This window comes from Musa acuminata, chromosome BXJ1-4 (assembly GCF_036884655.1).
Source record: "Musa acuminata AAA Group cultivar baxijiao chromosome BXJ1-4, Cavendish_Baxijiao_AAA, whole genome shotgun sequence".
NCBI lineage: Eukaryota > Viridiplantae > Streptophyta > Magnoliopsida > Zingiberales > Musaceae > Musa > Musa acuminata.
This window is the reverse complement of record NC_088330.1, coordinates 20,761,718-20,877,902: the sequence shown is the minus strand read 5'-3', so window position 1 is coordinate 20,877,902 and position 116,185 is coordinate 20,761,718. Positions and strand designations below refer to the sequence as shown.

The following is a 116,185-nucleotide window of genomic DNA, read 5'->3' as shown; positions in this document are numbered from 1 at the left end:
AAAACTTTCGACGAACGTCCGGACTTCTATTGAACTCTCGAACTCCCAATGGGATCTTGATCTTGACTTCGGCATAACAAATTCTTTATATCTTACTGCTATCATAGTTAATCCTGTACATTTTTCTCAACATATAGATTAGATCAAACAAGTTACAATTAACTTCATCCTCAAAATCCAAGATTCAACATCTATGGGATCGTGAAGTTTTGTTGTTTGAATAAGCGGTTGAGAGTCATTGACATTGGCCGGGTCAGGTGGAGGCACGTCAGGGTTACTTGGTCGAGAAGGAGGTAAAGATAATGGTTGTGTTTCAGAACTTATGACCCCATCAATTTGAGAAGAAAGTAGTGGAGTAGGAATGGAGGGAATGGGCAATTGTTGAACTGGATGAGTAGTATAGTGTGGATCTTGAGAGGAGGAACTGGATAATGTCATGGGAGGCTCGTCTGATTGGATTGGAGGTATACTCGAGTGAGGAATGGTTAGTGAAGTGGTATGCATGGTAGGATAGTTATAGTTTTGGAAAGGAAAGATAGACTCAACAAAAATAATGTGAGGTGATATAAAGATTTTGTGAGTGTGGAGATTATAGCAGCGGAAAGCATTATATTCAAGAGAGTAACCTATAAAGACGCAAGGATTAGATCTTGATGTTAACTTATGAGAAGCATAGGGACATAACCATGGATAACATAGACAACCAAATACTTCGAGTTTACGAAGGTTTGAAGGTTTGTGAAATAGTGTGTCAAAGGGGAACTGGTATTGTAGAACTGGCGTAGGCATTCTATTAATAAGGTAGACGATAATTTGAAAGGTTGTTGTCTAAAAGGTTGAAAGCATGGAGGCCTGATATAGAAGTGTGAGCCTGGTTTCAACTATATGTCGATGTTTGCATTCGGCGGAGCCAACTAGTTGAGGAGTATGTGGGGGAGACTTGAGGTGTTGGATACCACAAGTTAAGAGATAGGATGCCAGGGCTTGATATTCATTGCCACCATCAGAGTACACCGTTTTGATTGTAGACTAAAAGTAGTTCTCGACCAACTTTCGAAAGGTGGTAAAGATGGTGGAAACTTTAGATTTATGGTGAAGAGGATATAACCATATGTACTTAGTGAAGTGATCTATAAAAATAACATAAAATCTGTATTTTTCAAAAGACATGATTGGAGCAGGGCCCAAACATCAGTATAAATAATTTCAAACGGTTTAGAAGAGGATATGGAGGATGAGCCAAAGGGTTATCAATGACTTTTATTTCTAAGACATGCATCACAATGCATTATAGAACTATGTGATTTAAAAATAGGAAGAGAGTAACGAGAAAGTAATTTCTGTTAAATAAGGGACAAGGGATTGCTAGTCATAGGTGCCCAGCAAGCCAATCACGTGAGTAATGGCACGTGTGACTTGATCCAAAATCTTTTTGCTTATTATATTTTGGTGTATATCACTTTATAACTATTGCATAAATGCATATATATATTGTGATGTCCTTGGATTTGTGCAATGGGAATCAGATCGTGATGAGATCACGATAATGAGATCGATTCACCTTTAAACACATATCCTAAATAATCCCGGTCTTAGGTTACTCGAGAGGGACATCGTGATAACCGGACAGACTGGTGTGCTGTATACCCGTCCATATGATGGATGCAGCTGGTCTCATAGCTGCTCGTGTAGGGACACTAGGGATACAGTACAGGTGCTCATTGGAGAATGAGTTCACTAATTGATCTGCTTACGGAATGCTGGATGGTTGATGATGCCTTATTGTCAGACAGTGATTCCGTAGTCCTAGTGGTGTATTTGGTCCTTAGACTTGAGACACCAAGGATGTCCTGTATGAGTGCTCCACTCTTTGATACCAGACTTATAGGTTTGGTTGTCCCAAATCTAGTACAGCTGGTCATTGGGAGTGGTAGTCAACCTTACGAGGGCTATTAAGTGTCGATAAAGGATCATCCACTCTCGGCGTCATGAGAGGAATATCTCATGTGTTCTTGCTCAGACAAATCCCAGGCCAGGGTCATTCGGGTTGAGAGAGAAAGAGTTCTCCAGGAGAATCCGATTAGAGCGAGACTCGAGTAGAAACCATATGGGTCTGACAGCACCATGCTCGATATACGGTCTCTGGGATATTAGATGGATGAGGGACTATAGGTACACGGTAACTAAGGACAGACAGGTCCAACGATTGGATTCCCCTGTATCGTCTGGGGACTACGGCGTAGTGGCCTAGTACGTCCGTAGTCGACGAGTCAAGTGAATTATTACAGAGATAATAATTTACTGAGTTAGAAGGAGTTTTGACAGGTATGACTCACGGCCAGCTCGATATTGGGCCTAAAGGGTCACACACATATGGTAGGCATTGCGATGAGTAGAGGTTCGGATATGAGATATCCGACGGAGCCCTTGTCTTACTGGATGCAGATCCAATACCCACTAGGGGAGGACCCATTAGGGTTTGACAAGGGACCTCTATAAATAGGAGGGATTCAGAGCCTCATAGGCTAGAGCCTTTGCTTGCCTTTCCTATTCTCCTCTCCCTCTCCACCTCAGAGCAGGCTTGGAGTTTTGAGGAGCGTCGTCGCAACCCTACTGTGTGGATCACCGCTAGAGAGGAGGACGCTTGACCTCCTTCACCCTCTCCTAAGGATCTGCAAGGAAACATGGATATATAATCTCCCTAGGTAACACAATCTACTCTATACGCAATTTTAAGTTTCGCGGATTTTGCGCACCAATCTTCGCACGACGACGAACATCTCTTTGGGAATCGGGGATTTTATTTTCTTGTTCTTCCGCTATGCATACGATGTCGCCCCCAAGATTTCCCAATAGTGGTATCAGAGCCAGGTTGTTCGTGCGAATGATTGGTTTTGAACCCCGTGTGTTGTGTTTAGGAAGAATTTTGACGTCAAAATCGTTGACGCAAAAGCGAGAAAGGGCAGCAATAGTTGCTGCCCTCGATCTGCATGCGTGCAGCACAACCGTAGGCAGGTAGCACAGGGGCTGCGTCTACAGCAGCCGGTCGGCGGCCTGCTTGCAGTAGGCTTGCGTCCGGCGGGGTTGGCAGCCCGCGGGCAGAGGCGCCTATGGCCGCTTCTCCCGCGAGGTGAGGCGTCGCAAGGCAGCGACGCTTGCCGCCGCTGCTCCCGCAGGCGAAACCCACCCCCCCCGCACGCTTGACTTTTATTTCTAAGACATGCATCACAATGCATTATAGAACTATGTGATTTAAAAATAGGAAGAGAGTAACGAGAAAGTAATTTCTGTTAAATAAGGGACAAGGGATTGCTAGTCATAGGTGCCCAGCAAGCCAATCACGTGAGTAATGGCACGTGTGACTTGATCCAAAATCTTTTTGCTTATTATATTTTGGTGTATATCACTTTATAACTATTGCATAAATGCATATATATATTGTGATGTCCTTGGATTTGTGCAATGGGAATCAGATCGTGATGAGATCACGATAATGAGATCGATTCACCTTTAAACACATATCCTAAATAATCCCGGTCTTAGGTTACTCGAGAGGGACATCGTGATAACCGGACAGACTGGTGTGCTGTATACCCGTCCATATGATGGATGCAGCTGGTCTCATAGCTGCTCGTGTAGGGACACTAGGGATACAGTACAGGTGCTCATTGGAGAATGAGTTCACTAATTGATCTGCTTACGGAATGCTGGATGGTTGATGATGCCTTATTGTCAGACAGTGATTCCGTAGTCCTAGTGGTGTATTTGGTCCTTAGACTTGAGACACCAAGGATGTCCTGTATGAGTGCTCCACTCTTTGATACCAGACTTATAGGTTTGGTTGTCCCAAATCTAGTACAGCTGGTCATTGGGAGTGGTAGTCAACCTTACGAGGGCTATTAAGTGTCGATAAAGGATCATCCACTCTCGGCGTCATGAGAGGAATATCTCATGTGTTCTTGCTCAGACAAATCCCAGGCCAGGGTCATTCGGGTTGAGAGAGAAAGAGTTCTCCAGGAGAATCCGATTAGAGCGAGACTCGAGTAGAAACCATATGGGTCTGACAGCACCATGCTCGATATACGGTCTCTGGGATATTAGATGGATGAGGGACTATAGGTACACGGTAACTAAGGACAGACAGGTCCAACGATTGGATTCCCCTGTATCGTCTGGGGACTACGGCGTAGTGGCCTAGTACGTCCGTAGTCGACGAGTCAAGTGAATTATTACAGAGATAATAATTTACTGAGTTAGAAGGAGTTTTGACAGGTATGACTCACGGCCAGCTCGATATTGGGCCTAAAGGGTCACACACATATGGTAGGCATTGCGATGAGTAGAGGTTCGGATATGAGATATCCGACGGAGCCCTTGTCTTACTGGATGCAGATCCAATACCCACTAGGGGAGGACCCATTAGGGTTTGACAAGGGACCTCTATAAATAGGAGGGATTCAGAGCCTCATAGGCTAGAGCCTTTGCTTGCCTTTCCTATTCTCCTCTCCCTCTCCACCTCAGAGCAGGCTTGGAGTTTTGAGGAGCGTCGTCGCAACCCTACTGTGTGGATCACCGCTAGAGAGGAGGACGCTTGACCTCCTTCACCCTCTCCTAAGGATCTGCAAGGAAACATGGATATATAATCTCCCTAGGTAACACAATCTACTCTATACGCAATTTTAAGTTTCGCGGATTTTGCGCACCAATCTTCGCACGACGACGAACATCTCTTTGGGAATCGGGGATTTTATTTTCTTGTTCTTCCGCTATGCATACGATGTCGCCCCCAAGATTTCCCAATAGTGGTATCAGAGCCAGGTTGTTCGTGCGAATGATTGGTTTTGAACCCCGTGTGTTGTGTTTAGGAAGAATTTTGACGTCAAAATCGTTGACGCAAAAGCGAGAAAGGGCAGCAATAGTTGCTGCCCTCGATCTGCATGCGTGCAGCACAACCGTAGGCAGGTAGCACAGGGGCTGCGTCTACAGCAGCCGGTCGGCGGCCTGCTTGCAGTAGGCTTGCGTCCGGCGGGGTTGGCAGCCCGCGGGCAGAGGCGCCTATGGCCGCTTCTCCCGCGAGGTGAGGCGTCGCAAGGCAGCGACGCTTGCCGCCGCTGCTCCCGCAGGCGAAACCCACCCCCCCCCCCCCCCCCCCCCCCCCCCCCCCCCTCCCCCCCCATAGGGGTTGCCGCACCGCCTGCGGGCGTTGCCCTGCCGGTAGAACCGCCGACGGAGGCGGCGGCGCCCGCGTGGGAGCCCACCTGCAGCGGCAGCGCCGCCAGCGGGCGTGCCGCATGCAAGCGAGGGCAGCGCCCTCGCCCTGCCGCACAGGCCGCTGCCAGCAGGGTGGCGGCGGCGGCAGCAGTAAGAGGGAATTAGAGTTTTGGGCAAAAAGATAGTTTTACCCCTGTGAATTTGAGAAATTTCAGTTTCTATCTTTTGTCCAAATTATGAAAAGACCCTTAGGAATTGAGAAATTCCCTACATGTCCCTGATTTCAGAAAATATTAATTAATTAATAGGTTTAGTTGATTATTATTATAATTATTATCTAATAGCCCTACATAATGATGATTATGTTAGGATCGAGAGCACTAAGAGGGGGGGGGGGGGGGTGAATTAGTGCAGCGGTAAACTTTCAGCGATTAAAACGAAACTGCGTTCGAATGATAAAAATGATTTCTGTGTAAAATCCGATTCTAAGCAAGATGATATTAAAGTTAATCTAGGCAGTTTGCAGCTATGATGAAAACCAGAATATAGGCGTAAACTGAAATCCGACGTTCGTACGAAGAAACTGATTTACGTCTAAATGCTGAGTCGTAAATCACTTGATTAGGCAAGATGCAGTTTAAGCAAGAGTATGAAGGCAGTTTGTAGTTATGGTAAAGCTCAAAACATAAACACAATCTGAAATATGATGATCGTACGAAAAAGGCAGATTTACGTCTAAACGCTGATTCGAAAAGAAAAAGGCTTGAAACCCGATCGTAAAAGCGCAGAAGGTAGTAAGCTTCAGAGGAGGTTTGCAGTAAAGATAATATGCTCAAAGTAAATGCAAACCGAGATTTAGAGTGGTTCGGTCAATCTTGACCTACTCCACTTTTGGCTTCCTCCACCGACGAGGTCACCGACGTCAACTAGAGGCCTTCCTTCAATAGGCGAAGGCCAACCACCATTTTACAGTTTCACTCCTTTTGACGGGCTTAGGAGACAACCCTTACAGAAATTTTCTCTCCTCTCTTTACAACTCAAAACTTTGAAGAACAGAGGGAGGAGAACTTTTGGCCTTAACAACAATTTTGAGCTACAAGAATCACAGAAAGATGTCAAGATTTCGAGTGTTAGTTGCTGCCTTTCAGTGCTGAATGGGTGGGGTATTTATAGGCCCCAACCCAGTTCAAATTTGGAGCTCAAAACTGTCAATTCCCGGAATTCCGGGATCAGGCGGTTGCACCTCCTGACTGGGGTGGTTGCACCGCCTGGCAGAGCTCGAAGACTGAGCCTTTGGGCGATGCCACCTCTGTCAAGGGCGGTTGCACCTCTCTGCCAGAGCTCGAAGACCGAGCTCAGGTGGTTGCACCTCCTAACTAGGGCGGTTGCACCGCCTACCAGAGCTCGAAGACCGAGCTCAAGCGGTGCTACCTCCTGTCAGGAGATGTTGCACCGCCCAGTCTCACTTGGAGACTGAGCCCAGGCGGTTGCACCTCCTGGCTGGGGCGGTTGCACCGCCCAGTCTCCCTGGGAGACTTAGCCCAGGCGGTGCTACCTCCTGGCTTGGGCGGTTGCACCTCCCACAGCAATCAGGGTCCAAATGGGTAGATCCATTCAGCCCAAATTGGGTCTTTCAGGGGCCCAATTGCCCCAAGATTAAGCTAATGGGATCACCTCCCATTTCCAACTTAATCATTGTGCTAACTACGATAAATTCTAAGACAATTTCTGCAGCTTGCTCCGGTGCGTCAATCGCTTCTTCCGGCGAGTTTCCGGCGAACTTCCCTCGATTATCCGATGAACCCTCGGCGATTCTCCCGCGGACTTGCGATGATCCACTTGGCGAGTTCCGACGAGCTTCTTTGGCAAGCTTATGGACTTCTCGGATTTGTTCCCGCAGAACCTCCGACGACTGTCCTAACTTCCGTCGAGCTCTCGAACTCCCAACGTGATCATTGTCATGACTCCGGCGCAACTCCTGCTGCATGTCTTACTTTCATCGTAGTTAATCCTGCACACTTATCTCAATATATAGGTTAGACAACAAATGATAATTGACTTTATCATCAAAATCCGAGATTCAACAATCTCCCCCTTTTTGATGATGACAATCAATTGATAATGGAGTTAACCTTAACTCCCCCTGTCTACATGCCATACTTGAGATAAGTCATTCTTGAATTCAAGACCTAAGAATTCAAGTGACATTTCTGAAGATGATGTCAATGCTTGACATTCATTCTTACATAATAATTTTGAATGATGATAATTGAAGCAATTCATCATATTGTAAGATATCAACATGTAAAGCTGTGAAGTAAGATTTTGATATCATTACATGATTTACATATTTCAAATATTTTAGCAAGTGTTGCATTTCTATATATGGCATCTGTTCATATATCTCTTGATGATGCAGGCATGGCATAATCATAGCATCAGTGTTTATAGCATCAAATCAATTCATATATTTCTCCCCCTTTGTCATCAACAAAAAGCATGATAGATGTGATACCAGGAGAACAATATAAGCAAGTTATCAAACATATAAAGGAATGCATGATACGTATAATGCTTTGAATTCTTCTTCTCCTTCTATGTTATAATTCTTTGTGCATGAAGGAGGAAAGTCATTTTATCAAATCCATTTGAAAATATATTTTTCATAAGAGTGTATTTGATTTTTGTCATTCCAACTGTTAAGCGAGTCCGAAAATGGGATGAATTCTTTCATGCATTCGGACAAGATTATGCTACAGTTTTTCAAAAATCAAAACATTCCAACACATGGCAATCAAGTGATTTGATCATTCAATAAAGTCCGAAAAATAATTTTAACTAGTTTAAGTATTCGGACACATCAACATTCCTAATTCACTTCTTATAAAATCAAATTGTTCTTCACTTAGAGGTTTTGTAAAAATATCGGCTAGTTGATGTTTAGTATCAATGACGATGACTTATCAACTGCATTGGTATATCACTTTTTCAAACTATATTTATCATGGAAATCAAAGCACAAGGTTTTCAAAACTTTTAGTTTTAATATAAAATCCGAGATAACCATTTAGTTTATATTTACCACAAGGCACAGGGCATACATTTACCACGATAGATGTTTACAACTCTACATATGCTCAAAATATATCAGGTAACCATATCAAGGATCAAGTCAAAGCACATCATGGTGAGTAACATAAGGAGTTTACAATAACAACAGATGATTGTGTTCATACAAGCTCATTCATGAGGTGAAAAATTAAAGTGCCTAAACAAGGAGTCAAATTGACGATGAATTTGCTGCAGCTCAGATAGAATTTGATCTTGTCGTTGTTCAAGCCGTTCTTGTCTTTGTTCGAATCGGTCCATCCAAATCCCAATATCTTCGATAGATGATGTATAAGTTTGCTCAGATGGATGTGTTTCCTCAAAGGGACAGATCAGAGGAGATTGGGTACCCCTAAATACTAGTGTTTCCGGTTCTGGTTCAGGTTGAGGGGGATCAGTTCTTCTTGGCATTCTAACCCAGTTACCGTTTCTATAAAAACATCTTAATCGGTGAAGTAGATTTTTATTAATTATGCTTAATCTATCTACTTTTATTACTTCTTCTTCCGGTGGTATTAGAATATCGTAGGCTTTCATTATTCTAGTTATTATACCACCATATGGGAGCATCATGTCTTTCTTAGATAGTTCTAACATGTTTTGTTGGATAAGATAGCCAAGACATATGTCATGTCCTTTCATGATCAAATATATAGTTCCTAATTCTAATTGGCTTACTTCATCATGATGGTATTGTTTAGGGAGAATGATGCTAGTTAGGATATGATGAAGTACCTTAGTGTTTAGCAGCAGTAGATGTTCACAACTTTTAGGAACAAATGCTAAGTTGGGATTGACAAAAATTGTTCCTAGGGCTTCAACGTATGTTGTTCCAACAGTTTCATCATCCCATGATCCTCTAAAGTAAAATCCTCTACTTTTCATGGGAATGCCTATCATGTCGCAAATGAATCTATTCGTAATTGAGATGTGTTGTCCTAAAAGATAGGTGGACATTCTTTCTTCTTCATCTACTTGTATGTTGTTGTAAAACAATCTAACAAGTCTTGGATAGATGGGTTCGTTAATTTGCAAAATTGGAAGTAGATCTAAGTTTGCAAACCATTGGATTGTCTCTAAGTCTCTTAGTTCATTTAAGTCTACGTATTTTCCCTTATTGACGCTCCTAAGTTTGAAAGAGGAAAAATTATCAGCATGGTATTTTGAATCGAAAAGGGTGAGATCAAAATCTTCTACTAATCTCCTCTTTCCTTTGTCCCTTGAGGATCTTCTAGATCCCATAACTACTGCTGTTTAGAACAATAGTGATGAGCAAGAGTAAATGAATCAAAAAACAGAGTTTAAGGGCTTCTTAGAGAGTACCTTAGTGAGATCTTCAAGAGAGGGAAGGATTGTTGATGCTTTGCTTCGAAATGAGGGATATTTGGGATGCTAAGATGGGAGAAATGGGGATGGAGGAGGCTTGGAAGAGTAGAGGAAGGAAGGGAGTGAGTTGGGGTCGGTTTCACCGCCGGCCCTAGCTTGGGTTAAAAAGGGGCAGAGTTGCGGGCGGTTGCACCTCTGGCTGGAGCGGTGCAACCGCTTGCAACACGTGACAGCTGGAGGTGCTACCTCCAGCTGGGGCGGTGCCACCGCCTGCAGGCGGTGAGCACTTGTTCTGATCAGTGTGATCTGAGAGTTTTTCTGTCTTGAGGAGAATTTTCATTCAGAGCAATCAACTTTACTTACGTAATTACGTAAGAATTTTTATTTTAAGACAAGGACTTTTGCACGATCAAGATAGATTTTTAACGTGCATACTCTCAATGTTGTACACATGTTTGTGATAGTTTCTTCAAGTTGGTAAGTCTTGCAAGTTCATGACAGACTTAGTCACTTCATGATATAGAGTTAGATTCGAAGGTTATGAACGGATGAAATTGATGGGTTCGAAAATCCAGGGGATATGTGAATTTGGGAATCATACGTTTCTAATTCTGAAAAGTCAAATAAGGTTGTATCTAAGTCGCATTTGTGATTTTAAATTTATAATCTCCGTTTGTAATTTAGGCTAGAGAGCATTGCGAGTTCCCTTTTTGGGGTTATGAATATCGAGAATCAAGGAGCATAATATTATTTCTTGCTCCAGCCTAAAATTTTTATGTTTTTAATATTTTTACAGGAAGGGATAATTTTTAGGTACCCATTTGCTTTTGGGTGCCTCACAAATAGATCTACATTGTTTATCATGTTGCATAGAGTTTATCATGGTTCCTTTAGGAACCCAAATCAATTTATTTGGACTAATTTTCTTGAATGGACAATAATACGTCTTGTGTCCAAATTTACAACAAAAGTTGCATTTGTTTTGGTGTCGAACATGTAGGATGGGGCCTTTTATGAAGGTGGTTGGATTTTGGTGAGGACTTCTCACAAATCCAATTCCACTTCTTTTGGGAACGTGACCCTTGTTTGCAAGGATCATGTTTAGTGACTTGCTACCAACCTCAAATTTCTTTAAGGTGTCCTTAAGTAGCAAGTTTTCCATTTGGAAAGTTTCTAGATCATGGCATTTGATGCATGAATTTAAACTATCATGATATTCAGTTTTTAACTTATCAAAATCACAAGTAAGACTATCATGCTCCTTTTTTAGCAATTTATATTTTCTATCAATAATTGTGCATTCATCAAATAAGTCATTGAAGGCATTTAATAATTCATCGAAAGATATATCTGCATCTATTAAATTTGTTACCTCTTCTCCGATGGCCATTAAGGCGTAATGAGCAACTTGCTCGGTGTTGGACTCTTCTTCTTCGGACGCGCTCGAATCATCCCATGTTGCTTTGAGCGCTTTCTTCTTTGTTGTTCTCTTTTTGACTTGGGGACAATCACTCTTGTAGTGTCCCGACTTTTTGCACTCATAGCAAATAACTTGGTCCTTCTTGGGTTCAAGTTTATTTGTAGTGTCATTCTTAAACTTGTTTCTTTTAATGAATTTTTTAAATTTTCTTATTAGAAGTGCCAAGTCATCGTCACAGTCCTCATCACTTGAGTTTTCTTTCAAGTGGTCTTCCAAAGTTCTAAGTGCCATATCCTTCCTGTTCTTTGGAAGGATGTCTTCTTGCTCTTCATGAGCTTTGCAAGTCATCTCGTAGGTCATTAATGACCCAATTAGTTCTTCAAGAGGGAAGTTGTTTAGATCTTTCGCCTCTTGAATAGCAGTGACTTTAGGATCCCAACTCTTAGGAAGGGATCTTAGAATCTTATTTACGAGCTCAAAATCCGAAAAACTTTTTCCGAGTCCTTTTAGATCGTTGACGACATCCGTGAAATGGGTAAACATGTCGCCAATAGTCTCACTCGGTTTCATCCGGAAAAGTTCAAAAGAGTGTAACAAAAGATTGATTTTTGACTCTTTCACTCTACTTGTGCCTTTATGAGTCACTTCGAGTGTGTGCCAAATATCAAATGCGGTTTCACAAATAGAAACACAATTAAACTCGTTTTTATCAAGTGCACAAAATAAGGCATTCATAGCCTTTGCATTAAGAGCGAAAGCCTTCTTCTCCAAATCATTCCAATCGATCATTGGAAGAGAAGACTTCGAAAAATCATTTTCGACAAGATTCCAAAGTTCAAAATCCATAGAAATAAGAAAGATCCTCATTCGGGTCTTCCAATAGGTGTAGTCCGTTCCATTGAACATGGGTGGATGTGTAATAGAATGGCTCTCTTGGTTTCCGGCGTAAGCCATCTCTCTATTGTTTTAATCCGTTTGAGAGTTAACCCCGCTCTGATACCAATTGTTAGGATCGAGAGCACTAAGAGGGGGGTGGGGGGGTGAATTAGTGCAGCGATAAACTTTCAGCGATTAAAACAAAACTGCGTTCGAATGATAAAAACGATTTCTGTGTAAAATCCGATTCTAAGCAAGATGATATTAAAGTTAATCTAGGCAGTTTACAGCTATGATGAAAACCAGAATATAGGTGTAAATTGAAATCCGACATTCGTACGAAGAAACTGATTTACGTCTAAATGCTGATTCGTAAATCACTTGATTAGGTAAGATGCAGTTTAAGCAAGAGTATGAAGGCAGTTTGTAGTTATGGTAAAGCTCAAAACATAAACGCAATCTGAAATATGATGATCGTACGAAAAAGGCAGATTTACGTCTAAACGCTGATTCGAAAAGAAAAAGGCTTGAAACCCGATCGTAAAAGCACAGAAGGCAGTAAGCTTCAGAGGAGGTTTGCAGTAAAGATAATATGCTTAAAGTAAATGCAAACCGAGATTTAGAGTGGTTCGGTCAATCTTGACCTACTCCACCTTTGGCTTCCTCCACCGACGAGGTCACCGACGTCAACTAGAGGCCTTCCTTCAATAGGCAAAGGCCAACCACCATTTTACAGTTTCACTCCTTTTGACGGGCTTAGGAAACAACCCTTACAGAAATTTTCTCTCCTCTCTTTACAACTCAAAACTTTGAAGAACAGAGGGAGGAGAACTTTTGGCCTTAACAACAATTTTGAGCTCTAAGAATCACAGAAAGATGTCAAGATTTCGAGTGTTAGTTGCTGCCTTTCAGTGCTGAATGGGTGGGGTATTTATAAACCCCAACCCAGTTCAAATTTGGAGCTCAAAACTGTCAATTCTCGGAATTCCGGGATTAGGCGGTTGCACCTCCTGACTGGGGTGGTTGCACCACCTGGCAGAGCTCGAAGACTGAGCCTCTGGGCGGTGCCACCTCTGTCAGGGGCGGTTGCACCTCTCTGCCAGAGCTCGAAGACCGAGCTTAGGAGGTTGCACCTCCTGACTAGGGCGGTTGCACCGCCTACCAGAGCTCGAAGACCGAGCTCAGGCGGTGCTACCTCTTGTCAGGATTGGTTGCACCGCCCAGTCTCGCTTGGAGACTGAGCCCAGGCGATTGCACCTCCTGGCTGGGGCGGTTGCACCGCCCAGTCTCCCTGGGAGACTTAGCCCAGGTGGTGCTACCTCCTGGCTTGGGCGGTTGCACCTCCCACAGCAATCAGGGTCTGAATGGGTAGATCCATTCGACCCAAATTGGGTCTTTCAGGGGCCCAATTGCCCCAAGATTAAGCTAATGGGATCACCTCCCATTTCCAACTTAATCATTGTGCTAACTACGATAAATTCTAAGACAATTTTTGCAGCTTGCTCCGGTGCGTCAATCGCTTCTTCCGGCGAGTTTCCGCCGAACTTCCCTCGATCATCCGATGAACCCTCGGTGATTCTCCTGCGGACTTCCGGCAAACTCCTGGACTTGCGACGATCCACTTGGCAAGTTCCGACGAGCTTCTTTGGCAACCTTATGGACTTCTCGGATTTGTTCCCGCAGAACCTCCGACGACTGTCCTAACTTCCGTCGAGCTCTCGAACTCCCAACGTGATCATTGTCATGACTCCGGCGCAACTCCTGCTGCATGTCTTACTTTCATCGTAGTTAATCCTGCACACTTATCTCAATATATAGGTTAGACAACAAATGACAATTGACTTCATCATCAAAATCCGAGATTCAAAATATTATTTATACATGTGATGTATGATGTGTGGATGGATGATCATGGACCATGTGATGTGTGTACTTGTGATTATTATTATTAAGGTCTGCGAGCCTCCATTATATTTCTCGTTTATTGTCGGGCCTGCGTGCCTATGATTAAGTTGTAATCACATGAGGAGGCGCAGCGGGAGCATGGATGCAATAGCAGGACCCACGAGACAAACGATCGTGATGCATGAAGATGCATCAAGATGTCGACGGAACTGACGAGTACGAGATGGACGATCATAGGGCATGGAGATGCACCGTTGCACACATAGATCTTGATGTGAGTGATTAGGCCTACTGGCTCGGGCCTAATCATATTAGGTTGTGGTTCATGATCATCTAGTGTGATTGCTTATACACATACTAGATATGTATATATATTTGCATGTGATGTAGATATATATTAAATATGTATATGTGTGACATGTCATATTAGGAGACCAAATCATAGAAACATCTATCGATAATATTAAGTCGGTAAACGTGAGGTAATTAGATTGACTCACGTGGCCTTCCATCGTTATAAGTAGGAACCAATTCCCGGTGTAGGTTGAGTTGGTCGAGTCCCTCGAGACTCACCTATATCGCGATTCGCTATCTTGCTTACGATATAGAGATGTCACCGATGACCTGAGGGCATGGTATATTTGGTCGAGTCCCTTGAGGGTATATCATCAAATCAGACTCATCTTGTAACGAAGGTGTTGACTTAATCGAGCATCATGGTTGGTCGAGTCCCTCGAGGCCATGGTGATTCGGAGGTCGAACAGGACGGGAATCACAAGGAGTTGTGATCGGCAAGAGTTGCCTACCCTTTAGGCTTAGTGTGATTGGTCGAGTCCCTCGAGGTTACACTAAGATGCTGATTGGATCCTGATCCCTACTAGAAGTCTGCCGGAGACTTCCGTTTCACGTGCTGAGGGTGTTGCGTGACTCATTAGTAAAATAGTGGGAGCATATTAAGATAGAAGTCCATATCTTGATAGTTTATTTCTTGCAAAATCTGCATGTTATTCATTTCTACTGCATCTTTATTTTCAGAAAATGTCGCTTTCAAATCCCTTACGTGGCATACTTGATGTCAACCGCCTCACTGGTCCAAATTATACGGATTGGCTCCGTAACTTGAGAATTATTCTCACGGTGGAAAAAATTGTGTCCGTCCATGATACAGTGATGCCTGCGCCGAAGAAGGGGCAAGCGAGGATGAGATCGCTCGATACGTGAGGTACATTGTTAACTCCACTCTTGCTCAGTGCTATATGTTGGGCTCTATGACTCCTGAGTTACAGAGACAACATGAAAAGATAGATGCCAGATCCATTCTCTTACATGTCCGTAAATTGTTTGAGGAACAGGGAAGGACTCAGCGATATGAGATATCCAAGAGCCTCTTCCGCGCTAGGATGACTGAGGGGACACCGGTTTAGAACCATGTCCTAAAGATGATTGAGTGGATAGAGAAACTCACATGTCTAGGAATGGTCCTAGAGGATAACTTGTGTGTGGATATTGTGCTTCAGTCCCTACCAGATTCCTTTTCACAGTTCATAATGAATTTTAATATGAACAAGCTTGAGGTGACTCTCCCAGAGCTCCTCAATATGTTGAGGGAGGCAGAGAGTACTATTAAGAAAGAGAAGCCAGTTCTCTACACTAGTGAGACCAGAAAGAAAAGGAAAGCAGAAAGGTCCCTTAAGAAGGGAAAGGACAAGGGCAAACCAGGTAAAGCAAAGGTTGCTAAGAAAGACCCACTAAAGGAAAAAGGCCAGTGCTTCTACTATGGTAAAGATGGGCACTGGAAGAGGAACTGCAAAGAGTACCTTGCAGAAAGGGCGAAATAGAAGCTTGGAGAAGCTTCAGGTACATTCATGATCAATCTCCAATTGTCAAATTTTTGTGATATTACATTGGTATTGGATACCAGTATTGCTTATCACATCTACAATTTATTGTAAATTCTAGCAAAACCGAGGGGAGATTGACGAGAGGAATATTGCTTAAAGGTTTGTTTATGCAAGACACTACTCCACATATCATGAATGTAAGTGTCTAAGAGGAAACGAGATGAGGTGAACAGTGCATACCTATGGCATTGTAGGCTAGGCCATATCCATGAGGGAATGATTCAAAAGTTGCTAAAAGATGGATATCTAGATCCATTCGACTATGTGTCATATGCAACTTGTGAGCCTTGCCTTCGTGGAAAACTGACCAACTCTCCATTTAGTGGGACTGGAGAGAGAGCCGTTGAGTTGTTGGAACTCATACATAGTGATGTATGTGGACCCATGTCAACTCATGCCATTGGTGGTTACTCCTACTTCATTACCTTTACTGATGATTTCTTAAGGTATGGATATATGTACTTAATGAAGTACAAGTCCGAGGCCTTTGAGAAATTCAGAGAGTATAAAAATAAGGTGGAAAACCAGACTGGAAAGAGTATCACCTCAGCTCAATGGTATCTCTGGAAGGAGGAATCGTACACTATTAGACATTGTACGGTCCATGATGAGTTTCGCTGACCTATCCATTTTATTCTAGGGATATGCCCTAGAGACCGCAGCTTACCTTTTGAATAGAGTTCCAACTAAGTCGGTAGTGTCTACACCATATGAGATATGGAAAGGGAAGAAGCATGATCTTAAGGTTGTTAAGATTTGGGGCTGCCCTGCCCACGTTAAAAGACACAACCCCGATAAGTTAGAATCAAGGATAAAGTGATGCAAATTTGTGGGATACCCTAAGGAAACTTGTGGGTGTTATTTCTATTATTTCGAGGACCAAAAGGTCTTTGTAGCTAAGAGAGCAGTGTTCTTTGAGAAGGAACACATTCTTGGCGGAGACAGTGGGAGAATGATAGAGTTGAGCGAGGTTGGAGAACCAAGCTCAAGCACCACTCTACAGCCCGAGTCTGTTCAGGTACCTAATACACAAGTTTCAACTTTACGCAAGTCTGATAGAGTATCCCATCCTCCTAAGAGATATGTAGGACATATTAGAGGACAGGATGTTGAGGATATTGATCCTCAGAGCTACCAGGAGGCTATTATGAGTATAAACTCCGGGAAGTGGCAAGAAGCCATGAATTCTGAGATGGATTCTATGTACTCCAACTAGGTTTGGAATCTAGTTGATGCTCCCGAAGGTATTATACCCATCGGTTGCAAGTGGATCTTTAAGAAAAAGATCGGAGTAGATGGAAAGTTAGAGACCTATAAAGCAAGGTTAGTGGTTAAGGGGTATCGTCAAAGGCAAGGTGTTGACTACGACGAAACCTTCTCACCCATAGCAATGCTAAAATCCATCAGAATTCTATTGGCTATTGCAGCACACTATGATTATGAGATCTGGCAGATGGATGTGAAAACCGCATTCCTCAATGGGAACCTCGAGGAGGAGGTGTATATGATGCAACCTGAGGGATTCGTATCCAAGAACTGCCTAGATAAGGTGTGTAGGTTGCTTAGATCCATTTATGGACTAAAGCAAGCTTCCCAAAGTTGGAACATAAGATTTGATGAGGCAATCAGATCTTATAACTTCGTTAAGAACGAAGATGAGCCTTGTGTGTACAGGAAGGTAAGTGGGAGCGCTATCACCTTTTTGGTGTTATATGTGGATGTCATCCTCATCATTGGGAACGACGTAGGAATGCTATCCATAGTAAAGGCTTGGTTATCTAGACACTTCTCCATGAAGGACTTAGGGGAAGCATCCTATATCTTGGGGATTAGAATCTATAGAGATAGATCCAAGAGGATGCTTGGCTTGTCCTAGTCCAGGTATATAGAAACCATTGTCAAAAGGTTTGGCATGGAAAATTTCAAGAGAGGTCTCATACCGATGAGACATGGGATATCGCTTTCTACGAGTATGTCCCCAAAGACTCCAGAAGAAAGGGCGAACATGAATATGATACCTTATGCCTCAGCAATAGGGTCTATCATGTATGTCATGCTATGTATTAGGCCTTATATAGCGCATGATCTGAGTGTCACGAGCAGGTATCAGGCGGATCCAGACTTGGAGCACTGGAAAGTAGTAAATTGTATCCTTAAGTACTTGAGAAGGACTAAAGATCTTTTACTAGTATATGGAGGTAATAGCCTTAAGGTTGAAGGCTACACTGACTCAAGTTTTCAGTCTGATGTCGATGATAGCAAGTCGAATTCAGGGTATGTGTACACCTTGAATGAAGGAGCAGTATGCTAGAAGAGTTCCAAGCAAGATACCACTGCTGACTCGACCATAGAGGCGGAGTACATTGCTGCATCAGATGCAGCAAAGGAGGGAGTCTGGTTGAAGAAGTTCATTACAGATTTGGGAGTCGTGCCGGGTAGCGAGGAGTCGATCTCCCTATATTGCGACAACAACGGGGCGATTTCTCAAGCAAAGGAACCTAGGTTTTATCAGAAATCTAAGCATGTTCTGAGGAGGTTCCACCTTATCAGAGAGATTGTAACCCGAGGAGATGTAGTAGTGGAAAGAGTTCCATCCGAAGATAACATTGCAGATCCACTAACAAAGCCGTTGTCTCAAATTGTCTTTGAGCGTCACAGGGGTCTGATGGGGATCAGACACATAGGTGATTGACTTTAGGTCAAGTGGGAGATTGCTAGTCATAGGTGCCCAGCAAGCCAATCACGTGAGTGATGACACGTGTGACTTGATACAGAATCTTTTTGCTTATTATATTTTGGTGTATATCACTTTATAACTATTGCATAAATGCATATATGTATATTGTGATGTCCTTGGATTTGTGCAATGGGAATCGGATCGTGATTAGATCACGATAATGAGATCGATTCATCTTTAAACACATATCCTAAATAATCCCGGTCTTAGGTTACTCGAGAGGGACATCGTGATAACCGGACAGACTAGTGTGCTGTATACCCGTCCATATGATGGATGTAGCTGGTCTCATAGCTGCTCGTGTAGGGACACTAGGGATACAGTACAGGTGATCATTGGAGAATGAGTTCACTAATTGATCCGCTTACGTCTGAGGAGGTTCCACCTTACCAGAGAGATTGTAACCCGAGGAGATGTAGTAGTGAAAAGAGTTCCATCCGAAGATAACATTGTAGATCCACTAACAAAGCCGTTGTCTCAAATTGTCTTTGAGCGTCACAAGGGTCTGATGGGGATCAGACACATAGGTGATTGACTTTAGGTCAAGTGGGAGATTGCTAGTCATAGGTGCCCAGCAAGCCAATCACGTGAGTGATGGCACGTGTGACTTGATACAGAATCTTTTTGCTTATTATATTTTGGTGTATATCACTTTATAACTATTGCATAAATGCATATATATATATTGTGATGTCCTTGGATTTGCGCAATGGGAATCGGATCGTGATGAGATCACGATAATGAGATCGATTCATCTTTAAACACATATCCTAAATAATCCCGGTCTTAGGTTACTCGAGAGGGACATCGTGATAACCGGACAGACTGGTGTGCTGTATACCCGTCCATATGATGGATGTAGCTGGTCTCATAGCTGCTCGTGTAGGGACACTAGGGATACAGTACAGGTGCTCATTGGAGAATGAGTTCACTAATTGATCCGCTTACGAAATGCTGGATGGTTGATGATGCCTTATTGTCAGACAGCGATTCCGTAGTCCTAGTGGTGTATTTGGTCCTTAGACTTGAGACACCAAGGATGTCCTGTATGAGTGCTCCACTCTTTGATACCAGACTTATAGGTTTGGCTGTCCCAGATCTAGTACAGCTGGTCATTGGGAGTGGTAGTCAACCTTACGAGGGCTATTGAGTGTCGATAGAGGGTCATCCACTCTCAGCGTCATGAGAGGAATATCCCATGTGTTCTTGCTCAGACAAATCCTTGGCCAGGGTCATTCGGGTTGAGAGAGAAAGATTTCTCCGGGAGAATCCGATTAGAGCGAGACTCGAGTAGAAACCGTATGGGTCTGACAGCACCATGCTCGATATACGGTCTCTGGGATATTAGATAGATGAGGGACTATAGGTACACGGTAACTAAGGACAGACAGGTCCAATGGATTAGATTCCCCTGTATTGTTTGAGGACTACGGCGTAGTGGCCTAGTACGTCCGTAGTCGATGAGTCAAGTGAATTATTATAGAGATAATAATTCACTGAGTTAGAAGGAGTTCTGACAGGTATGACTCACGGCCAGCTCGATATTGGGCCTAGAGGATCACACACATATGGTAGGCATTGCGATGAGTAGAGGTTCGGATATGAGATATCCGACGGAGCCCTTGTCTTATTGGATGCAGATCCAATACCCACTAGGGGAGGACCCATTAGGGTTTGATAGGGGACCTCTATAAATAGGAGGGATTCAGAGCCTCATAGGCTAGAGCCTTTGCTTGTCTTTCCTATTCTCCTCTCCCTCTCCACCTTAGAGCAGGCTTGGAGTTTTGAGGAGCGTCGTCGCAACCCTGCTGTGTGGATCACCGCTAGAGAGGAGGACGCTTGACCTCCTTCACCCTCTCCTAAGGATCTGCAAGGAAACAGGGATATACGATCTCCGTAGGTAACACAATATACTCTATACGCTGTTTTATGTTTCGTGGATTTTGCGCACCAATCTTCGCATGACGACGAACATCTCTTTGGGAATCTGAGATTTTGTTTTCTTGTTCTTCCGCTATGCATATGATGTCGCCCCCAGGATTTCCCAATAGGGATGACCAAGACGACGATGCCATACATCAACTAGAGCTGCAATGGAGGAGTAAACAGCAGACTGGGTTATTTATGGAGTTGACGACCATTCGTAAATATTACCTTTATTCGGGCCCTAGACCAAGGATGCCCCCATGCTTAAGTCCTTGACAAGAAAGGAATCAGGAAAGAATTCAATTGAAGTATTATTATGTTTGTAAAATTGAAAAATAGAAAATGAGGTTATGTTTGATATGAGGGGCACATAAAACATCATCGAGTATAAAGGTTATAGTATCAGAATTAAGCATTGTGGAACCAGTACGAGTTATAAGAAATCCTTTACCGTAACCGATGATGATATCTTCATTGCTATCATAAGTGTTGTGGAGAGACAAATTCTGAAGATCAGAGGTGATGTGATTGGAGGCACCATAGTCTACAATCCAGTTGGGCTGGCTAGTCATCGGAGTAGTTATGATATTTGCCTGAAGCTAGTGTGACAGAGTAGAGAGGCGGGGTCGAGACCGACAAACTTTAGTGGAGTGTCCGATTTTATCACACAATTGGCATACGATCGGTCTTTGTTGGCTTGGAAGGGTAGGATGCTAAGGCAGACGAGTATTAAAGTTGCCACTTTGTGAGAAATTATGATTATGAGGATAAGGGGGGTTTGCATGGGACCCATAGTGTCATGGACAAAGTTCTAAGCAGGATGTTTGCTGTAATACTTATGTATATCCATGTCTTTCTATTTGTTCATACTTTGCACAACACGTAGAGGAATAGTTGAAGGCTTAACAACCCTATTTTAATTGGGTTTGGTGGCCTTCTTAGACTTGTAAATAAAGGTTGTGTCATATGGATACTTGCGAGAGTTAATCGGTCTGTAGTGGACCATTTTGACCCTTTGTTGTGCAACCATTCAGAGCTTGTAAAGTCTATTTATAATTTGCATTGTCTATGAAGTATTTTCGAAAATGTTTAATTGTGGATCCCGAGTGAGGCACTTTCTCTAACCCATTTTCTCTTTTGTAGGTCCTAAGGGACCATGGGAGGTTTTGGGGAGGCTGACCTTTGCGAACGGACACACAAGGGTGCTGCACAACTTAGGCAAAACTAGCTAAGTCTGTGACAGATGCTATCAGAGTAGGACAAGCACTTGTAAAAACACTTGGCATGCAAATGTGAGGGACTTAGTAGGGCTGCGTTGAGGGCAGTCAACACACATGTAATCGTTTGGGGGGAAAACGAGCATGGAGATGTGGGGAAAAGGAGTCGCTCGGAGGAGCGAGCATCTGAGATTGGCATTCAGAGGAATAGCCAACCCTTCACGCAAGAGGCACCATAAGAACAAGCAAGCTTGGAAGAATGTGTAGCGCATAAAGGTTGGGATGGCTAAGTTCGAACTATGGCTCGACGTTGACAACTACACTTGATGGTGCTCAAGGCAAGCAAGGCGCTTAGTAAAGGATGAGACCATGCAAGGTGGAATGAGTTGCTTAGTGATCGAAAGAGTTATGCAAAGCTCACAGAGGTGAGGGGAATTGCTAACCCGAAGAATTCGATACTCATGCAAGGGCTTGTATGCGGACGATGAAATGTTCGCGGCCATCCCAAGGCGACCAAAACTCAGCGCCATGAAGTATTGGAACTTTCTCTTCGACATGAGAAGGATACGTCCATAGAAGGCTAAAGTGCGCAGCGAGTTCAGCATGTTGCTAGGCCTTGAGTGGTGCAGCAGGGCTGTATTGACATGGAGTCACAATCTAGCAAGTGTGTTTGTAGGAGGCAGAATAACGCACTGTTTGTTCAGCAAATCGGAGTAGTCTAAGGGGATGGTAGTCTCCGAAACTTTCAAAGAGAAAGAAGTGAAGAGAGATGTTGCTCCAATGGGATATATATCTAGGAGGGATAGGTCCCGGTTCTCTAGAGGGAGAATCATGTGCAACAGACAGCACATGTTGAGGAGGAGTACCTCAAAAACAATAACTCCTCGAAGCTCAATGGACGGAGTGAGCAGTGAGGAGTCATTGCATGATCTCACTTGAGAGAACGCATTGATGAATACATTGCGAGATCAAGTGGGGGAGTGACCTAAAGCAACATAAATGAAGGTACACTTGGAGTTGATATGAAGATTAAACTCAAGGGAAGGGCTGCCCGTGGAATGGTGGGCATGAGGGCCACCATCAACTCAATGCAAAAATGAGGGGTGGAGCAACTTGGGTGTGACTTGGCGAAGTACCCAAGCCGTATGAAGTGACCCGACATAGAAGATGGAACATGGAGCAGAGGCGTAGAGCTTTTCTTGGACAGAGGTCAAGGACATGAACTCTTGCAGAGGTAAGAGTAGGATCATGTTATTCCATGGGTCCTTCATTCTGATGGATCAGACTCATCTTGCATGGTGCCAAAGATGAAGGGAGCTTCTAGGCACATGCACCTTATCTCGGAGAAGCATTTGATGGAGGACCTAAGGCAACTCAACTTGCAAAGGAGAAGTTGGGTTCAGAAAGCCTTGGCATGGGGCAAAAGGACGTAGAGGCGGGTACTCTTGAAGAATATGCCACAGTGTTGCCATTCAAGTTGTCATGAAGGAAGCAATGCGTAGCGGAGATTATGTTGGTAGGGTTAGAGGCCTAGGATCCAGACAATGGTGCACTAATTGCAGCGAAGTCGATGGACTTCGGGAGCTACTAGGCGACGGACTATCCTAGAATGGTACTTCATCTAGGTGTGACCCAAGAGTGGGTGGATGAAAGTCGATTGCCAAAGGAGCAAACAAAATCGAAGGTGGAAGAGACCCTGCGATGTATTGGCAGAGGCCGCACATGGAGGGATCACAATTCGAGTTCATCCCACAAGGATCAAAATATAATGGAGATATCACCAAGAGGCGACATGGTACAGCGGATCATGGTGGAACAGTTCGTGACAATGCGATACACATGACATAGTCCCGTGAGGGACTATATTATATGGAGGTATAATCGGGAGCTATTGGAAGCTCCACTTCGGTGAACAACATGATGATAAGAAGGGTTATGGATTCAAGGAGTGAAGGCCATGGTACCACAGAGGTGGGTCTTCCGTGCGTGCATCAAATTTTACATCGGATGAAAGCCTTGGTCATCAGCATATGGGGGCTGTGTACCACCAAGGGAAAAGTTCGAATGTAAGTACCAATGAGTCTCATGGGAGGGACTTGATCATGCAGAGATATGACCGAAGCAGCTAGAGAGTTTGACTGCTCCAGAGCCTATATTCACTCAACAGAGCCCGACGAGTTAGAGGACAAGGTCGAGTAAGCAAACGTTGCTACCAAGGAAGCTAAGGAGAATAGAATCGGTGCAAACCCTACAATGTGATGGTAGAGGCCATGCATGGGAGTTGTAGTCTATATTTCCATCGACCAAAGGGAGCTGTTTGAAGGATACAGAGGAGTTGAAGCAGGGGGTCGCAAGGGGCGAGGAAGCAATGATGAGTCCAAAGGGACTTAGCTACCTAAAATCAAGCATCAGTTAGAATGGAGGTGGACTCGGAGGAGTGCCACAAAGACATATCTATTGATCATGAAGAAAAGGGATGCATATGCAAGGTGACGGATAGTAGGGCCATGGGCATGGCAGCGCCATGGTACCATAGAGGCAGGACTTCCGTGAAAGTCATTAATCCCTTGCTCTCATGGAGGGAGAGTGCTTGGTCGTGAAAGGGGCCGAGGAGGTGGAGCATGCAAAGGCAAACTCCAAGTACCGAGACAAGGCTGAAGGGTAGAGGCCAAGGAACTTTGTAAGACCGGTGTCAATAAGCTTCTCATCAAGATAGCCGAAAGTGAAGGACTTCGGGTCAAGCAAGAGTGCATGACCAAGAAACGAAGCATGTAGTACGCGGTACTATACCTTTGCTAATCAATTGAGTAGGCGGCTGGGTTGATGGAGAAGACAGTACAATCTCAAAGGCTTCCAAAACTATTAGAGACTTACTCCAAGTTGGGGTAAAAACTTCTTGCATTCTAGAAGTTCGATGGCATTGAGAAGGTGAATCATAGTAGCTAACTCAATGCAAGGAGCGCAAACACTTTGAGTGCTTCAGAAGTGTGAGCAAAGAGTATGCGAAGGTCAGTAACCAGCTCAATGCATGGGGTACAACCCTTGAGAAGACGGGCAAAGTCAAGTAACCATTGCCTTCTTAACTCTTAAGAGAATGGGTGAAATCGAGTACCCCAATTCTCTTATATATTCAGTAGAGGAGCTCTGCACACGTTCGAAGACCCTTGAATATATTAGACGACAATAGTCATCAAATCCTCACCAATGGTAATTAGTGCTACTAAGAGTAGATTATATGCTTCATTTCCTAACAGAATGCCAATCAAAAGCAGAAGTGATGCGAATCTACTTGGAAGTGACAACTAAGTGAAAGAAGAGTCGATGGGCAAATTTTGTGGAGGAAGGACCCAAAACTTCAAAAATTTGCGAGGCGATGCTCGTTAAAGCTCCAATACGCATCCACCCAATTCAAGCAGCATGAATCATTTGAGAGACTAGCACATAGTAAGGATGGTATTTTCCTTCATCAAGAGGATATGTAGGAACCTACAAGGATCAATACAACTCAGCCAGCCCCATACTAGAGTTAGAGTTATTGGCGAGTTGAAGTAGCATGGCAGATCAAAGGTTCGACTACTAAAAAATAACAACGGAGAGCAACTAGGAGCTAAGAGGTGCATTGCAGCGGGAGCAGAAGATTGAAGACTCAACAAAGGCAATGAGTTGTAGTGTCGGCAAAGGCTTCGACGAGGACGTCGAAGGAATAAGTGGGGGAGGATGTCATGGATAAAGTTCTAAGCAAGATGTTTGATGTAATACTTATGTATGTCTGTATTTTTCTGTTTGTTCATGCTTTATACAGCATGTAGAGGAACAGTCGAAAGATTAACAACCCCATTTTAGTTCGGTTTGGTGGCCTTCTTAGGCTTGTAAATAAAAGTTGTGTTATGTGGACACTTGTGAGAGTTAATCGGTCTGTAGTGGACCATTTTAACCCTTTGTTGTGCAATGTTAGGACTCTAGCTAGGAGAGTCCTAATTGAGAGGGACATTCATGTAAAACCTACCTAAGCCGACCCCTATTAAAGAGGTGAAGTGGCCGGTTAGGGTTAGGAGGTTATTTCTTAGAGAAGAATAAGGAGTTGTAAAGGAATAGGAGTCTTGAGTAGGAGTCCTATTAAGAGTTGGTTAGAAGTAGGAGTCTTGAGTAGGAGTCCTATTAGGAGTTGGTTAGAAGTAGGAGTCTTACGTAAAAGTCCTATTAGGAGTTAGGGTTTAGAAGCCCTATAAATAGTCATGTATTCCACCTCTTTTCATAAGCAATAGATGAATCTTTTCTGCAACCTTTGAGTAGCAACTTGGAGGGAGGAACCCCTATAGAGTTCCAAGGAGGCCGATCCCCTAAAGAGATCATCCCCAAGTTTAGAATCCGCAAGGGTTCTAACACCTGGTATCAGAGCAGCATTCTTGGCGTCTCGCTGCCCTTCCACAGCCATCCATCAACCCTCCACAACCGCCCAAAGCAATTCCCATAATTGCTTAAGAGATCGTTGCCAAATTCCGTTGTCATCTCCACCACCACGGATCATCCTTTGATCTCCCCGTGAATTACAACAGGTTCTGGTTTTCTACCTTACTGCTGCTGCAATTTAGTTATCCTTATTTGAAAATCTCAAAAAAAATATTCTTATATTGCTGCATAAACTTTTTGTCATAAAGTTTTCATCTCTACGACGAAAGATACATTGCAGAATTCCAATCGTATAGCACCGTCTGTTTGATCTTGCTACTGTGCTTTTTCTATCCAAATCTCTATGAAATTTTTATGACATCTTTGACATTTCCTAACAGTATATTTCTTTATTTTTGTCAAAAAATTCTCAATATAAATCATTGATATTTTATGTCTAATCTGCTATACTTGAAAATCTGTATAGTAAAATTTCAGCCGCATAGCACTGTTTGTTTGATCTTGATACTACGTTGTTTCTATCCAAATCTCTACAAAATTTTTATGATAGCTTTGAAACTTCATAACAGTGGAATTCCCTTTGGTTTCATCAAAAAATTCTTAATATAAATCTCTGATCTTTTACGTCCAATCTGCTATACTTAAAAATCTGTGCTGCAGAAAATTTCAGCCGCATATTGTTGCCTTAACCTATCTATTTGTAATCTTTTTTGAATAAAATTTCTTATACACTTCATAGATCATCTTGGCTTCCATCTAAGATTGATCTATTAAGAAATTCATCTTTAAAAATGATTTTGTGTTGCTGCAAATTTTCGTCATAACCCGTTGAAATTTCTCGACGAGAATTCTGCAATCGCAACTTGCACCAATTTCCTTGCTATTATACTGCCGAAATTTTCTTGATTAAATTAGATATCCTTACGTCGAGAAACCGTTGTTTCTTCGATGATAATTCTACTCTTACAAGATAGCACATACTTGCTGCAACTTCCACTGATTTCTATCAAACCTTTGCTACCATCTACCATAGATCCAAAACTTTCATCCACAGCCCTAAAACTCTACTAAACCACACCCTCAAACTACACCCAAAACAGCCCCAAAACAAGCCTAAACCGCAGCCTACATCCACCAATCCACCAACCCTTTCGACCATCACTTCTTTCAACCTATACATGCCTTTAACCTGACAACAAAAGAGAGATCTTAACATCATAGATTTGGAGGCATATACTATGGCATCTAAGGAGGTAATCAATGCTAAATTCGAAGCCTTGGAGGCACGAATGGAGGATAAGATTCGGACGCTCTTTACCGAACTCAGATTGTGCCGACCACTAAACCCGAAAAAATCATATCACGGAGAGAGCTTTGCCCAATCGCACCAGGCCCGAAGAGATGAGTTCCAAGGGAGGGGAGGCTCTATGACTGACCCCAACTATCCATGCATGGAGTGGACTTCCCTAGATGGGAAGAAGGAGACCCGATTGGTTGGATCTCTCGCGCGGAGCGATATTTTCAGTACCACAAAACCGCGGATGCATCTATGGTGAAAATTACAGCTATACATCTTAAAGGGGATGCTATACAGTGGTTTGACTGGTTTGAACATACTTATGGAGTCCTTTCATGGCAACAATTCAAAGAAGGACTGCTGATCCACTTCAGACCAACCGATTACGAGAATATTGACGGACAACTAGCAAAGATCCGACAAACCTCCACCATTCAAGAGTACCAAACCAGGTTTGAAAAGTTATATAATCAAACTCATGATTGGTCTCAAAAACAGCTATTGAGGGCCTTCATTGAGAACTTGAAGCCGGAGATCCGAGGAGAAGTTAAAGTGCGACAACCGTATACGCTTATGGCAGCCATGCCATCTCTTTCACACGACATCAAGAGGAGCAATTGAACCATGAAGCTAGGAGGACTAGGGTCGCTCCTCAACCAGTAATATTGAAGCCCTCAGCCCCCCCTACTATCGACCAAGTCCCTACACCAAAGAGGTTAACAAGAGAAGAGCTTCGGGAGTGATATGCGAAGGGGTTATGTTGGCATTGCGACGAGCCGTGGAGCCGTGAGCATCGTTGTAGTAAAGGGAGACTTCTTATGATTGAACCAGTAGAAGAAGAGATCATTGAACATCCAAAAGAGATCCTTGAACATGAAGAAGAAGATGTAGAAGAAGAGTCACAACCGACCAAAGTTACGGTACATGCACTAGTCGACTACTCAAATCAGCAAACGATGAAAGTTGGAGGCCTTCTTAAACAACAACCGATCACTGTTCTCATCGACACGGGCAATACTAATAACTTCCTAAACAGTAAGGTTTCTGTTCGGATGGCCTTACCTATCAAGAAATGCAGTAGGTTTGACGATAAGGTCGCCGACGGATGGATTTTGAAGTATGATCGTAGGCGCCCACAAGTGAAACTATTGCTGATCATAAGGCCTTACTAAGAGATAATTGCATATTTCTTCCTTCTCCCTCTTGATGATCATGAGGCCATCCTCATATTTAAATGGTTGATGACATTAGGTGATATTTCTTAGAATTTTATGCAACTAATTATGAAATTTTACAGTAAGGAGAAACAGGTGATACTAAACGGGAAACGTGGGGGCGACGTAATAACGATTTTCACACAACAAATGGAGAAGGTTTTGCATAAAGCATGCAGCGGCTTTTTGGTACAACTTGAGCAGCAAACTAAGGGAGAGCCAACAAAATTTGAAGATCCAAATCTACTTCCTTTGCTTGCTAAATTTTCAGATATATTTGACGAACCGCGCAACCTACCTCTTACCTGTCGGCATGATCATTGTATAACGATTCTTCTAGGTAAATCTTCAGGAAATGCTCAGACATATCAGTATCCACATCTCCAGAAGGATGAAATAGAAAGGATTGTAAAAGAGATGCTCAAAACAGGAGTTATTCGGCCATGTTGCAGCCCCTACTCTTCACCGGTGCTCCTCATACAAAAGAAGGATGGAATATGGCGATTATGTGTTGATTACCGAGCTCTCGATGGCATAACCATCAAGGATAAATACCTTATTCCAGTAGTAGATGAGTTGCTAGATGAAAGGGAGCACAAATCTTCACAAAGCTGGACCTTCAATCCGGGTATCATCAAATACGAGTATGCGAAGAAGACATACCGAAAACCACCTTTTGAACACATAACAACCACTATAAATTTTTGCTTTCTTCAAAAGAAGGTGGAATATCTTGGGCATATCATATCAGAGGAAGGTGTGGCAATAGACCCCTTCAAAATTGGAGCAATGCAAAACTGGCTGACCCCGAGGAACATAAAATTGCTACATGGCTTTCTAGGTTTAACAGGCTACTACTGCAAGTTCGTGAAAAACTATAGAGAGATCAGTGCACCACTTACTTCCTTACTGAGAAAAGATATCTTCCAATGGTTGGACAGAGCCTCCGCTGCCTTCAACAAACTTAAGGCAACCATGACGACGACGCCGGTGCTAACACTACCAGATTTCAACTGACCCTTCATTATTGAGGCCGACGCATCTAGAGTCAGAATTGGAGCCATTCTAATGTAAGATGGTCGACCACTCACATACACTAGCAAGGCATTATCTCCCTCCCATCAAAATAAGTCAACATATGATAAGGAGATGCTCGCCATTGTGCATGCAGCAACGAGGCGGAGACCCTACTTGATTGGCCGACGATTTCAAATTAAAACCGACCATAAAAGCCTCAAGTACTTTTTGGAGCGAAAGATATCATCCCCTGAGCAGCAAAAATGGGTAACAAAACTTCTTGGATTTGATTATGAAATAACTTACAAAAAGGGGAAAGAGAATGTTCTTGCAGATGTGCTTTCGCAGCTACCCGAGCAAGTTGAAGTTTCGGTCATGTCTGTTCCGACCAGCGACTTTCTTAAGGATATTAAGATGGAATGGCAGGAAGATTCAAAGACTAATAAGATTATAAAAATATTAGAGGAAGCACCAAGCCCCATGACTCATTACAATTGGGACTCAAAAGAATTACACTATAAGGGTACTAAATTGAAAAGGAGTATGGCATATCACCCACAAACCGACGGCCAGACGGAAGTTGTAAATAGGTGCTTGGAGACAGCCCAAAGCTACCCACCAAATATGACTACCCAAGGAAAACTTCAGACTCAGCCAAGTGCCATTATTGATCGACAGATCGTGACTCAACGACGATGATCCACTACTGAATTGCTAATACAGTGGGCAAACCTACTAACAAAAGATGCCACTTGGGAGAACTATGATGACTTGAAGATCAAATTCCCAAAATTCATGAATCGTCAGCCTCGAGGACAAGGCTGATTTGAAGAGGGCGGGTTTGTTAGGACTCTAGCTAGGAGAGTCCTAATTGAGAGGGACATTCATGTAAAACCTACCTAAGCTGACCCCTATTAAAGAGGTGAAGTGGCCGGCTAGGTTTAGGAGGTTATTTCTTAAAGAAGAATAAGGAGTTATAAAGGAATAGGAGTCTTGAGTAGGAGTCCTATTAAGAGTTGGTTAGAAGTAGGAGTCTTGAGTATGAGTCCTATTAGGAGTTGGTTAGAAGTAGGAGTCTTAAGTAAAAGTCATATTAGGAGTTAAGGTTTAGAAGCCCTATAAATAGTCATGTATTTTACCTTTTTTCATAAGCAATAGATGAATCTTTTCTGCAGCCTTTGAGCAGCAACTTGGAGGGAGGAACCCCTAAAGAGTTCCAAGGAGGCTGATCCCCTAAAGAGATCAACCCCAAGTTTAGAATCTGCAAGGGTTCTAACATGCAACCATTCAGAGCTTGTAAAGTCTGTTTGTAATTTGCATTGTTTATGAAGTGTTTTTGGAAATGTTTGCTTGTGGATCCCGAGTGAGACACTTTCTCTAACCCGTTTTCTCTTTTGTATGTCCTAAGGGACCATGAGAGATTTTAGGAAGGCTAAACTTTACGGATAGACATGCAAGGGTGCCGCACGGCTTAGGAAAAACCAACTAAGTCTGTGACAATAGGGTCAAGAGATGTATTGGCTAAACTTTTGGTGATGTTCATAGTGTACTGAGTGCTCTTCCGTTTGGACTTGTGATTGACTTGAGCTGTGATAGTTGGTTCGAGCAGTTTGTCCTCACGCTTCAAATATGTCTCATAGTCAATCAACTTGTCATAGAGTTATTCAAATAATACTGGTGAGTCGCGTGCCCGAATTACAATTGCCAATTCCTTGTATTCGTCTCCGAGGCCATTAAGAGTATGGATGATGACCTCTTGTCATATAGGGAATGACCTATCAAAGCCAAGTCATCGATGATAACTTTGATATTTTGTAGATAATCAGTGATAGTACTTCTATCTTGTTTTGTCACCATTAGTTTGGATAGAAGATTGAGCTTGCAAGTACGCGAACAATTCGAGGATAAGACGATCTTGACGTAGCCATAGTTTGTGAGCTGGATTTGGTACTGGACTAGGATCTCCGGGGATGGTGATCATGGATGGTGGACAACTGAGAGAGCCATTAATGTAGCCTAACAAGTCATAGCCAAATAAGTGATTAGAAAACTGAGCCCGTCAGGATATGTAGTTGCCACCTTTGGACAACTTGAAAGGAATTAGCGTGGTAGCATTGATGGAGATAAGTTCAATAGGAGAAGTACTATTCCCTACAAAAATAATAACTGGAATGTCAGAAGAAGATAATAAAGACATCGCAAGTAGTTTTTGTTTTTGTTTTTGGTTTTTTTTTTTTTTTGCTGTAGAGCAGCGGTCTCATAGTGAAGAGAATTTGGGGGTTTGGAGAGTAGTGGGATTTGAGGAAAGAAGAGAGGAGGTTTGTGAGAAGAGCTATTGGATTTGAGGAAAGAAGAGAGGAGGTTTGTGAGAAGAGCTATTGGATTTGAGGAAAGAAGAGAGGAGAGAAGAGGAAGCCGCAGTAGTTGGCAACCTGTAGCCCGTTTGCATCAGAGGGTTGAGAGGCAGATCTCTACTGCTTCCATTATGGTTTGAGAGGTAGATCTTAGGCAGATCTCTACTGCTTCCGCTGCGGTTTGAAAGGCAGATAATGCTGCTTCCGTGGTGGTTTGAGAGGATTCTTGGTGTCGGCTCTGCTTCTGCAAGAAAGGATAGAGGAAAATCAACAGTAAAGAATGTCATCGGACCGAGTCGCTGTAGTTCGACCCGATGACGATGCAGCTGAGGTGGAGTCCGACGGGAAAGTTGGTCCACTTCGAGATGTTAGAAGTGGACCTTCATGACGATTTGCTCGGGACCACTTTCACAGAGATGAGCGACAACAATAAAAAATGGGCTTGAAGTCTGTCTATCGATTTCGAGACAGCCAATCAGTGCGCGAGAAGAGAAGACTTGCTGTCGCTAAGGAGAAAATCAAGAAATGACTCTAATATCATGTTAAGGGATGATAAAAGACATAAATTACTGAAGAAATTATTTTACATTAATATATTCTCTTTTTATTTATAAATTTTTTTTTTTCCAACACAATAGAGATTTTCTTATGCATGATTTTACCGGAGCTAATATTCTTCTGCAGCATGAATCTGTGATATTACTGCTCAGCTGCGTGTTACTTGTGTCAGGTGTACGTGACAAGCATATCTGTGAGCCAAATCTTGCATTGATTCTGGTGTTTGCACACAGCATTTTGACCTGAGCATGCATACTGTACCGACACGAGCTTCTGCATTAAAGCAGATGAAGCATACGGACGTTGAGGTTGATCTGCCACCTCTTACAGAAAAGTTCTGTTCGATGGCTCATCATCATCTCCTTCAAGTGGATGAGATCACGCAGGCGATCGAGAATAGTCTGTCTCATCGTTGCACAGTGCTTGATCGGCTCTTGCGTCAGAAGACATGACAGCCATATTCACAGTTTGTGAAAGAGAGAGACGTGTGTGTATCTTCTTTCAAGAACAAGTGTGTTGGATTCGTTACCGGATAGTTCCGGATAAGGCCATGCGAAAGCCAAGATTCGGTCATTCAGATGCCTAAGGATTGCTGCAGGAGAGGGTGGAAGAAAACTTGGAGCATGTGGAGGTGGATGCTGTGCTGCTGAGTGTCATCTTCATCTTCATCTCCTTCATCATCCATCGGCTAACCCTTAATCCATCCTGTAACGTATGTTGAGTAGTAAGTATAATTATAAAAACTGGATCGGACCGAATTGACTAATCAATCAAATCGAAAAAATTAGAGACTGACTTTACGTCTAATCTATTCATAAGTAATCGTCTATCTTAAATCTAATCAATCGAGTTTTGATGTTCGATCCGATTCTGAAAACTACTAAGTAGATCATACATAATAAGAGCACATGAACGATTGATATTTTTAAATAAAAACAAAACTGAAAACTTGTAGGTAAGAAAGCCCTTATATTGAAAAATATGCTTTAAGTGCAAGAATAACTAATTAAAAGAATAATTATACATAAAATTATAAGTAAAAAATAATGTGTACATAAAGAATTATGTGCTTTTACACCCTTTGCATATATTCATGAAAACATGAATAAAAAATTAAGTAAACATTAGTTAGATTTAAGTCGTGTTGAGTTACCTGATAACTTATTCTATCTAGATTGGGTCACATATTGAATGATAACATTTACCAATAAAAACACAATTTAATTAAACAATATTTGAAGTTGAGCTTGATGTCACCAGAAATGGGGAGAATCCTTTAGTTTAATGATAGAAGAAAACATTATAATTTGTTGTATTCAAGCATGAGGTTAATATGCAAAGAAAAAAAAAGAAAGAAAAAATTCCAAGAGAAAAAAAAAAAGTGCTGCTGTATAAACAGAAGTTCAAGAGCAATCATTTAATCCATGATGTACGTGTGAAACAAAATAATTTAGAGATTTAAAGTAAGAAGATAAATCCAATTTCATAAATGTAGTAATATGCGGTTAAAGCTAACAAGTAATGTATACTGTTCTCCAAGGATCAAAAAATTCTTTAACTTGTTGATGACTAGGAACACTGAAAGAGAAACTGCAAGACACCAGAATACTTTAGAATCAAACAAGTCAATATTAAGGTCTTTAACATGCTTTTATCTCACTTAAGATTCCAAGTATAATTAGAAACCAGACCTGTTTTTGTAGAACTCCATTAACACATTCTGAAAAGCCAAGTGTTCTAGCTTTTATGTCATCTCTTTTTCATAGTGTTTGCACATTCTGTGAAGACCTGCATCTTGTTGATGCAAAAGAAATCCTTATCTACAGACAGCAATCCAAGATAGAACAAAAGATGAATTAAGCGTGGATAGCAGCATCAAAGATTCGATTGAACTGATGAAGTGATGTGCATACGGATACGAACAAATTGGTGACTTTGTGTTCCTCTCTCTTAAGCTGCAGCTGGCTTGTCTCCTTGGAACATATCTTTGATAGATACCCAGCCAAAGGATAAGGGAAAGGAAAAGCTTACTCCAATTTGGGAACATGACCTTCAAGAGAAAGTTGTCGAGCCGGATGAATCTGATGAACATGCCTGAAAGATAAAAGAAGTCGAGAATGTGTCCCTCCAATGCTCAAGTTAGTCGACATCAATTTATCTCAAAACCAATGAGCACTACCATCAACCAAAAGGTCAGGACCTCATTCATCTACAACATATAATATCTCCCCATGCAAAACCTGTGATGATGATGTTTCTAATCTGTTCTTTGAAGATGCAACCAATTCTATCATATGGTCAGCAAAAAAGTCAATGCATCCAAGTCTCTGTATATATCTTTCCATTTCAGCTTGAGAGTCGAGAGCAGAGCAGGTTAACACAAGATGCCAACGATATCGCGGCATTTGGTCGATCAATTGGCGTGATGTTTGTCAACACATTTGCTGCCAAGTAGCAGACTTATTCTTTCCCACATCCAGCTCCTGTGTTTCAAGTGTCCTGTAACATGTTCTCTGTGCTCACGTAAAGAGAGAATTCAAACCTTATCAAGATGCAAGGCATTTCTTGGCATCAAAGCTGACAGTGGAGTTGCCTTCCCAAATATTCTTGTATGAGTAGCCTTATCTGTTCGATCACCTGGTTGAAAAAGTAAAGGATATCATCATCATCCAACTCCTCCAAGTACCAACTTGGTCTGAAACAACAAGATGTGAGAGCATATACACCACTGGAACAGCACTTGTCTTCCCTTAAAAGCACTGGTGCATGAGGCCTAATTATCCAGTGATCATGCACTTTTTGCGCCTATATAAGCAAGACTCGCAGCGAGCAGAAGTCGAGCACAACCCGGGCATTACTGACACAGCCAGTTCTTCCCACAACACTTCTTAACGGAGCTCATCTTGGTTGCTTCGATGGAGAAGGTGATGAAGTTAGCCTCGCAACGGGCGGTGGTCATCTTCAGCGTCAGCTCATGCTGCATGTGCTACAGCGTGAAGAGCCTGTTCCATGAGCTCGGGGTCAATGCCGCCATCCACGAGCTGGACGAGGAGCCGAGGGGGGTGGAGATGGAGAAGGCACTCGTCAGGCTATTGGGCCACAGGCTGGTGGTGCCGGCCATATTCATCGGCGGTAGGCTTGTGGGTTCCATAGATAGGATCATGTCACTCCACCTCAGTGGTAAGCTGATGCCGCTTCTTCGGGATGCAGGTGGTCTGTGGCTCTAAGTGTTGACGACGAAGGAGCAAAGAAGCGATAAAAGAGAATACTACGATGCAATTAAAAAGAAATCCTTTCGATTCAAGAAAAGCGATGTAATATTTAAAACAGGAGGATTGACAAGAACACTTATAAGATATTTTCAAATGCACACACTCTCGATATCCCTTGCTTCATGAACTATGATCATATTTATAGGATCTAATGGTAACTATCTCACTCCCCATGTCACTCATGATTGAGGTAGTTATTGAAACCACCCTATAACTATTAGATCATGATTAAGGTAGTTATTGAAACCACCCTATAACTACTAGATCATGATAACTATGAATCAAATCTCAACACTCCCCCTTGATTCATAATTTCATACACTCCCCCTTGATTCATAGTTTCATACACCGATTTGCGATATGAAATAAATATGCTTTTGAATGACTTGGTGAGGATATCCATAACTTGTTCATTTGTTCTACAATACTTCAAAGTTATAGCTCCACTTGCTATAAGATCTCGGATGAAATGATAGCGTATCTCTATATGCTTCGTTCTTCCATGAAACGTTGATTCTTCGTCATTGCAATTGTGGCTTTATTGTCACAAAATATTTCTGTTGCTTCTTTTTATTCTTGATGAAGATCTTTAAGAAGTCTTCTAAGCCATATTGCTTGACAAGCTGCTGATGTTGCGGCTACATATTCTACTTCCGATGTCGACAACGCAGTTGTTGCTTGCTTTTTAGAACTCCAAGATATAGCTCCTGATCCGAGGCAAAAAACATTGCCTGAAGTACTCTTTCGATCATCTAAACCTCCTGTCCAATCACTATTAGTGAAACCAAATAATTTACAATTAAAATTATGAGAATACCAAATACCATAATCTGTAGTTCCAGTAATATAACGTAGAATTCTTTTAACAGCTCCGAGATGATGTTTGCTTGGGCTATGTATAAACCTGAATACTACACCAACAAAGAATGCAATATCTGGTCGAGTATGAGTTAGATAAATCAAACCTCCAACCAAACTTCTATAGTATCTTACGTTTGTTAAACTTGTACCATCATGTTAGATTTTTTGAGTAGATTCATTGCATACTTTCTTTGTGAAATAAAAATTCCATCTGATCCTTGCTTCACTTCTAACCCAAGAAAATAGTGCAGTAGACCTAGATCCGACATTTCAAAACTATTCATTATGCATTTTTTAAATTCTGCTATAGAAGAGTTAGATGAACCCATATATATAATATCGTCAACATAGAGGTAAACCATTAGAATATTATGTTCACATTCCTTCTTTAAATAAAGAGTAGGTTCATTATTGCTCATTTTAAATATATTTTAAAGAAAATAATAATTAATTTTACTGTACCATGCCCTTGGAGCTTGTTTAAGCTCATAAAGAGCTTTTCTTAGCTTATACACCTTTTTTTTATGTCCTTTAACCAAAAAACCTTCAAGTTGAGCAACAAAAAACTCTTTGTGTAAATCTCCATTTAAAAATACAGATTTCACATCAAATTGATAAACAGGCCAACTCAAGTGAGTAGCTAAAGCCAAGAAAGTTCTCACGGTTTCGAATCTAACAATTGGAGAAAAAGTATCATCAAAATCAATACCTTATTGTTGTGAATATTCTTTTGCTATAAGTTGTGCCTTATGCTTTTGGATACTTCCATTTGTATTAAACTTTGTTTTGAATACCCATTTTAATCCAATAACTTTCTTTTCTTTCGGTAGATCCATTAGCTCCCAAGTTTTATTGTTCTCAATTGATTTGATTTCCTCCTTCATTGCTTTTCTCTATTATTCTTTTTCAACTACTTTCTCAAAAGTTGTTGGATCTGAAATAAACAACGCAAATGTTGAGTCATAAATTTCTGTTAATGATCTGAAATTTCTTGGAGGGGTTTCATTTGAGGAATCAGAATTTGAACTGCTACTTGGTGAGGTTAACAATAAACTTGTTGGAGCAGGATCTGTCATTTGATTTTGCGGAGTATCTAGTTCTGCTAGAATCTGCATTTGTGTTCCACCTTTATTAGTCACCCAATTCCAACTTGTCCTTTCATCAAACATAACATTTCTGTTAATAATAACTTTGCCAATAGGGATATATAATCGATATGCTTTCGATTGTAAGGAATAACCAATTAAGATGTATTTTTCAGATTTTTTATCAAGCTTGTGATGATTTTGTAAATTCACTAAAGCATAAGCAATACAACAAAAAATTCTTAGATATCTAACACTTGGTTTCATACCATACCATACCAAGCCTTAAAAGGAGTTTGATTCATAACAGCCTTTGTTGGTGAAATATTCAACAAATAAACTGCCAACTGCTTATGCCCAAAACTGATTTGGAATTTATTTTCCTTTAAGCAAACTTCTTGCCATTTCAACAACAGTCTAATTCTTACGCTCAGTTACACCATTTTGCTCCGATGTATATGGTATTATCAATTTTCTATGAATATCATTTTCTTCACAAAAATAATTAAACTCATTAGATAAAAATTCATCACCTCTATCTATCCAAAGTGTCTTTATATATCTACCACTTTACCTTTCTATAAGTGCATTGAATTTTTAAAAATTATCAAATGTTTCAGATTTTAGTTTCAGAAAATATACCCAACTCATGCGGCTATAATCATTAGTAAACAATAAAAAATATTGACTTCCACCAAATGATTTTGTATTCATAGGTCCACATAAGTCAGTATGAATTAAGTCAAGACAATTAAATGCTCTCCATGCTTTTCTAATAGGAAATGGTTTTTTACTTTGTTTGTCATAAATGCATCATCACATATCAAGTGTATTAATTTTGGACAATCCAAAAACCATTCTTTTTTGACTTAACAACCTTAAACCCTTAATGTTAAGGTGTTCATATCTTAAATATCATAAATTAGACTCATTCTTTTGAGTTACGATAAGCACATGCCTTTCAATATTTGACACATCAAGTGAAAACATCTTGTTTTGCGTCATGAAAATATTTACTGTAATCAAACCAGACTTTTTATCTTTAATAGTGCATGAACCATCATCAAATATAACCGAATATCCATCATCTATCAATTGTCTAACACTCAACAAGTTATGTGATAAAGTAGGAACAAAGATAATATTATCAAGGTATTTTACCTTCCCTTGATTTGTCTTCACCTCAATTGTTCATTTTCCTTCAACTTGGATTTGCTTGTTATCTCTAAGTCTAACTTTCAACTTGTGAGTTTCATCAATATTTCTAAATATTAATTTTATGCCTGACATATGATTAGAACATCCACTATCTAGAAACCAAATATTATTTGAGATATCATAAACTTGTGAATAAGTAATAAACAACTTACTATTTTCTTGATTTTCCTCTACATAGCTTGCTTGCTTTTTTCTTTTCCAGCAATCTGTTTTCATGTGACCAAACTTTTTACAATAATGACATTGAATTCCACTCTTGTAATTTTTTTGATCATAATTTGATTGCCTTTGTTCATCATGCCCATCAAAGTGTCCTCTTCCTCTTCTTTTTTTATTTCCTCTACCATGAAATCCTCCTCTGCCACGTCCTCTTTCTATTGATTTTTTATCTTCTTTTGAAATAGAAGACTCCCTTAACCTGAAATATTTTTTCTTCACTTTTTTCAAGTGACCTGTTCAACCTTGCTTCATGTGCTTGCAAGGAACTCATTAGTTCATCAAATAAATATGTAGATAAATCTTTTGACTCCTCAATTGCGGTAACAACATGATCAAATTTTGGAGTTAAACTTCTCAAAACTTTTGCAACAATTATATGATCAGGAAGATGTTCACTATAATATTTCATTTGACTAACAATTTCAGTCACTCGAGAAAGAAAATCTTGTATCGATTCATTGCTTTTCATGAACAAAATTTCAAACTCACAACGAGGAGTTTGAAGTTTTACCGTAATCACCTTTGATGAGCTTTGAAATTCATTTTGAAGTATCAACCAGCTTACTTTGAGGTTGTCGCTACTCCAATTTTTAAGAAGATTGTCTCATGTATAGCTTGTTGAATGAAGAACAATACCTTTAAGTCCTTCTTTCTATTCTCCCTCAGCTTAATTTCATCATTTGGATCCGCATTTCTATTCTCTATTAAGTCTCAAAGATCTTGAGACTTGAATAGAGTTTTCATCTTGATACTCCAAAATTCATAGCATTTGCCCGAGAAGATGGGAATAAGGGGTTGAGACATGAAATTACCATTGAAAGCCATAATGCCCAGTTTAGATTGAAACTATGCTCTGATACCATAAATGTTGGGGATGGAGGAGCAAAGAAATGATAAAACAAAATTCTACGATACAATTAAAAAGGAATCCTTTCGATTCAGGAAAAGCGATGTAGTATTTAAAACAGGAGGATTAACAAGAACACTTATAAGATATTCCCAAGTGCACACACTCTCTATATCTCTTGCCTCATGAACTATGGTCCTATTTATAGGACCTAGTGGTAACTATCTCTCCCCATGCCACCCATGAGTGAGGTAGTTATTGAAACCACCCTATAACTACTAGATCATGATAACTATCTAGATAGCTATGAATCAAATCTCAACACTAAGTAGTGGTATACATACATGCTCTCTCTCTCTCTCTCTCTCTCTCTCTATATATATATATATATATATATATATTACATATAAATACTTAAGCTTTTAGTTGAATGATATTGGTTAGAATGAATGATATTAGTAAAAAATAAGGATGCACATTAAAAATAATAGAAATCTCAAATCAATTGAAAATAGATGCACTTAGATGAAAACCTTAATCATTAGCAAATGGGGGTTATATACTATCAAGAAAGATTTTGAATGTAAGTACTAGTGAATCCTATAAGGGGGATTTGATCATACATGGGTACGATCAAAGCAATTCGAGAGTTGAACTATTCTAAAACTCATATTCATTTGAGGGAAGCTTGAGAAGTTAAGGATGAGGCTGAGTGAGCAAGCATTATTACCAAGGACACAAAAAAGAATAGAATCAATACAAGCCCCATAATGGTAAAATAAAAAAAAAACTGCTTGGAGAATACAAAAGTGTTGAAGAAGTGGTCAAAAGGGGTGAGAAAGCGACGACGAGTCTAAAGGGTTTACGACCTAAAACCAAGTTATGGTTAAGATGAAGGTGGACTCGAAGGAGTATTACAATATCGTAAAGACAGATCTACTGATCATGAAAAAAGAGACACAAATGCGATGTGATGGGTAATAAAGCCATGGGCATGGCAACACCATAGTACTACAGAGGTGGGATTTTCGTGAAGTCATCAATCCTTGCTCTTATAGAGGGAGAGTGCATAGTCCTAAAAGGGGACCGAAGAGGTGGGGAATATAGAGGTAAACTCCAAATATCGAGACAATATCGAAGGGTTGAGACTAGAGAACTTTGTAAGATTAATGTCGATGGACTTCTTATCAAGATAGTTGAAAGTAGAAGACTTTGGGTTGATGCAAATATGCTCATCCAAAGAATAGTTAGGCAATATATGGTATTATACCTTATCTACTCAAAGGAGTAGGCAATGAAAATGATGAAGAAGATAGTACAATCCTATAGGCAACCAAAACTACTAGAGATTTACTTCAAATCAAGGCAAAATTTTGCTCTTTTGAGGTAAAACTTATTGCATTGCAGAAGTTCGATGGCAATAAGGAGGTGAATTACAATAGCTAACTTAAGGCAAGAAGTGCAAACACTTCAGATGCTTCAGAAGTATGAGTAAAAAGCAAACAAATGCTAGAAACTAGCTTGATACATGAAATACAACCCTCAATAAGGCAAGCAAAGTCAAGTAATTTTTGCCTTCTCAATACTTAAGAGAATGAGCAAAACTAAGTCTCCCAAGTCTCTTATTTATTTAGTAGAGAAGCTTTGCACATGCTCAAAGACCATTCGAATAAACTAAGTGAAAGACAACAATTATCAAATCCTTACCAATGATGATTGATTCTATCAAGAGTAGATTGTTTGTAGGAAAATCTAGGGGTGACATCAAATGTGTTGAATCTCGGATTTTGATGATGAAACCAATTGATAGTTTTTTTTTCATCTGCGTTTTAAGTGACGCAGGAAACTTCAATTAGGAAGAGACAATTAAGGCAGGAAGAATCATGTTGGGTTGGAATGAAATATGTCAGAAGATTGGATGTCGAGCTAGAGGATCGGTCGACATATCAGTAGAAGGCTTCGGGCCATGGGTTCGGGCATCAGGCCACGAAGAGCAAAAATTGTGCCAAGGAAATCAGAGTTGCAGAGGTCAACTAACCAATTGGGCAATAGGCCGCAAAAAAGGACGATGCACCGAAGAATCAGATGAAGCGTCGATGAACCAATGACATGCCAGACAACATTTGATTTAAGCCTTATAATAATTATCTAGATTGAAGTAGGTTTTAAGTGTGCAGGATTAACTATGATAGCGATAAAAGCATAAAGCAAAATGAAGTCCCGGAGTCAAAAACAAGATTTCATTGGGAATTTGAGAGTTCGTCGGAAGTTCGGACGTTCGTCGGAGGTTCTGTCAGAATTGACCGAGAAGTCCAGGAGCTTGCTAGAGAAGCTCATCGGAACTTGCCAAGAAGATCATCGTGAAATCCAAGTGCTTGTCGGGAGTCCATTGGAACATTACTGAAAGATCATCGGAAGTTCGCTGGAAGATCACCGGAAGCTCGCCGGAAGAAACCAAACTTATTTAGGTTAGTGTATGCTTTAAATTTCATAGTTCGCACATAATTGGGTTGGAATTGGGCCAACTCAATTAGGGGCCAATTTGGCCTAAGGTTAGACTATGTTGGGCCAAGTGAAAGGCCCAAAGAGTGACCTAATAGGTGGAACCATCGTGGCACAATCTTCGAGACTATCAGGCAATGGTACTATCGGTTTGGGAGATGGTACTACCCAGACTCAGTCTCCTAGACTATCAGGCGATGGTACCACCAGTCTAGGTGGTGGTACTGCCCAGACATAGTCTCCTAGGCGATGGTACCACCAGATTGGGCGATGGTACCGCCTAGTGTCAGTGCTCTAGGCGGTGGTACCGTTAGGACCCGGGAAACTCGGGATAAGACCTTTTTAGGCTCCAAGTTTGAATCCACTTAAAGCTTATAAATACCCCTCCAAGTTAACATATACAAGCACAAAGAGCTTAAAAGTAGGAAAATACTGTAGCAATTAATTGAGATATCCCTCCTCTAGTTCTAAGTTTAGAATTCTATTTAAAGAGGAGTGAGTGCTTGTAAATGTTGTCTCCTAAACCTATGAAAAAGAGAAGAGGGGTGTAAAAGGGTCGTTGATCTTCACCCGTTGAAAGAAGATCGATAGTGGATGTCGGTGGCCTCAACGGAAGAGGAATCAATGGAGTGGATATAGGTCATGATGACTGAACCACTATAAACTGGTTTGCATTTCTACTCTTGCTATTTACCTTCACTGCAAATTGTTTACTTGCTTTACTTCCATTACTTCCATTACACTCTTCCGTATGCTTTCAAGTTAAATACATTTCCAAGATCGGTTTTTATCGAATGAAGAATTTTTCGAATCGACGTGATTTCTCCGCTGCACTAATTCACCCCCCCTCTCTTAGTGCCCGACTCATTCCTAATAGTTGGTATTAGAGCCACGCTATTTCTCTCTTGGTTTAACATCCAAGAGAAATGACTTTTTCTGGCTTTCAATAAGGCATTTCTATCATTCATCCTCCCATGTTCAATGGGACAGACTGCACTTATTGGAAAATTCGAATGAGAGTTTTCTTGCTTTCAATGTATTTAAATTTATAGAATATTATCGAAAGTGGTTTTCAAAATTCTTCTACTCCAATAAATGAATGGAATGATTTGGAGAAGAAAACTTTTTCTTTGAATACTAGAGCTATGAACGCTTTATTTTGTGCTTTGAGCAAAAATGAGTTTAGTCGTGTTTCTATTTGTGAAATGACTTTCGATATTTGGCATACACTTGAAATCACCCATGAAGGCACTAGAAAGTTAAAAATTCAAAAATCAATGTTTGGATGCATGATTTTGAATTATTTCGGATGGAACCAAGTGAGAATATTGGAGACATGTACACCCATTTTACGGATGTCATCAATAGTCTACAAGCTCTTGGTAAAAGTTTTTCAAATTTTGAACTTTTCAGTAAAGTTTTATGATCACTTTCCAAAAATTGGGATTCAAAAGTAACGATAATACAAGAATCAAAGAATTTGAATACTTTCCCTCTCGAAGAACTTATCGGGTCTTTAATGACCATAAAATGAGTTGTATGGCACAAAATGAACATGAGAATGACCTTCCAAAGAACAGAAAGGATTTGACACTTAAAACAAATGAAGACCACTCTAGCGAAAGCTCAAGTGATGATAAACTTGAACTTCTTACTATAAAACTTAAAAAAATCATTAAAAGAGAATTAAAGAATAAAAATAAATTAAAAAAAAACTTGCCAAAGAAGAAGAGAGCACTCAAAGTGACTTGGGATGAAACAAGTGCATCCGAAGGCGATAAGCAAACCAACAAGGGTAAGGTGGCAAATTGTGCTTTAATGACTTTCGTCAATAAGGTAAGCGACTCAATCGAATATCCTTTTCCTTACTATGAAATTACTTAGTGCTTTTCATGATTAGTTTTAAATATATATTTTTTATCATGACAATTGTATGTTTTATGAAAATATAACAAAATAAATCTAATGATTAATCCTATGTATGTTTTTAAGAAAAAATAATGTGTATCTAAATTGATGATTTCTGATTTTGATTGAAAATGCTTTATGAAATCATGTTTGATGATATCATGCTTAATGAGTTTATAGTTTGAAATTGTGCATGCTATACCTTGAAAACTTGAAACCATGTTTTGATGTCATGCCCAAAGTAGTGATGCATAATGATCATGCTTAATAAATTTATATTTCTAAATTATGTATGATGATTTTTGTGATTCATGGCTTATTGATCTTTGTCGCAATAAAAGTTGTTTTTCTATTTTAAACATGATGGATGGTTTTCATACAAAAAAACTTGAGCATCCTTATATGAAATCAATCACATAAAATGAAACACATAAAAAGAAAAATATATTATCATTAGAATTAAAATGATGAATCAAATCTCTTGTTTGAAGAAGCCTTATGTTTAATATGTTATACTTGTTTGGTCTTGATGGTTTTTATGACAAAATTTATTTTTCGATCCTAAATATTGATGCATATTTTTATTTGGCATAAAAAGACAAAGGCATGCTTGTATGAAACAAACAACTTAAAATAAAACATCTCTATCTTATTGATTTTTCGATAAAAGATTTATGACTCCATGTATATTATGCTTTTGTGAATCTCTTGGACTATGAAAATGATTTGAATTTGAATGAGTTTTATTGAAATCATAATTTCTCGAGACTTATAACATGAAATCTTGTATGAATCAAGATCTTTTATTTGATCTCTCATGTTTCTCTTTGCCATTTACTAAAGAGGAAAATAATCCAATTTATAATCTTGATTTCTCGATATTTGATACTTGAGATTTTTCTATGAATCAAGATCTTGTATTTGATTTCCTATGCTTCTTCTTGTCATTCACTAAAGAAGAAAAGTTTGTAGATGAATCATGAATTTTTTGGAATTATAACTATTTTTTTAATTGAGACATTATGCATGAATCAAGTTCTCATGTGAATCTATCTACATTGCCTTCATTGAATTTTCTGAAAAGTAATTTTGATGATGATTTTGAATCTATTTTCATATGACTAATGAGATGATATATCTAACTAAATCATTTATCATATTTACAACTTGTGATATATTCAACATGAAACATCTTTCTTGATGTATGTATGATTCACTCTTTTAAAAGAATATTTATCAAATCGTGATAAGATGAGATTCTCTTTATATGAATCATGATTTTTCATTAATTATCCTTATACGATTCCTTTTGGCATTTTCTTAAGAGGAGATTTTCTATATGAATCTTGAGAATTCTCATTCATGATAGGATGTAATGTAATTTGACATTTTGATACCATCATGATTTGAAATATTTATGATTTAGAATGATGTATCATGAATGCTTGAGTTATTATGAATGCTTGAGTATTATGTATGATATGCCCTTAGTAATGATTTATTTTTGGTATCATGCATGAAGTAAGAATGAAATGTAGGATTTTAAAATCATGCATGTGTTAATTTGAAACTATAATGATGCACAAATATATTAAAAAGGGATTGATACTTTAACTTTGTTATGATTTGAAAATTGATGTAAAGGGAAAAGAATTACAATATTGTATTCTTCCCTTCTTTTTGACAATGACAAAGGGGGTGAAAAATTGCTAGCTCAAGATGCAAAATTTAGAAACTTGCAAAAGAAGCGAAAACTTGCTAGCTTGCACTTCTCAAAAGAGAAGAAAGAACTCACTAGCTTGCATGTTCTAAAGTCATGAAAATTTGTTAAATTGCTAATCTTTCATATATCTAAAACATGATAGATGCACTTCTCCTTTTTTGTTGATGACAAAAGGGGAGAAGGTAGGAAGATGATCATGCATGGTATGAAGTAATTATGATTGATGATTTGGAATCATGCATGTAATGATGATTTTATAAATATACATGATGATTTGGTATTATGCATGCAATACTTCAACTTATGATAATGATGCATACAATGATGAAATATTCATGATGAAATTTGCTTTGACATGAATTCAATTTGAATTCAAGGTTCTATCAATATGGCATATTGATAGGGGGAGTTAAGGTTAACTCCGTCATCAATTGGTTGTTATCATCAAAAAGGGGGAGATTATTGAATCTCAGATTTTGATGATGAAACCAATTGATAGTGTTTATTTCATTTGTGTTTTGAGTGACATAGGAAACTTCGATCAGGGAGAAATAATTAAGGCAAGAAGAATCATGTTAGGCCAGAATGGAACATGTCAGAAGATTGAATGTCGAGCTGGAGGATCAATCGACGTATTTGTAGAAGGCTTCCTGTGAACTCCCGACGAACTCTCGGTGAACTTTCGACAAACTCTCAGCAAGCTTTTAGCACATCATCCAAATCTTCGACGTATCATTCGATCTTTGACTCCGGCCTAACATCTGCTTTATGCCTTACTACTATCGTAGTTAATCCTGCACACTTATCTCAACATATAGATTAGATCAAACACTTTACTAATTGATTTCATCATCAAAATATGAGATTCAATAATCTCCCCCTTTTTGATGATGATAATAAATTGATAACGAAGTTAACCTTAACTCCCTCTATCTATATGTCATACTTGAGAAAAAGATACTCTTGAATTCAAGCATCAAACCGATAAGTTATATTCATTTAAACTTATCAACATGCATATCATGATACTTATCATGATTTTTCAATTCAAAATATGATACCACGTATTTATCAATAAAAAATGATGTCAAGGCATGACATCCATTTTCAAGTCTGATGATAGACAATCATCATTTTCAAATATGATACGAATTTCAAATATGAAATTTAGCAAGATGATAATTCTTGATAAATGATAACAATTCATTATTCTGAGGCATGATATCGATTGCAAATAGCAAGTTAAGCTCATGATATCTTATCATAATCATAGACAATTATCATTCATGAAACATTTCAAGTATCTACAAAGCCGATTGTAAATGCTTTATTTTGAATGAAAGGGATGCCTTTGGAAAATTTGATACTAAATCTGATGAAGGCATCTTTCTTGGTTACTCTTCCGTTTCTAAGGCTTTTCGGGTTTTTAACAAAAGAACCTTAGTAATAGAAGAGTCTATTCATGTAGTTTTTAATGAAATTTCTGATTTAAAGAAAAATGATGTTGATGATGATCTTGGTTTTGATAATTTGAATTTAAATGAACCCCCTCCTCAAAATAGCAACTTGGATGCACCTTCTTCCGAAATTTCCTTACCCAAGGAATGGAAGTATATAGATGCTCATCCAAAGGAGCTAATTATAGGAGATACATCAAAAGGGGTTCAAACTCGTTCCTCTTTCAAGAATTTTTGTGCTAACACCGTATTCCTTTCTCAAATCGAACCTAAATGCATTGACGAGGCCTTAAAAGATGATTTTTGGGTTATTGCAATGCAAGAGGAATTGAATCAATTTGAGAGGAATAAGGTATGGAAGCTTGTTCCTAGACCTAGTGACCATTTAGTCATTGGTACTAAATGGGTCTTTAGAAATAAGCAAGACAAAAATGGTATCGTGGTTAGAAACAAGGCTAGATTAGTGGCCAAAGGTTTCAACCAAGAAGAAGGTATCGACTACGAAGAAACCTTCGCTCCTGTGGCAAGATTAGAAGCCATTAGGATGCTCCTTGCCTATGCTAGTAGTAATAATTTTAAACTGTTTCAAATGGATGTCAAAAGTGCCTTCATGAATGGTTTTATTTCCGAAGAAGTATATGTCGAACAACCTCCCGGATTTGAAAATTCTCTTCTTCCTAATCATGTATTCAAATTGACTAATGCTCTCTATGGCTTGAAACAAGCTCCTAGAGCTTGGTATGAAAGGCTTAGTTCCTTTCTTATTTTAAATAATTTTACCAAAGGCAAGGTTGATACTGCATTGTTTATCAAATATTTTAAAAATAATTTTCTTATTGTGTAAATTTATGTTGACGATATTATTTTTTGCTCTTCAGATGAATCACTATGTGAATCATTCGCCAAATGTATGAGTCATGAATTTGAAATGAGTTTAATGGGTGAATTAACTTTCTTTTTTAGGATTATAAATCAAACAACTTAGTGATGGTATATTTCTTAACCAATCTAGATATACATTAGAATTGTTAAAATGATTTAACATGGATAATTCAAAAGCAATAAACACCCCTATGAGTACTTCGACTAAGTTAGATATGGATGAAAATGTTGAATCTCGTATTTTGATGATGAAACCACTTGATATATGTTTATGATTTAATCTGCATTTTGAGTAACGCAGGATACTTCGATCAGGATGAGACAATTAAAGCAGGAAAATCATGTTGTGCTGGAGGAACATGTCAGAAGATTGGACGTCAGGCCGGTGGATCGGTCGACGTATCGACAGAAGGCTTCGGGCTGTGGACTCGGGCATCGGGCCAAGAAGAGCGGGTATTGTGCCAAGGATATCGGAGTTGCAGAGTCAACTGGCCGATTGGGCATTAGGCCGCAGGAGAGGACGATGCGCCGAAGAATCGGACGAAGCGTCGAGGGACCAATGACAAGCCGGACAACTTGGTTAATTGCTTAGGATTAATTGTCTCGATCGAAGTTTTTGTTTTACATGTGCAGGATTAACTACGATGAAAGTAAGACATGCAGCAGGAGTTACGCCGGAGTCATGACAATGATCACGTTGGGAGTTCGAGAGCTCGACGGAAGTTCGGACAGTCGTCGGAGGTTCTGCAGGAACAAATCCGAGAAGTCCAGAAGCTTGCCAAAGGAGCTCGTCAGAACTTGCTAAGTGGATCGTCGCAAGTCCAGGAGTTTGCCGAAAGTCCGCAGGAGGATCACCGAGGGTTCGTCGGATGATCGACGGAAGTTCGCCGGAAGAAGCGATTGACGCACCAGAGCAAGCTGCAGAATATGTCTTAGGAAATAATCGTAGTTAGCACATTGATTAAGTTAGAAATGGGAGGTGATCCCATTAGCTTAATCTTTGGGCAATTGGGCCCCTGAAAGAATCAAATTGGGCCGAATGGATTAACCCATTCGGACCCTGATTGCTGTGGGGGGTGCAACCGCCCAAGCCAGGAGGTAGCACCGCCCAGGCTATGTCTCCCAGCGAGACTGGGCGGTGCAACCGCCCCAGCCAAGAGGTGGCACCGCCCCGGGCTCAGTCTCCGAGCGAGACTGGGCGGTGCAACCTCTTCTATCAAGAGGTAGCACCGCCAGAGCTCAAGTTTCGAGCTCTGCCAGGCGGTGCAACCTCCCCAGTCAGGCGGTGCAACCGCCTGAGCTCGGTCTTCAAGCTCTGGCAGAGAGGTGTAACCGCCCCTGACAGAGGTGGCACCACCCAGAGGCTTAGTCTTCGAGCTTTGCCAGGCGGTGCAACCGCCCCAGTCAGGAGGTGCAACCGCCTGATCCCGGAATTCCAGGAATTGACAGATTTAAGCTCCAAATTTGAACTGGGTTGAGGCCTATAAATACCCCACCCATTCAGCACTGAAAGCACAGAACACACACTCGAAATCTTGCTGTCTTTCTGTGGTTCTTAGAGCTCAAAACTACTAGTTCTCCTCTTTCTGTTCCTCAAAGTTTGAGCTGTAAAGAGAGGAGAGAAAACTGCTGTAAGGGTTGTCTCCTAAGCCCGTCAAAAGGAGTGAATCTGTAAGAGGGTGGTTGGCCGTCGCCTATTGAAGGAAGGCCTCTAGTTGACGTCGGTGACCTCGTCGGTGGAGGAAGCCAAAAGTGGAGTAGGTCAAGATTGACCGAACCACTCTAAATCTCGGTTTGCATTTCCTTTGAGCATTTTACATTCACTGCAAACTTCTCAATAGCTTACTGCCCTCTGCGATTTTACGAACGAGTTTCAAGGTTCAGACGTAAATCTGCGTTTAGACATAAATCTGCTTTTTCGTATGATCATCATATTGCAGATTGCGTTTACGTTTTGAGCTTTACCATAACTGCACACTGCCTTTATACTCCTGCTTAAACTGCGTCTTATCTAATCAAGTGATTTACGAATCAGCATTTAGACGTAAATCAGTTTCTTCGTACGAACGTCGGATTTCAGTTTGCGCCGATATTCTGGTTTTCATCATAGCTGCAAACTGCCTGCATAGATTGAGTTTAACCTTGCTTAGTATCAACTTTCATACAGAAGTTGTTTTTATCGTTTGAACGCAGCTTTCGATTTTAATCGTAGAAAGTTTTCCGCTGCACTAATCTTAGTGCTCTCGATCCTAACAGAAAATAGTGAAAATTTTGATCAAAAAACATATAGGGGAATGATAGGTAGTCTACTCTACCTCACCGCGACTAGACCGGATATAATGTTTAGTGTAGGACTTTGCGCTAGGTTTCAATCTAATCCGAAATTATCTCATCTTAAGAGTGTTCAAAGAATATTTAGGTATCTTAAAGGAACTCCAAATTTAGGATTGTGGTATCCAAAATCCGAAAAATTCGATTTAATAGCTTATGTAGATGTCGATTTTGGCGGATGCAGGATAGATAGAAAAAGTACATTCGGAACATGCCAATTTTTAGGACATGCACTTGTTTCTTGGACTTCCAAGAAACAAAATTCAGTTGCACTATCTACGGCGAAAGCCGAATATATTGCTGTAAGTGCATGCTGTGCACAAGTTGTTTGGATGAAAAATACATTAGAAGACTATGGAATTCACTTCAAAAACGTTCCCATAAAATGTGATAATACTAGTGCCATATGTCTTACCAAAAATTCAATTCAATACTCTAGAACTAAGCATATTGATATTAGGTATCATTTCATACGTGATCATGTCCTTAACAATAATGTTGTTTTAGAATTTATTGACATAAAGCATCAATTGGCAGATATTTTTACAATAGCCTTAAACGAAGGCCAATTTGAATTCATTAGAAGGGAACTAGGCAAGTTAAATTGTCCCTGAAAATAAGCTTGTTTGAATGTATTTTTCGAAAAATGTCTCATCCTTTTCCATTCTTCTATGGATTTGACCTCATCATTCTCCTTAGATTCAAAATGACATATTAAAGTACAACTCATTATCTTAACCTATCTTGAGTCAAACACCTCTGAAAAACAAAAGGGGGAAGAAAGGATTTTTTTTTTTCCTTCTTCCGCGGCATGCCAACGGTGGCACCGCCAGAACCGGCGGTAGCACCGCCTGAGCGCTCGGGCGCCAGGCAGTGGCACCGCTCGGTTTGGCGGTGACACCACCCGAGACACCCTTTAAATACCGAAGGGTTAGGGCTGGTGGTGACACTGCCCCCAACCCGTGAAGGCCTCGCTCAAACTCTCCCAAAATATTTCTAACTCTGATTCTAACCTCTAGAAGTCTTGGAGAGGGTTTCTTATTGGTCCAAGCTCTCCATCCTCCAAGAAACACTCCATAAGGTAAAATCTTTTCTTCCTCTTCTCATTGTTTTACCTACTCTTTATAATTTCATTTTTTTTTATCTATCATCTTGTCTAGATAATGGCTCCTAAAGATCAAAAGGGAAAATGATTGAAGGAGATTCATATGACCATGATCTTTTTAGATCCACAGAAGTGGCTCTTAGGTTTCCAAAATTCGAAACAAGATGTATCCATAAGGGTAAACATGTTGATCTCGATAAACTAGGAAACTTAGAACCCATTAGGTGGTTTGCTCATCTAGAGGTCCTATCTCTCCTACAAATAGATGAACCAATTTATCCTAGGTTAGTTAGGCTCTTTTATGTAAACTTATGGGTAGATGACGATAGCCTAAGTACTTACCTTCTAGGAACACAAATTAGGATTTTTGATAGTACCATTTGTGAACTAATTGGAATCACTAAAAAAGATAGAGGCTGCTATTTTAGAGGTAAATGGGATGTTAATATAATCGGAGCAACTTACACCGAAGCTGTCGAAACTATTTTTGCAAACTCGGACCTCGGAATAATACCCAAGAGTTCCGAACACTTACTACCCTTTAACTCTAAAATTCTTCATCATATCATAACAAGCATATTATTCCCTAAGCAATTTCATCTTGATGAAATGAGTCAAATAGAGATAAGCACCATGTATTGGATTATGACCGGTCAACATAACTGTTTTGGATACTCAATCCGGCAACACATGCAGGATATTATAGCTAAAGATACTATGTTGCCATTTGGGGGGTTAATCACTAGATTTCTTCTTGCCCATGACATTTGTATCCCACCCGATGAAGAAACAATTTAAAGTGATAGATATAACATCATCAATAGAAATCTATTGAAAAGACTTTGGTGCACATTTAACAATGGTATATGGGTAAGGCAACCTAGAAGGACTGATCCTATTCCTCCACTAGTAGAACACCCAGAAACACCAATTCTTAGGGGAAATGAATCTCCTCCTCCTAGTCCCTTTGGCGCAGCACCTTTAGCTCCTATTTCATCCTCTGAAGGACTCATTATGGCAGAACTGTCTCAGATCAAATTCCAATAAGACCAACTCAAATCGCAGCAAGAACAAATTCAACTCCAGCAAATTGAAATTTTGAAGGAACTACGACAAATGAATCAAAAAATAGATGTTATGTATCAGCACTATGGATTACCTCCTAAGGATTAATTGATGTATCTTTTTATTCTGTTCTGTTTACTCTTAATATCAAGTTCGAAGTTTGTCATCTTTTGAATGAAAACTGAACCTTCTTTTTAGATGTATTTTAAAAATTCTGGATATATGCTGATTTTTTTTCTGAATGAATGCTGATTTTTTTTCTGGATGAATGCTGATTTTTTTAAAGATGAATTCTAGATAAATATTTTTAGTAAATTTGAATGATTAATCTTAATGCTGAATTCTTTCTCTAATGATTTTATGATCACAAATTGTGTGCTTCAAGTCTCATCTCCTTTTTGTTGATGACAAAGGGGGAGAAAAGTGATGACTTGTACCATTTTGATAGCATGACTTATATGAATTGCAAAAGCTTGTGTGATATGAATGTCTTATATGCCTTACAAAATCTTTGAGAATATCGCAAGATTGGTTGATCATATTGAAAGCATGCCTTACATTTATATCATGAAATTCATATTGAAAATCTTTAACTCCTGTTGTAGTAAAAAATTGTCCCTTATCATTCGACTTGAAAATGATTTTCATCGAAGTTTCGTATTTACTGAGAATAACGATAAGTTCAATGATTAGAACTTATCGGTTTATGCTTGAATTTAATGGGATGGAATTCAAGTGTTTTTATCTTCTCATAATATGGCATATAGATAGGGGGAGTTATGTTTAACTCCGTCATCAATTGATTGTCATCATCAAAAAGGGGGAGATTGTTGAATCTCGGATTTTGATGATAAAATCAATTGATGGGTTAATTGATCTAATCCATATTATTGAGTTAAGTGTGTAGGATTAACTACGATAACCAGAAAACATAAAGCAAGAATACCGGAGTCAAGTTCGATGGACGTTTAAGAGTCCGAAGAATCGTCGGAGATGCTGCCGGAACCAACCGAGAAGAAATCAGGAACTTGTCGAAATTTTCAGAAGTTCGCCGAAGAGATCGTCAGAGGTTCGCGGAGATCACTGAGAAGGCTCAGCTACTCGTTGAAATCATCACAAGATCGGGAGCTTGTTGGGAGTCCGTCGGAAGAAATCCGAGGGCATATCGGAAGTCCGTAGGAAGTTCGTCGGAAAGCTCGTCGGAACAAGACTCGACGTTCGCGGTTGAAAACTTGCTTAGGATGTTTTTAGTTACGTAGTTCACATGTAATTAGGATTAGGATTAAAAGATAATCCTATATCCTGGTTAGAGGCCAACTAGGCCCAAAATTAGACTTGGTTTGGGCTGGACTTAAAGCCCAACTAGTGAACCAAAGTGTCTGGCGGTGGCACCACCAGACTGGGCGGTGGCATCGCCCAACACCCGAGAGCCAGGCGGTGGCACCGCTTGGCTGGGCGGTGGCACCGCTTGGCTGGGCGGTGGCACCGCTAGTACACTGTCAGTGTCAGACACTGACAGGCGGTGGCACCGCCAACATCGGGAACCAAAGAGAATTCAAATTTTGGAGCCCAAATTTGAATCCTCTTGAGGCCTATAAATACCCTTCAATTCTCAGTTGAGATCATAACTTTTTGAGAAGCAATAGATTGAGAAAAAGGTCTTAGAAAAGTCTTAGCAAGTCTTGTTTTCAATTTGCTAGAGTGTTCACCTCCTTCTTTCTTGCTGAAAATTTGTAAGAGTGTGAACCGCTTATAAAAGGTTGTAAGAGAGGTATTTGTCCTTCCCCTCCCCTTCAAGAGATTTGCTAGTGGAAGGTGGGAGCCTCATCGAAGAGGGCCTCGCAAGTGGATGTAGGTCATTTGACCGAACCACTTTAAAATTGGAGCGATCTCTGGTTTGCATTTTCTTATTGCTATTTACATTACTGCAAACCTTCTTACGTGCTTTATTTCCTCATTACCTTTGTTGCACACCTTTACGAACATGTGTTCAAGTTAAGCTTTTCAAGTACGGTTTTTATTATATCAAAGATTTGTCGAAACCAATGTTTTAATCCGCTGCACTAATTCACCCCCCCCCCCCCCTTAGTGCTGCTCCGATCCTAACAGAAGGATCGATCGACGTATCGACAGAAGGCTTTGGGCCACGGTTTTGGGCATCGGGCCAAGAAGAGGGGATATTATGCCAAGGATATCAGAGTTGCGGAGGTAAACTAGCCGATTGGGCAATAGGCCACAAGAAAGCACGATGCACCGAAGAATCGGACAAAGCGTCGATGGACCAATGACATATCGGACAACATGATTCATGCTTAGTAATAATTATCTAGATTGAAGTGTGTTTTACATGTGCAGGATTAACTATGATAGCAAGGCATAAAGCAAAATGATGTCCCGGAGTCAAGAACGTGATTTCATTGGGAGTTCGAGAGTTTGTCGGTAGTTCTGTCGGAATTGACCGAGAAGTCAAGGAGCTTGCCAAAGAAGCTCGTCGTAACTTGCCAAGAAGATCATCGTGAAGTCTAGGAGCTTGCCGGGAGTCTGCTAGAACATTATCGAGAGATCGTCGGAAGTTCGCCGAAAGATCGTCGGAAGCTCGCCGGAAGAAATTAGACTTACAGACTTGTTTAGCTTAGTAAATATCTTAGAATTCATAGTTAGCATATATTTGGGATTGGAATTGGGCTAACCCAATTAGGGGCTAGTTGGGCCTATGTATGAACTATGTTGGGCCCAATGAAAAGGCCCAAATAGTGACCCAAGAGGTGGCACCGTCGTGGCACAGTCTCCGAGACTATGTTAGGCAGTGGTACTATCAGTCTCGGCGGTGGTACCACCCAAACATAGTCTTCGAGAGGCTGCAGGTGGTGGTACCGCCTAGTGGCAAGGTGCTAGGCGATGGTACCGCCTAGCACAGGGGGACACCCAAGAAACCCGGGATGAGATATTTTTAATCTCCAAGTTTGAATCAACTTGAAGCCTATAAATACCCCTCTCATCCTTAGTTAAAACACATAAGACTTAATAGTGAAAAAGAAAGAAATGCTATTGTAATCTTGTGTGAACTCCTCTCAAAGTTCTAAGTGTTAAAATAGTTTGAGAGAGGAGTGAGTGGGGGTATAAGGGTTATCTCCTAAACTCGGTAAAAGGAGAAGGAGCTATAAAAGGTGGTTGGTCTTCACCTATTGAAGGAAGACTGATAGTGGATGCTGGTGGCCTCGATTGAAGAGGAATCGACGCAGCGGATGTAGGTCATGACGATTGAACCACTATAAAATCTGGTTTGCATTTTGTCTTGAGCAATTTACTTTAACTGCAAACCATTTTACTTGCTTATTGCTTTCAATACATTTATGAACATATTTCAAGTTAAGATCTTTACGAAACGATTTTCGTCAGAATCGGTTTTAATCGAAATAAAATGATTTGAATCTGTGATTTTACCACCGCGCTAATTCACCCCCCTTAGTGCCGACTCATTCCTAACACGAGTCGGCACTAAGAGGGAGGGGTGAATTAGTGTAGTGGTAAAAATATATTGAGTCAAAAATCTTTATACGATAAAAACTCATATCGACAAAGAGTTTAACTTGAAAGTATACGGAAGTGTAGTGAAAGTGAGAATTCAGTTTACAGTAAAGGTAAATTGCACAAATTGAAATGCAAACCAAGTTTTATAGTGGTTCGATCATCATAACCTACATCCACTCCTGATTACTCTTCCATCGAGGCCACTAGTATCCATTAACGATCTTCCTTTAATGGGCGAAGATCAACTACCCTTTTACACCCCTCTTCTCCTTTCTAAAGGTTTAGGAGACAAACTTTTATAGGCACTCACTCCTCCCTAAACAAAATTCTAAACTTAGAGCTAGAGGAGGGGGTTTCTCAAGTGATTGCTATAGCGTTTCCCAGGTCCTAGCGGTACCACCACCTGTGTTGGGTGGTACCACTGCCTACAGCATTGACATTAGATAGTACCATTGCCTAGTCTGGCGGTACCACCGCTTGGGAGACTATGTCTGGGCGATACCACCGCCCAAGCTGGTGGTACCACCGCTTGACAGTCTCGGAGACTGAGTCTAGGCGGTACCACTGCCTGACATAGTCTCGGAGACTATGCCACTGATGGTTCCATTTGTTGGGTCATTGTTTGGGCCTTTTACTTGGCCGAACAAAGCCCAAATATGGGTCCAACTGGCCCCTAATTGAGTTAGCCCAATTCTAACCCAATTATGCCTAAAACCTACTTCAATCTAGACAATTATTATAAAGCTTAAATCAAATGTTATCCAATATGTCATTGGTTCATCGATGCTTCGTTCGATTCTTTGGCGCATTGTCCTCTCTTGTGGCCTATTGCCTAATCGGCCAGTTGACTTTCGCAACTCTGATTTCCTTGGTGTAATTTTTGCTCTTCTTAGTCTGATGCTTGAACCCATGGCTTTAATCCTTCTGCCAATATGTCGATCGATCCTCCGGCTCGACGTCCAATCTTCTAACATGTTCCACTCTGACCCAACATGATTCTTCCTGCTTTAATTATCTCTTCCTGATTGAAGCTTCCTACATCACTTAAAATGTAGATAAGATCATAAACACTATCAATTGGATTCATCATCAAAATATGAGATTCAATACTTATTAGATATTCAATCAGATAGGGGCTCTGGTGGATATCTCAAATCTGAACCACTACTCATCGCAAAACCTATCATATGTGTGAGATCCTCTAGGCCCAATATCAATCTAGCTATGAGTTATACCTCATCGATTGTGGACGTACAAGGCTACTAGGCCACAGTCCCCAAACGATATAAGGGAATCCAATATCCTTGAGACCATATATCGGGGTATAGTGCTATCAAGTCCACACGGTTTCTCCTCGAGTCTTGCTGTACTCAGATTCTCCAGGAGAACTCATTCTGATGGAAATCAACAACTTAGCAACCATACACCTCAATAGCTAAAGAGTTATGATACATATGAAATATAAATTGACCCCTTCCAACAAATTGAAACAAGACAGATCGTTCAAGATTAAAGTTAGGGAAACTACTCTAATCACTTTATCAATGAAAATTTGATGAAGTAATTAGAATAGCACTTTGATTCCCTTAAAACGTCACAATCTAAGAAGCTTGATGAGTTGAAAGGAAAAATAAAGATTTTTGGGTTTTGAACACCAAAAGCAGAAAAGCTTGATAAATTCCAAAGTTCATGCAAGAACCTAAAAACAAAACACTCACCGGTGTTAAAAGTTGAATACACTTCTGAATTGTCCTACTTACAGAGGGAGTTAGCTTTGTTTATATAGTACAAAGGCCAAATACAAAGTGAATGAATCCATTAAATACATTGAATGACATTCATATTCCTAATGCATGAATGTAGATTACTCATGAATCTACCTTGAATTGATTTGAATGATTATTCATGAATAAGCCCATAATTCATAATATGGTCTAATATGGCTGAATGACCTTTATTCTTCAAAATAGACTAAAAATACATCCTTCTCTCAAGACTGGACTTTTTCTTCATGATATGGATTTATTTGAATCAGGTTGACCATTTTATGCTCTTCTTGTATACATAGAACCTTGACTATGTTTTGACTAGCTTGCTCCTTCCAAATGCCTTCCACTAAATAAGTTAAGGCTTCTTTTATCCTTTTAGCTTTAACTCTTGTCATTGGTCCTCCATGAATAGTTAAAGGATCCTTAGCAAAATTATAATCAACTTGCTCATTCATATCATTCCCCCTTTCCTCGAAAGGATTCATCCTCGAATCAGCACCTTCATCACCTACATCAAACGAAGATAAATCAGAAACATTAAAGGTTGCACAAACATTGCCATACTCACCTGGTAGTTCCAGCTTGTATGCATTGTCATTTATTTTTTGGAAGACTCGAAATGGACCATCTTCTCTTGGTATTAGTTTATACTTTCTTTGGTTAGAAAATCTTTCCTTCCTCAAGTGTACCCAAACTCAATCACCAAGTTTAAATACTACTTGCTTTCGGCCTTTGTTGTGTTGTTTTCTCATATTTTAGAGTTTTCTTTTCAATTTGTGTCCGGACTCTTTCATGTAATGCTTTGACAAAATCAGCTTTTTGCTTACCATCCAAATTAGCATTGTCCAATGGTAAAGGTAGCAAATCTATAGGAGTTAATGGATTGACCCCGTACACAACTTCAAATGGGGAATAGTTTGTTGTAGCATGCACACTTCTATTATAAGCAAACTCCACATGCGGCAAACATTCCTCCCAATTTTTTAAATTCTTTTGAATTATGACCCTCAAAAGTGTTGAGAAAGTTCAATTTACTACCTCCGTTTGTCTATCTATTTGTGGATGACAAGTGGTTGAATACAACAGCCTTGTACCCAACTTGCTCCAAAGTGTTTTCCAAAAGTGGTTAAGGAACTTCACATCTCTATCACTTACAATTGTCTTTGGAATGCCATGTAATCTTACAATTTCTTTGAAGAACAGCCCTGCAACATGTGTTGTATCATCTGTTTTGTGGCAAGGAATGAAATGTGTCATCTTGCTAAACCTGTCAACAACAACAAAAATAGAATCTCTCCCTCCTTTTGACCTTGGTAAACCTAAGATAAAGTCCATCGATATATCAACCCAAGGTTCACTAGTTATAGGAAGAGGAGTATACAATCCATGAGGCATTACTTTAGATTTAGCTTGTTTACAAGTAATGCAATTCTCACATAATTTCTCAATATCTCTTTTCATGTGCGGCCAAACGAAATGATCACTTAACACATCTAAAGTTTTTCTAACCCCAAAATGCCCCATTAAACCTCCACTATGTGCCTCTCTCACAAGTAATTCTCTCATTGAACATTGAGGAACACGCAACTTATTTTCTTTAAAAAAGAAAACCATCATGCTTAAAGAACTTGTCAAAACCCCCTTTCTCACATGCCCTATAAATATTAGCAAAATCATGATCTGAATTGTATAAATTTTTAATGTACTCAAAACCCAATAATTTTGCATCAAGTTGAGAAATTAGAGCATACCTTCTAGAAAGAGCATCGGCAACCACATTTTCCTTACCTTGTTTATACTTGATGATGTATCGAAAGGATTCAATAAACTTTACCCATTTTGCATGCCTACGGTTTAACTTCCTTTGTCCTTTTAGATATTTCAAGGACTCATGATCGGTGTGTATAATGAATTCCTTGTCCCAAAGATAGTACTGCCAAGTCTCTAATACTCTTACTAAAGCGTAAAACTCCTTGTCATATATCGAGTATTTAAGACTTGCTCTACTTAGCTTCTCACTAAAGAACGCAATGGGTCTGCCTTCTTGCATTAAGACTCCAATTCCTATTCCACTCGCATCATACTCAATCTCAAAAGTTTTAGCAAAGTTCGGTAAAGCAGGCAAAGGTGTTGAACTGAGTTTGTCTTTAAGCAAGTTAAAAGCATCATCTTGTTTTTCACCCCATCTAAATATCATATTCTTTTTTATGCATTCAGTTAATGGTGCACCTTAATGAATCTTCTATAAAAGCTAGCAAGACCATGAAAACTTCTAACATCACTAACACTAGTAGGTTTTGACCATTCCCTAATGTTGGGAAAAACCTGTTAAAGCGGAATATTCTTTTCCCTCTTTGTGTATCAAAATGGGTTCCTCATCAAAATACCAACTTGATATCCAAATGTAAATATCAACCAGCACAACATAAACAATAGAGCAAAAAACCAATCACACAGTGAGACCAAATCTTTTTAATGTGAAAAACCCAATGTGGGAAAAACCACGGGACCGTAGTCCACCTCAAACTTCCACTATCAATAGTAACGATAACAGGTTTACAGTAGGTCTTCTCTAGAATAACTAGAGGATCAGAATAACATCAAGATCATAGATCTTAGCTCAAGAATAGCATATCTTTATCATATAGGATGGATCTCCTCAAAAGAGAATTCTAGGTCTCACAAAGTGGATATCGCAGAAAAGTACCTTAGAGAGGGTAAATTGCAGATCAACACGTTAGGATTGTAGAGTTTGCTGCATGAATTCTCCACATAAAATTTAGGCCGAAACTAACAACGTTTGGCCACAGATCGTTAAGTAGAAAACTCAGAAACCTAATCTTTCTCTCTCTATTTCTCTCTCCTCTTTCCTCTGCACGCCATTGCATGTTGCACGCTACAATCTGATCTATTTTTCTCACCTTCCCTCTCCTCTTTTTAATTTCTTTCTTTTGGGCTCAAACTGCCCAATATGTCCAAGCCCACATATGGGCTGGACCCAACAATTCTCCCCCTCCAGCTCATATGGTGGGCTGTACCAAGCCCGCTCTTCGCCTACATGCTTCAAGCTTCTCCTTAGGCAAAGTCTTTGTCAACATATCTGAACCATTATCATTGGTATGTACTTTTTCTAATTGTAATTCTTTCATCTCAAGCACATCACGAATCCAGTGATATCTTACATCAATATGCTTGGATCTAGAATTGTATGTTGAATTCTTGGAGAGGTGAATGGCGCTCTGACTGTCACAGTAAATAGTATATCCTTCTTGTTTTAAGCCCAATTCATGTAGAAACTTTTTCATCCATAAAGCTTCCTTGTAGGCTTCAGTAATTGCTATGTATTCTGCTTCTGTGGTTGATAGAGCAACACACTTCTGTAACTTAGACTGCCAAGAGACTGCTCCTCCTGCAAATGTCATCAAGAATCCCGAAGTGGACTTCCTGGAATCAGTATCACCTGCCATGTCTGCATCTGTGTAGCCTTCTAACACAGGTTCATCATTACCAAAACATAAACACAACTTGGAAGTACCTTTTAGATATCTTAATATCCATTTCACTACTGCCCAATGTTCCTTTCCAGGATTAGAGAGAAATTGACTAACAAGTCCAACTGCATGAGCTATATCTGGCCTAATACAAACCATAGCATACATCAAACTGCCTACTGCAGATGAGTAAGACACTTTGAACATTTCTTCTTTTTCTTTCTTACTTGTAGGACATTATTTCGAATTAAGCTTGAAATGACCTGCAAGTGGGGAACAAACTGCTTTGGCTTTACTAATGTTGAATCTTTCAAGAACCTTTTCAATGTAAGTCTCCTGAGATAGCCAAATCTTCCTTTTCTTCCTATCACGAAGAATCTTCATGCCAAGTATTTGGTTCACCGATCCCAAGTCTTTCATGGAAAAAGACTTACTTAGCTCTCTTTTAAGCTTTCCAATTTTTCCAACATCATGGCCAACAATCAGCATATCATCAACATATAACAGTAAAATAATAAAATCATCATCTGAAAATTTCTTCCTAAACACACAATGATCAGATGTGGTTCTATCATACCCTTGGCTCATCATAAAGGAATCAAACTTCTTGTACCACTGTCTAGGTGCTTGTTTGAGTCCATATAAGCTTTTCTTAAGCTTACATACCAGATTTTCTTTTCCCTTGACTTTGAAACCTTCTAGTTGCTCCATGTAAATTTCTTCTTCTAAGTCACCATGAACAAATGTTGTTTTTACATCAAGTTGCTCAACTTCTAAATTTAAGCGGGCAGCCAAACCAAGAACAACTCGGATAGAGGACATTTTCACAACTAGAGAAAATATTTCTTCAAAGTCAATACCTTTCTTCTGATTGAATCCTTTCACAACTAGTCTTGCCTTGTATCTTTGTTATGAGCTATTGTTTTCAGTCTTCAATTTATAAACCCACTTGTTCTTGAGAACTTTCTTCTCTTTAGGCAACTTTACCAAGTTATAGGTGTGGTTCTCAAGCAGAGATCTCATCTCTTCTTGCATGGCTTTAACCCACTCATTCTTATTCTCATGTAGAATAGCTTCTTGGTAAGTTTCTGGCTCTCCCCCGTCAGTAAGCATAACATACTCATATGGAGGATATCTGGTAGAGGGTTATCGCTCTCTAGTGGATCTTCTCAATGGAATCTCAACTGGTGGTGGAGGTGCCTGTTCAGTTGGTTCAGCATCATCAACTGTAGGTGTATCATCACTAGTATTCTCACAACAATCTTCTTGTTCATCTCCCCCATGATCATCATGAACTATAGGTGAAGGAACTGGACCCAAACTCCAAGAAATATAAACAGAGGTTTCTGGCTTCTCAACATTATCACCATCATCAAATAATTAGTCTTCTAGAAACACAACATCTCTGCTTCTAATAATCTTCTTGTTCACTAGATCCCATAATCTGTACCCAAACTCTTCATGACCATATCCCAAGAAGATACATGCTTTTGCCTTATTATCAAGCTTGGACCTTTCATCTTTGGGAATATGAACAAATGCTTTACACCCAAAGACTCTTAAGTGATTATAAGATATATATTTTCCTCTCCATACTCTCTTTGGAACATTACCTTGCAGAGGAACTGATGGAGAAAGATTTATCAGGTCAACTGTAGTTCTCATAGCCTCCCCCAAAAATGACTTCGGTAACTTGGCGTGAGAAAGCATACACCTAATCTTTTCTTCAATGGTTCTGTTCATCCTTTCTGCCACATCGTTCTGTTGAGGAGTTTTAGGAACTATTTTCTCAAGCCTGATACCATGAAACCTGCAATAATTCTCAAAAGGACCCCTGTACTCACCACCATTATATGATCGAATACACTTTAGTTTTCTGTCAGTTTCTCTTTCAACATTGACATGAAACTCCTTGAAAGCATCGAGTACTTGGTCTTTAGATTTCAAAGCAAAAGCCCACACTTTTCTAGAATGGTCATCAATAAAAGTAATAAAATAAAGAGCACCTCAAAGAGTTCTAGTTTGCATAGTACAAACATCAGTATGAACTAAATCAATAACATCTGATCTTCTAGATGATGGATATGTCTGAAATGCAACTCTATGTGTTTTTTCAGCTAAGCAATGATCACAAGATTTAAGAGATGTACCTTGCAACTCTGGTAAGAACTGCTTTCTAGCAAGAGTTTGAAGTCCCTTCTCACTGATATGTCCAAGCCTCTTATGCCAAAGATCTATACTTTCACCTTTTCAAATTACATTAATCTCTCCTTTGTGTAGCTTAGCTTCCATGATATAAAAAGAGTTAATCTTCTTTCCTTTTGCCACAATCAGAGAACCTTTAGTAAGTTTACATTTGCTTTCACCAAAATAGTGTGCAAAATCCTCATCATCAAGTCTACCTGTAGATATCAAGTTAAGACGAATATCTGGAACATGCCTTACATCTTTGAGTATCAATTTGCTCCAAATATTGGTCTCCAAGCAAATATCTCCAATACCCACAATCTTAGATGTATCACTGTTTCCCATTCTAACATTACCAAACTCACCAGCAGTGTAAGATCTAAAGAAATCACTATGAGAAGTAACATAAAATGAAGCACCAGAGTCAATTACCCAATTGCTGTCCTAAGCTACAAGACTAACACAACCTTCATCATAGACAATAGTGATATTACCTTCAACAGCAACTGTATTGATCTCTTTCTCATTTTTCTTCATTTCATTCTGTTCTCGCTTCCAAAACCTACACTCTTTCTTCATGTGACCTGGCCTGTTACAGTGAAAATATTTGATATCTCTTCTAGACTTGGATCTTCCTCTATAACCATATGGATTTCTGCTATGACTTCTTCCACGTCTTTCTTGTTTTTCAGTAACAAATGCCCCAAAAGAAGATTCACCCTGTTCTTTCCTTCTGGCATCTTCATTTAGCAAACTGTCTTTAACCATATCTATAGTTAGAGTCCCCTCTGGCGTGGAGTTACAAATAGTCACCACATATGTTTTCCAACTTTCTGGTAAAGAGCTGAGAAGTAATAATCCCTGTATCTCATCATCTATATTCATTTTCATAGCAACCAACTTGTTTGCAAGACTCTGAAATAGGCTTATGTGCTCAACAATATTACCACCATCTTTATACTTCAAATTTACAAGCCTTCTGAGGAGAGAAATTCTATTTCCCACTATCTTTTTCGCAAAGAGGTTTTCTAACCTTTGTCAAACAACATCAGCTTTGGTTTCATCTGAAATATGCTCATGCAAGTTTATATCCATCCATCTTCTAATATAGGCAATAGCTTTTCTATGTTGAACTTCTCATTCTTCATCGTCTATAGTAGAAGGTTTATCTTTAACCTTGATAGGCTTATACAAATCTTTGCAATATAGCAAATCTTCCATCAGACGCCTCCAAGTGAAATAATTTGATGAGTTAAATTTAATTATACCATCTGATTGCTCCATTTCAATCACACAAGAAAAACTAGCACCAAATAACCTGTTGCTCCGATACCACTTGTTGGGAAAAACATATTAAAGCGGAATATTCTTTTCCCTCTTTGTGTATCAAAATGGGTTCCTCATCAAAATATCAACTTGATATCCAAATGTAAATATCAACCAGCACAGCATAAACAATAGAGCAAAAAACCAATCACACAGTGAGACCAAATCTTTTTAACGTGGAAAACACAATGTGGGAAAAACCACGGGACCGTAGTCCACCTCAAACTTCCATTATCAATAGTAATGATAACAGGTTTATAGTAGGTCTTCTCTAGAATAACTAGAGGATTAGAATAATATCAAGCTCATAGATCTTGGCTCAAGAATAGCATATATTCATCATATAGGATGGATCTCCTCAAAAGAGAATTCTAGGTCTCACAAAGTGGATATCGCAGGAAAGTACCTTAGAGAGGGTAAATTGCAGATCAACACCGTTAGGATTGTAGAGTTTGCTGCAAGGATTCTCCACATAAAATTTAGGCCGAAACTGACAACGTTTGACCACAGATCGTCAAGCAGAAAACTCAGAAACCTAATCTTTCTCTCTCTATTTCTCTCTCCTCTTTCCTCTGCACGCCGCCGCACGTTGCACGCTGCAATCTGATCTATTTTCCTCACCTTCTCTCTCCTCTTTTTAATTTCTTTCATTTGAGCTCAAACTGCCCAATATGTCCAAACCCACATATGGGCTGGACCTAACGCCTAATTACTTTCACTTTTTCTTTATCAACATGTATTCCTTTATCATTAATAACATATCCAAGAAAAGTAATTTCATTAGTGCAAAAAGTGCATTTCTTTATATTAGCATATAACTTTTCTTTTCTAAGCGCGTCAAAAACAGCTTTTAAATGTGTTACATGCTCATTTAAACTTTTGCTATACACAAGTATATCATCAGAATAAATAACTATAAACTTTCCAATGTAAGCACGTAAAATATGATTCATCAATCTCATGAAAGTACTAGGTGCATTAGTTAGGCCAAAAGGCATAACCAACCATTCATATAAATCATATTTAGTTTTGAAAGCGGTTTTTCATTCATCACCCTCATGCATTCTTATTTGATGATATCTATATTTTAAATTAATTTTTGAAAACACACAAGAACCATGTAATTCATCCAACATATCATCTAGCCTAGGAATAGGATGTCTACACTTTACCGTGATTTTGTTGATGGCTCGGCAATCAACACACATTCTCCAAGATCCATCCTTCTTAGGCACCATCAGAACAGGAATGACACATGGACTCATGCTTTCTCGCACATACCCCTTTTCATAAGCTCACTTACTTACTTTTGGATTTCCTTGGTCTCTTCGGGGTTGCATCTATATGCTGGCTTATTTGGTAAGCTCGCACCTGGAATGAAATCAATTTGATGCTCAATTCCTCTAATTGGTGGCAAACCATTAGGAACTTCTTCGGGAAAGAGATCCTCATTTTCCTGCAAAAGATCAACAATAACACTGTGCAAACTCTTATCAATTTTGTTAGAAGTAATCAAAACATCCTTGTACAAAAGTACAAGGGCTGCCTCATGGTTAAGGCTTTCTTCACATCACTCATTTTGGCATAAACACTTATTTTTCTTTCACTCAAGCTTTCCTTGTTTTCTCTCCCCTTGTGTTTCCCAATACTCTTATTTTTACCACTCAACTCATCATTTTCTTTTTTATCTCTTTCTTGTTCCCTCCCCAAACTTCTAGTTAATAAAGACCAAGCTCTTTATATTGTTGTTTTAAGCACATTTGGTCTTTAAAAATTATCTTTGGATGCAAAGGTCCAAACCGATATTTCTGTCCATCCATGATCAAAGATTAACGGTTCTTGAACCCATCATGTATTACCCTTCGATCATACTGCTAAGGTCTCCCCAATAACATATGACCAGCATACATAGGTACCACATCACACCAAACTTCGTCCTTATATCTACCAATTGAAAAAGAAACTAACACTTGCCGATTTACCTTTACTACACCACTATCATTCAACCATTGTAACTTGTAAGGTTTTGAATGCTTGATAGTAAGTAATTTCAGTTTCTCCACGAGCAAGGTGCTTGCCACATTTGTACAACTTCCACTATCAATAATCACATTACACAACTTGTTAGCAATCAAACAATGAGTATGAAACGGATTTTCACGTTGTTCACCATGTTCATCATTTTTATTTTGCAAACTAAGTGTGCATTGAACAACTAGATTTTCACCTTTAGCATACTCTACATCACTAGCATCCTCTAGAATGTCATCATCATCCTCTCTCTCACTTTCAGATTCCACAATTCTATCCCTCATGATCATAACTCTCTTATTAGGACATTCACGTGCCACATGTCCATGACCAAGGCACTTAAAACACTTAATACCTCTAGTTTGATTAGGTAGATTCTCACCTTTACCCTTGTTGCCTGATTCATTCTTACCTTTAGTTTCATCAATTTTAGGCTTAATAATGGGTTTATCATCCTTTTTATTTCAATTTGGTTTCCAAGAAGAAGAACTCGAATAAGGTTTTGAATCATACCTTGTGCCTTTTCGTTTGAGTTGCCTCTCAATCTTCATGGCCACATTCACCATGTCCTCAATCTCCAAATAATGTTGCAACTCTACAAGATCAGCAATGTTCTTGTTTAATCCACTTAGGAATCGAGTCGTGGTGGCCTCACGATCTTCCTCCATATTAGCCCTTATCATGGCTATCTCCATCTCCTGTGATACTCATCAACACTCATGGAACCTTATGTCAAGGTTTGTAGTTGTTGATACAAATCCCTATAGTAATAGCTAGGGACAAATCTCCTCCTTATGATTTGTTTCATCTCCGACCAAGTATCCATGGGCCTTTCACCATTTCTATGCCTATCTTTACACAATTGATCCCACCAAACAATAGCATAATCAAAAAAATTCAACAACGGCTAATTTTACCTTTTTCTCTTAGGAGTAGTTGTGACATTCAAATATCATCTCCACTTTTCGTTCCCACTCCAAATAAGTATCTAGATTATTCTTCCCTTGAAAAGAAGAAATTTTCATTTTGATACTACATATGTTTCTATCCACACCATCAAAACGTCCCCTCCTAGTTTGTCTCCTAGGATTAACATATTGACCAATTAGAGTAACTTGGTCATCATCCACATCATCGCCACCATCATATTCATCATTGACAAAGGTTGGTTGTCTCCCATGCCATGGTTCACCTTGCAATCTATTAATTGCCTCATCATGCCTTTCTAGATGATCTCTTACATCTCCCATCACTTTGAACATACGTTTAAATTGTTGCTACATTGCTTGAACTAAAATATCATTTGATGAAGAACTCACTTCTTTCTCTTTAGACATATATACAACCTGAAAAACAAAGTTAGAACAACCTCACCAATACTCCCTCTCGTGTTTCGCTCTAGATTTGATTCACTTCACTCGTGTTAAATTATATCTCACCACTCTTACCTTTTACCTCTCTTGTTTTGTTATTTGAGTTCTTAGATCAACTAAGATACCTAAACAAATAATTCAGATTATGGTAATTCAAAAATAGTGAAATTGGGTAGGTTTAAAAGCAAACAAAAGATAGGCCAAGTTAAAGGTGTGTGTAATGCAATTTAATTATAAGCAAAGACTATAATTCAAATACCAATTGAACAAAGGAATTTTTTTTTTTTTTGAATGAAGAAAATTTTCCAAACTGAAACAAGACTTCAAATGAACAAAGATAGAATTCTATAATTTGCAAGAAATCCTTGAATCCATAATTTTTTTTTTTATAATTCTGATCTCTCTTTTTTTTTTACATTTGATTTTCTCTTTTTTTTTTTTTTGACTTCTTGATCTTTTTTTTTACTATAAAGTGTGGAATTACAAAGAAGAATAGTAATAACACAAGAAGCACAACAATGAAGATGAAGGAAGAACAATGATTATAGATATTGTGCAAAACGAAGAAGATGAAGAAGAGAAAAGAAAATTCTAAAAGATAGCAAATAAATGGATATGCAAACCTCAAACTTGAACCTGGCTCTGAGACCAAATGATTGAAATCATCAACTTAGCAACTATACACCTCGATAGCTAAAGAGTTATGATACATATGGAATGCAAATTGACCCCCTCCAACGAATTGAAACAAGACGGATCATTCAAGATTAAAGTTAGGGAAACTATTCTAATCACTTTATCAATGAAAATTTGATGAAGTAATTAGAATAGCACTTTGATTCCCTTAAAATGCCATAAACTAAGAAGCTTGATAAGTTGAAAGGAAAAACAAAGATTTTTGGGTTTTGAACGCCATAAGCAGAAAAGCTTGATAAGTTCTAAAGTTCATGTGAGAACTTAAAAACAAAACACTCACCGATATTGAAAGTTGAATACACTTCTGAATTATCCTACTTACAAAGGGAGTTAGCCTTGTTTATATAGTACAAAGGCCAAGTACAAAGGGAATGAATCCATTAAATACACTGAATGACATTCATATTCCTAATGCATGAATGTAGATTACTCATGAATCTACCTTGAATTGATTTGAATGATTATTCATGAATAAGCCCATAATTCTTAATATGGTATAATATGATCGAATGACCTTTATTCTTCAAAATGGGCTAAAAATATATCCTTCTCTTAAGATTGGACTTTCTCTTCATGATGTGGATTGAATCAGGTTGACCATTTTAGGCTCTTCTTGTATCCATAGAACTTTGACCATGTTTTGACTAGCTTGCTCCTTCCAAATGTCTTCCACTAAATAAGTTAAGATTTTTTTCATCCTTTTAGCTTTAGCTCTTGTCATTAGTTCTCCATGAATAGTTAAAGGATCCTTAGCAGAATTATAATCAACTGCTCATTTATATCACATTCTCTCTTAATCTGAATGACCTTGACCAAAGATTTGTCTGAGCAAGAATACATGGTATATTTCTCTCATGATATTTAGAGCGGATGATCCACTATTAATACTTAATAGCTCTCGTAAGGTTGGCAGTCACTCCTGATGACCGGTTGTTCTAATTCTAAAACTTCTAAACATATAAGTCCGGTATCAAAGAGTGAAGTACTCATACATGACATCCTTGGTGTCCCAAGTCTAAGGACCAAGTATACCACTAGGATGAAGGAATCATTGTCTGACAATGAGGTATTATCAACCATCCAGCATTCCGTGAGCGGATCAATCAGTGAACTCATTCTCCAATAAGCACCTGCACCATAGCCCTAGTATTCCCACACAAGTAGCTATAAGACCAGCTGCCTCCATCATATGAACGGATATACAGCACACCGGTCTATCCAGTTATCTCGATGTCCCTCTTGAGTGACCTATGACCAAGATTATTTAAGGTCTGTGTTTAAAGGTGAATCGATCTCATTATCATGATCTCATCATGATTTGCTTCTCATTGCACAAATCCATGGACATCACAATATATTTATGCAACAAGTAATTTAAAATAAAAAATTTTCATAATAATAATAAGCAAAAGAAGTGCATGTCATGTCACATGTGTCATCACTCATGTGATTGGCTTGTAGGGCACCAATGACTAGTAGTAACTGAGGACAAATAAGTCTAAAGAATTGAATTCTGCTGTATCATCTAGGGATTATGACGTAATGGCCTAGTATATCCATAGTCGATGAATCGAGTGAATTATTATCTCCATAATAATTCACTAATTCAAAAGGAGTTCTGACAGGGATGACTCACGGGTAGCTCGATATTGGGTTTATAGGGTCACACACATATGGTAGGTGTTGCGATGAGTAGAGGTTCATGTTAGGATCGAGAGCACTAAGAGGGGGGGGGGGGTGAATTAGTGCAGCGGATATTTTTCAGCGATTAAAAAACGAAAGCTGCGTTCGTTCGATAAAGACTATTTTGATGCAAAAGCCGATTCTAAGATTACTTATGATTAAGTGCAGTTTACGTTTAAACACAGTTAGCGTCTAAACGCAGTTTGCGTCTAAATGCAGATTGCGTCTAAACTCAGATTGCGTCTAAGCGCAGTTTGCGTCTTAGCGCAGATTGCGTCTAAGCGCAGATTGCGTCTAAACGCAGATTGCGTCTAAGAGCAGATTGCGTCTAAACACAGTTTGCATCTAGGAGCAGTTTAAGCAGAAGTATAAAGACAATGTGCTGCTGTTGTACAGCTCAAAAAGTAATCTGCAAGAAACAGATTTACGTCTAAACGCAGATTTACGTCTAGACGCAGATTTACGTCTAAACGCAGATTTACGTCTTAAACGCAGATTTACGTCTGAACTTTGAAACTCGTTTGTATACTCGCAGAAGGCAGTATGCAGTTGAAATCAAGATGTAAACGTGAACTGAGATCTGATGATTGTGCGAGGAAAGCCGATTTACGTCTAAATGCAGTTTTACGTCTAAATGTTGAAACTCGTTCGTAAATTGTAGAGGACAGTTTGCAGTTATCAATAGGATCAAAATGTAAGTGTAAACTGCAAAGAAACTCGTTCGTAAAAGCACGGAAGACGGTTCTGCAGAATCAAACGTAAACGTAAACTGTAATGTACGAAAACACGAATTTACGTCTGAATGCAGATTCGGAAGAACAGCACTTAGAACTTGTTCGTGAAAGCGCAGAGAGCAGTAGTAATGAAGGAGGTTTGCAGTAATGATAAAGTGCTCAAAAATAAACGCAAACCAGAGATTTAGAGTGGTTCGGTCAGTCTTGACCTACTCCACTTTTGGCTTCCTCCACCGACGAGGTCGCCGACGTCAACTAGGAGCCTTCCTTCAATAGGCGAAGGCCAACTACCCTCTTACAGATTCACTCCTTTTGATGGGCTTAGGAGACAACCCTTACAAATGTTTTCTCTCCTCTCTTTACAACTCAAAGTTGAAGAACAGAAGGAGGAGGAAAACTAGCAGTTTTGAGCTCTAAGAACCACTGAAAAGATCAAGATTTCGGCTTGTGTTCTTGCTATCTCAGTGCTGAATGGGTGGGGTATTTATAGGCCCCAACCCAATTCAAATTTGGAGCTCAAAACGATCAAATCCCGGAATTCCGAGATTAGGCGGTTGCACCTCCTGACTGGAGAGGTTGCACCGCCTGGCAGAGCTCGAAGACCGAGCTCAGGCGGTGCCACCTCTCTGCCAGGGAGGTTGCACCGCCCAGTCTTGCTCGAAGACTGAGCTCAGGCGGTGCCACCTCTCTGTCAGGGAGGTTGCACCGCCCAGTCTAGCTCGAAGACTGAGCTCAGGCGGTGCCACCTCCCGGCTGGGGAGGTTGCACCGCCCAGTCTCGCTGGGAGGCTTAGCCCAGGCGGTGCCACCTCCTGGCCTGGGCGGTTGCACCTCCTGGTGCAATCAGGGTCCGAATGGTTCATTTCATTCGGCCCGATTTCAATCTTTCAGGGGCCCAATTACCCCAAGATTAAGCCAATGGGATCACCTCCCATTTTCCAACTTAATCAACGTGCTAACTACGATTAAATCTAAGACAACTTCTGCAGCTTTGCTTCGGTGCGTCAATCGCTCCTTCCGGCGAGTTTCCGGCGAACTTCCGTCGATCATCCGATGAACCCTCGGTGATGCTCCTGCGGACTTCCGGCAAACTCCTGGACTTTGCGACGATCCACTTGGCAAGTTCCGACGAGCTTCGCTTGGCAAGCTTCTGGACTTCTCGGATCTGTTCTCGTAGAACCTCCGACGACCGTCCGAACTTCCGTCGAACTCTCGAACTCCCAACGTGATCATGAACTTGACTCCGGCGCAACTCCTGCTGCTTGTCTATCCTGCACACTTAAAACAAACACTTCGATCGAGACAATTAATCCTAAGCAATTAACCAAGTTGTCCGGCATGTCATTGGTCCCTCGACGCTTCGTCCGATTCTTCGGCGCATCGTCCTTTCCTGCAGCCTATTGCCCAATCGACCAGCAACTCCGATATCCTTGGCACAATACCCGCTCTTCTTGGCCCGATGCCCGAGTCTACGACCCGAAGCCTTCTGTCGATACGTCGACCGATCCACCGGCCCGACGTCCAATCTTCTGACATGTTCCTCCGGCACAACATGATGTTCCTGCTTTAATTGTCTCATCCTGATCAAAGCATCCTGCGTTACTCAAAACGCAGATTAAATCATAAACATATATCAAGTAGTTTCATCATCAAAATATGAGATTCAACAATCTCCCCCTTTTTGATGATGACAACTTCTTGATGACGGAGTTAAACCTAACTCCCAGAGTTTAAACAAACTCCCCCTATCAATATGCCATATTGATAGAAACTCTTAGATTCAAAAATCTAAGCAACATGTTATCATAAACGGAGTTAACCTTAACTCCCAGAGTTTAAACAAACTCCCCCTATCAATATGCCATATTGATAGAACCTTGAATTCAAACTGAATTCAAGTCATTGCAATATTCATCATGAATACTTGCAACACGTCAACATGAACATATGCATAAACTTATGCATCACATGTCATGTCATCAACATACTTTCATCAACATACTTCTCCCCCTTTGTCATCAACAAAAAGGAGAAGTATCACAATCAAGTGTTTGTGATATTGGTTCAACTCATTGCATGAAAAACATATTATCAAGTTTTATCATCATGCAATTTTGCTAGAAAATATGGCAAGTCTTGAATCATGCTTAGAATATTCAAGCTATCAAGATTTAGATATGCAAGTTTTATAGCATACAAGATAGCACTTGGTATGAAAATTAGAGATGTTCAAGATAGCAAGTTCTATATCATGCAAGCTAGCAAATTAGAGATGTTCAAGAAGGCAACTCTTGCTTCTTGAAATATGCAAATTTGTCAAGTTTTGCTAGATGTGCAAGTTAGCATTTTTGCCTCTTGAGATAGGCAAGATAGCACATATGCTTCTTTTGAGATAGCAACTTTTCGCTTTTCTTTAGACTACAAGCTAGCAATTTTTACGATATACAAGTTTCGCAATATACAAGCTAGCAAAAACTTCGAAAGCAAATGCAAGATAACTTTCTTGTGTAGGCTCATGATTATTGCTTCCTATTGTAATGTGCAGGTTGCAAGTCTTGCTTCTTGAGATATTCAAGATGGTGATGTTCAAGAAGACAACTTTTGCTTCTTGAAATAAGCAAGTTAGCAATCTTTGCTACTTAGGATAGGCAAGCTAGCAATCAAGTTTTTGCATCTTCTTGACTTGTGCAAGCTAGCTATCTCCCCCTTTGTCATTGTCAAAAAGAAAGGAAGAATACAGTTTTGTAGTTCTTTTTCCTTTTACAACGATTTCAAAATCATGACAAAGGATGAATAATCAAGTTATGAATGTCAAGACAATTTTTCATCATGAATATTTTATCATTGCATTATCATAAGTTGAAGTATTACATGCATTATTTCATTTCATCTCATAAGGAATATCAAGAAAAGTTATTGGATGAGGAGATAAATATTTTATGAATACACGGAATTATATAAAAATCATATCATAAGTGTTTCGTGTATTCATATTATCACATGAAGCATATTATCATTTTTGAGATTCATAACATGAATAACGTTATTACTATTTCATCAAAATCAATTTCGAGATTCACACAATATCATGAAATCATTAATCTCGATAAGATGGGAACAGCATTTTCTTTTTAAGTGATTCTTTTAACACATCATAAAAAACTCATTCATAATTCAAGTGATTTACAAGATATCATAAATGAATTTATCACTTGTATTTCATCAAAATCGAGAACTCTAGAGATAGAAAATGATTGAAGCATTTAACATGATTGAAGCATGTTTGATATTTAAAGTGTATCTTATGTCGTAAATACAAATCAAGCATTTGACAAATCTGAAATCATCCTCAAAATTACATTCAATAAATTCATGTATGACAAGCATAGATTTATTGAAAGATCAATAAGATAGAGGATTACATTTCAAGTGTTCATCAATTGTAGCATTTCATCATATGGTAAGATATCAATGCGTAAAAGTGTGAAGCAAGATTTTGTTTGATATCTTGATACAGGGCATATAGCAATGATAGCAATCATATATTTCTTGGTGATGCAAGTACGGCCTAATCATAGCATCAGTGATAGCAACCATATCAACATCAGTAATAGCAACCATATCATTATCAGTAATAGCAACCATATCATTATCAGTAATAGCAACCATATCATTTCATATTTTTCATTTACATTATTAAATTATTAAAAATATAATTTTCAAGAAAATTTAAAGAAAAAGAAAAATGCATCATGAAGAACATCATGTAATTTCGAAGTAAATTAAAGGCATTTTGATTACCTTAGCGTCGAAAGGCGTAAAGGCATAGTTTGCCACCTCGCCTTTGTTGATTTTCTCCTCGTCTTCGGAGGAGCTCGATTCATTCCAGTTTTTGTTCTTCTTCTTGCGTTCAAAGCAAGTAGTTCCGTTCTTTTTACTTTTTAATTTTTATTTCATTTGTAGTTTAAGTTCACCATCACTTGAGCTTATGCTCGAGTGGTCTTCAAATGTTCTATGTCCCAAATCCTTCCTGTTCTTTGGAAGGTGGTTCTCAAGTTCTTCACGTGCATTGCACGTCATTTCATATGTGATCAATGAACCAATTAGTTCTTCAAGTGGAAATTGGTTCAAGTTTTTCGATTCTTGAATAGCAGTTACTTTTGAATCCCAAGTTTTAGAAAGTGAGCGCAAAACTTTGTTAACGAGTTCAAAATCCGAAAAGCTTTTACCAAGTGATTTTAAACCATTGACGACATCCGTAAAACGGGTGTACATGTCAACAACGGTTTCGCTTGGTTTCATATGAAAAAGCTCGAAATCATGTAGTAAGATATTAACTTTCGAGTCTTTGACTCTACTAGTTCCCTCATGCGTGATTTCAAGAGTGCGCCAAATATCGAAAGCCGTTTCGCACAAAGAAACCCGATTGAATTCATTTTTGCCCAAAGCGCAAAATAAGGCATTCATAGCCTTTGCGTTTAAGGAGAAATACTTCTTCTCCAAATCCGACCATTCGTTCGTCGGTTTAGAGGGAAGTTGAAAACCGTTTTCAACGATATTCCATAAATCCAGATTTAGAGAAATCAAGAAAACTCTCATTCGAGTTTTCCAATAAGTGTAGTCCAATCCGTTAAAGAACGGTGGACGAACAACCGATAAGCCCTCTTGAAGAGCCATTTCTCTCGGGTGTAAATCCGAAATGAGAAATACCCCGCTCTGATACCAATTGTTAGGATCGAGAGCACTAAGAGGGGGGGGGGGGTGAATTAGTGCAGCGGATATTTTTCAGCGATTAAAAAACGAAAGCTGCGTTCGTTCGATAAAGACTATTTTGATGCAAAAGCCGATTCTAAGATTACCTATGATTAAGTGCAGTTTACGTTTAAACACAGTTAGCGTCTAAATGCAGTTTGCGTCTAAATGCAGATTGCGTCTAAACTCAGATTGCGTCTAAGCGCAGTTTGCGTCTTAGCGCAGATTGCGTCTAAGTGCAGATTGCGTCTAAACGCAGATTGCGTCTAAGCGCAGATTGCGTCAAAACACAGTTTGCGTCTAGGAGCAGTTTAAGCAGAAGTATAAAGACAATGTGCTGCTGTTGTACAGCTCAAAAAGTAATCTGCAAGAAACAGATTTACGTCTAAATGCAGATTTACGTCTAGACGCAGATTTACGTCTAAACGCAGATTTACGTCTTAAACGCAGATTTACGTCTGAACTTTGAAACTCGTTTGTATACTCGCAGAAGGCAGTATGCAGTTGAAATCAAGATGTAAACGTGAACTGAGATCTGATGATTGTGCGAGGAAAGCCGATTTACGTCTAAATGCAGTTTTACGTCTAAATGTTGAAACTCGTTCGTAAATTGTAGAGGACAGTTTGCAGTTATCAATAGGATCAAAATGTAAGTGTAAACTGCAAAGAAACTCGTTCGTAAAAGCACGGAAGACGGTTCTGCAGAATCAAACGTAAACGTAAACTGTAATGTACGAAAACACGAATTTACGTCTGAATGCAGATTCGGAAGAACAGCACTTAGAACTTGTTCGTGAAAGCGCAGAGAGCAGTAGTAATGAAGGAGGTTTGCAGTAATGATAAAGTGCTCAAAAATAAACGCAAACCAGAGATTTAGAGTGGTTCGGTCAGTCTTGACCTACTCCACTTTTGGCTTCCTCCACCGACGAGGTCGCCGACGTCAACTAGGAGCCTTCCTTCAATAGGCGAAGGCCAACTACCCTCTTACAGATTCACTCCTTTTGATGGGCTTAGGAGACAACCCTTACAAATGTTTTCTCTCCTCTCTTTATAACTCAAACTTGAAGAATAGAAGGAGGAGGAAAACTAGCAGTTTTGAGCTCTAAGAACCACTGAAAAGATCAAGATTTTGGCTTGTGTTCTTGCTATCTCAGTTCTGAATGGGTGGGGTATTTATAGGCCCCAACCCAATTCAAATTTGGAGCTCAAAACGATCAAATCCCGGAATTCCAGGATCAGGCGGTTGCACCTCCTGACTGGAGAGGTTGCACCGCCAGGCAGAGCTCGAAGACTGAGCTCAGGCGGTGCCACCTCTCTGCCAGGGAGGTTGCACCGCCCAGTCTTGCTCGAAGACTGAGCTCAGGCGGTGCCACCTCTTTGTCAGGGAGGTTGCACCGCCTAGTCTAGCTCGAAGACTGAGCTCAGGCGGTGCCACCTCCCGGCTGGGGAGGTTGCACCGCCCAGTCTCGCTGGGAGGCTTAGCCCAGGCGGTGCCACCTCCTGGCCTGGGCGGTTGCACCTCCTGGTGCAATCAGGGTCCGAATGGTTCATTCCATTCGGCCCGATTTCAATCTTTCAGGGGCCCAATTGCCCCAAGATTAAGCCAATGGGATCACCTCCCATTTTCCAACTTAATCAACGTGCTAACTACGATTAAATCTAAGACAACTTCTGCAGCTTTGCTTCGGTGCGTCAATCGCTCCTTCCGGCGAGTTTCCGGCGAACTTCCGTCGATCATCCGATGAAACCTCGGTGATGCTCCTGCGGACTTTCGGCAAACTCCTGGACTTTGCGACGATCCACTTGGCAAGTTCCGACGAGCTTCGCTTGGCAAGCTTCTGGACTTCTCGGATCTGTTCTCGCAGAACCTCCGACGACCATCCGAACTTCCGTCGAACTCTCGAACTCCCAACGTGATCATGAACTTGACTCCGACGCAACTCCTGCTGCTTGTCTATCCTGCACACTTAAAAAAAACACTTCGATCAAGACAATTAATCCTAAGCAATTAACCAAGTTGTCCGGCATGTCATTGGTCCCTCGACGCTTCGTCCGATTCTTCGGCGCATCGTCCTTTCCTGCAGCCTATTGCCCAATCGGCCAGCAACTCCGATATCCTTGGCACAATACCCGCTCTTCTTGGCCCGATGCCCGAGTCTACGACCCGAAGCCTTCTGTCGATACGTCGACCGATCCACCGGCCCGACGTCCAATCTTCTGACATGTTCCTCCGGCACAACATGATGTTCCTGCTTTAATTGTCTCATCCTGATCAAAGCATCCTGCGTTACTCAAAACGCAGATTAAATCATAAACATATATCAAGTAGTTTCATCATCAAAATACGAGATTCAACAGTTCGGATATGAGATATCCATTGGAGACCCTATCTTATTGAATATCCAATAAGCCCCTAAATTATTAGATCCCATGGATGAGATCTAATAAGAGTCAGTGAGAGATTATTGGGTAGAGACCCACTAATCTAAAAGGCTTGGGTAATTGGATGGAGATCCAATACCCAATATGATAGGAATCGTAGTTAGCACGTAATTGGGCTTGGATTGGGCCAACCCAATTATGGGCCAGCTAGGCCCATGTAAGAACTTTGTTGGGCCCAATAAGAAGCCCAAACAGTGTCCCAAGAAGACTCACCGTCGTGGCACAATCTTCGAGACTATGTCAGGCGGTGGTATCGCCAGTCTGGGCGGTTGTACTGCCCCTGGCAGGGTGCCAGGCGGTGGTACCACCAGTCTGGGCAATGGTACCACCCAACATAGCCTCCCAAGCGATGGTATCGCCAGATCTGGGTGGTGGTACCACCCAAGACAGTGTCAGCCAAACTGACACTGGGCGGTGGTACCACCCAGGACAGTGTCAGCCAAACTGACACTGGGCGATGGTACCGCCCAACGCAAGCGGTGGTACCACCCATGCCCGGGGAACCTAGGATGAGATGTTTTTAGGCTCCAAGTTTGAATCAACTTGAAGCCTATAAATACCCCTCTCATCCCTGGTTAAAGCACACAAGTATTAAGAGTAAAAAAGTATAGAAACACTGTTGCAATCTTGTGTGAGCTCCTCTCGTAGTTCTAAGTGTTAGAATAGTTTGAGAGAGGAGTGAGTGGGGTGTAAGGGTTATCTCCTAAACCTGGTAAAAGGATAATTGAGTTGTAAAAGAGTGGTTGGCCTTCGCCTATTGAAGGAAGGCCTCTAGTGGATGCCGGTGGCCTCGACGGAAGAGGAATCAAAGGAGTGGATGTAGGTCACAATTGACCGAACCACTATAAACAGTCATCTTCTCTGGTTTGCATTTATTCTTGCTATTACCTTACTGCAAACCTCTTCAATAGCTTACTACCTTCAATACTTTTACGAACTCGCTTTCAAGTTAAGTTTCCGAAAATGGTTTTACGTCAGAAACGGTTTTATCATATGAAAGTTTTTAAACCAATGTTATTTTACTGCTGCACTAATTCACCCCCCCCCCCTCTTAGTGCCGACCCTGATCCTAACATAATTCGTCCCACTAAACATATGAGGACGAGTGATAGAGTGACCATCTTGATTACAAAAAAAAATCATTTAAACTCTCTTGGGTGTTAAACTAACTAAGAGAACCAGGCTTGATACCAATTGTTAGGATCGTAAAGATACTAAGAGGGGGGAGGTGAATTAGTGCTTTAAGAATAAAATTTTGATTTAAAAATTTTAATAAAAAAATATGTATCGAAAATGTATTTAAATTAGAATGTGAGTAAGGATAGTGACTAACTAAATTAGTTAGTAATAGCAAAGAAAAGCATAAAGAGAAATGTAAACCAGATTTATAGTGATTCGGTCGTCCCGACCTACCTCCACTCCTGATTCCTCTTCCCTCGATACCATCGACTTTCACTACCGATCTTTTTTTTAATGGGCCAAGATTAACTACCCTTGTTACAACTCTTTTTCCTTTTCACAAGCTTAGGAGAGAACTTTCATACCTCTCTTTTATAAAAAAACCTCACACCTCTCTTAGAATGAATGACCTCTTAACTCAAGAGGAAGAAACTCAATATTTTTCAAGAGATTTTACACACTTCAAATCACAAGGTTTCATGCTTTCACCAAGCAAGTATGAGTGGGGTATTTATAGACCCTAAATGGCTTCAAAAATAGAGTTAAAAATTTAAATGCCTAGATTTTAGGGGTACTGATGATACTACCGCCTGCACCGGGCGATACTACCACCATACATAGCCTGGGAACTTGAGCTTTGGTGATATCATTGCTCACTTGGGCGGTACTTTTTTTTAGGATTCCCGAAAAGCACAGTTTGTGCTTTCCAGCTCACAAGCGGTACCACCGCCCAACCCAACCCCAGGTCACTAAATTGGCCTTCCAACAAGCCCAATTTGACCTTGATTCAAGCCCAATGGACTCTTAATCAAGTTGGCATAGTTATGCCCCAAAACTAACTCAATTAGACTTTAAATGACTTTGATCAAGACTCAACAACTCTAATTACAATCATGAAGCCTTTAGTACATTGTCCGGTATATTATCTTTCATTTGGCACTTCGTCCGAACCTCCAGCGTATCATCCTTTCCTTCTGCATATTACCCGATCCATCAGTATATTGACCTCCTATAACATCCAATCTTTTCGGTGCAATATCCGATCCTTCTAGCTCGATGCCCGAACTCATGGCACGAAGTCCATCCTCCGGCACGTCAACCAATCCTCTAGCACGATATCCAATATCTAACATAATGCTCTCAAGCCCAACGTCTAAGTCTCTTACTTCTCTAATTCTCATGCTTCATTGATTTGTCTTTTGATGGTTCAAATCCATAATCAAAGTTTCTCCTACATTACTTTTCTCAAATGCTTATTAATCTATAAACATACTAATTAACTTTATTATCAAAATCTGATATTTAACAAATAGATCATAATAAGTTTCTAGAAGATTGACCTTTTGCGAATTGATACGCAAAGGTGAGCCATAATTTAAGCAAAATCAACTAATTTCGTAAGGGACCAAGGGTGAAGACGATGATCGAGAAAGAGCAATCAACACTATATAGAAGCCATAGGGTTTTATAATGGGGTGGAGGTGAGAGGATGAAAGTTGAGAAGGTGATAGATGAGGAAGGAAAGAATATTTATAAGATTAAAAAATAAAATATATTATTTTATTAAAAATAAAAATAAGGATACCTTTTGATAAAAAAAAATAAATATTTTTTTTTTTCAACCAAATCGACCAATTATATTCTGCGCGAACATTTACTGGATCAGTTTGTTGCATCACAGATAAGATGTACATCACCAAGTCGGTCATGCAGTGTCCTCGAAGATGGCAATCTTTTGAAGTCATATACCTTTTAGAGATTCCCCATGCATGGAGTCAAGGATAAGGGAATATTGGGAAAGGAGGAGCATGGGAAGATTTGGGACCTCAAATTTGTGACACATGTAAGACTCCTCAATCCCAACTTGCTCACAGAATCCACTCTCTGAAAACCAAGTCTTTGTTTCTTAGCATGATGACAGTTCTGGCACAAGGGTATGGTTTCTTCATGCGAAGAATCTTGATATTTTGATATGGCCGGTTAGATTTCTCCTATGATTGGATAATATCATGGAGAAATACGAGTATATGACTACTATTGCAATGTTAATATGTTAACATTGTATTGTTTTTTTCTTCTTCTTTTTTCAGAGATCGGCAATAAAGATTCGAGTTATAGAAATCGGTCTTTAGTTGTAGTATAAAGATAACTTTTGTATTTATTAACGTGTCCTAGATTTTATATTGATAATGGTAAATTGTATATTGTAAGTTTAACTAATTTAATTGATAAATAGTATACAGTAAAGTTATATGCTTGAATCCCATCTTATCAATTTATCCTTTGTGAAAAAAAAAAGAAAATAATGGATTGTATATGTTCATAATCTTTTCTTTCACCCCATCACAACTCGAACTAATCTTAATATCTTTTATTTTTCTAGGGGATATTCTTTCACAGACTAATATTGACCATATGCCAACATTTTGGGATGAAATTTAAGAAAAAGACATCTGAAATAGGACATAGATAGCATTGTTTTCCCAGTGGAATTAGATCCAATCCAACATCAAGTTCTTGAAGTCATTTTTGATTAGTTTAGTTTCTATTATTTTATGGACACATTGTTAGTTCATAAGATTATATGGTGAGATATACACAAATTTAAGATTTCAACAAAATCATCCATTATCTTCCATTTGTCCATAAATGTGTGTGTGTGTGTGAAAACCTTGAAAATGGGAGAAAAGAAAAACAGAAATCAAGATGCAAAATTGTTATCCATTGTATTGGATAGGACAGAAATGAAACTATAAACTGAATCAACCTTAGTCACCAACTTCAAGCTGTATGGAACTCGCACATATTATAATTCGAACTCTCTCACCTTTCATTTAAAAACCCCAACTCATATATCGTCTTAATGGACGAATAGTTCAAACCTTGAAATGTTCACTCTTAGGTGACAAAGAATCTATTGGGGATGCTTAGTTTGTTATTCTTAAAGACAACTTTTATTTGTTGAGCAAAGAACTATTGAGAGATCTTTTCACTCGACTTTTTTTTTGCACAAATTTTTTTTATCAAATCACTCGATATTATCAAATCATTAAGGCCAATTATAATCTCTACTCGATGGGTGGGTCTTACAATCAACCTTCATTCTATCTGTCCACTCCAGAGCCAGTCATTTTTATGTGCTTACATTACCTTTTGGTATACTTACACCCCACAATAAAATTCTAGTTCTGGTTCTTCAATAGTAGTGTTTTATTGGTGTATGACCCCCCGAAAAGAGAAACTTGTATAATAAACATGTATATTTCACTACCTTATGGCTGTATAATTGTGGCTGCAATTCACGAGGGCTTCGATCGTAAATATTACGACTCATCGACTATTGTAAATATTACTATCCCTTTTACGAATCATCTGACTTTTGTAAATATTACTACCCCTTTCGATCGCAAATATTATAAATATTCAATCGCCAACTTTTGTCATTAGAACACCAACTTCCTTGAGCACATCCACACCCAATGGTACCATCCCAAATATTACGAATCAAGATGACACTACAAGCCAAAGCTTTAAACGTAGGAATCCCGCAGTTATTACGCACAAAAATCCAGTGACAGTCGATCTCACGTAAACGATTCAGAAACCAGCCAACCTCACATAAATGATTCAGAAGAAACCAGACAAGTTTGAACCGTGCATAACCATACCTCAAACAAGGCACCACTGCAACAGCATACAGCCTACGAATTAAGATGGCATGTATATCTTGCTGGTATTACATGCCCCAGACAGCAAGATTTTGTCTTTTCAATGTCAAATCCAAGGAACCTGCATGTTTCAGCAATACCGACTGCCAGAGCATTAACATAGTGATCTGGAGCAGGAGATACCACAAACTGGTCTTTGGCACACATAGAAACTAGAAACAAAATCACAGAACAAGAAGAAAGCCTGTGGTTTTCAAACAATGTATCAAAAGCATGTCATCAAACAGCCGGTGGCAAGGTTTAATGAGACAAACGGGGAGCTCAGGAACAAAAACCAACCTCATCTTTGATCTAATGCAACGAAACAAAAAAGAGAAACAGGAGCATATTTTTTTCACAACAGCCAAATGTCTGACACACTGTTATCTTTTTGTTTTTTGTTGTTTTCTGTATATGAGAAAAACACACAACAGCGAGCAGCAGTTTCCACTCGATAATGCTTCTGCAGGAATATGAAGTCAGAAACCACTATGAAAACAAATATTTTCAAGAAGAGCAGTGATTAACAATTGGCTCTTCATTAAAATTTAGATATTAGAATATGCCAGTTCAACTAGTTAGCCCAGATATGCTTCAAGCAAATCACTCTTCCTCTAGTTCTTCCTCTTCCTGCAGTAGGTTTTCCCTGTTGTCATGGGCCCAGAAACCACATACATCCATAAACATGCCAGCAACTGTACCACCTTGCTTGCAGGCAAGAAGATCAGCAAGTGTGATCCTAAGAGGGTCCACTGGTTTGACCATATCCCAGATTTCATCTCTTACATCTTCGATACACAGATCATAGTGACCGCCCTCAATCCACTTTTGATGCACATCTCTGGCACAGAGAACAAAAACAACACATGATAAGGGAGATACGTTTCAAAGTCAGCAAAGCAAAACAGGAAGAGGAAACACTATATAGAAACTCTACATTACCCATTTCTATTGCTCATGGCTAACATGTATGCCCTTCGATCGGGCAAGGACCTAAAATGATTATGTACCATTGTGCCAAACAAAATATTAGATAAAAGACGACATTTATGAGTCCTTTATTATAGATAATGGCAATTGGATTATCATTTATCTGTAAAAAAATGATGTTTATATTGTAAATATTTATTTCACATGCAGGTAAAACATCCTCAAGTAGAGACATCTGTAGCATCTTATGCATCAGTCAATCTCTCTGGGTCAAAAAATTTGAAAAGCTCCTAATGATCATAAACATCATGAGGACAATGATAGATGAAAGATCAATAAAGTATCAACGACCAAGATGGCATGTAAGCTGTTACCCTTAGCTGTGCAATTCCAATTGCCACTAATTGACTGTCCCTTCAGTTCTGAATCAGTTCAAATACTTGAGTTTGCACAGGTATGCAACATCTTGCATAAATAAACTAAAACAGACAAAGAAGCAATTTCAGTAGAACACGGTAAGATACCAAACTATATGAACATTCAGATGACTTGAGAGTTCAGTCTGTTCATATCATTGCACAATGAAATTGTACTCGTTGCAGGAAAAAAAATGTTAGTCAAGTATAAGCTGGACCTCAACCAAGCATGGGTGCTCTCATCCAATATCATATTTTAGTACCCATACCACCCACGTGCAATCTAAATATTACACAGACACCTCATGATTCTCCTATGAAACCTGCTAGGCCTACACATGGTTTCAACTCTCATTTTGCACAATTGAGGTACTAAAGAGAACAGCTCCAAGTATAATAGGAGGGTCAGGAAAGCAACATGAGGACCACCTGCGTTCACAAATGTGCCAAAATACTTATCTAGTTGGAACTCACAAGTTTGATGTTATTCTTTCTTCTTTTCTTTAAAGGCAGATATGCCAAGGCCTCCTCAAAATCTAATTTCATTTAGTTGCATATCTCCAACGTAATATAGAATAGTACTTATTTGTATAATCACTTATGTCACTAAGGAAATGGTTTTCACTGTAGTTTAGGTTTCATATTAATTAAAGCAATTCTCTATGTGACTATGGAAGTAGTACTTAGTGCTTTCTTTTTCTTCCATATAAATAAAGTTTATTACATAATAATGATGTTAATCTGTTTTAGTAGGCATAACAATCCCATAACAGGGTGAAACACCAAACAGTTGTTTCTTCAAGACCATTCTTTAGTCACCAATGTTGCTGCCATTTGGAGCAAAGATCATTGTTTTAACAATAACCATTGAAATCACAGAAATTTATATTATCATCAACTTCAAAAAAGCATAATAGTAATGTTACCATAGATATAAATGTCGAAAAAAACCTGAAGAGGGTATAAATTTCTGCTGTTGTAAGATAGCCTCGTCCTTGGAGATCAAGAGATTTGAATATGTATGTTAATCCTTCAGGAGTGACTTTGTTTTCCAGGGCCAAAACAAAATCCAGAAAGCTTTCAAAGTCCATTTCACGAGCATTACCCCCTCCAGTTTTACTCCAACGTACATGCTCATCAAAAACTGTGTGCAGGAATGAACAAGAATACATTAGAAGATTTGAACCTAGATTTATGGTCATAGAGGCAAAGGAGATAATATGAGAGGTTACCATAGCCAAAAATATGACTTGTGGCGGCTATTCATAGCCATTTTTGTTGAATGAGATAAAACAGTTCTCATTCAAAATCTTGTAACGATGCATAAAGGTTCAAAATAATATATATTTGATCAGAAAGATGACTAAATTTTACGAAGGCTTTAAGATTCATGTCAAAGCAGCTGCAAGGAACTTTTTATAAGTGAATAATGGACACTGAGATTAACAAAAGGTAAAGATAGGTAGCATGTGAAGGATCGATAGAAAATTATGCCAAACAAATCCAATCTTCTTTAGTTTTGCATAATGTTGCACTATGCAATACTATGAGAGTTGAAAACAAATGAATAGGTTGTATCTGGCTACATACTTCGCACAACTATAACTATCCTTTCTCTAGGTTAGTGCAAAATATTACTTTTCCAAGTGACAAATATTTACTCTTGAAGCATATCAAATTTGACAACGTGTGAATCAAGAAGGAACACAACAAGCATACTGATAGATTTCAGGAATCTATCCAATACAACAACAAAACCCAAGTCCCAACAAGGAATCTATCCAATCCCCCAAATAAATGGTGTAAGATCATCTCTTGCCATATTTTGGCCAAATGACTCCAATGTATTTTGAATTTTCTTCTCTTCTGAAATGATGTAAGTACAGCAAAAACAAGAAAAGAGAAAAAGCCTTGGTCTGGCTTCTAATACATTGCTCCAAACCACCAACAATATGAGAGGCCAAGTGTTGGTGGCGAGTGGGCAACAACATGGGGATGGCAGCAAGGTAAGTCTCCTCTAATTACCACAAACAGTCGGTGCCAACAATGGCTACAGTTCCAACTGTGATAAAGATGCCTGACACTACTAACTCTTTCTCATACTCCCTGATTCCTTTCTTTTCTCTCGTTCTTCCCTGACTGCATGCACTAAATTAGAAGATTGTTGGATCTGGACCAACCCTGAGCAGAGCTACCATCTCTTTCTTTTTGCCTTTGTTCCTAGCCTTTCCTTTTCTTTCTCGTATATCTTTTCCCAATTGTGGAGGGATGGGCTGCAATCTCCACTGTTGGCAAAAGATTCCTGACAAGGATCAGACCTTTCATTTGGGATTGGACAATCTGCATGAAATAACTGAGTCATTCTCTCGAGCATTTGACATTCATATACACCATTGCTTGAACATCAACGAGCTTCCTAGATACACCATGCATCAATCGTTGCTCAAGATAAAACAAAGTTGCAGCTCAAATTACTCGTGATTGTTGTACCGCCCAAAACGGTATGGTACAGGTGGTATGTACCATTCCAGACATGGACCGATACACGAACCACCCCCTTTTCGGGTGGTCCGATTAAAATAGCAAACCAAACAAAAAGTGATGGGCCCCAATCCACTTCAGCATTAAAAAAGAAAAAAAAAAAGAAAAATAGGGCTTATGAATGCAATTGTGTATAATGTCACACTCTTCGGTGCTGCCTCTTTGCCATTGTGATGCTGCTGCTGCTTCCCAGGTATGTTGCCGCTGCACTTCTCCTCTTTTTTCTTCTTCCACTTCCTGCTTCCTTCTTTCTTTCTCCTTCTTCCTCCTTTGTTCCTCCGTTGCCCCTTCCTCTTCACCCTCTTTTATTCCTCGTTGAAACACTAGTATACACCGGCATACCATGTCGATACAACAGTACATACCATTCCAGCGGATTACTGAAATGCGTTTGGTACCCGAAAAGGCAAACCCTACAAATTACTAAGAAGTTTTTTCCTATGACTCTTGGGTATTAGAGAGGTAAGGGAGGACCAAATAAAATGTAAACGTGTTGAATAATTAAGGTTAAAATCAAGCAGCAGATTAACAGAATTCCAGCAAGTTCCTATGGTATTTGAACTATATGTGAGTGAGAACAATTTGTCAGCACTAAATCAAAAGGGCCCAAATCTATTTTAGTGCCTCTTAGATGATGAGAAGGGTTTCGAGTTCTAAAAGAATATCATAATATTTAGCATATAGGATATAAAAGATTGAGTACATCAGAAATCAGTCTGAAAATTTCATGCTTGCAGTCCTACATCATGAGATATCTTATTTCATGAAAAATTGTATGTTTTTATTCTGTTATGCTTGCTTCTTTAGATATGGTTATTGTTATTATTCTCTGCAGCCTAGAAGTTGCTTTCTTTTTTGACAGCATTCATAGTTCACTATAGAAAGAACCCCAATTTTTATCAAGTAAATTATAGTGTGACCCATCAACAGGTTTTAAAATGCTTAATCATAATTGAAAGCAGAGGTTTAGATAGGTGCTCGGGTGAGGCAAGACAAGGCCTGAGCGCCTCACAAATTGGCTAGGTGGCATGCTTTAGTGAAGTGCCACCTAGGCGCTCTCCTGAACCCAGGCACTGAGTGCCTCGAGTGAGCGCCCGATTGAAACAATGCAACCTTGGCGCCTCTTGGCACCTTGAGCATTTTAAATCACTGATTGAAAGCAAGTATAGATGATGATGAGACATCTTATAACTTTCATTGTACAGCAGTAGGTAACATCAGAATAGGTGTTTTTAATAGGCGCTCGAGTAAGGCGAGACGAGGCCTGAACGCCTCACATGACCTCCAAGCAATGTGATTCACTGAAGCGCCACCTAGGCACCGGGAGCCTCAGGCGAGCGCTCGAGTGACAGTGGCGTAGCATAAGAAATTAGAAAAGAAAGGGTGAGATTGGAAGAGAAAGGGACACTGACTTGAAGGCGAATACAATGGCATCGATCATTGCTCGACAGTAGAAAATCGATCTGTGCTCAGCGAAGGATGGGAGGGCAAAAGATGTGAACTTGTAAAAAGACAAAATGTTCGGGTTTTGGAGGTGGGATGGGAGGGCAAAAGATGCGATGGATGGGAGGGCAGAAGTGATCTTATTAGAAGACGAAAAGATAAGGTTTTGAGGGTGGCGGATTGTCACGGACAAACTTTGAAACAGGGTATTTGATGTAATGCTTATGTATGTCCGTGTCTTTTGGCATGTTCATGCCTTGTACAGAATGTAAAGGGGCGGCCGAAGGCTTAATAGTCCCACTTTAGTTGGGTTAGTGGCCTCTTTAGGCTTGTAAATAAAGGTTGTGTCATGTAGACACGTGCGAGAGCTTTTCGGTCTGTAATGGACTATTTTACCCTTTGTTGTGCCACTGTTCAGAGCTTGTAAAGTCTGTTTGTAATTTGTATTTCTATGAAGTGTTTTTCGGAGATGTTTGCTTGTGGATCCCGATGGAGGCGTTCGCTCTTGCCCGTTCTCTCTTTTGTTGGTCCTAAGGGATAATGGGAGTCTTCGGGGAGGCTGACCTTTGCGGACGGACACGCAAGGGTGCCGCACGACTTAGGCAAAACCAGCTAAGTCCGTGTCATATGGTATCAGAGCGGGACAAGCACTCATAGAAACACTTAGCATGCAAACGTGGGGGACCTAGCAGGGCTGCATTGAGGGCAGTCAGCACACGCGCGACCGTTTGAGGGAAAACGGGCATGGAGATGTAGGGAAAAGAATCGCTCAGAGGAGCGGGCATCTGACATTGGCATTCAGAGGAATGGCCAAACCTTCGCGCAAGAGGCACCACGAGAACAGACAAGCTTGGAAGAATGTGGAGCGCACAAAGGTTGGGATGGCTGGGTTTGAGCTACGGCTCAACGTTGACAATTATACTTGATGGTGCTCTAGGCAAGCGAGGCGCTTGGCAAGAATGAGACCATGCAAGGTGGAATGAGTTGCTCAACGACCAAAAGAGTTATGCAAAGCTCACAGAGGTGAGGGGAATTGCTAACTCGAAGAATTTGGTACTCATGCATGGGCTTGTATGCGGACGATGGAATGTTCGTGGCCATCCCAAGGCGGCCGAGACTCAGCGCCATGGAGCATTAAAACTTTCTCTTCGGCATGTGAAGGATACGTCCGTAGGAGGCTGAAGGCTGCAGCGAGTTCAGCATGTTGCTAGGCCTTGAGTGGTGCAGCGGGGGCTGTATTGACGTGGAGACGCAATCTAGCAAGTGCGTTTGCAGGAGGCAGAACAATGCACAGTTTGTTCAGCAGATCGGAGTAGTCCAAGGGGATGGTGGTCTCCGAAACGAAGAGAGATGTTGCTCCAATGGGACAGTTATCCAGGAGAGATAAGTTCCGGCTCTCCAGAGTGAGAATCATGTGAGACGGACTTCACATGTTGAGGAGGAGTACCTCAATAAACAACAACTCCACGAAGCTCGATGGACTGAGCAAGCGGCGAGGAGTCGTCGCATGATCTCGCTTGAGAGAATGCATTGGTGGATGCATTGCGAGATCAAGTGGGGGAGCGACCTAAAGCAACTTAAATGAAGGCACACTTGGAGTCGATGTGGAGATCGGACTCAAGGGAGGGCTGACCCGTGGAATGGTGGGCGCGAGGGCCACCATCGACTCAATGCAAAAACGAGGAGCGGAGCAACTTGGGTGTAACTTGGCGAAGTACCCAAGCCGCATGAAGGGAGCCAGCAGAGAAGTTGGAACATAGAGTAGAGGCACAATGCTTTCCTTAGACAGAGGTCAAGGACATGAACCCTTGCAGAGGCAAGAGCAGGATCATGTTGTTCCTTGGGTCCTTCATTCTGACAGAGCGGACTCATCTTGCATGGTGCCAAAGACGAAGGGAGCTTCGGGGCACATGCACCTTATCTCGGAGGAGCATTTGAGGGAGGAACTAAGGCGACTCAATTTGCGGAGGCGAAGTTGGGTTCAGAAGGCCTTAGCACGGGACAAGAGGACGCAGAGGCGGGTACTCTTGAAGAATATGCCATAGTGTTGCCATTCAAGTTGCCGTGAAGGAAGCGGTGCGCAGCGGAGATTGTGCTGGTAGGGGCAGAGGCCCAGGATCCAGACAATGATGCACAAATTACAGTGAAGTCGATGGACTTCGGGAGCTACTAGGCGACGGACTGTCCTAGAGCGGTGCTTCATCTAGGTGTGACCCAAGAGTGGGTGGATAAAGGTCGATTGCCAAAGGAGCGAACAAAATCGAAGGTGGATGAGACCCTGCGATGTATTGGCAGAGGCCACACATGGAGGGTTCACAATTCGAGTTTATTCCACAAGGATCAGAATGCAATGGAAATGTCACCAGGAGGCGACATGGTGTAGTGGATCGTGGTGGAACAGTTCGTGGCAATGCGATACACACGACAGTGTCCCGTGGGGGATGAGATCATATGGAGGTATGATCGGGTGCTACTGGGAGCTCCGCTTTGGTGAACAACACGACGGCAAGAAGGGCTATGGATTCAAGGAGTGAAGGCCATGGTACCGCAGAGGCGGGTCTTTCGGGCGTGCACCGAATTTTGCATCGGATGAAAACCTTGGTCATCAGCATATGGGGGCTGGGTTCCACCAAGGGAAAAGTTCGAATGTAAGTACCAGTGAGTTCCATGGGAGGGACTTGATCATGCAGAGGTATGATCGAAGCAGCTGGAGAGTTGGACTGCTCCAGAGCTCATATTCGCTTAAGGGAGCCCGACAAGTCAGAGGACAAGGTCGAGTAAGCGAACGTTGCTACCAAGGAAGCTAAGGAGAACAGAATTGGTGCAAACCCTACAACGCGATGGCAGAGGCCATGCATGGGAGTTGCAGTCTGTCTTTCCATCGACCAAACAGACTGCTTGGAGAACACAGAGGTGTTGAAGCAGGGGGTCGAAAGGGGCGAGGAAGCGACGATGAGTCCAGAAGGACTTAGCTACCCAAAATCAAGCATCAGTTAGAATGGAGGTGGACTCAGAGGAGTGCCACGGAGACATATCTACTGATCGTGAAGAAAAGGGATGCAGATGCGAGGCGACGGATAGTAGGGCCATGGGCATGGCAGCGCCATGGTACCGCAGAGGCGGGACTTCCGTCAAAGTCATTGATCCCTTGCTCTCACGGAGGGAGAGCGCTTGGTTGTGAAAGGGGCCGAGGATGTGGAGCATGTAGAGGCAATCTCCAAGTACCGAGACAAGGCTGAAGGGCAGAGGCCAAGAAACTTCGTAAGACCGGTGTCAACAAGTTTCTCATCAAGATTGTCGTAAGTGAAGGACTTCGGGTCATGCAAGAGTGCACGACCAAGGAACGAAGCAGGCAGTACGTGGTGCTGTACCTTTGCTACTCAGTGGAGTAGGCGGCAGGGTTGATGGAGAAGACGGTACAATCCCAGAGGCGACCTCATCTATCAGAGAATTACTCCAAGTTGGGGTGAAAACTTCCTGCATTCCAGAAGTTCAATAGCATTGAGAAGGTGAATCACAGTAGCTAACTCAACGCAAGGAGTGCAAACACTTCAAGTGCTTCAGAAGTGTGAGCAAAGAGCAGGCGAAGGCCAGTAACCAGCTCGATGCATGAAGTACAACCTCGAGGAGGCGGGCGAAGTCAAGTAACCTTTGCCTTCTCAACTCTTAAGAGAATGGGCGAAACCGAGTACCCCAGTTCTCTTATCTATCCAGCAGAGGAGCTCTGCACAGGTTCAAAGACCCTTCGAAGATAATGGAAGACAATAGTTGTCAAATCCTCACCAACGATGATCAGTGCTACTGAGAGTAGATTGCCCGCTTCATTTCCCAACGAAATGCCAATCGAAAGCGGAAGTGATGCGAACCTACTTGGATGTGACAACTAATTGAAAGAAGAGTCAATGAGCAGATTTTGTGGAGGAAGGACCCAAAACTTCAGAAGTTTTGCGAGGCGATGCTCGTTAAAGCTCCAACAAGCATCCACCCAGTTCAAGCAGCATGTGAAAATTTTAAGAAACTGGCGCAGTAAGAATGGTCTTTTCCTTCATTTGGTGGATCCGCAGGAATCAACGAGGATCAATACAACTCAGCCAACCCCACACCAGAGTCAGAGTCATTGGCGAGTTGAAGCAGCATGGCGGATCAAAGGTTCGACTACTCAAAAACAGCAGCGGAGAGCAGCTGGGAGCCAGGAGGCGCATTGCAGCTGGAGCAGAAGATTGAAGACTCAGCAAAGGCGAAGAGTTGCAGTGTTCACTAAGGCTTCGACGAGGACGTCGAAGAGATAAGTGGGAGAGAATGTCACGGACAAACTTTGAAACAGGGTGTTTGATGTAATGCTTATGTATGTCCGTGTCTTTTGGCATGTTCATGCCTTGTACAGAATGTAGAGGGGCGGCCGAAGGCTTAATAGTCCCACTTTAGTTGGGTTGGTGGCCTCTTTAGGCTTGTAAATAAAGGTTGTGTCATGTAGACACGTGCGAGAGCTTTTCGGTCTGTAATGGACCATTTTACCCTTTGTTGTGCCACTGTTCAGAGCTTGTAAAGTCTGTTTGTAATTTGTATTGTCTATGAAGTGTTTTTCGGAGATGTTTGCTTGTGGATCCCGATTGAGGCGTTCTCTCTTGCCCGTTCTCTCTTTTGTTGGTCCTAAGGGACAATGGGAGTCTTCGGGGAGGCTGACCTTTGCGGACGGACACGCAAGGGTGCCGCACGACTTAGGCAAAACCAGCTAAGTCTGTGTCAGGATGGCAGGGAGAAGACTCACTGGAAGACTAATCTCTCTCCTCTCTCTTTTCTCTTTCACAATATACCTTTTCTCACACCTAGGACTCTCTCTCTTTCTCTTTCACAATATACCTTTACTCACGCACGAGGCAGTAAATACACTGCATCCCCATCTTTTGAATCTGATCCTGATCTAGCTTGATGGACGTGAGAAGCAATTAATGCACTGTGAGAAGCAATAAATAACGCACTAAGTAGTAATAAGTGGTAATTAGTGCGTTGTGAAAAGCAATAAATAATGCACTACATAGCAATAAGTAGCACATTAAGTATTAAATTGTAATAAATAACACTCTTACTCTAATTCTTGCGTCAAGATGCCCATTGAGTCATCCATTTCTAGATTTAGGTCAGAAATCACCCTATAAAATGGGATTAAGCTTAGATTATGAGACAACTTAGTCATAGCAGTCAAAGAATTACATCTCGTAATATATATTTCAAGTCAGCTATGTGATTTCAGTTTGATGTGGCATTTTTATTTTTATGATCATATTTACTAATTATAATATATTTTTTATATTTTAATATTTTAGAATGTCTCACTTTGCTCAGACGAATGCCTTGCGCCTTGGGGGTTTTAAGGCCTTAGTACATTTTGACGTCTAGTGCTTTTTAAAATACTAATCAGAATTTTTAATAATGTTTGAACCTCGAGAACTATCACCATCAGCATGCTAATGTAAAATTAGTTAAAGTGAAATCTATGTTCAGTTACAGAAAATAAACCAATGACATGAAGTTATAAACTAGATTGAGAAAAAGCATTTTGGCAGTTATTGTAATTTCGTCTGGTTTAGCTCGTATTGACCATTAATTACTCGCCCAAGCCCAACACCCCTATTTTGGGTGCTTTGATCTGATCCATTAAAAATGTAAAAACTTTGTTCAAACGAAACTTATGATTCTCTCTACTCGTGACTTTTCCCTCACCACGAACGGAACTTCATTGTCTGCCATCATCACCTGCTTTCCTGTTGCCCACTGTGCACCTCCGATATGGTTTTGCTATGCTTCCTCCTCTATCGCTTCATCTTCTTCCTTCTTCTTCCTCTTCTCCCATACTCCCACTACCTCCTCTTCTTCCTTCCTCTTCCTCCACCACCAACTTTTCTTCCTTCCTCTTCCTCATCGCCACCGCTTCTTCCTTCCTCTTCCTCCATTGCCTCTTCTTCTTTTCACTTTTTCCTCCTTCCTCCTACTCTTCCTCCACAGTCACCACTTCCTTCCTCTTCTCCTTCTTCCTCTTCGAGTCTTCATTACAAACCGATGTATCATATACCAATACACTAATATTGGTTGGTATGTAGCGGTCTAGTCGAGGACCAATATAGTCCCCTAGAACGAAATTGCAAAGTAACTAGAGTAGGTTTGATTTAGTAAATTATGCCTTTGTTTCTTGATTGTATTCTACAAGTGGAATTAAAGAAATAATAAACACTAAAATCTTCTCTCTTTTTTTTTTTTGCATACACTTCACCAAAAAAACAATTCTTTAAAAAACTTTAAAAAGCATTTGAAGCAAGCTGGTAAAAGAGTACTGACTTTACAAAATTCGGTTCCTAGGTAATAACAAAAATGACAGTGGAAGAGATTAATGAGCTTACTCCTTGATGCTAGAAGCCTAGAACCTAACCTCTCTCAATAAAGATTTCTGTCAGTGTCCCATCTGCATATTCTTTGAGATCCTGCTTGCTTATTGTTCCATTATGGTCTTTATCTAGTGCAAGAAACATATCTGTGCAGTAGTAATACAGTCAGTGAAATCTTAAGAGAATATATCTCTCAAGTGCTGCATCCTTAACCAGAATAAATATCCAGCGAAACTCCAAAAAATACTAATTATAAAAAAATTGCATTGCAAGTAGCCATAGATACCCCTTACTCATTCCATTACCAGTTGCACTACAGCTTAAATAACTTGCATTAGTAGAGAACACTTGAAGGAAATACAACCATCAACAGACGCTGGTTATGACATTCATCAGGACCACTTATCATCTATGAAAATTTTATATAAATTTCTTCAAAGAGAACATACAACAAAAGGCATGAGAAGTGTTTTGTTTATGGGTTAAAAAGTCATACAAATAGGACTTGTAATATTATGAAAAGATAATCTCCAGATTATGCTGCAATCTTAAGATGCCTAGTGTAGTCAAGTTAAAAAAACGAGCTGGTGAGCCTTACCATCACATGAAAATGAACACCATATTCATCTAGAAATTTCTCATTTTCATCAAACAAAATCCACTGCCAACAAAGCTCAATTAGATCATAGTACTAACAGCCAACAACCCGTAATACCTCAATCATTTGGGGTCGGCCACAGCGTCTTTTGCCGTCATTGAGTCTGCACAAAGCTAAATTAAGAACTGTTAAATATTTATCTAAATTTTCTAGTAACATTTTATTAGATCTCCCTCTATCTTTTCCTCACACCACTAACAGACATCTATAACTCAATAGATACAGACAAAACTGTTCCTTTTTTATCTCCTATAATAACTCACATTCTCATCTCAAAGATACCAACTTCTTATATATTGTTTCTTAACTGCCTAACACATATCCATAATGCATCAATGGTCTAATAACTTCATTTAGATTTCATTTTAACCTGTTATGATCACACAAAACTTTTGATCTCTCTTTCTATTTGAACTACCTGATTTTTCCTCTATGAATAATATTTTCATCAATTTCTCCATCTTGTTGAATAACCAATACAAAATATGAAAAATTTTACTTATTGGAGCTTGTTATCGATCCAACTTAATTATGTCTTCTTCTCTTATATTACTAAATTTACGTCTCATATATTCTGTCTTAGTCATAATTTAAAATTTTTAGTTTATAAAGTTTGTCTCAATAACTCAAAATTTATAATTTCATTTAAGCTATCATCAATGAAAATGACATCTTCATATACCCTATATATGACTAATAAATTTGCCCATTACTAATATAAAAAGATAAGAACTTAAAGATGATCCTTAATGTAATCTTATACACACTCCTAAAGTTCTAACACTAATGAATATACTCTCATACATATATCTTATAACATCAATATAGTTAGTGGACATATATTTCTTTTCCAAAAGAAACAATAATAAATCTCTAAGACTCTCTTAATTTTTTTCTAAATCAATAAAAACCATAAGTCTAAAACCATATTGTTTTCCAAAATATTTGTTGACATCCAATCCTACCTTCAATCGCTCTTGCCTAAAAATTCATAGGGTGGGGTGACATGATCTTAATTCCTCTGTAATTATAACTATTTTGGATATCTTCCTTTATTTTATGAAATCAATCATAATGTATAAGCATAAATGCATGTCAGTCATTTGAAGGTTGAAAATGATGTGCACACTATGCTGATTTGGCAAGACATATAATGTTCAATTTCATCACTAGTTTTTTGCAGAAATCCCTGGATAAAGAAAGAAAGAATACCAGATCTGAAAAGTTGAATATTTAATATTAAATGGTTTAATATTCATTAAATATTTCTTTTACTACAGTCAGCAAGATAAATGAACATGAAAAACCATGATAATTTAGAAATAAAGCATTTTGGTTGATGTCAATAAGCTTTCTACATAAAAATACAACAGTTTCATATGATATCAGCAATAATTTCATGATATAGATTTGACAACAACTATTGCAAATGCTTTATTAAGAAACAATTACCAAGTCATGCATCAAATACTAAGCTATTAAATTTTCTAACTATGCCTTTTTTATTATTTGTGTCAGTAGTAAAAGATGAATAATAGGTGATATAGTTGGTCCCAAAGTTCTGTTAGGAATCATGGTACTGATCTCCTCTCAGGTCAAACCAGGTCCATATGGTCAAATTGACAAATGGCCCTATTTTGACCCTTTAAACCCTCCTGCCTCCCCCTTCTCACTCACACTCATTCTCTCTGACTCAATTTTTCATCATTATAACCAAGAATTTTTATTTATTTATGGTTAGAAACACTTTATTATAATCTAAATATCACTTATGTACCAAGCAATTAGGGGGGAAAACCATAAACTATGGTTTTTTTAATTTTGGGCCCTTTTTTTATGCTTTTTTCCATAACACCGGTGTACCAACATATGGTACACCGCTACCAACAGGTATGTATCAGTCCAACCCATGACCGATATGGCCACTCAGCACAAGACAGCATTCCTCTGTCAGAACCAATAGAAAGATTGAAGCTTGTAGTAAAGAGAAAATATCATAGACCAAATTTTATAGGATTTATATTACAACCTTCTTAATGAAACTGGAAGAAATATTTTGGACTGTAACTCATAACTACCAACAACAATGTTGGAAAATCACTACTACCAACAAAAATGTTGAAAATTCCCATCATGGTTTATGATACTGACCAGACCAAGATAACCACCCAGAGTTTATTGGTCCAACTAAGCACCAGCAACCGGTACAATAATTTGGTACCCCCAATATCCAATTTTCATTATTTTTTCCAGTGATATCAGGCAATATATGCAGGCATACTGCCTATTATATTGGTACTTTACCAATCTGATCACATATCAAACATGCATAGGACAGGCATTTAACTCCATCAAAAAATTCAAAATTCAGTCAGTATTAAAAAAAAAAAGTTCAACAGTAAAAAAATGGATAATACTGTTCGCATCACATAAAGATAGAAAGGTAGGGTTGTTCTTCCAGATTCGTCCTTTTCAAACTTCATAAAGTTTGAAGGGCTAAAAAATCATCAACATTTTGGACCAATTGGCTCCATGCAAATAGAGGCAATCTGACAGAAATCTTCATAGTTCATCTGAAAATGGTTAAGAAGCCATATGAATTACCAAAACAAATTACATAGATGTCAAAGTATCAAATCATATATAATTAGGTCAACAACATATAATTGACATTGTGCATCAATTAAAAGTAAAGAAATAGCATGTACTTGTCATGACCACTAAAGATATTGTTCCTTACTAAGCATCTTGCCCAAAATTTCACACTGTTACTATTGCCATCAACATAGTTCGCCTTATTGGTCTGTACCGATGTACCGACCAACCATCGATACAGTATATACCCTAATATGTCGACACAAGGTATGATGGTATGTGTCAACAAACTGGTATATACCGCCTATACCGATCCCCTATCAGACTGGTACATAATGCCTATATCGGACGGCCTGCCACGGTACGACAAATCTTGGCCATCAACAAAGAGATGCAACAACCCATAATGCTAGGGTTGCAGATGAGATATTTGCTGATTGGCATAAAACATATCTGAATGTATAGGGTCAAGGACTTCAATCAGGACCTAGGTACAGCACCTCTTATCAAAGTCCATAAAGATATATCTTAGCCACCAAAATTGACTCCATTCAGCTACTTTTCATAACCTTTGTTCCCTATATTCTCTTTCTGATCCCTTCTTACCTTTTCAATCACAAGTATGTTGTTTCCAAAATATCAGTATCTATTTGTTCTCTTAACCATTTTATTGAAACAATATGCTAACCAGAATGACTTTAATTTAAAAACCAATTATGGCATTCTATAAACCCTCTATCCCATGCAATCTGTCACGGACTTAGCTTAGCTGGTTTTACCTAAGTCATGCGGCACCCTTGCGTGTCCGTCCGCAAAAGCCAACCTCCCCGAAACCTCCTATGGTCCCTTAGGACCTACAAAAGAGAAAAAGGTTAAAGAAAGCGCCTCACTTGAGATCCACAAGCAATCATTTCAAAAAACACTTCATAGCCAATGCAAATTACAAACAGAATTTTACAAGCTCTGAACGGTCGCACAACAAAAGATCCAAAATGGTCCACTACAGATCGAAATCTCTCATAAGTGTCCACATGACACAACCTTTATTTACAAGCCTAAAATGACCACCAAACCCAACTAAATTGGGGTTGTTAAGCCTTCGACCATCCCTCAACATGCCGTGCAAAGCATGAACAAACCAAAATACAGGGACATACATAAGCATTGCATTAAACACCCTGTTTATAGTTTTGTCTGTGACATTCTCCCCCACTTATTCCTTCGACGTCCTCGTCGAAGCCTTTACCGACACTGCAACTCCTCGCCTTTGTTGAGTCTTCAATCTTCTGCTTCAACTGCAATGCACCTCTTGGCTCCCAACTGCTCTTCGCTATTGTTGTTGAGTAGTCGAACTTTTGATCCGCCATGCTGCTTTAACTCGCCAATGACTCTGACTCTAGTGTGGGGTTGGTTGAGTTGTGTTGATCCCTGTTGGTTCCTGCAGATCCTTCAAATGAAGGAAAAGACCAACCTTACTATGCGCTAGTCTCTCAAATACCTCATGCTGCTTGAACTAGGTGGATGCTTATTGGAGCTTTAACAAGCATCGTCTCGCAAACTTTTGAAGTTTTTGAGTCGTTCCTCCACAAAATTTGTCCATCGACTCTTCTTTCACTTAGTTTTTGGGTCGTTCCTCCACAAAATTTTGTCCTCCACAAAACTTCCAAGTAGGTTCGCATCACTTCCGCTTTCGATTGGTATTCTATTGGGAAATGAAGTGAATAATCTACTCAGTAGCACTAATCACCATTGGTGAGAATTTAACAACTATTGTTTTTCATTTGGTTTCTTCGAAGAGTCTTTGAACATGTGCAGAACTCCTCTGCTAGATAGATAAGAGAATTGAGGTACTCGGTTTCGCTCATTCTCTTAAGAGTTGAGAAAACAAATGTTACTTGACTTTGCCCACCTCCTCGAGTGTTGTACTCCATGCATCGAGCTGGTTACTGGCCTTCGCTTGCTCTTTGCTCACACTTATGAAGCACTTGAAGTATTTGCACTCCTTGCGTTGAGTTAGCTACTGTGATTCACCTTCTCAATGCCATCGAGCTTCTGAAATATAGGAAGTTTTCACTCCAACTTGGAGTAAGTCTTTAATAGTTTTGGTCGCCTTTGGGTTGTACCGTCTTCTCCATCAACCCTGTCGCCTACTCCACAGAGTAGCAAAGGTACAGCATCGCGTACTGCCTGCTTAGTTCCTTGGTCGTGCACTCTTGCACGACCCGAAGTCCTTCACTTTCGGCTATCTTGATGAGAAGCTCATTGCACCGGTCTTGCAAAGTTCTCTGGCCTCTGCCCTTCAGCCTTGTCTCGGTACTTGGAGTTTGCATATGTATTCTACACCTCCTCGGCCCCTTTGACGACCAAGCGCTCTCCCATCATGAGAGCAAGGGATCGATGACTTCACGGAAGTCCCGCCTCTGCGGTACCATGGCGTTGTCATGCCCATGGCTCTACTATCCATCGGCTCACATCTACATCTCTTTCTTCACGATCGGTAGATCTGCCTCTGTGGCACTGTGGCACTCCTCCGAGTCCACCTTCATTCTAACCGATGCTTGGTTTTGGGTAGCTAAGTCCCTCGGGACTCGTCGTCGCTTCCTTGTCCCTTTCGACCCCCTGCTTCAACACCTCTGTGTTCTCCAAGCAGTTCCCCTTGGTCGATGAAAAGGACAGACTGCAACTCCCATGCATGGTCTCTGCCATCATATTGCAAGGTTCACATCGATTCTATTCTCCTTAGCTTCCTTGGTAGCAACGTTCGCTTACTCGGCCTCGTCCTCTGACTTACCAGGCTCCCTTAAGCGAATATAAGCTCTTGGGCAGTCCAACTCTCCAACCGCTTCGATCATACCTCTACATGATCAAGTCCCTCCCATGGGACTCACTGGTACTTGCATTCGAACTTTTCTCTCAGTATTACACAGCCCGCATTTGCTGATGACCAAGGCTTTCATCCGATGCAAAATTCGATACACGCACGGAAGACCTACCTCTGCTGTACCATGGCCTTCACTCCTTGAATCCATAGTCATTCTTGCCGTCGTGTTGTTCACCGAAGTGGAGCTCCCAATAGCTCCTGGTCATACCTTCGTATGATATAGTCCCTCACGGGACAAGATTCGTGTGTATCGCATTGCCATGAATTGTTCCACCACGATCCGCTGCACCATGTCACCTCCTGGTGACATCTTCATTGCATTATGATCCTTGTGGGATGAACTCAGGTTGTGATCCCTCCATGTGTGGCCTCTGCCAACACATCGCAAGGCCTCTTCCACCTTCGATTGTGTTTGCTCCTTTGGCAATCGACCTTCGTCCACCCGCTCTCGGGTCACACCTAGACGAAGTACAGCTCTAGGACAGTCCGTCGCTTAGTAGCTCTCGAAGTCCACCGACTTCGCTGAAATTGGTGCACCATTGTCTGGATCCTGGGCCTCTGCCCCTACCAGCACAATCCCTGTTGTGCAATGCTTTCTTTATGACAACTTGAATGGCAGCACTATGGCATATTCTTCAAGAGTACCCGCCTCCGCATCCTCTTGCCTCGTGCCAAGGCCTTCTGAACCCAACTTCGCCTCCGCAAGTTGAGACGCCTCAGTTCCTCTATCAAATGCTTCTCCGAGATAAGGTACATGTGCCTCGAAGCTCGCTTCATCTTTGGCACCATGCATGATGAGTCCGCTCCATCAGAATGAAGGACCCATGGAACGACATGATCTCGCTCTTACCTCTACAAGAGTTCATGTTCTTGACCTCTATCCAAGGAAAGCTCTATGCTTCCGCTCCATATTCCATCTTCTATGCTGGCTCCTTTCATGCGGCTTGGGTACTTCGCCAAGTTACACCCAAGTTGCTCCACTCCTCGTTTGGCATTGAGTTGATGGTGGCCCTCGTGCCCACCATTCCACGGGTCAGCCCTTCGTTGAGTCCGATCTCCATATCGACTCCAAGTGTGCCTTCATTTGTGTTGCCTTGCATCGCTCCCCCACTTGATCTCACAATGCATCCCTCAATGCATTATCTCAAGCGAGCTCATGCAACGACTCCTCGCCGCTCGCTCGGTCCGTTGAGCTTTGTGAAGTTGTTTTTTAGGTACTCCTCATCTACATGTGCGATCCATTGCACATGATTCTCCCTCTGGAGAGCCGGGACTTATCCCCCCTGGATATCTATCCCATTGTAGCAACTTCTCTCTTCGCTTCCTTCTCTCTGAAAGTTTCGGAGACCACCATCCCCTTGGACTACTACGTCTTGCTAAACAAACTATGCATTGTTCAGCCTCCCGCAAACGCACTTGCAAGATTGCGACTCCACGTCAATACAGCCCCCGCTGCACCCTTCAAGGCCTAGCAACATGTTGAACTCGCTGCACACTTCAGCCTCCTATGGGCGTATCCTTCTCATGCTGAAGAGAGTTTCAATGCTCCATGGCACCGAGTTTCGGTCGCCTTGGGATGGCCATGAACACTCCATCGTTTGCATACAAGCCTTTGCATGAGTACCGAATTCTTCGAGTTAGTAATTACCCTCACCTCTGTGAGCTTTGCACAACTCTTTCGGTCGTTGAACAACCCATTCCACCTTACATTGTCTCATCCTTTACCAAGCGTCTCGCTTGCCTTGAGCACCATCAAGTATGGTTGTCAACGTTGAGTCGTAGCTCAAACTCAACCATCCCAACCTTTGTGCGCTACGTATTCTTCCCAGTTTGCTTGTCCTCGTGGTGCCTCTTGCGCGAAGGGTTGACCATTCCTCTGAATGTCAATCTCAGATGCTCGCTCCTCTGAGTGACTCCTTTTTTTTCTTACATCTCCATGCTCGTTTTCCCCCCAAACGGTCGTGCATGCTGGCTGCCCTCAACGCAGCCCTACTAGGTCCCCCACGTTTGCATGCCAAGTGTTTCTATGAGTGCTTGTCCCACTCTGATACCATCTGTCACGGACTTAGCTGGTTTTGCCTAAGTCGTACGACACCCTTGCGTGTCCGTCCGCAAAGGCCATCCTCCCCGAAACCTCCTATGGTCCCTTAGGACCTACAAAAAAGAAAACGGGTTAGAAAAAGCGCCTCACTCGGGATCCACAAGCAATCATTCCAGAAAACACTTCATAATCAATGCAAATTACAAACAAACTTTTACAAGCTTTGAATGATCGCACAATAAAGGATCCAAAATGGTCCACTACAGACCGAAATCTGCTACAAGTGTCCACATGACACAACCTTTATTTATAAGCCTAAAATGGCCACCAAACCTAATTAAATTGAGGCTGTTAAGCCTTCGACCGTCCCTCTACATGCTGTGCAAAGCATAAACAAACCAAAAGGCACGGACATACATGAGCATTACATTAAACACCCTGTTTACAGTTTTGTCCATGACAAATCGTTCATCAAATAGTATGAAAGCACATTACGAAAACGATTAAAAAGTATTGTGCTTCTACCTATATTTCTACAGAAGGATTGACACATATGGTCTGTAGGAGGCAAGCTGGCAGACCAATACTCTATGTTGGTATGTTAAGAATAATTTCGTATACAGCTGAAAACAAAAAATTATTGTGTTGGTATAAGGCAGTATGATGAAAACGACACATACCAGTTTATCTTCTAATGACCAATACTAATACTTGATTGGACTGGTAAATACCAATCCATACCGACCAATACAGTTGAGGTTTGAAGCCTTGCTGACTTATATGCAACAGTTAAGGTGATGTGCACAGATATCAATTGCCAAATATGACATGATGGGGTCTATGAAAATGCACAAATATAGAAATTGCCATTGCTCTAGGAATACATATATCTCTACCTTTTCATCTCCAGTAGAATCATCAATAACACAATTTTCCCTCAAGCGAACCCATATTGCATCTAGATCATCAGCATTTAGTAAAAGTACGGACTGCTTCTGCAGGTTGAAGGGGAAAAAATGTAAAGCACGCACACACAGGAACTGGTACACAGTTGTCAAAACCATCAATGAGGTGGTCAGCCTTGTGCTTTAATACCAGATCTTAGGAGACAACACAACAATAAAAGTCCTAATTCTAATAGTTAAAGCAACCAATGATCTTTCTGGCCTACCTTCATAAACCGGTGCTTCGCCAATCTTTGAACCCTATGACTGATTGATCCTTCTTCAGGCTTCTGCTTCACAAAGCAATATATTATGGAAACAGATCTGAAAAGATTGTATGAAAAGAAATTATATTTGTATGTAAGGAACACAAAGCACACGTAAAGCAACTTTCAAGCAAAAGAAACATCTTTCAGCAAGCATGTCTGAATGCTCGTCTGCACATTCTTGAATATATTGATAGAACTGCATAGGAGACCACAAAAAACTATCCAATTGACATTGCTTCTTGTAGTAGCTAGGGACTGAGCCAGCTTGAGCATTTCTCTGTTGTCGTTCCTTGAAAATCTCAAGCAAAATCCTTTTTGTTTCAAGCTCTGAAAATTAAAATGTTTATTTAGGAAAATTCTTAACTTATGTGCTTCAAATACAGGAAAAAAACTAAAAGAATATAGACAAGCCATGAAGATAGTTTCTGCACTAACGGTTTCAAAAAACCTAGATAGGCGAAACATATAGCTACGAAGTGGACTGGAATCTACGAACTATATTTCCATTGTTTGGGAGTCTCTGATCCTTAAAGTTCAGAATATGACAAGGGTACATAAACTGGCATCTACTTTCTTCATCCTTACAATGAAAATTTCAATATTTATTGTTACTTAGATCATTACTAAATCAGGAACTCTGAGACTTCATCAATATTTAGAAATATTTTCTTGTCCCCTTCCTTTGGAGGAAAGAAATCTACATATACAGCCCTGAGATTCATCCAAGTATGCATTATGCAAGATAATCAGATTTCTTAAAATTATGGAAAAAAAAATTATGACAGTTGCACAAGTAATTTTCTTAGTCATGTGATAAGACCCTAAAGTCTTATCGTAAAAAAAGAAGAAGAGAAAGGGGATGATCATTTCGAGGGGATCGGCCCTCCTTGATCGCTTCGAGGGGATCGGCCTCCTAGGGTTTGTCAAAAGACAGAATAATATTTTTCATAGATGATCGAAAAGAAGCAGTTACATCCCTATTTATAGAGTTCCGACTTTGACTAAATTAAACAGACTTAATAAATATGCAGAAAATAAAAAGAAAGCACAGAAAATAAAAGAAAAAATAAAAGGATCCTAACATCATGGTAACTTATACTTATCAATCTAGCCAAAAAGAAATTACATGATAGCCGAAACTTAGGTAAATGGATTTCAGTACAATCTTATCCACAACAGTTAAGCTAATTCACCAGTGCTCCTCTCCTCTGACCTAGTGTGTACACATGTCCTAAATTTTGTCACTTATGTAGCAAAACAAGCCCTGCTTCAGAATATAGATGAGCCAATAAATCATTTGTGTAACAAAACGAACCCTGCTTCAGAAAGAGTGGACACTAAAAGTTGATTCTGAAACCCCAGCGTTCGTGGACTCTCCCTGTGTTTTGGTGACACACAAGTGCAAGATTCCATAACTGGTCAGAAGGCAGAATAGAAGCTATCGGCTTGCAATTAACATTCCTATTCCTCTAAAAAATGCAAATTAAACTGCCGTAAGTTCGTCAAGCATCTACTCGTGACCAGTTGCAACTGTACTTTGGGTGACTTACCTCAAGTTATATCTTACGCCAATTTTCCAGATTCCTTAAAACTGTATGGTTCATCATAATATCCTCGACTATCACACATCTTGATTCTAATGCCATCATATCTATCTGAAGACTTTACGGAGAAAGCCAAAACATAAATTAACTTGGTCACAACCTAATTTACACCAACCTTTCGTTTGTGATCTACGTTGACGAAAGGGCACGAATATTCATCAAAATTGAGCCGGTATGTAACCAGAACAGATGATCAGTACTCCATAACTCGGTTTCCAACAAAATAATAACGTTCAATTTCCAGCAAACAGGTAAACCCTATCTAAGAAAAAGAATTACCAAGTGCAAGACAGACGGAAGTGAGGGAAGGGAACTGACCCATAAGGGCCTCGGAGCCGGTGCCGGTGCCGGATCCGACGTACCGGCGGAGATTCCGGACCCAGGGCATGGAGGACGCGGCGGGGATCTTCTTGGGCGCGCCCCGCCTTTTCCGTCGCTGGAGACGTTGTACATCGCCGCAACCGATCGAGTGTCGCCAAAGGGGAGGGGCGCGTGCCATAGTCGTTGTACCCACAGGACATTGACCGACGGAAGCGGTTGCTCTTTCGACTGGTTCAAGGTGACCTCCTCCCTAAAGAGAGAGGGCAAAAAAAACAAAAAAGTGGCAAGAGCTGCTCTTTTTAATTTTGATTTTTTGATTTTTTTATTTTTATTTTTATCTTAAATTTAATCTTGATTTTAGTTTTAGGCAGATTTTCTGAAAAATTTTTACAGCGCACCTCAACTTCAACATATTTCATAATCGGGTTTCTATGTGTGAAACGAGTTTTGATATTTGGCGAACACTTGAAATCACGCACGAGGGAACTAGTAGAGTCAAGACTCGAAAGTTAATATTTTATTTCATGATTTTGAGTTTTTTCGAATGCAATCAAGTGAAACTATAGGCGACATGTACACCCGTTTCACGGATATTCTTCAATAATATAAGAGTTCTTGGTAAATCTTTTTTTGAATTTTGATCTCGTAAGCAAGATTTTAAGATCCCTTCCAAAAAGGTGGGATCCTAAAATAACCGCAATACAAGAGATAAAAAATTTAAATAATTTTTCATTAGAATAATTAATCGGGTCATTAATGACCTATGAAATGATACTTTTGGAACATTTTGAACCCGATAAGCACTTGAACCACCTTCTAAAGAATAGGAAGGGTTTGGAACTTCGGACAAATGAATACCACTTAGCGATGACTCAAGTGATGAGGATAATGATGAATTTGAACTTCGAACACTAAATCTTAATAAGTTTATTAAACAAAAATCTAAAATAAACAATGAACTTGAACGGAGGAAGAGGCCAAAGAAGAGGAAGGCAACCAAGGATGAATCAAGAACTTTCAAAGGTGAAACGGCGAATTGGGCTTTGACGGGCTTCGACTACAAGGTAAGTAACTTAACTCTCTTGAATTATTTTGAAATTACTTGAAGTTTTTCATGAGTGCTTAATTTAGATAGTAGGAATAGGAAATAAAAAAATTATTTTTCAAAAATTATATCATGTTTTTCTTTTTAGCATCTTTGAAAAATTAAAAATTTGATCATGAAAAGTATATTGCTAAGGTTTCATGCATGTTATGTTTTGAAATGTTGAATGATGTATGCAACATTAGGGATGATAATTATATGATATGTGATAATGTTTAGGATTAATCCATGCATGTGTATCTTGATGATTTTATGTCATGCATGAGTTTTTGAAGTAAATGTTGATTTGAAACTCTCATTTTAGATTAACATGTTTTTGGTCTAATCATTTTTATGATGAATTAAGATGACATTCTCATTACATATTAAGATGACATAGTGCATGTACATCTATGTATGAATTTCTTGATAGTCTTTTGATGATAGATGTGATATCATGATGTGTTTGGTCTTGATGGTTTCATGACGAAACTTATGTTTCGATTTTAAATGATGATATATGTTTTCACAAAAGACTTGAATACCCTCACATGAAATCAATTGTATGGAATGAAAATGAATTTTCTATCCTATTGAGATTAATGAATTTATTTTACCAATCTTGTGAATCTCATGAAAATAAACATGATGAATATTTTGAAAATAAATGAGTGTATCATGCATTTGGTCTTAATGATTTCTCTTGAACATACTTTTTGAAATCATACTTGATGATGAATATCAAGATATTAAAAGGATGTTATCATGGAATCATGCTTAATAATTTATTTTATGAAATTTACCTTTCCGTCTTAAATGTTGACACTTGTTTTATTAAAGGTAAAGGCATGCTTATAATAAGCAAATTACATGAATAGAAATTTATAAAAACGAAATGTGATCCTCTATCTTATCGACTTTGCAATAAATCAATGCTCGTCATGTATGAATTTATTGAATGTGACTTTGAGGATGATTTCGGATTTCACAAATGCTTGATTCATACTTATGACATGAGATACATTTTAAATATAAATCATGTTCAATGCTTCAATCATATTATATCTCCCTTAATTCATTTTGTTCTCCTAGATTTATTTATCAAAGAGGAGAATCTTCCGAATGAATGAAATGATACAAATGAATCACTTATCAATATATCTTTTTGAAATATGTTTTAATGTGATGTTGATTTCCATTGTTATTTCTCGATTTTGATTAAATAAAATCATGTTTGATTTGAAGAAATGCATAATGATGTAATATTAAATATTTTGATTGAAAATTTTATGCATGAGATTTAAAGTTATACATGATGATAAGCATGTGTTATTTTCATAAGTGTATTTGAAAAACTATGGCAAAAATGTGCCCGAATGCATGAACTTGTTAAGATTATTTTTCAGACTTTCTTGATTCAATGATCAAATCACTTAATTGCCATGATGATTTTACACTATTACATGCCTTAGTAACATGTTGGAAATTATGTGTTTTGGATACAAAAATTTTCATCATGAGCATGTTTTATCTTAATGATTGAATTTAAAAATCTATAGCAAAACCATGTCTGAATGCTCGAAAGTGTTAAATTTCATTTTCGGATTTTCTTGATCCTAACAATTTATTTTTGAGAATCTATTGATCTTGATGGTTTTATGACGAAATTCATTTTTCGATCCTAAACGTTGATGCATATTTTTATTTGGCATAAAAGAAAAGAACATGCATGTATGAAATAAATCACTTGAATTAAAACAACTAAAAAGTGGAAAGGTTTCTTCTTAAAAAATTTATTTTTTTGACTTTATTGATTTTTTAAAAAGGGAAATTAATGAATCTATTTGTATTACTTTTGTTAATCTCTTGAAAACGATCTTGATTTGATGATTTAAATGAGCTTTATCTTGATTTTTTGAAATTTGTAAATTGAGATTTCTTATGCTTAAATCAAGATTTTATATGCATGAATTAATATCTTGTTCTCTTACAAGATTGAATGAATTCTATCTTTTTCATGATCTCCTAAGAATTCTTTATGTTATTTATTTAAGAAGATATTTGTTAAAATGAATCACGGTTTCTCTTGATTTTTTAAAATTATAACTTGAATATTCATTTTATAAATCAAGATTATTTATATGTTCTTTTATGACATCTTTTAAGGCTTATGACTTGAATTTTGTTATGTGAAATTCTTTGAATGTATGAAATACATCTCATCACCTAATAATTCTTCTTGATATTCCTTGTGTGATGATATGAATATTTGAAATATTCATTAATTTGTTTTGATGTATACAAATAAGAAGTTTCGATCATGCATGGTAGGATGTAATTTGACAAATTTGGTACCATTATGATGTAAAATAAATGATGATTTAGAATCATGCATTAATGATGATTTTATATTTTGGTATGATGCATGCAATAATGAAATATTCATGAATTTGAAATGATATATGCAATACTTATGATAATGATGTACATGATCTATTGCATATGATGTGTATCATGAATGCTATAAATGATGAATGTTTGATATCATGATCAACATGTTGATAAATGCTTAAAAATTTTAATGTTCTTTATCATGTATGATATGCTCATTAATGATGATTAATTTATTTTTCGGTAACGTACATGAAAATTAAGGTTTTTGAAATTGTGTATGTTTTAATTTGAATATATAATGATGCACAAATAAGATTGATACTTACCTTTATCATAATATGAAAATTGATATAAGGGTCTTCCCTTCTTTTTGACAATGACAAAAGGGGAGCAAGAATTTCTAACGTGGACATCATGAAAAGAGGCAAACTAGCTAGCTTGCACAATTCAAGACGAAAGCAAAAATTCCACTTCTCAAAAGAGAAAAAATTACTATCTTGAACATCACCGATAATTGCTAGCTTGAAATCTCAAGAAAATACAAAAATATTCTATCTTGCCTATCTCAAGATGCTAAACATGCTAAACTTGCACTTTGCAACAAAAACAAAATTGCGAGCTCAAACATTGCAAAAGAAGCAAAAATTTGATAGCTTGCAAACTTGCATATTTAAAGAAGCAAGAGTTGCTTTCTTGAACATCTCTAAATTGTTAGCTTGCATGTTCTAAAATATTGTAAGATTGCTAGCTTGTAGGATGTAGAGCTTGCTATCTTGAATATCTTAAGAAACAAAAATTACAAAAGTGCTATCTTGCCTATCTCAAGAAGCAAAACATGCTAACTTGCGCATCTAGCAAAGTTGACAAAATTTACATATTTCAAGTAGTAAGAGTTTCCTTCTTGAACATCTCTAATTTGCTAAGCTTGCATGATGTAGAAGTTGCTATCTCAAAAGAAGCAAAAGTGTTATCTTGTATGCTGTAAAACTTGCATATCTAAAACTTGATAGCGTGAATGTTCTAAGCATGATATAACACTTGCTAAATTTTCTAGCTTCAAAACTGCATGATGATAAAACTTGATATTATGTTTTTCATGCAATAAGTTGAATTAATACTACAAACACAAGAATAGTTGAACTTTTCCTTTTTGTTGATGACAAAGGGGGAGAAGTATGATGTTATGCATAAGTTTATACATAAGTTCATGATGACGTGTTGTAAGTATTCATGATGAATATTGTAATGACTTGAATTCAGTTTGAATTCAATGTTCTATCAATATGACATATTGATAGGGGGAGGTTGTTTAAACTCTAGGAGTTAAGTTTAGAATTCAGTTTGAATTCAAGGTTATATCAATATGACATATTGATAAGGGGAGTTTGTTTAAACTCCAGGAGTTAAGTTTAACTCCGTCATCAATTGGTTGTCATCATCAAAAAGGGAGAGATTGTTGAATCTTGTATTTTGATGATGAAACCACTTGATATGTGTTTATATTTTAATCTACGTTTTGAGTGACGTAGAATGCTTCGATCAGGATGAGACAATTAAAGCAGGAAAAATCATGTTGTGCCGGAGGAACATGTCAGAAGATTGGACGTCGGGCCGGTGGATCGGTCGACGTATCGATAGAAGGCTTCGAGCCGTGGACTTGGGCATTAGGCCAAGAAGAGCGGGTATTGTGCCAAGGATATCGGAGTTGTGGAGTCAACTGACTGATTGGGCAATAGGCCGCAGGAGAGGACGATGCGCCGAATAATCAGACTAAGCATCGAGGGGCCAATGACATGCCGGACAACTTGGTTAATTGCTTATGATTAATTGTCTCGATCAAAGTTTTGTTTTACATGTGCAGGATTAACTATGATGGAAGTAAGACATGCAGCAGGAGTTGCACCAGAGTCAAGACTATGATCATGTTGGGAGTTCGAGAGTTCGACGGAAGTCCGGACGGTCATCGGAGATTCTGTGGGAACAAATCCGAGAAGTCCAGGAGCTTGCCAAAGAAGCTCGTCGGAACTCGGCAAGTGGATCGTAGCAAGTCCAGGAGTTTGCCGGAAGTCCGCCGGAGCATCGCCGAAGGTTCGTCGGATGTTCGCTGGAAGCTCGCAGGAAGAAGCGATTGACGCACCAGAGCAAGTTGTAGTAAATTTCTTAAGAAATATCGTAGTTAGCATGTAGATTAAGTTAGAAATGGGAGGTGATCCCATTAACTTAATCTAGGGGCAATTGGGCCGTTGATAGACCCAAATTGGGCAAAATGGATCAACCCATTCGGACCAGAATTCCTGCCAGGTGGTGGCACCGCCCAAGAGATGGTCTCCCAGGAAAGCTGGGCGGTGCAAATGCCCAGGTCAGACGGTGGCACCGCTTAGGCTTAGTCTCCGAGCGAGACTGGGCGGTGCAACCGCTTTAGTCAAGCGATGGCACCACCTGGGCTCAGTCTTTGAGTTGACAAGCGGTTGTACCGCCCCAGTCAGGAGGTAGTACCGCCAGGACCCCGAAAATCCGAGAAAAGACATTTTTGAGCTTCAAATTCAAGCTAGTTTGGGGCTTATATATACCCCACCCTTTCCTACATAAAAGGGCACTGAAAATCTAATCTGACTCTGTGATTTTTAGAGCTCAAAAGTGTTGTAAAGGCTAGAAGTTCTCTTTCCTCTTTTCTTTCAAGTTTTGATCTTTCAAGAGAGGCGAGAAAAGTTTGTAAGGGTTGTCTCCTAAGCTCGTCAAAAGGAGTGAAACTGTAAAAGGGTGATTGGCCTTCGCCTATTGAAGGAAGGCCTCTAGTGGACGTCGGTGACCTCATTGGAGGAGGAAGCCAAAAGTGGATGTAGGTCAAGATTGACCGAACCACTCTAAATCTCGGTTTGCATTTACTTTCTGTTCTCTATCTTAACTGCAAACTGCCTCCATAGCTTTACTTTAATTGCACTTCGCCTAATCTAAGTTAAAGCAATTTTCGAATCGGCTTTCATACCAAAATCGCTTTTAACGTACGTACGCAGTTTTAATCATCGAAAGTTTTCCACTGCACTAATTCACCCCCCCCCCCCCCCCTCTTAGTGCTCTTGATCCTAATACATTACTCAAAACGTAGATTAGAGTAATGTGTTGAGTAATCTAATCTACGTTTTGAATGAGTAATCCTAATACATTACTCAAAACGTAGATTAGATTACTCATTCAAAACGTAGATTAGATTACTCAATACATTACTCTAATACATTACTAAACTATGAAAGTGATTTTGATGATATGAATTTGAATGAGTTATTATCCAAATCATGATCTTGATATCTTGATAATTATCACTTGAGATTTTTATATAAATCAAGATCGTTCACTATGATTCTTTTGTTTTATTAAAGATAATTATCCAAATGAATCATGATTTCTCTTCTAATTGATTACTCAAAACGTCGAGGGACCAATGACATGTCAGACAACTTGATTAATTGCTTATGAGTAATTGTCTAGATCGAACTTTTGTTTTACATATGCAGGATTAACTATGATAGCTTGAAGACATAAAGCAAGTCTACCAGAGTCAAGTTCGATGGGTGTTCGAGAGTCCGAAGATTCGTCGGAGATGCTGCCGGAACCAACCGAGAAGAAATCGGGGACTTGTTGGAGTTTTCGGAAGTCCACCGAAGAGATCGTCGTGTTGAATCTCGTATTTTGATGATGAAACCAATTGATAATTATGTTTATGTTTTAATCTGTGTTTTGAGTGACACAGGATGCTTCGATCAGGATGAGACAATTAAAGCAGGAAAAATCATGTTGTGCCGGAGGAACATGTCAGAAGATTGGACGTCAGGCTGGTGGATCGGTCGACGTATCGACAGAAGGCTTCGGGTCATGGACTCAAGTATCAGGCCAAGAAGACGGGTATTGTGCCAAGGATATCAGGTTGCGGAGTCAACTGGCCGATTGGGCAATAGGCCGCAAGGAGGACGATGCGTCGAAGAATCGAACGAAGCGTCGAGGGACCAATGACATGCCGGACAACTTGGTTAATTGCTTAGGAATAATTGTCTCGATCGAAGTTTTATTTTAAGTGTGCAGGATTAACTACGATGAAAGTAAGATATACAGTAGGAGTTGAGCCGGAGTCAAAGACTATGATCACGTTGGGAGTTCGAGAGCTCGACGGAAGTCCGAACGATCGTTGGAGGTTCTGCGGGAACAAATCCGAGAAGTTCAGGAGCTTGCCAAAAGAAGCTCGTCGGAACTTGCTAAGTGGATCATCACAAGTCCAGGAGTTTGCCGGAAGTCCGCAGGAGCATCACCGAGGGTTCATCGGATGATCGACGGAAGCTCGCCGGAAGAAGCGATTGAAGCACCGGAGCAAATGTAGTAAATGTCTTAAGAAATTCGTAGTTAGCACGATGATTAAGTTAGAAATGGGAAGTGATCTCTTTAACTTAATCTTGGGGCAATTGGGCTCTTGACAGACCCAAATTGGGCCAAATGGATCAGCCCATTCGGACCCAGATTACTTGGCCAAAGGTGGCACCGCCTGGGTCGGCGGTGGCACTGCCCAAGGCTCAGTCTCCGTGCTCTGGCTGGGCAGTGCAACCGCCCTAGTCAGGTGGTGGCACCGCCTGAGCTCGGTCTCTAAGCTCTAGTAGGAGGTGCAACCGGCCCTGACAGGAGGTGGCACCACACAGAGGCTCAGTCTTCGAGCTCTGCCAAGCGGTGCAACCGCCCTAGTCAGGCGGTACAATCGCCAAACCCCAAAATTCCAGGAATTAACAGTTTTGAGCTCGGAATTCAAACTGGGTTGGAGCTTATAAATACCCCACCCTTTCAGCAATGAAAGGGCAACAAAAACACCGAAATTCTGATCTTATTCTATGATTTTTAGAGCTCAAAAGTGTTGTAAAGGCCAAAAGTTCTTCTCCCTCTTTTCTTCCAAGTTTTGATCTTTCAAGAAAGGAGAGAAAATTTTATAAGGGTTGTCTCCTAAGCCCGTCAAAAGGAGTGAAACTGTGAAAGGGTGGTTGGCCTTTGCCTATTGAAGGAAGGCCACTAGTGGACGTCGGTGACCTCGTCGGTGGAGGAAGCCAGAAGTGGATGTAGGTCAAGATTGACCAAACCACTCTAAAATTACGGTGCTTTCTGGTTTGCATTTACTTTGAGCATATTATCTTTACTGCAAACCTCCTCAATAGCTTACTGCCTTCTGCGCATTTACGATCGTGTTTCAAAGTTCAGTATTTTCCGAATCGGTGTTTAGACGTAAATCAATTTTATCGTACGAACATCATATTTTAGTTTACGCTTATATTCTGATTTCCATCATAACTGCAAACTGCCTTTATAGATTCGCTTTAACTGCATCTTGCTTGATCACAAGTTAAAGTGATTTACGAATCGACTTTTCTACCGAAATCTCTCTTATCGTACGAACACAGTTTTAATCGTCGAAAGTTTTTCGCTGCACTAATTCACCCCCCCCTCTTAGTGCTCTTGATCCTAACAATTGGTATCAGAGCCCGGTATTTCTCATTTCGGATTTACACCTGAAAGAAATTGCTCTTCATGGCTTTAAAGAGGGTTTTTCGGTTGTTCGTCCACCATTGTTTAACGGATTGGACTACACTTATTGGAAAACTCGAATAAGAGTTTTCTTGATTTCTATGAATTTGAATTTATGGAATATTGTTGAAAACGATTTTCAACTTCCCTCTAAATCGATGAACGAATGGTCGGATTTGGAGAAGAAGTATTTTTCTTTAAACGCAAAGGCTATGAATGCCTTATTTTGCGCTTTGGACAAAAATGAGTTCAATCGGGTTTCTTTGGGCGAAATGGCTT

At 39.8% G+C, this 116,185-nt stretch overlaps 2 protein-coding genes and 1 pseudogene across 13 annotated transcripts; 1 reads left to right on the top strand and 2 right to left on the bottom strand.

Moving 5' to 3' along the window:
• The first annotated feature begins 35,392 nt into the window (after positions 1–35,392).
• LOC135672103 (glutaredoxin-C1-like) lies at positions 35,393–35,704 on the top strand. Its single transcript, XM_065180555.1, has one exon. The coding sequence runs from the start codon at positions 35,393–35,395 to the stop codon at positions 35,702–35,704; it is 312 nt and encodes a 103-aa protein (XP_065036627.1).
• A 22,769-nt stretch (positions 35,705–58,473) lies between these two features.
• LOC135672101 (uncharacterized) lies at positions 58,474–68,179 on the bottom strand (annotated as a pseudogene).
• Positions 68,180–84,180: 16,001 nt separating this feature from the next.
• LOC135650217 (probable serine/threonine-protein phosphatase 2A regulatory subunit B'' subunit TON2) lies at positions 84,181–107,151 on the bottom strand. 12 transcript variants are annotated; one of them, XR_010501482.1, is made up of 9 exons: positions 106,873–107,012; positions 104,909–105,277; positions 104,634–104,732; positions 98,650–98,793; positions 95,607–95,708; positions 87,379–87,538; positions 86,150–86,342; positions 85,157–85,261; positions 84,553–84,693 (listed from the first exon to the last, which is right to left on the bottom strand). XR_010501482.1 is itself a non-coding variant. In XM_065169456.1 (4 exons), exons 1-4 carry the CDS (start codon positions 107,051–107,053, stop codon positions 84,456–84,458), a joined length of 714 nt encoding a protein of 237 aa, XP_065025528.1. In that variant the 5' UTR covers positions 107,054–107,141; the 3' UTR covers positions 84,181–84,455. The 12 variants fall into 12 exon arrangements, 2 of the variants coding, with proteins under 2 accessions (XP_065025528.1, XP_065025536.1); XR_010501479.1 differs by having other exon boundaries at positions 95,578–98,793; XR_010501480.1 differs by having other exon boundaries at positions 95,607–98,793.
• Between the last annotated feature and the right edge of the window lie 9,034 nt (positions 107,152–116,185).

Coding starts and splice junctions, on each gene's coding strand:
- LOC135672103 (XM_065180555.1), top strand. CDS start 35,393: ATGGAGAAGGTGATGAAGTTAGCCTCGCAACGGGCGGTGGTCATCTTC.
- LOC135650217 (XM_065169456.1), bottom strand. CDS start 107,053: ATGGCACGCGCCCCTCCCCTTTGGCGACACTCGATCGGTTGCGGCGAT. Junction 95,709..106,872: donor CGGCTCCGAGGCCCTTATGG/GTCAGTTCCCTT, acceptor ACTACTGCACAG/ATATGTTTCTTGCACTAGAT. Junction 86,343..95,606: donor AGAAATCTTTATTGAGAGAG/GTTAGGTTCTAG, acceptor TCCTGCACACAG/TTTTTGATGAGCATGTACGT.